Source organism: Leptodactylus fuscus, chromosome 11, assembly GCF_031893055.1.
Source record: "Leptodactylus fuscus isolate aLepFus1 chromosome 11, aLepFus1.hap2, whole genome shotgun sequence".
Taxonomy (NCBI): Eukaryota; Metazoa; Chordata; class Amphibia; order Anura; family Leptodactylidae; genus Leptodactylus; species Leptodactylus fuscus.
In genome coordinates, this window is record NC_134275.1 from 44,859,919 (window position 1) to 45,002,640 (window position 142,722).

Here is a 142,722-nt window from a genome sequence, read left to right on the forward strand (position 1 = left end):
GGACTGGAAGGTTTCTATTGGGATTATTCATCATCTTCCAGACTGACTACATAAGGATTGGATATGACCATGTAGCTGTCCCCACCCTGCGCTCTGTGTCCCTTCTACATTCTCTTCATAAATACATTGCAGTGTGCGCTGTGGCATACACCGGGGTGTGACATATAACAGTATCCACATATTTCCTGTCTGGTTTTATGTACTGACATGATAAATGTCACCCACTTGATATGCAGGCCGCCTGTATTAGAGATACGCGGATGTGCAGACTTGTGGATAACACATATGCCAACTATCCAACTCACATTTATACATGACATATGGGGGTGAATAACATAAAGGGTCCTAATATTTACTGATTTTACCCATTGATGTCTTTTTGGCAGAGAATAGAAAAGCTGCAGCACAGCCATTATATAGGCATCGATAGCTCCATGTCATTCTATAAGTCTCCTATGGCTGGACTTCAACAAAACTTAACATTGGCAAAGTTGTATTACCTGTAGATACCTTGTATGCATTGTATGGTACCTAAATGATGATGGAAAGCTCCATAAGGCCGGGGACGCACATTGCATACTCACAGAGGATAGGCTGCTGCAAAAAAAAAGAGTGTGTGTGTGTATTCCTAATGTACACTCACCGGCCACTTTATTAGGTACACCTGTCCAACTGCTCGTTAACACTTAATTTCTAATCAGCCAATCACATGGCGGCAACTCAGTGCATTTAGGCATGTAGACATGGTCAAGACAATCTCCTGCAGTTCAAACCGAGCATCAGTATGGGGAAGAAAGGTGATTTGAGTGCCTTTGAACGTGGCATGGTTGTTGGTGCCAGAAGGGCTGGTCTGAGTATTTCAGAAACTGCTGATCTACTGGGATTTTCACGCACAACCATCTCTAGGGTTTACAGAGAATGGTCCGAAAAAGAAAAAACATCCAGTGAGCGGCAGTTCTGTGGGCGGAAATGCGTTGTTGATGCCAGAGGTCAGAGGAGAATGGCCAGACTGGTTCGAGCTGATAGAAAGGCAACAGTGACTCAAATAGCCACCCGTTACAACCAAGGTAGCCAGAAGAGCATCTCTGAACGCACAGTACGTCGAACTTTGAGGCAGATGGGCTACAGCAGCAGAAGACCACACCGGGTGCCACTCCTTTCAGCTAAGAACAGGAAACTGAGGCTACAATTTGCACAAGCTCATCGAAATTGGACAATTGAAGATTGGAAAAACGTTGCCTGGTCTGATGAGTCTCGATTTCTGCTGCGACATTCGGATGGTAGGGTCAGAATTTGGCGTCAACAACATGAAAGCATGGATCCATCCTGCCTTGTATCAACGGTTCAGGCTGGTGGTGGTGGTGTCATGGTGTGGGGAATATTTTCTTGGCACTCTTTGGGCCCCTTGGTACCAATTGAGCATCGTTGCAACGCCAAAGCCCACCTGAGTATTGTTGCTGACCATGTCCATCCCTTTATGACCACAATGTACCCAACATCTGATGGCTACTTTCAGCAGGATAATGCGCCATATCATAAAGCTGGAATCATCTCAGACTGGTTTCTTGAACATGACAATGAGTTCACTGTACTCCAGTGGCCTCCACAGTCACCAGATCTCAATCCAATAGAGCATCTTTGGGATGTGGTGGAATGGGAGATTCGCATCATGGATGTGCAGCCGACAAATCTGCGGCAACTGTGTGATGCCATCATGTCAATATGGACCAAAATCTCTGAGGAATGCTTCCAGCACCTTGTTGAATCTATGCCACGAAGAATTGAGACAGTTCTGAAGGCAAAAGGGGGTCCAACCCGTTACTAGCATGGTGTACCTAATAAAGTGGCCGGTGAGTGTATATATATAATATCAGACCACATCCTCTTTGCCTCCTAGATAGAAATTACATGTAAGACATAAGGTGCTGTTTCATGGGTTTATATCTCCTGGCCCTCTCCGGTATCACCCGTCTCCATTGATGAGTAAGGGCTGTTTGAGGTCACAGTATGGTGTGCAGACAGTCCGCACCTGACAGTATACACAGCACTAGAGGGATACACCACATTCTTATCCATGTATTTCATACATGATAGTCATCAAACAATCATCATCCATGTAATACGCTCCATGCACATATCCATCACGTGCAGAATGATTTCAGTTTTAACTCTTTGTTGTCAGTTCAGGAACATCTTCTATGTAGTTAAATCTTCAATCTAACATGGGGACGTCTAACATCACATGAGATCTGTCCATCAGGGTCAGTAAATGGGCAAGGCTGATGATGATTACCAGTCCCTGATATAGCATACAGTGTGCAGGCAGCAGAGTGACATACGCCATGTATAGTTATGGTATAGTCAGTCCTCTTATCGGCTCCATTCAGCAGGGGGGTCACGAGGTCCTTTAGGTTTTCCTACACGAAAGTTAAATCCTGTAAATAGAGAAATAGCTCTTTAGTAGGCAATTGATTCCTGTATACTCCATGTCCTGTCCATCACAGCCAGCATGGACTATGGACTCACTGTGTGGTGTGATAGAACTCGTCTTGTAACACCATGTCAGGGCCCTGTATCCAGAACTTACCTATCCCTGAGGTTGTTGGACCACGTCCTTTGGAAGCATCGGTGACAATTTCATAGTCCTGAGATTTAGCTGTAAGGGTGAGATCGGATTATTACTTGGAGAGCTAGTGACATGCACATGGTACCATAGTGTGCACACGTGCTGTGAATTTACTACAAAGCAAATACATTGCAGTGCTCACATATAGGTAAATTCTCTCCAGAGTACACTTACCAGTAACAAAAATGGAGCTAAAACAAATGGAGCCATATATAGCTCTATTATACTGCCACCAATCATATACCATCAGGGCTTTTTTTTTTAATAACAGAGATGTTGGCACTGGAGGAGAACAGGGCACAGGGGATACCACATATAACATAATATACATGTAAAGCACCAGTATAGGGTCTGATTCTCCATACACTTACCTTGACTGTCTGATACCATGGTGTAAGCCTACAACAATACAGGAATATTACCACATTACAATGTCAGACAATGTTAATAATTATGTGCTTGTGAATATTGGTGAGAATGGTAACCCACACTGGATACAGACTGACTCCATTTGTTATCTATTTTCAGATGGTTATTAGATGGGACTGTGGCAGGAAGAAACCCAGAGAGAGTTATACAGCCGGAATCATCCTGTCACCCTGCCAAATTCAACCTGGTACCCGCACACCGAACAGCCGGCACATCTGTACAGCAGGGCAACTGGCCCGTCACTTATTGTTGGCAGGGCAGCCACAACAGACAAGGTACATGTACAGTCACAGGTCTATGAGAAGTGCCCATCTGGCATCCATCTGCCAGTCTTATATGATACTAGAATCAGGTAGTAAAACTGAGCCCTTACTTATATCCTCTTTCCCCAGGTAGCATACATATATCTACAGTATATCAGTATGGCACCTCACATTGGTGGTGTGATATGGCATATGCCACTATGTAACACCACATAACACAGAAAGGTATCAGGTCTTATGACTGTGACATCTCACACATCGCCTTGAGACATTGTCGCTAGAAGATCCTCCTTATATATATAGATGTGCCCACCAATCTATCACAATACAAAGTCATTTCATTATTGTGACATCCTATCAAGACCTCAACAGGTTGCGATTCACATTACTAACACTAGGTGGTGACATAGAGCATAGTTAACTCCTGACAGAGTATCACAAAATCATGTTTTTTTCAAAGCTATCTCAGGATATATCGAGCCAAGAGGACATTGCAATACATAGGCTGTTATATGGGCTTCAAGGGATCCAAGTTATTTATACACCAGGGCTACTAATCTCTCAGCCTCACGAGGAACTAGAACACTCTTGTCGTGCTGTAACTCCATACTAAGACCATGTCGAACATTACAGTTCTGCACCAGACCAGGGATCAAGATCAGCTCATTTATGTTTTAAAGTGAACCTATAAGGTAATGTATGCTGCCCTGATAGCACGATGTGATAGAGGAGAGAAGCTGAGCTCTGTGATATATAGGTTTTTTAGGATAGAGGGGTGAAGCTGAGCTCTGTGATATATAGGCTTACAGGATAGCAGGGAGAAGCTGAGCGCTGTGATATATAGATTTATACGATACAGGAGAGAAGCTGAGCTCTGTGATATATAGGCTTTTAGGATAGCAGGGAGAAGCTGAGCTCTGTTTTATATAGGCTTACAGGATAGCAGGGAGAAGCTGAGTTATGTGATATATAGATTTATACAATAAAGGAGAGAAGCTGAGCGCTGTGATATATAGATTTATACGATAAAGGAGAGAAGCTGAGAGCTGTGATATATAGATTTATACGATAAAGGAGAGAAGCTGAGCGCCGTGATATATAGATTTATACGATAAAGGAGAGAAGCTGAGTTCTGTGATATATAGAATTATACGATAAAGGAGAGAAGCTGATCTCTGTGATATATAGGCTTTTAGGATAGCAGGGAGAAGCTGAGCGCCGTGATATATAGATTTACATGATAAAGGAGAGAAGCTGAGAGCTGTGATATATAGATTTACACGAAAAAGGAGAGAAGCTGAGAGCCGTGATATATAGATTTATACGATAAAGGAGAGAAGCTGAGCGCCGTGATCTATAGATTTATATAATAGAGGGGAGAAGCTGAGCTCGGTATTCTTACATCCTAACCTATGACACAGACACATACTGAGGAAACATGGTTTTATTATTAACAAATAAATACAACAATACAGAACAGACAGACATGATACCTGCACAAAACATGTAAGACGTGACATAACACATGACATAAAGGTGCATTGTTCTGCTCAAGTGCTCTGAACACAATAACTATACATTGCATTTCTCTGTTTTCTATGGAACTTGTACTGTACACATGAGTCAGAAATATTCTGAGACCCCTGTCTTTTGAGCCCGGACACAGGTTGTGGCTAACAGGCCTGAGGGCTTGACTGACCAGATATAACATTTCTGGTATATCGCAGTACAGACTTGAGGACACCAAATGCATCAGCCACCAAAAGTCTTCCTGACCAAACCAACCCAAGCAGCGAGAACATATGAAAAGCATTCATACACTCTTTGCAATGTAAAACAGCACCCAACCTACCATACAGCACATGGGTACTAGTATGCTATGCAATGCCCAGTATACTTTGCAGCCCCCACTTAGTCAGTACCTAATAAAATGCCTATTTACCCAGAGGGCAGTGACTAGCCATTATGTAATAAGGTGCTCCTATGGCTAGTGTGCCATACAGTGCATAACAGTGGCCAGCACCTATATGTAAGTATGAACTATAGCTCTTTGGCATCGTGATGGCCATTTGATATGTATGTACAACCTGCTTATGTAGGAAATTATTCAGTTCTTCACCTTCTTCCAAACCTCAGTGCATGAGGCTATCTTGGTGGGCACTCTTGGTACCCCCTACTTATACAACTCAAGTGCACCTAATAGAGTGTCCTTAGTTTATAGCAAGCAAGTGTAGTGCTACATAAGCTGGAACCGTATTGTAGGTCAGGGCTATGTACCTGAAGAAGCCACGTAAGTGCACACTTCATGAGCCACAAGAAGCCTCCAGGTAGCCACATGTTGTCCGATTCACAAAACTTATATTATGGGAACTTCCCATTCAAAATATTGTCACATATTGTCCCATGGAGAGGTAGGTAATAATATGTTATCCAATGTGTTATTGATCACATGGGATATGGAGGGTACACGACTATTGCATCAGTTACAGCTGCCATTATTGCCCCCTCCTACAGTCAGATCTTAGGACCCATTTGTAGGATCCTAAACCTTTATAAATGTGTATATGTGCCCCTTAGTGTTACTCTAATTCCCCAGGAAGAAAGCAGCACATGGACCCAATATTTGGCAGGGGCCATAATGTTGAGAATCTGCCCGTGCGTTTACCTGTACTTGGTATGGAGACCTGACTGTACTCAACAGAAGCGACTTCAGAGGGGCTTGGGTTTCCTGCCAATGAATAGGAAGAAGAAATAGGAGGTGGGTTGGAAGGCACGGTGGACATCCTGTTGGCTTTAGGAACCACAGTCGTGTACAGCTGATCCACGGGTGTTGTAGGTGATGAGCGCGGTCTGACATTGTCGTATTGGACATGAGATGAACTTGGACTCCGTGTATTCAGCGTGTTACTTCCAGGAGAGGGCCCCTGAGCAGTGGGCTTTTTATTCACAACAGCGTATGTGTTGTTCATTTCTGACTGCGGCGGGGGCAGAGATACACTGTATGGAGAAGGAAGAACAATATGTAAGATATATATATATATATATATATATATATATATATATATATATATATCATACACAACATGGAGACAGCCAGATCCACTGGAGGGCCAGGTATAGCAACACTTTAAGAACAAAGCTGTAGTATATGGGAAACAATAAAGACAAGTGGCACATCTCGGAGAACCATGGCCCACCCAAACAGCTGATCTGGTAGAGGAAGGGGGCTGAACCCTCAATAATCTGACACTTCACCATCTCCATCAACTCCAACTCTTTGCATCCTTCACTAAATGTTGCTACAGTGATTCCAGCACAGTTAGAATATTCTATCTAATAATCGTTGCTGTTTGTTTCAGCACCCAATATTTACTGAGACTCTACTGTCAGCTGGGCGGTCCTGGAACTGGATAGACATGACCTGACATGACCTTTCTACCTGACAGCAGAAAGCCTCATTAGCATACTGGGTGCTGAAATTATCTTCACTGATTCCCCAGGAATGGTGGGGTTAGAAAAAAAATTCCAACTTCGTGTGAATCAGTGGATTGGGGCCTGTTAAAGGAGGCAAAGAGTTGGAGTTGGTGAAGGTGGGGAAAGGTTCTATTTAAAGCAAGTCTACAGAAAAGCAAACCCAATATATTGCAAAAGTAACTGCAAAAAGTGTTATCCTTAAGAGCGGCGGTGAAGATCACAAGGCTCCCTGCCCACCCTTCTCAGTTCCTCTGCACTATTATTAGGTCGCTTTCCTAAGATGGGGTTCCGGATGGTAACAGCGGTGCAGAGTTGGTACATCCATCTGAAAGTAGTTGCACAAGCAGTTTTCTCATGTTGTTACCACTTCCCTAGAAACACGTTAGGTCGAATTTTAACTATTAAGATCCTGAACGTTTATCTTGTGAAAGGCAGTACAGTATTCTTTCTCTACTAGAAAATCCTATGGTGAGTTCTGCTCATTGTCCGCACCTTGCCACCGCCAACACCTTGCACTACTAAAAGCATACTAAAACTTTTCTATTTGCAGTGAAGTTGAATGGAGTCTATTGTTCCCTGTTAGCAGCCATTTCAGGCAGGCCAGGGTCTGACTGCAGTGACTACCGTCTGATATCACTACTTTATGTCACAGATTTCCAGTGCGGAGGACCTCAAGGAACATTTACAGAATAAGTGGTATGAGCCGCTCCTCTTATAACACTGCTACACTACTCTGTCAGTTGTGACGGCCCAAAATAGGTTGTGTCCTTAAAGGGTTAAATCAGACTTAGTGCTCTCTGTGCAGTGTCCTTACCGTAAACCAAGCTCCTTCGGTCTGCTGAGGGTCTTGGTCCTGTTCGCCAGTGTCACAGCTGCGACATCATCATAGAACGGCGTCTTGTTCTGTGCAGACAGCAGGACAATCTCAGAATAGTGATATGACAGCAAGCAGATGATAGAGTGATAAATGAGGAAGTTCCCCTTCCTGTTTTCTCATATTGTATAAAATTCACATTAACTCTCTGTCTGTGGGGTTGTAGGCAGTGCTCACATGATACTCCATGGGGATTAGGGTATCATAGATTAGATATACAGTCATCATATTGTAGTAATACTTTTTATAAATTGTACTATAGAATATGATCTATTAGGACTTTTATACTATATTGTGCATTATACCAGGATATTGACACTGCGGTGTGCATTATACTGGGACAGTTACACTATAGTGTGCATTATACCAGGACATTTACACTATATTGTGCATTATACTGGGACAGTTACACTATAGTGTGCATTATACTGGGACATTTACACTAAATTGTGCATTATACCAGGATATTTACACTATATTGTGCATTATACTGGGACAGTTACACTATAGTGTGCATTATACCAGGACATTTACACTATATCGTATATTATACCAGGATATTGACACTGTAGTGTGCATTATGCCGGGACAGCTACATTATAGTGTGCATTATACCAGGACAGTTACACTATAGTGTGCATTATACCAAGATATTTACACTATAGTGTGCATTATACTGGGACAATTACACTATATTGTGCATTATACCGGGGCATTTACACTATACTACGCATTATACCAGGATATTTACACCATAGTGTGCATTATACCAGGACATATACACTACAGTGTGCATTATACTGGGACATTTACACTATATTGTGCATTATACTGGGACAGTTACACTATACTACGCATTATACTAGGATACACTATAGTGTGCATTATACCAAGATATTTACACTATAGTGTGCATTATACCGGGACATTTACACTATATTGTGCATTATACCGGGACATTTACACTATACTGTGCATTATACCGGGGCATTTACACTATAGTACGCATTATACCAGGATATTTACACTACAGTTGTGCACTATACCGGTCCATTTACATTACAGTGTGCACTATAGTGTGCTTTATACCAGGATATTTACACCATAGTGTGCTTTATACCAGGATATTTACACTATAGTGTGCATTATACCAGGACATATACACTACAGTGTGCATTATACCAGGACATTTACACTATAGTGTGCATTATACCGGGACATTTACACTATAGTGTGCATTATACCAGGACATTTACACTATAGTGTGCATTATACTGGGACATTTACACTACAGTGTGCATTATACCAGGACATTTACACTATAGTGTGCATTTACACTATACTACGCATTATACCAGGATATTTACACTACAGTTGTGCACTATACCGGCCTTTTACACTAAAGTGTGCACTATAGTGTGCTTTACACCAGGATATTTACACTATGGTCTTAATTATATCAGGATATTTACACTACAGTTGTGCACTATACCGGGCCATTTACAATACAGTGTGCTTTATACCAGGATATTTACACTGTGGTCTGCATTATATCAGGATATTTACACTATAGTGTGCATTATACCAAAATATTTAGACAATACATGTGTTTTACTGCTCACTATAGTATCTTTACTACTAGTGCTCTCCATTTTTGGAGATTTAATATCCAGAACGGTGGTGACCAAGTTCAGACTTCCAGATATGGTCTACAGTCTCTGGTCCTCTACTCCCGGCTGCTGACCCCCAATTTCCCTGCTCCATAGTTCTCTGGACACTTCATTCTGCTGGACTGTCCAGGGTGAAGATAGGGAGAGACAGCCAGAGAGAGCTATGGGTACAGAGAACTTTGGACCACCAAGAGACTGAGGGGAGTGGAGGGAAGCAATGGGGAAGGAGACAGACTGGAGCGGGAGCTGATAGAAAGACGGCACATCCAGACTATGGGTACTCATATAGACAGATACTAGTGTAGCACTGATTCTGGGCATTAGTACAGAGCGCCCCCCGCAGTGCTCTCCCTTGTGGCTTTACTATTTTATGCCTTTTGGGACACATAGTCAAACAAGGTATCCAAGCTTTTCCCTCTCACATAACCTCTACACCTACCAGGTAAATAACTGCTGTAACCCAGGACACAGGATTTTTCGGCCCTATCTTTTCTAGCATTTTGCTATACTCTGCTGACATTTTTGATCTTGGACTTCGCTCCTCACCTCTTTCAGGTTCTCATAGTTGTGGTTTTCTTTCAGCTGCTTCTCAAACATTTCAGTAATGGCGTGGTAGAGGAAGTCATACTGCTCCTATGGAGAGAGAGAGGGGGTCATGTAACACCTATGTACTAACCATAGAAATAAGCACCGGGTGGATCTGATGGTGGATCTGTAGGATTCAGTATTTGTATCATTTAGAACATATGCTCCTCATACCATGGCCGTACTCCTAATGTGCATAGCTTCCTATACATCATGCCTATGTGGCTGCTATATGGTCACAATCCTGTTATAGTCTATGCACATCACTGTTTCTCAAGAGACCTACTAAAACAACCAAACATTGGGGGAATTTATCAATCCTTCTACGTCAAACATGTCGAGCCACACTTGCCACATTGTGCTGAAGCCATATAACTAACTCTGTTTTCTGGATTGAGCTATAATGGACATGGAGATAGATCTCCATTCAGATGCATGGGTTTGGGTCTTCAAAAATTAGTTGCACCCTGCGCCAGTTGGGGCCTTTATTAAGACTGGCGTACGAAATGCCACACTTACTAAATCCGTCCCATTGTACTAAGTCTGTAGTATTTTGTCCTGTCAGTTCTGCTACAGTGACTAATGGGGCTATATTAGGACTATAAGGGTAGGTGCTCGCCCCATTTTGGTAAAAAATTATTATTATTATTATTATTATTATTATTATTATTGTTTATTTATATAGCACCATTAATTCTATGGTGCTTCACATTCGGGGGTTACATACAATACACAAAATCATCACCAATCCAAAGAATATCTGCCTTTGTATCAGTTTTTACCTTGGATATCCACTCTCTTCATTGAACAGGGTGCAATCCACCCTATCATCCAAATCTGGATGAGATTTATTAAAATTGACTGTATTGATGTGTGGACTACTCATCCACTCACATACCCTGGTCTGCACCGCAGACGGTCTCTGACGTCTCATCTCCATGACCACTTCAAAGATACTGAAGTCACTTGGAACTTTCTAAAATAGAAGAGAATAGAAAAGGTAACACACGGACATAAGACAGATGTTATCCTGCTAGGTATGAGACAGATGTAACTCAGTAGGTATGAGACAGATGTATCCCGCTAGGTATGAGACAGATGTGTCCCGCTAGGTATGAGACAGATGTAACTCAGTAGGTATAAGACAGATGTATCCCGCTAGGTATGAGACAGATGTATCCCGCTAGGTATGAGACAGATGTAACTCAGTAGGTATGAGACAGATGTAACTCAGTAGGTATGAGACAGATGTAACTCAGTAAGTATGAGACAGATTATCCTGCTAGGTATGAGACAGATGTATCCCGCTAGGTATGAGACAGATGTATCCCGCTAGGTATGAGACAGATGTATTTCGCTAGGTATGAGACAGATGTATCCCACTAGGCATGAGACAGATGTATCCCGCTAGGTATAACAAAAAGATGTATCCCGCTAGGCATGAGACAGATGTAACTCAGTAGGTATGAGACAGATGTAACTCAGTAAGTATGAGACAGATTATCCTGCTAGGTATGAGACAGATGTATCCCGCTAGGTATGAGACAGATGTATTCCGCTAGGTATGAGACAGATGTATCCCACTAGGCATGAGACAGATGTATCCCACTAGGCATGAGACAGATGTATCCCGCTAGGTATAACAAAAAGATGTATCCCGCTAGGCATGAGACAGATGTATCCCGCTAGGTATGAGACAGATGTATTCCGCTAGGTATGAGACAGATGTATCCCACTAGGCATGAGACAGATGTATCCCGCTAGGTATAACAAAAAGATGTATCCCGCTAGGCATGAGACAGATGTAACTCAGTAGGTATGAGACAGATGTATCCCGCTAGGTATGAGACAGATGTATCCCGCTAGGCATGAGACAGATGTATCCCGCTAGGTATGAGACAGATGTATCCCGCTAGGCATGAGACAGATGTATCCCGCTAGGTATGAGACAGATGTATCCTGCTAGGCATGAGACAGATGTATCCCGCTAGGTATGAGACAGATGTATCCTGCTAGGTATGAGAAAGATGTATCCCACTAGGCATAAGACAGATGTAACTCAGTAGGTATGAGACACATGTATCCTTCTAGGTATGAGACAGATGTATCCCTCTAGGTATGAGACAGATGTATCCCTCTAGGTATGAGACAGATGTATCCCTCTAGGTATGAGATAGATGTATCCCTCTAGGTATGAGAAAGATGTATTCCACTAGACATGAGACAGATGTAACCCACTAAGTATGAGACAGATGTATCCTGCTAGCCATGAGACATGTATCCCGCTAGGTATGAGACAAAAGTATTCCGCTAGACATGAGACAGATGTATCCCGCTAGGTATCAGACAGATGAATCCCGCTATGTATTGTCTAGATTGGACCCTATTGTCTCCAGTTGTCCGCTGAGAGCAGAACTAGCGGTGTATACGGTGACTGCCGCTGAGTCCTCTTAGTCACTGACAGAATACCTACAGTATCTGGACAAAACAATAGAAAGTATCTACAGTATCTGGACATTGGTAAAGAACAGAAACATAAGGAACTGGCTTCACTTACATAAAACAAAGGTCATGTTTCTATTGTCCGGATTTTCACTTCTAAAGGTAATTCTTATTGTATTTCTGTATGAATCCCTTTTAGTTAGAGGCTTGCACATGAAAAAACAGCGATAATATTAAAGGGGCTCTATCAGCAAAATCATGCTGCTAGAGCCCCACATATGCGTGCATAGCCTTTAAAAAGGCTATTCAGGCACCGTAAATGTTATATTACACTAACCCCTACCCCCCCCCCCCCCCCCCCCGTTTTAAAATAATAACCTAAAAAAGAATGTGCTCTACTTACCGAACGTGCACGCTGGGCGGGCATTCTGGGTGTGTCTTCATCTTCATCCCCGCCTCTTCTTCCTCCGATGTCCTCCGGTCCCGTCTTCCTCCAGCGCTCGCGAACGGCCAGTGATAGCCGGGGCGCATGCGCAGTAACCGTAGTAGAAGCCGCATGCTACTGCGCATGCGCCCAGGCCGTTTTTTCATATCAGTGTCCGCGAGCGAGCGCTGGAAGAAGACGGGACCGGAGGACATCGGAGGAAGAAGAGGCGGGGATGAAGATGAAGACACACCCAGAATGCCCGCCCAGCGTGCACGATCCGTAAGTAGAGCACATTCTTTTTTAGGTTATTTTTTTAAAACGGGGGGGTAGTTTAATATAACATTACCGATGCCTGAATAGCCTTTTTAAAGGCTATGCACGCATATGTGGGGCTCTATCAGCATGATTTTGCTGATAGAGCCCCTTTAAGGCCAAGTTCACATCTGCATAGTAGACTCCACCGCAGAATCCACCAAAAATTGTCTTTTCTATCTGCCAGTTTCAGTATAAAAACAGTGGAAACCCAACAGACACATATTTAGTCTATGGCAGGGGTAGGGAACCTTCGGCTCTCCAGCTGCTGTGAAACTACAACTCCCATCATGCTCCATTCACTTCCATGGGAGTTCCAGGAACAGCAGAGCAAGTATGCATGCTGGGAGTTGTAGTTTTGCAACAGCTGGAGAGCCGTACGTTCCCTACCCCTGGTCTATGGGATCCACAGGTAACCGCTGTATAAGCAGACGGCGTCTCCCAGCAGAGCAGAAAAACAGAGAACTTAGCACAAGTGTGAACCTAGCCTAAGAAATAAGCTGCTGCCCACTTAGCATCCTGATAATGATGGACTGATGGCTGTATTCAGAGGTGAGAGCCACCAGATATAATGATGGAGTTTATTAAGACTGGTATTTCCACCGCCAGTCTTCATTCACCCCCTCCCCCTATGCCTGAATTATTAGAAGGCTCCAACCTCTTAACAGTTCTGGGGCATCTTACAAGGTCCATGTGTCAAAATCTGCCCCATTTCAGTATCACTCACACCTGTTTTTTGGCATGAGTTATAGTAAATGTGTTGGGTTTAGGAATGACCACCCAGCCAACGCATGGCGAGTTTATTTTAATAAATACCCCCCAGTATATCAGCTGTCAGTTCTGTGATAATAAGTGCTATAATCCTTTATAGAGATAAGCAAGCCAGTGCTGCCCTCTGGTGGTCATGTTTCTATACCTCACCTGCTTGTGTAGCAGACACTGGATGTATTCCACTGTACAGATAACCCCAGTCCGACCACAACCTGCACTGCACAAGACATACGACATGGATTATTGAATAACATAGGATGCTATTATCAATGTACAACAATTATATTCACCATAGTGGCTGGCACCCAGCTTTCCCAGGCTCCAGAAGCAGTGTAAAATGTCCTACCCTACATGTTCCTCTCTAGTTGCTCTCACCTGCAGTGGACACACATCGGAGCCTTGTGTTCTCCTTGGTGCTGACGGACTAGCTGGATCATCTCAAGGAAGCAGGCGTAAGAGTCCGGTATCCCCCGGTCAGGCCAGGCGATGTACTGGAAGTGGCCCAGCTCTCGCACCTCCTGCAGGGAGTATATAGAGGATAACTGTATAAGACGAGGACAGAGGACTTATCCTGACAGAGTAGACAAGTCTTATACACCTGATCACTGTGGCTGACCCTGGGTGATAAATCGGGTATACACCAGGTATAAGTTGGCTTCCTGACAGACATATTGTCACATCGTAAACTCTGCTTTGTCAGACAAGGCTGGGAAAGTATGTAAGCAGGTAGTAAATGTGCACAGCCTGGAGGTCATGTACAGCGCTAAATAAAGCAGAATTCTGGCACATTGTGACTAGTCCATCTGTTCCAATATAATATAGAGGAGCACTTCATTCTATGGGAAGACACATGATACTCTTGTAAGACTCCTCTAGTCTTAGAAGTCAGAGGACACATGTAATGGCCATCAGAAAATCAGTTCTGGCTAGCAGGTTTTGTTTCCTGACACCCGTCTCTCCCTGCAGAAAAAGAGAAAAAGAAAAAATACGGCACCGAGCCGACCCTAGTGTAGTAAATTCAGCACAAGTATGAGTAAAGGTAAGCAAATGGAAAGCCGCTCACCTTAGGGGGTTGTGTAGGGCACAACAACCCCAACAGTTCAAAAGATGTTCGAAACCAAGAGGGAAGCAGCTGGAAGAAACGTCACTGGGACGTAGAGGCATCAACAGACTGGGACCAAAATCTTCAGAAGGATTGGCAAGGAGAAGCGCTCACCCAATTGGATAACGATATGTTTATTAAGGCACGACGCGTTTCAGGCACTTAGGCCCTTTATCAAGTGCAATAACTAGTCACAGACTACTCCTGCTGGACCTATAAACTAGTCACAGACTACTCCTACTGGACCTATAAACTAGTAATAGACTACTCCTGCTGGACCTATAGACTAGTCACAGACTACTCCTGCTGGACCTATAGACTAGTCACAGACTACTCCTGCTGGACCTATAGACTAGTAATAGACTACTCCTGCTGGACCTATAGACTAGTCACAGACTACTACTGCTGGACCTATAGACTAGTAATAGACTACTCCTGCTGGACCTATAAACTAGTTGCAGACTACTCCTGCTGGACCTATAGACTAGTAATAGACTACTCCTGCTGTACCTATAGACTAGTCACAGACTACTACTGCTGGACCTATAGACTAGTAATAGACTACTCCTGCTGGACCTATAGACTAGTAATAGACTACTCCTGCTGGACCTATAGACTAGTCACAGACTACTCCTGCTGGACCTATAGACTAGTAATAGACTACTCCTGCTGGACCTATAGACTAGTCACAGACTACTACTGCTGGACCTATAGACTAGTAATAGACTACTCCAGCTGGACCTATAAACTAGTCACAGACTACTCCTGCTGGACCTATAGACTAGTCACAGACTACTCCTGCTGGACCTATAGACTAGTCACAGACTACTCCTGCTGGACCTATAGACTAGTAATAGACTACTCCTGCTGGACCTATAGACTAGTCGCAGACTACTCCTGCTGGACCTATAAACTAGTCACAGACTACTCCTACTGGACCTATAAACTAGTCACAGACTACTCCTGCTAGACCTATAGACTAGTCACAGACTACTACTGCTGGACCTACAGACTAGTCACAGACTACTACTGCTGGACCTATAGACTAGTCACAGACTACTCCTGCTGGACCTATAGACTAGTCACAGACTACTCCTGCTGGACCTATAGGCTAGTCACAGACTACTCCTGCTGGACCTATAGACTAGTCACAGACTACTCCTGCCGGACCTATAAACTAGTCACAGACTACTCCTACTGGACCTATAAACTAGTAATAGACTACTCCTGCTGGACCTATAGACTAGTCACAGACTACTCCTGCTGGACCTATAGACTAGTCACAGACTACTACTGCTGGACCTATAGACTAGTCGCAGACTACTCCTGCTGGACCTATAAACTAGTCGCAGACTACTCCTACTGGACCTATAAACTAGTCACAGACTACTCCTGCTGGACCTATAGACTAGTCACAGACTACTCCTGCTGGACCTATAGACTAGTCACAGACTACTCCTGCTGGACCTATAGACTAGTAATAGACTACTCCTGCCGGACCTATAAACTAGTCACAGACTACTCCTGCTGGACCTATAGACTAGTCACAGACTACTCCTGCCGGACCTATAAACTAGTCGCAGACTACTCCTGCTGGACCTATAGACTAGTCACAGACTACTACTGCTGGACCTATAGACTAGTAATAGACTACTCCAGCTGGACCTATAAACTAGTCACAGACTACTCCTGCTGGACCTATAGACTAGTCACAGACTACTCCTGCTGGACCTATAGACTAGTCACAGACTACTCCTGCTGGACCTATAGACTAGTAATAGACTACTCCTGCTGGACCTATAGACTAGTCACAGACTACTACTGCTGGACCTATAGACTAGTAATAGACTACTCCTGCTGGACCTATAGACTAGTAATAGACTACTCCTGCTGGACCTATAGACTAGTCACAGACTACTCCTGCTGGACCTATAGACTAGTCACAGACTACTCCTACTGGACCTATAAACTAGTAATAGACTACTCCTGCTGGACCTATAGACTAGTCACAGACTACTACTGCTGGACCTATAAACTAGTCACAGACTACTACTGCTGGACCTATAGACTAGTCGCAGACTACTCCTGCTGGACCTATAGACTAGTCACAGACTACTCCGGCTGGACCTATAGACTAGTCACAGACTACTCCTGCTGGACCTATAGACTAGTCACAGACTACTCCTGCTGGACCTATAGACTAGTCACAGACTACTCCGGCTGGACCTATAGACTAGTCACAGACTACTCCTGCTGGACCTATAGACTAGTCACAGACTACTCCTGCTGGACCTATAGACTAGTCACAGACTACTCCGGCTGGACCTATAGACTAGTCACAGACTACTCCTGCTGGACCTATAGACTAGTCAAAGACTACTCCTGCTGGACCTATAGACTAGTCACAGACTACTCCGGCTGGACCTATAGACTAGTCACAGACTACTACTGCTGGACCTATAGACTAGTCACAGACTACTCCTGCTGGACCTATACAGCACACAGCACATATCGCATAATGACACTGTCTTCTACTGCCACTGTCTAGAATATGTCTCATGTCTTGTACTGCTGGCTGTAGACTGGGCTGTTATTTGTCTAGGTCTGATGTAAGTGTGACAATAGCTGGATATACAGTATATGTGTACAGTGCACTCACCTCCAGAAACATCACCCTGAGGTTACGAAATACGACCTCTGCATTCACTATGAACTTCGACACCTGAAAATAGAACAATGGATCAAACTGCGAAGAGGAGTTAACACTGGATTCCTGTACCCTAAAGATGAGGGGGACATACTGACCGTACTGACTGTGAAGGCTCCATACTGCACCGTGTCTTGGTCCAGTGGCCAGTATCGCTCACATTTTTTCTACAAGAGATATAGTTATTTATAATCATAGCCAAGAACAGAAGCCATTATAGTATACGTTTATATGTGTAGTGGTTATAGATATGTATGGTAATAAGGTATATAGTTATAAGGCATATGGTTGTAGGTTAAATGGTTATAGGGCATATGTTTATAAGGCATATGGTTATAGGATATATGGTTATAGGGCACATGGTTATAAGTAGAGATGAGCGAAGGCCGTTCGATCGAATTGGTATTCGATCGAATATCAGGCTGTTCGAGGTATTCGATTCCAATCGAATACCACGCGGCAAACGCAGTAAAAATTGGTATCCCCTCCCACCTTCCGTGGCGCATTTTTTGCACCAATAAGTGTGCAGGGGAGGTGGGACAGGAACTACGACAACGTGGGCATTGAAAAATAAACATGAGCATTTATAAGAATAGTGGCCACCATCTTCGTTTCATTTTGCTCATAGATTGTAAGCTCTTGCGAGCAGGGCCCTCAGTCCCATTGTGTGAAATGACTTTCTTTGTAATGTATCTTTCTGTCTGAATTTGAACCCTACAAATTGTACAGCGCTGCGGAATATGTTGGTGCTATATAAATAAAATTTATTATTATTTATTATTATATTTTGCGGCTTTGAGACATAGGGGCAGTCGTGCTGCTGAGGGCTAGATAGGGATTAGCTTCAGCTAGGCAGGGAAAACTGAAGAACAACAACAGCTTTTTTCAGAGCTATATACTGCAGGGAAAGGAGTCGATGTATGCTCAATCTAGCTTTGCATGGTGTGTCCCCCCAAACGCCGAAGTGGGATACAGAGCAAGTCAGTCAGGCTACATACACTCAATCCAGTTTTTAATGCTGTACCCCCAAAACCTAAGTGGGATACACAGCAAGACAGTCAGTCCATACAAGCTCACTGAGGCCGAGAAACGCCGGTTGCAGGTCCACAACCACAAAATTGGTAGGAAATGGCGGATGCTCCAGTATTTGGGCATCAGGACACACAAAGTCGTCTGGTAGCTCCTGCGATTTGGGAAGTGGTTCAGCAGAGGGAGAGACAGTAAAAGGACCCGAAAATAGATCCTAGGAGGGGGCAAGGGTGGGATGACTCTGTTGGGAAGATTAGGTATGTTGGGAGGAAGGAGGGGCAGACTCTTGGGTATGAACACGACTGGAGGTAGTGGCTGACTGGCTGGTGGAAAAGCAGCTGGAAGCATTATCCGCTAGCCATTGTAACACTTGTTCCTGGTGCTCGGGCCTGGTCTGCGTTGTACCCTGCACCCTTCTTAACGCAGCTGTCATATCAGGAATTGTGATGAGCGCATGCTAATGTTTCTTTTGGTTTAAAGTTATGTTTCTGTCCATATTAATGTAGAGGAAAGAAGTTTTCAAATTATTTATCCACTTTCATAGAGGTTCTAATGAGTTTGTAAAGTGTCCAGTGGAAAGGATGGGATAGGATTTCACATAAGTCTGCCACCCATGGGCACTCATGGTGCAGAAACTGAGGGAGCTGACTTTGATGAACCTTTGGGTTTTGGAGATGGAACTCCATCAAAGGTCTCTGCTGCTCACACACCCTGCTCAACGTATGGTATCTAGGGTTTCAGCATGTGGTGACCTCGCACAACAGCCAGTGCTTCAGGCAGATGTAGGCGTTGCTGGAGTGTATTGAGGCTAGCAGCAGCTACTGTAGACTTGCCAAAGTGGGCACACAAGCACCGCACTTTAACCAGTAGCTTTTGTAAATTGGGGTACGTTTTTAAAAACCATTGCACCAATAAGTTGATAACGTGGGCCAGGCATGGACCGTGTTGGAGGCTGGCAAGCTCCAGAGCCGCTACCAGGTTCCGGCCATTATCACACACAACAAAAATGCCTGGGCCCAGGTGCAGCAGCGAAAACCACATTGCCATATTAACCAGGATGGCATCCCTCACCTCGGAGGCAGTGTGCTGTCTGTCCCCCAAGCTGATGAGCTTCAGCACGGCCTGCTGACATCTCCCCACGCCAGTGTTGCAGCGTTTCCGGCTCGTAGCTGGGGTCAATTTAACGGAGGAGGAGGAGGGTGGTGTTTCAGCACTTCTGCCAGGAATATTGGGCGGGGAGACAAGGCAGGCCGCCACAGTTTGCGACCCAGTCCCAGCCTCAACTACATTCAGCCAGTGTGCCGTGATTGAGATGTAGCATCCCTGGCCGCATGCACTTGCCCACGCATCGGTGGTCAAGTGGAACTTTGTGCAAAGCGCAGAAATTAGGGGCCGCCTGATGTTACAGAACACATGCTGGTGCAAGGCTCATCTCAACCTAAGGGCCAAAAACACTGCTGGTGAATTTTGTTCAGTTCCAAACGACTCTGTGTTTAGATTTGGCTCAGTCACAGCTCCAGAACATGCCTTGGAAGGCAAGGTTTCCTTTAGTGGCTCCATCTCAGCAGGATGAAGATGATGATGATGATGATGATGATGATGAAGCTTGGTTAAATCTGGTGTCGGAAGGGAAAGTGGTTTCTGATCTACATCTAAAGTACTGGAACATGTTGTTTGGACTATTAACACCTGATCAGAACCCTGTAGAGGTAATGTAGAGTCTGGTATTAGAGGACCATTATCGGTAGCAGTGGTTTCAGCCAATTCTCCACCTTTGCGGTCCTCTAACTAAAAATTACCCCCAGGACTTGATGCCAAAATGTTATCAATTTCCCAATCACAATCAAGGTCAATGTCTGGGTCCTCAGTCCAATCCACTGCATCAATCCCACACAATAAGAGTGATGGTTCTGGAACCACCGTTTTAGGGGCTAACAATTTTAAAGGCGCTAGCACTCTGCTGGTGCAAGGCTCAACTCACCCAAAGGGCCTAAAACTCTGCTGGTGCAAGGCTGAAGTCACCTGAAGGGCCTCAATCTCTGCTGGTAGCTCAGCTTAAGGACCTGTAACTTAATTTGGAAGGGCTCACGTTAAGGGCCAGAAAAGTGAATTTTGGAAGGTCTTACCACATCACACACACACATCCACGATGACAGTTAAGGGCTAGAGATGAGCGAACACTAAAATGTTCGAGGTTCGAAATTCGATTCGAACAGCCGCTCAATGTTCGTGTGTTCGAATGGGTTTCGAACCCCATTATAGTCTATGGGGAACAGATACTCGTTAAGGGGGAAACCCAAATCCGTGTCTGGAGGGTCACCAAGTCCACTATGACACCCCAGGAAATAATGCCAACACCTCTGGAATGACACTGGGACAGCAGGGGAAGCATGTCTGGGGGCATCTAACACACCAAAGACCCTCTATTACCCCAACATCACTGCCTAACAACTACACACTTTCCACATTCAAAAAAACCTCTATCAAAGTGGGAAAATACCTGGAAACCTTCTTTACTCCCCAAATGGATGGACACAAACCCCAATTTAAGCTCAACAAACAGTAACAACCACCCCTTTAAATCACGTTCCCCATGACAACCACAAATGGAATAGGCAATGGGAATTCCAAAAGCCCTCACCCTTAACTGTCATTTTGAGTGTGTGTGTGTGTGTGTGTGTGTGTGTGTGTGTGTGTGTGTGTGTGTGTGATGTGGTAAGACCTTCCAAAATTCACTTTTCTAGCCCTTAACATGAGCCCTTCCAAACAAAGTTACAGGACCTTAAGCTGAGCTACCAGCAGAGATTGAGGCCCTTGGCATGAGTAGAGCCTTGCACCAGCAGTGTTTTTGGCACTTAGGGTGAGTTGAGCCTTGTACCAGCGTGTGTCCCTTAACATCAGGCGGGCCCTAAGTTCTGCGCTTTGCACAAAAGTTCCACATTAACTAGGCTGAATGGTACAAAGATTAGTAGGCCCGAGAACCAGGAACAGGTCTTGCAATGGCTGTCGGATAACGCTTAAAGCACATTGTCCACCAGCCAGGCAGCCTCTACCTCCTCTTACCCAACAGTCTTGTCCTCCTTCCACCCAAAATTCCCAATCTTCCCAGAACAATAACCCCAACTGTCCCTGCTCCCCAGAGCTGTTCTCCCTTCCTTTGACTGTACCGCAACCTGCCCCTCCATTTCGCGATTCCACGGACCTAACAGACGAGTATCTGTGTCCAGATGCTCAAACACTAGAGTCTCCTCCATTCCATCTCCGGTCGATTTGGTGGCGGATGACCAGCAACCCACCCTCATCGACGACGATGAGACGCAGTTGCTGTCAGGGCAGCCAGTTGACATGCGCATTGTGCAGGAGGAGGAGGCGAGACAGGAGTTGGAAGAGGAGGTGGTGGACGACGAGGACACCGACCCCACCTGGACAAGGCAGATGTCAAGCTGGGAAAGTAGTGTGGATATTGAGGCAGGTGCAGCACCAAAAAGGGTAGCTAGAGGCAGAGACATGTCCAGAGGCAGAGGTCAGCTGCTTTGCCGAAGCCAGGCCAGACCCGGAATGTCCGAAGATGTTCCCTTTTGTACCCAGCCCAGAAAAACTCCCCCATCGAGGGCACGTTTCTTGAAGGTGTAGAGTTTTTTCAAGGAATGCGCCGAGGACAGATATAGTGTCGTCTACACAATTTGCCTCTCGAAATCGAGTAGGGGCCCTGAGAAGAGCAACCTGTCCACCACTTCAATGCACCGTCATTTGGAATCCAAGCAATGGAATCAGTGGCAGGCAGCAACGGCAGGACAAACGTCGCCCGCCGTTCATGCCACTGCCTCTGCTCACAGTGCTGGCGATGCACTCCAGAGGACGAGCCAGGACATCACTTCATCTGCCTCCGCCACTTTGTTGACTTCTCCCTCATCCTCCCCTGTTTCTGTCTTATCTCCTTCTCCTGCACCATCAAAGGCACCATCAGGCACTTCTTTACAACAACCCACCATCTCTCAGACATTGGAGCGCCGGCAGAAATACACCGCTAACCACCCACCCACGCAAGCCTAGAACGCCAACATCGCTAAACTGCTGGCCCAGGAGAGGTTGGCGTTCCGGCTTGTTGAAACTCCCGCCTTCCCGGACCTGATGGCAACTGTGGCACCTCACTATGCCGTCCCTAGCCGTCTCAACTTCTCCCGGTGTGGCGTCCCCGCCTTGCACCAGCACGTGTCACTCAACATCAGGTGGGCCCTTAGTTCCGCGCTTTGCTGCAAGGTCCACTTGACTACCGACACTTGGACAAGCGCCTGTGGTCAGGGATGCTGCAGTGCTTATCTTTAATGACAGGCAGGGTGAATGTGGTGGAGTCTGTTCCCCGGGTGCAAACTGGGGTGGCCTATCTCCTCTCCCAGGCCAAAATTCATGGCAGGAGTAGACTGAAACCCTACGACGCTGCAACCTCCACCACAGCTACTAGCGGCAAACGCTAAAACACTGGTGTGGGGAGACGTCAGCAGGCGGTGCTGAAGCTCATCAGCTTGGGGGACAGACAGCACAGTGCCTCCGAGGTCAGGGATGCCATCCTGGCTGAGATGGCATTTTTTTTTCGCTGCTACACCTGGGGCCTGGCATTTTTACGCCTGTGATAATGGCTGGAACCTGGTAGCGGCTCTGGAGCTTGCCAGCCTCCAACACGTTCCATGTTTGGCCCACGTCTAACCTAGTGGTGCAAAGTTTTTTAAAAACATACCCAAATGTACCGAAGCTACTGTTGAAAATGCGGCGCTTGTGCGCCCACTTTTGCAAGTGCACAGGAGTCGCTGCTAGCCTAAAAACACTCTAGCAAGGCCTACATCTGTCCAAACACAGGCTGTTGTCCGTCATTCACACACGCTGAAACCCTACAATACCATATCTTGAGCAGGGTGTGTGAGCTGCACAGACCTTTGATGGAGTTCCATCTACAAAACCCAAGGGTTCCTCAAAGTCAGCAACCAAAGTTTCTGCACCATGAGTTTCCAGGGGTGGCAGAGTTATGGCTAGGGGAAGAGGCATGGATAGGGATGATGTCTAGGGGCAAAAGCAGTGTGGATGTGGAGGCAAGCTAAGCAGGAAAAACTGGGGGTACAAGCTAAGGCATGGACTGGGGTGATGTCTAGGGGCAAAAGCAGTGTGGATGTGGAGGCAAGCTAAGCAGGAAAAACTGGGGGTACAAGCTAAGGCATGGACTGGGGTGATGTCTAGGGGCAAAAGCAGTGTGGATGTGGAGGCAAGCTAAGCAGGAAAAACGGGGGGTACAAGCTAAGGCATGGACTGGGGTGATGTCTAGGGGCAAAAGCAGTGTGGATGTGGAGGCAAGCAAAGCAGGGAAAATGGTGGCTAGAGGCAAAGGGATGTCCATAGGCAGCAAGGGCAAAGATGCAAAACTCTCCCGTTTCAAGAATTTTCCTGACTTGTTTCCCCACAAAACATTCCTGGGAGGAGGGCTGAAACACCACCCTCCTCCTCCTCCGCTGTTAGATTGACCCCAGCTACGAGCTGAAAACGCTGCAACACTGGTGTGGGGAGACGTCAGCAGGCTGGGCTGAAGCTCATCAGCTTGGGAGACGGACAGCACACTGCCTCTGAGGTCAGGGATGCCATCCTGGATGAGATGGCAATTTGTTTATCCCCGCTGCCCCTGGGGCCAGGTTTTTTAGCTTGTTGGAGGGCTCTGGAGCTTGCCAGCCTCCAACACGTTCCATGCCTGGCCCACATGTTCAATGTAGTGGTGCAATGATTTTTAAAAACATACCCCAAATTAGCTGAGCTAAGGGTGAAAGTGCGGCACTTGGACACCCACTTTCCCAAGTCTACAGTACCTGGAGCTAGCCGCAATACACTCCAGCAAGGCCTACATCTGCCTGAAGCACCTACTGTTGTGCGAGGTCACCACACGCTCTAACCCTAGATACCGTATGTTCAGCAGGGTGTGTGAGCAGCAGAGACCTTTGATGGAGTACCAGCTACAAAACCCAAGGGTTCCTCAGAGTCAGCTCCCTCACTTTCTGCACCATGAGTTTCCATGGGTGGCAGACTTATGGCTAGAGGCACAGGCATGGATAGGGGTGATGTGTAGGGGCAAAAGCAGTGTGGATGTGGAGGCAAGCTAAGCAGCAAAAACTGGGGGTACAAGCAGCCGGTGACATCATCACTGACAAGCACAGCTGTCTGTCAGCTGACAGGCTGACTTTCACCAAAATGAACAGACAATGGATAGACTCATCATATACATGTCAGTTACATGACAAATTTAGTGCAATTTGCAAGTCCAAGATGGTTTGGAGATCTGCGGAGAGGAATCTCACCACCTCTTGCGGGTGCCATCATTTGGAAGGCAAGCCCTGGGCTCAGTGGGTGAGAGCAAGCGCAGGATAATCGTCGTTTGGCCTGGCGGCCACTGCCTCTTCCACTGTTGACAGGGCTGGCGCTGCAGTCCAGACCAGGAGCCAGGACACCTCCACATCTGCCTCTGACACTTTGGGGAGTTCACCCTTATCCTCACCTTTTCCTGCCATTTCTCCTTTTGCCCGCGCCATCATGCGCCTCTTCCCAGCAACTCCCCATCTCCCAAGCCTTTCATTTCATGCTAAAGTACAGCGCAACCCACCCACATGCCCAAGGCTTCAACGGCCTCATCTCAAGAAATCTGGCCCAGGAGATGTTGGAATCCCGGCTGGGGGACACTCTGCCCTTTTTGGGCAGAGTGTCTACTGCGCCACCGCACTGTGCCGTCCACACCAGCACTTTCCCCCAAACATGAAGCGGTCCCTAAATTCAGCGCTTAGCCCTAAAGTTCCATGTGACCAGTTACGAATGGACAAGTGCATGCGGACAGGGACACTACCTTTCAATTTGGGCACAGTGGTTGAATGTAGTTGAGGCGTGGACCGGGTCGCAAAATGTGGTGGCCTGACTTGTCTCCCCACACAACATTCCTGGGAGGAGGGCTGAAACACCACTCTCCTCCGCTGTTAAATTGACCCCAGCTACGAGCTGGAAACGCTGCAACACTGGTGTGGGGAGACGTCAGCGGGCCGTGCTGAAGCTCATCAGCTTGGGGGCCAGACAGCACACTGCCTACAAAGTGAGTCATGCCATCCTCGATGAGACGGCAATGTGGTTTTTGCCACTGCACCTGGGCCCAGGCATGTTGTCATGCGTGATAATGGCCGTAACCTGGGATTGGCTCTGTAGCTTGGCAGCCTGCAACATATTCCATGCCTGGGCCACGTTTTTAACTCATTGCTGCTAATCATTTTAAAAAGGTACCCCAATGTTCCTGAGCTACTGGTGAAAGTGTGGCGCTTGTGCGGATAGTTTTTAAAGTGTATAGTTGCCGCTGCTAGCCTCTATGCACTCCTACAACGCCTGTACCTGCTGGAACAACGGCTGTTGTGCGACGTCTCCACACTGCTGGCACTAAACATATCATGTGTTGAGCAGAGTGTGTGAGCAGCACAGACCTTTGATGTAGTTCCAACTCCAAAACCCTCGGGTTCGTCAAAGTCAACTCCCTCAGTTGCTCAACCATGAGTGGCCATGGGTGGCAGACTTATGTGAAATCCCATCCCATCCATTGCACTGGACACGAAACATTAGCATGCGCTCAGCACAACTTCGGATATGGCAGATGCGTTAAGCAGGGTGCAGGGTACAACACAGACCAGGCCCGAGCACCAGGAACAGGTGTTAGAAATACTGCAGCATCTGCCATTTCCTTCCAATTTTGGGGTTTTGGACCCGCCACCGACTTGTCTGGACCTAAGTGGGGATCATGAGACACAGTTGCCATCAAGGCAAGCTGTGGTCATGTGCGGTTTGCAGTAAGGGGGCAGTGCGCAATTGGAAGAGGAGTTGGTGGATGACGATGCCACCGACCCCACATGGACAGGGGTGATGTCTAGGGGCTAAAGCAGTGTAGATGTAGAGGGAAGCTAAATCAACAAAAAACCTGGGTAGAAGCAAAGGCATAAACTGGGGTGATGTTTAGGGGTGAAAGCAGAGTAGATGTGGAGGGAAGCTAAGCAGCAAAAACAGTGGGTAGAAGCAAAGGCATGCAAAACTCTACCCTGTTGGAAGACTTATTCCTAGGTCTGGAACACGTTAATGGCCCCCCTGGACAAATTACTGCCACTCAGGGGCCTAGTGTCACCAGGAGGGACAAGTATAGGCGCATGTTGTGGGAATACCTGGCCGACACCAGCTCTGTCCTCTCCGATCCCTCTGTGCTCTACAGCCTAAACTTATTTTCTCATCTTTTTTTCTGAACTGCACATCTCTTGCCTGCTTCCTTTGGGATCTTAGAAATGGTGGTCCACTTCCACAGATGGTAACTTCAATAGACAGTGTAACGGGAGTAGCTGAGGGATCGCTGTCTTAACCACTTTTTGGCACAAAATTAACTTCCAAAGCCAAATATGGTGCAAGTATATGATGCAAGGACACCTACACACCTATCTCTGACACATTGGGGAGTTCACCCTCATGCACCCTTTTGGCCTGCACCATCATGCGCCTCTTCCCAGCCACTCCACATTTCCCAAGCTTTTCATTGCAGGCAGAAGTACAATACAACCCACCCCCATGCCCAAGCCTGTAACAGCCTCATCGATAAACTGCTGGCCCTGGAGATGTTGGTGTTTGTTTATGCTTCTGGAGACCCAGGCCTTCCGTCAGCAGATGGCAGCTGGGGCACCTCCCTATGCTGGGCCTAGCCGTTACTACTTCTCTTGGTGTGCTGTCTCTGCCTTGCGCCTGCATGTGTCCCATAACATCAGTCGGGCCCAGAGCTCTGCGCTTTGCTGCAAGGTCCACTTGACCACCGACACATGGACAAGCGCCTGTGGTCAGGGATGCTGCAGTGCTTATCTTTAATGACAGGCAGGGTGAATGTGGTGGAGTCTGTTCCCCGGGTGCAAACTGGGGTGGCCTATCTCCTCTCCCAGGCCAAAATTCATGGCAGGAGTAGACTGAAACCCTACGAAGCTGCAACCTCCACCCCAGCTACTAGCGGAAAACACTGTAACACTGGCATGGGGAGATGTCAGCAGGCCGTGCTGAAACTGATCAGCTTGGGGGACAGACAGCACAGTGCCTCCGAGGTCAGGGATGCCATCCTGGCTGAGATGGCATTTTTTTTTCCCTGCTACACCTGGGGCCTGGCATTTTTGCGCCTGTGATAATGGCTGGAACCTGGTAGCAGATCTGGAGCTTGCCAGACTCAAACACGGTCCACGCATGGCCCACGTTTTCCAACTTGTTGGTGCCATGTTTCTTTGAAACCTACACCATTGTGCCTGATATACAGGTCAAAGTGGGGCCATTTTCGTAAGTGAGAACTAGCCTCTGCTAGGCAGAAAACATTCAGAGCACACTCCTCTCATCTTCGCACCGTTGGATGGCGGAGGAAGACGAGGGGGTTGGAGTGGCATCTGATGTCCCACACGAGGCTAGAGGGTGCACTTCAGTGCATCCCATTGCTTCACCACAAATGGTGTGAAGGGGAGTGGAAAATGGAGGAAATGGAGAGTGACCCTTACAGTTGGGGCCAGCAAAGGCATGCCAAGTAACACACTGGCACACATGGCTGACTTCATCTTGGGTTGCTTTTCAACACATATTTCACATCATGAAGAACAAATAATACTGGATTTTTTCAAGCCTCGAACCCCGGTCTAGGTCTAATGTCTGTTCCTTTCTTATATTAGGGGAGAGGGAAAAAAAATTACTTCAGTGATACGTTTAGCGTACATAGACTGACTATTAATGTGTATCCCACTTAGTGTTGTTAGGGTTACACACCGTCACAACCTGGCTAAAGCTTCTATAGCTGTTAATAAAGTCAACATAACTTTACGGTATCCAAAAAGACAGCTGGTACCGACAGAGAGCAAGACAAATGTCACCCAAAGCTGTGAGCTCTGAACACCCACAGTGACTTTGGCGTCATCATCATTATAAGGGAGCGGGTGGTAATAAATAACTTGGCAGTGCCTAAAACCCAAAAAGCTTATACAACTATATTTACATTAAGATACACAAATGAAACTTTTCAGTAGCATGTCATGAGACAAGCTGATAAGCTCTTCCTTTGTGCAGTGCTATTTGAAAGTTAAACGCTGCCTTTATTTTAATTCTGGAGAAGGTGCAGACATTAGATTTAGAACATGTTGTCTTCATTGTCCAAATCCTCTATATAGGTAACGTGTTTTTCGGGACGAGCTGTCTGGGAACGAGCTGGTGCAGCACTGACAACCTGGGTGAATATGGCAAGAGCCTGAGATGTAGGGTGAATGAATCCCCAAATTATTTGTGGAATTCCCAGTGAGACAATGGCACTGTATACCAGTATTAAAAATTGTGGGTGCACATAACCCCCATATATTCTTTGAATTCCCAGTCAGACAATGGCACTGTATACCAGTATTAAAAATTGTGGGTGCACATAACCCCCATATATTCTTTGAATTCCCAGTGAGACAATAGAACTGTATAGCAGTAGCAAAAATTGTGGGTGCACGTAACCCCCATATATTCTTTGAATTCCCAGTCAGACAATGGCACTGTATACCAGTAGTAAAAATTGTGGGTGCACATAACCTCAATATATTCTTTGAATTCCCAGTCAGACAATGACACTGTATACCAGTATTAAAAATTGTGGGTGCACATAACCCCCATATATTCTTTGAATTCCCAGTCAGACAATGGCACTATATACCAGTAGTAAAAATTGTGGGTGCACATAACCCCCATATATTCTTTGAATTCCCAGTCAGACAATGGCACTGTATACCAGTATTAAAAATTGTGGGTGCACATAACCCCCATATATTCTTTGAATTCCCAGTGAGACAATGGAACTGTATAGCAGTAGCAAAAATTGTGGGTGCACGTAACCCCCATATATTCTTTGAATTCCCAGTCAGACAATGGCACTGTATACCAGTAGTAAAAATTGTGGGTGCACATAACCCCAATATATTCTTTGAATTCCCAGTCAGACAATGGCACTGTATACCAGTATTAAAAATTGTGGGTGCACATAACCCCCATATATTCTTTGAATTCCCAGTCAGACAATGGCACTATATACCAGTAGTAAAAATTGTGGGTGCACATAACCCCCATATATTCTTTGAATTCCCAGTCAGACAATGGCACTGTATACCAGTATTAAAAATTGTGGGTGCACATAACCCCCATATATTCTTTGAATTCCCAGTGAGACAATGGAACTGTATAGCAGTAGCAAAAATTGTGGGTGCACGTAACCCCCATATATTCTTTGAATTCCCAGTCAGACAATGGCACTGTATACCAGTAGTAAAAATTGTGGGTGCACATAACCCCAATATATTCTTTGAATTCCCAGTCAGACAATGGCACTGTATACCAGTATTAAAAATTGTGGGTGCACATAACCCCCATATATTCTTTGAATTCCCAGTCAGACAATGGCACTGTATACCAGTAGTAAAAATTGTGGGTGCACATAACCCCAATATATTCTTTGAATTCCCAGTCAGACAATGGCACTGTATACCAGTATTAAAAATTGTGGGTGCACATAACCCCCATATATTCTTTGAATTCCCAGTCAGACAATGGCACTATATACCAGTAGTAAAAATTGTGGGTGCACATAACCCCCATATATTCTTTGAATTCCCAGTGAGACAATGGAACTGTATAGCAGTAGCAAAAATTGTGGGTGCACGTAACCCCCATATATTCTTTGAATTCCCAGTCAGACAATGGCACTGTATACCAGTAGTAAAAATTGTGGGTGCACATAACCCCAATATATTCTTTGAATTCCCAGTCAGACAATGGCACTGTATACCAGTATTAAAAATTGTGGGTGCACATAACCCCCATATATTCTTTGAATTCTCAGTCAGACAATGGCACTGTATACCAGTAGTAAAAATTGTGGGTGCACATAACCCCAATATATTCTTTGAATTCCCAGTCAGACAATGGCACTGTATACCAGTATTAAAAATTGTGGGTGCACATAACCCCCATATATTCTTTGAATTCTCAGTCAGACAATGGCACTGTATACCAGTAGTAAAAATTGTGGGTGCACATAACCCCAATATATTCTTTGAATTCCCAGTGAGACAATGGCACTGTATACCAGTATTAAAAATTGTGGGTGCACATAACCCCCATATATTCTTTGAATTCCCAGTCAGACAATGGCACTATATACCAGTAGTAAAAATTGTGGGTGCACATAACCCCAATATATTCTTTGAATTCCCAGTCAGACAATGGCACTGTATACCAGTATTAAAAATTGTGGGTGCACATAACCCCCATATATTCTTTGAATTCCCAGTCAGACAATGGCACTGTATACCAGTATTAAAAATTGTGGGTGCACGTAACCCCCATATATTCTTTGAATTCCCAGTGAGACAATGGAACTGTATAGCAGTAGCAAAAATTGTGGGTGCACGTAACCCCCATATATTCTTTGAATTCCCAGTCAGACAATGGCACTGTATACCAGTAGTAAAAATTGTGGGTGCACATAACCCCAATATATTCTTTGAATTCCCAGTGAGACAATGGCACTGTATAGCAGTAGCAAAAATTGTGGGTGCACGTAACCCCCATATATTCTTTGAATTCCCAGTCAGACAATGGCACTATATACCAGTAGTAAAAATTGTGGGTGCACATAACCCCAATATATTCTTTGAATTCCCAGTGAGACAATGGCACTATATACCAGTAGTAAAAATTGTGGGTGTATATAGCCCCAATTCTATTGCTAGGGGACTTGCAGGGTATTTCTGAGGTGAAGGTGGGGGGGCACACCGTTGGAACGGGGATTTGGGGTGTATATATGGGGTATACGGGAATACACTGTCAGTGTGTTCCATTCAGGATCCTGGGAAAGCTGGGTTGCGGCGATTGAGCCCGTCAGTGCCACGTTACACTGACAAGCTTCTCCCTGGAATTGAAGTTATATGTAAGCCCAATATATTCTTTGAATTCCCAGTGAGACAATGGCACTATATGGCAGTAGCAAAAATAGTGGGTGTATATAGCCCCAATCCTATTGCTAGGGGACTTGCAGGGTATTTCTGGGGTGAAGGTGGGGGGGCACACCGTTGGAACGGGTATCGGGGGTATATATCGGGTATACGGGAATACACTGACAGTGTATTCCATTCAGGATCCTGGGAAAGCTGGGTTGCGGCGATTGAGCCCGTTAGTGCCACGTTACACTGACAAGCTTCTCCCTGGAATTTAGCTCTTATAAGAGCTGTTGGTTGTCTTCTCCTCCCTATCCTAGCCTGTCCCTGCCTACCCAGAATCTAACCCCTAGCTAACTGGACGGAAACCTCCGTCCCCGGTGAATTGCAAGCTCAGAATGACGCGAAGCTGGGCGTCGCTGTTCTTTTAAATTAGAGGTCACATGTTTTCGGCAGCCAATGGGTTTTGCCTACTTTTTTCAACGTCACCGGTGTCGTAGTTCCTGTCCCACCTACCCTGCGCTGTTATTGGAGCAAAAAAGGCGCCAGGGAAGGTGGGAGGGGAATCGAGTAATGGCGCACTTTACCACGCGGTGTTCGATTCGATTCGAACATGCCGAACAGCCTAATATCCGATCGAACATGAGTTCGATAGAACACTGTTCGCTCATCTCTATTAAGGGCGGGTACTGTTGGATTTCCCATTGCCTGTTCCATCTGTGGTTGTCATGGGCAACGTGATTTAAAGGGGTGCTTGTTAAGGTTTCATTAGAGTAAAATTTGGGTTTCTGTCCATCCAATTGGGGAGGAAAGAAGGTTTCCAGGTATTTTTCCACTTTCAGTGTTTTGGTTTTTTTTGAGTGTGGAAAGTGTGTAGTTGATAGGCAGTAATGTTGGGGTAAAACTGTGACTTGGGCTTGTTATATGCCCCCAGGCATGCTTCCCCTGCTGTCCCAGTTGTATTCCAGGGTGCTGGCATAATTTCCTGAGGTGTCATAGTGGACTTGGTGACCCTCCTGAGTCGAATTGTGGGTTCCCCTGAAACGAACGGTTTTTCCCCATAGACTATAATGGGGGTTTGATATTCGTTCGAATAGTCGAATATTGAGGGACTATTCGAAACGAGTATCGAATATTTCACTGTTCGCTCATCTCTAGTTATAAGGTATATGGTTATAGGATATATGGTTATAGGGCATATGGTTATAGGGCATATGGTTATAGGGCATATGATTATAGGATATATGGTTATAAGGCATATGGTTATACAGTATCTACACTACTGTTGTTGATATACATGAGGTCCTATATGGCAGCGGCCATGTGTGCCCTGTAGCTTTTTATGAAGTCTGATATAGATTTACTACATCTCTATTTCTGATCATTTGGCCACATCATAACAATATGCTCTTCTGGTAATAGGAAGAGGAAGAGGAGAATGAAGATTTCAGTGAGAACTTCCCTTTTATGACTTCTGTTCTGACAGTAATTTACAGCTAGTTCAACAAACGTCACAATATAGCTTCTATATATCTGTCTCATATCTATCTATCTATCTATCTATCTATCTATCTATCTATCTATCTATCTATCCATCCATCTGTCTCATATCTATCTATCTATCTATCTATCTATCTATCTATCTATCTATCTATCTGTCTGCTGCACTTTACCCGGGGCTGTTTTTCTATACATCCAGGGCACTGTTCACACCTGCTTAATTCTGTCAGATGTGATGGGAGTTACAGAGCTGCAGACTTATACAATGGCCCCAGTTATAAGTAAGTGGGCTGTATTGGGCACCATTAATATCTATCACACCGCACATACAGCAATGACGTAACCATGCACAGAGCCTTAGGCTTTGGGTAAGGAGGATTAAGATGTGGCAAGAATATTCTCATATTCCTGTTATTTTCTTCCTTTAGACTTGGGAAGTCTTTAGCTCTGGCGTCCCTGCTTTTATATGGGTTTATGTCTAGATTTGTGACTTACCTTTCCTTGTTCCACATCTCGGCAGGCCATAACAATCACCTGTAAGAGATGTGACCATAAGCATGAATTGGTCAATGGTGGAATGGAAAGCAGCAGTCTGTGATCCCTGACCACTAGATCTTCATTCACACAGACTGCTTTTTATATGGTTTGGTGGTGCTGATAATCTACCACAGCAGTTACTGGTAGCATATAGTGAGTGAGATTGTATAGACAGATAACACGTCATGGAAAACTTCCCTACTTTGGATTCTATAACAAGGTGCAGAATCTCATCTGCATGTTACATAAGGTTTGGGGAAATTTTCTGTCCTCACTTACCTAACATGATAATAACATATGGAGTTAAGGTGTGTCCAGTCAGGTCAGCTACACCTCCGGAGGCCTGGGTGACATGCCAGCCCTGAGCCATGCCATGATGTCATAATACAATACACACTGAGTTTACAGGATTGTGGGAAAGTTAATAGTGATGCACAGTGTGAACAGTGCACTAGTACCTCTATTGCATGCATAGATTTCTTAAAAGGGCTCTAACATTGTGAAAAGTCATTTTTAACAAAGTACATACTTGCATAGCCTTTAGAAAGGCTATTCCACACATATTTTTTATATGTAAATTGCCTCAGTGCTTTTTGAATGAGCCCATTTTTATTCATATGCTAATTACCCTCCAGCGAGCACCAGAAGTCTCAGTGAGCACATCTCATCAGCCTCCCTGCTCTCACACATAGCAGATAGTGCTCGCTGAGACTTCTGGTGCTCGCTGGAGACTAATTGGCATGTGAATAAAAATGGGCTCATTCAAAAACTACTGAGGTGATTTACATACAAAAGGTATGTGTGGAATAGCCTTTCTAAAGGCTATGCAAGTATATACTTAGTTAAAAGTGACTTTTCCCAATGACAGAGCCCCTATAAAGGGTTTGTGTTTTACACCGCAAAAAGTGTGAGAAAGCAAAGTTGCAGTGTAAAGTATGGAGAAGAGGAAATAAGTCATTTGAGCCCCAGCTGAGAGAGGGCTTGCTTACCTTAACATTGTATTGCCATATCATCCTCCAGAAGTCCATCACTGTGTGGCTCAGGGGCCCCTGAGTGGCAATGTAGCGGGGATGTTTATCTACACCCTGTGGAATGAAATGATTTTATTTACTACAGTGCTTCATCTCAGACATGGATGCTATCATATATGTAGTCATCTATATGATATGGGATTTATAGATAACGTGTGGAAAAGTATAGGTTATATATGGTACTGTGTGGTACTATGAGATGTGTAAGGGATGGGATGGGATGGTATCATTGCATACGGTATATATTGGGCATTGCAGTATGAATTCATATCTGTTATATTGAACATTTGTGTACTGTGTATATAATATGGAATTGAGTATGGACTGACCCCTACACTCCATACATCAGATACACTTCATATAATGACCCCTACATTCCATACATCAAATACACTTCATATACTGACGCCTACACTCCATACATCAGATACACTTCATATACTAACCACTATACTCCATGCATCAGATACACTTCATATACAGACTCTTACACCCCATATCTGATACACTTCATATACTGACTCTTACACTCCATACATCAAATACACTTCATATACTGACGCCAACACTCCATGTATCAGATACACATCATGTACAGACCCCTACAGTCCATGCATCAGATACACGTCATATACTAACCCCTACACTCCATACATCAAATACTCTTCATATACTATATGTATATGCCCAGATACCAGCTTTGTGTCACCCCTCTTTCCGCTTAGTCTTGTGGGGACGCTCGCTCCTATTGTAAGACTTGTTTAGCTTGTTCTGTGATGATCAATACTTGTTCTTACATAAGCCATATGAATAGTACAACACAATGGAATATGTGGGCGCTATACAAATAATAGTTAATAGTGATATTATTTGTATATGTTTTAACACCAGGTTACTCTTTAGCCGTCTATTAGATTATTATATATCACATACAAATAATTTTACTTTCATTTCTATTCAGATTTTTATCAGGTTTGGCATTTAAGAAATAGAGAACTGGTTGCCTGATAAGGATCCGCTCTGCCTGTTACTTCTGAGCACCACATAGTCATCTTAGGCTAAGTTCACATCTGCGCTGCAGAAACCGCCAGGGCGACTTCTCTCCGCTGCGTTTAGTATAAAAATGGCAGACACCTGACAGACCCCATTATAGTCTATAGGGAAAGTGGATGTCCATGATTAACCACTGTTTTAGCAGTCTGGCTATCTGTCATTCAGGTCCCCCAGCAGACCCAAAACACGGAGACCTGTGCATAGATCTGAACTTAGAGTAACAAGAGTGATACAGAGTGAAATACAAACCTGCCATTCAGGAGTCTAAGAAAGCTGAATTATGGCTGTCACAACACTTTCCCAGAAGGAGATATGACTGAAAGGGCCGCTTGTCCGATGTTCTTTGGCTGCGGTGTTTCTCCATTGAAGGATTTGTCCCTCACCAGTAGTTTACCTCCTATGCACAGGATAAGTTGCAGATTGGTGGGGGTGTGACTGCTGACACCCCCACAATCATGAGAACAGGGGCGATTTGCTCCCCAAACAGAATGGTGTTTGTAAAAGCGCGGCCCTGCTTCATTGATTTTTTTGGACCACCAGAGGTAGTCGAGCCCTTTACTATCTCCGTGAACGAAAGAAGCAGGGCAGCTACCCTGGACTGTGAGTAAAACATCCTAGTTCTGGTGATCGGTGGTGGTACCACTTGTTAGACCCCCACCAATCTGTAACTTCTCCCCTATCTATCACCTCCCATAGCGATGAATGGGAGCTACAGAACCAGTGTAGAGCAAAGGTCTCTGTGAGTTGTGCCCTGGTCAACATTTCCTAAAACTATTTCTGTAAGAAAAATCACATCATCCCCTTAAAAGTGTTATAGAGCTTGTATCATGAAGACAACCCTCTTGTACATCTGCTCAGCATAAAGGGAGGTGTCCCATGCAAGACTCCCCTCCATGAGTCAAATCAGTTATAGAGAGTATCTATCGCTCCAGTGCGCCTGCTCAGTCCATGTATTAGATCAGGGGTAGGGAACCTTCGGCTCTCCAGCTGCTGTGAAACTACAACTCCCATCATGCTCTATTCACTTCCATGGGAGTTCCAAGAACAGCAGAGCAAGGGTGCATGCTGGGAGTTGCAGTTTTGCAACAGCTGGAAAGCCGTACGTTCCCGCCGTGAAGTGATACTAAATGCCTTGAGTTGTTTCCAGCTTTCAGGTGAGCGCTGCGGTCTCTTTCCTGAATACCAAGCATAGCGCTGTACATTGATTGTATAGTGGCTGTGCTTGGTATTACAACTCAGCTCCATTTACTTGAATGAGACTGAGCTTAAAACAAGTCACGTGACTGATAAACTTGACATCACTGGCCCTTACAACAAAACATCAATCACCTGAGCACCACCGTCTCTTTGAAAAAGCCAGTCTGCTGGGGTCCTAGGTAATGGACCACCACGATCAGATATTGATGAGCTACCCTAAAGATATTTAACTCTTAGAAACCCCTTTAATAAAGACACAGCCCGTTCCCCACTAGGCACCAACAGACAGTCAAAGTCCAAAAATCTTCATCTAGTCATCTCTGTACCTGTATGAAGCTGGCGTTAATATAGTCGGATCCAGCTTCTTCTGCAAGCAGCGTGACTGGGACACGTGTCTGATCATCTGAAACAATACACATATGACATATAGGAAGAAATCTCTCAACCAGTGGTCTGGATCTAGCTGTTGTCATTTATGGGGTATGCTGGGAGTTGTAGTCTGACAACATAGGCTGGACAGCGGAGTACTAGAGCCTCAGGCTCGGCCTCTATGATCTCTATTATTTATGGTTTTGCATAACCGTATCAATAGGCAAATCGACTCTGAAGCCATCTTTTGTTTCTAGTTAACCCTCTAGACGCCGCTTCCTGCTATGTTTCTATTGAAGAGACGGATAGTAATGTTTTTTGAGACTATAGACCCCTGTAGTGGGTCAGGAGTCGGGTACTCACATGGCAGGATGTCCTTGTACCTGTTCTTTTTCAGGTTTTCCGGTCTTGCTCCCACTTCTGTGGAACAATTGCCATCCTGCCGAAAGGCTGCAGCGCGGCTCTTAATTTCCTACAGAAAAACCAAAACCAGGAAGATGATGAAATATTTATATTATTTTATTATTATAACATTTGCATGCAATGATTTAGTGAGCTAGCAACGTGATAACTTCTGGACCCGGTAATGGGGTGTTTTACCGATACAACCGGCCCGTAGAGGATTCTGCTGCTGACCTCATAGTGACCTACACCAGTGCTCGATGGCCCCGCACCACCGAGGCTCACCTGCTTGGTCTATAGACTGTAATGCTGGCCACTATAGACAAAAATATACCACCTAAAAAGATAAGGAATTGACAATATCTGTGTCAGAAAGAAAGCAGAAACAGAGCCTGCTATAGGTTACACCGATTCCATACATAAGACTTCCCTAAAGCTCAAAATATATCTTAAATGTAGTAAAAAAAATAAAAAAAGAAGAAGAAAAAAATACAAAAATAGTTAATGTCCCAAATAGTGAAAAAGCTGCTAAAGTCTGAGCTGTCATGGACATCGACCCTATAGTAAACTATATAAGATCCAACATGCTATACAATTTCACACAATTTCTGTGTGTGTCCCAACATCAGGGTTCATTGACACGGTCACATTTTATGGACGTGTGATGTCCTATTAAACCACAAACGGCATGCGCCCATTGATTTTAAGAACAGAGACACCCTGTATTTTGGGCCATTTTGCAGACCCCAAAGCTCTATTATAGTCTTTGTATGTGTCCATGTGCCATCTGTGCTGATATTGTAAAGTATAGGAAAAAAATATATGGATCCATATTTCACCACAGACAGCAAAGAATCCAAAAATAAAGGTGGATTGTGAGCTGTCCGTTATAGCCTGACATCACACAACATGCAGATTTATGAATAAGGCTGGGTTCACATCTGTGCTGGAGTCTTCAATGGGAACCGGCCAAAAGCCAGCAGAGACAATAGTCCTGTATGGACAGACACCCAGCAGACCCCATTATAGTCATTGGGGTCTGCCAGTGTCCATGGGTAACCATTGTTTTTGCAGTCCAGCTCTCTGTTGTTTGGGTCCCCTTACGGACCCGGACGACAGAAAACGCAACACTAATGGGAGCATAAGTCTTTAGAATATATTGACACCAAATGGATCAGGAACATCAGTTAACTGAATGGGGATCTGTTGGTGGCAACATAGATTTCTGCAAGCCCACTCAGATACATGGGGCCCTGGCAGAAATTTCTGCATCAGATCTGTGATGTATGATGTCAGCTGTTTACATTCCATATAGTACCGGGGACATATAAGAAGATCAGTCCTTATGGAAGTTTCCAGACACTACAGAGGATTAATCCGCAGAATATTTTATGATCCATCCATAAGTCTATATATAAAGGTGAGTGACTGTGTAAAGTGATTATAAATAGGAAAAATCTAAAAATTCCCAGCCTACAATTCACTAACCTACAGCTCCCGGATTGTATAACATATGTGTGTGTAATAAATGGATTATTACATTGATGCACGTAACAATTTCCGCTTATTCCCCATTTTTATCCATGATATTGAAGGTTGGCTTTGTACAGATTATACAGTGTTTTAAGACGTCTTATAGAGATTGTCGCTTCTATCTGTGTGATATAGATTTTATTACATGTGGTACAGAGCGGTGCATTGTGGGAATCACAAGACACGTGCTGCGGCTGCTCCCAATATGGAGGGAACCTCTCTGCAGTTACCCAACCTCTAATGTGAAAATAAGCTGTGAAATGTTGTAAAAGTGAAACCAGACCACAAAGAAGAAGAATATGCTGGTGTGAAAGCTCCCTTAGACAGGTTGCCGCTTATATCCCCTACAAGTAAGGCATTGTTCACACATCTGCATGCGAGGTCTACGCCGCTCATCTGCGGGTGCTGCGCTGTCCGTGGTGGATCTGCTTTCTACATCTATGAAAAGCAGATCAACTTTTTTTTCTTTCATTTTCTATACTTTGTATGTGTCCAAGGTCGGTGAAAAATGGATGAAACGCGGACCCATAGAGTTCCATTGGTGTTATCGATCAATGAAGAGGAAGTGCTGACGTCTGAATAAACACATAGCCCTGGATGTATACGTCAGGTGTATGTGATATGCAGATGTGTGAATACTGCCTTAGTGATACAATAAGGAAGGATTTATATAAATTCTGTATAGGGTCCCTATATGAGGCGCTAGGAGTCCCTGTATGAGGAGTCTCCGGCCTTGTAATAATTCAGACACAATCCCGTGTGCCAGCATGGAAATCTGTGCCAGGCAGGATCTAGCGTAGCATGGCGACATTCTTCTGTATCACAAAGGATAGTTGTGACGGATTTGTTGTAGCAGGAATATGTGTTAAGATAACACGACCTGGTTGACGCCATTATAAAAGTATGTGAGAGCAGTGGCCGCAATAGTATAGGACTATGCTGGTGAGGTAAATTGAGCGGCCATGACACTACAGAACATAACTAATATTGTGCAGGTCCTCTCTGACTGCATGGACAGTGCCATGGTCTACTCAGGTATACGGTGATATAGGACACCAAGACTTTAGTAACAAGATCCTGTCAGTCCTGAAATCGTCTCCTTCATTAATCGGACTTGTTCCTCCAGCATATCCCACAGATGATCCATCCATTAGATTATGATCTGGGGAATTTGGAGCTGAATCATCACCTTCATCTCATGGTTATGTTCCTCATTCCTGAACATGATCCTGCTGAAAGAAGCCACTGCCAATAGGGGGCACCACTGCTGCTGCCATGAAGGGGGTATTGGGTCTGTACAATGTTTAGGTAACTGGTACATGTCACAGTAACATCCACATGATGCCAGGGCACAAGGAACCTTGGCCAGACCATCACACTACCCCCACCAATGCCTTCTTACTATAGCGCCTCCTGGTGCCATGTCTTCCCCAGGTAAGTTACTCACACACATCCCACCATCCACACAATGTAACACGTGATCCATCAGACCAGGAGCTTTCTTCCATTTCTCCATGGTTCGGTTCTGATGCTTTCAGTGATGGACAGGGGTCACCATAGGCTTTCTGCGGTCCCATGCACAGCAGCTGCGATGCCCTGTGTGTACTGACACCTTTCTACTATAAACAGCAGGAACTGTTTCAGAGATTTGTGCTCCAGTAACCAATTTGACAAGTTTCTGCTCCCCAATAGTGCATCAGTGAGTCCCTTGTGCCCATGACCTGTTGTGTATTCACCGGTTGTCCATGTTGGAGCACTGCTGGTGCATACGCAGTCACTGTCACTCAAATCCTTAAGATTGCCCATTTTTCTTGCTTTCAACAGATCCACATCAAGAACTGACTGTTCTGCTGTTCCCTAATATGTCCCACCCCTTGACCATCGATGTCACTCCCTTCACCACTCCATATGTGCACGACAGAAGTGCGCTGGGAAATTTGGCACAGGTTCAGGGGTCATAAACGATGCAATAGCCGGGGTTGGAGAGAACTGTAATCCTGCCCAATTAACCCCTTAGATGCTGTGAAAACCATCTGTTAAAGGCCCCAGGCCTGCCATCTTAGAAATCATCGACCACAATAGGTACATAGAATAACTATTATACATATATCACACTGGCAGTGACTTGATGGTGTACGAGAGCTCAAGATAACCTGATGTGGCGGTGAAATGGAATAAATGGCCTTATCCAATCGGTTTTATTGTTCTATGTGACCTAGAATAGCAGAGTGTTACTATCCAGTCCAATGTGGTGTTATATAGGATCTCACACCGCAGTTTCAGTATACAGTATACAGTTGTAGTGTTGTGTATTAGCTGGAATAGCAGAGTTGTATTCACCATTCAGTTATCATACAGGACAAGGTATGAGGTCTAATGTATAGCAGTAATAATAGCTACGGTATGGCTGCTCCTCACCTGAAACTCCTTGCCCAGGGCGTCCTCTCCTGTTTTGTACTTAGCAGAATCCACTCTTGCCAGGAAGCCCCTCAGGTTTTGCGCCACCTGATCCATGTTGTTCCCCCGTCCACTGAACACAGCCAACCTGTGTCCCAGAGTCAGGGGAAAAGTAGTAGCAGAATGAGGAAGTGTCCAGAGCACACAGGCAGCCACTCCTACCTGTCAGTCCTGCACAACCGGCAGAGCACCTAGGCTGGAGCTGCCAGAACTGCAGTCACACTGTAAGCAGAGAGAGGGAGACAGTCAGCGAGCAGGAACACTGACACAGGCATGTACAGTACTTTTCACTAGGGCGTGCACCTTGGAAATAGAATTATTTGTATGTGTTTTACTGTAGGTAAGGCACGCCTAAGAGGCACAGCTTGTTCCTGATCTAAATTTGGGAATGAACTGTCGTTTTGACACATGACGCTCCCTAAGCACTACGAATACAGATGGGGCTGCTGATGGCAAGGCCCCAGGCAGTAAGTGGTGTAAGTTCTTCAGTATCCACTATAGTCACAGTTCACCTGACTAGGATGACACATTGTATTCCAGCCACATTTACCCAATACCTTTGTTTTTTCTCTTTGCAGGTCCTGCACCTAATCTTTGAGACTGCTTCATGTGGCTGAGGGGCCCCAACCATGGGCCCTTAGATACAGTGCAAGAGCCAGAAGCATCAGCCCGTACACCCAAGGTGAAGACATCTCTTATCTCCCATATCTCCTGGTCCATTAGCTCTAGGTCCAATGATAAAATGGAGCAAATAGAAAATAACAAACCGATATCACAGTGGACCAGCCCTGTTGTTCAGTCCTTTTACATGACTGCTCTCAAAATATAGACAAGGTGCCCACTGCGTCATATAAGTCCCCACATACTCCTGGAGTCACCCCGCAGCACTATACAGAGGCATGGTATACAGTATATAATGCACAGGGATGTTATAGATACATGGATGGACACTGAGACTATATAAAGGTACAGATGCTACAACAATGTCTATATACATGGGCAAGGAGGTGATACAGCTACATATAGTGTATGTACAGCAACATACCCGTCTTATAGCATTCAAAGGGACATGAGAATGTATATAAGACTCTTATGGCTTCTAAGACTTACCTGTAAGGGCAGACAGCCTCCAAAGGACAGCCCAAGTAAATGTTACCATAATATTGTATCAGCGTATGAGAGTTAGCGGTGGCTCCTGAACACCCCGACTATATATAGAGAGTATAGTCTTGGTTTATATTCTATAGACTTTCACGCCACCAGTATATCTCAATGTCCACACAAGCCTCAGATTGCTACACAGGATGTAAGGCCATTGTAATACGGGGAGGAGTTATCAGCAAAGTGACAACTTCTGAGCAAAATTCACACTGCAAATAACCACAGCACTAGAATAAATCAATGATATATTATATACCCGATTACAGTACAGTAAGGAATATCATCCACTTACCTGGGTCCTTTCTATTATGATATATACCCAATGGAGTGTGAAAGATGTGTAAGGCTGGGGCTGCACAGTGACCCCGGGGGTTGCACCCATTGCCCATCACAGTACCGTATTATACTTCACTGCAAGTAATACAAGTGAATGTAGCCAAGTTGAGTCACAAGTGGCGGCGACATCAGTACAACAATTACCAGAAAGCCATCAAGTTACATTCACTTTTATTACTCTTATTTCAGTACAATACAATACTGCAACACATGCACCATGTAGCCTCACTGTAGGGTTACTAAATTATGTTACGTAGCTCAAGTTACCCTTTTTAGAATAGGTCATAAATTGAAAATGGGCAGGAGTCCCTGGTGTCGGATAAAGTGAACACTGAAGCCTCTTCACTACATCCCAAGCGCCGTACACCATATAGTGGATGTGCTTGGTATTGCAGTTCAGTCCATTCACAGGGTTGTCCAAGAACTGAAGATAAGCATACCTTCCAACTGTCCCGGATTCATCAGGACAGTCCCGGATTCTGGGTTGTGTGTTCTGTGGTCCCGGTCAGTGGGAAGAATGTCCCAGATTCAACTCATCTGCGTCCGGAGAGGATGCAGATGAGTTGAATACAGTGGTGAAGCAGGAGCGGACAGCCCCTGCCTAACCACTGTGTCCCCTGTGTGCTCCGGCTTTAGGAGCTGTAGGCGCAATGTTATGACATCACTCAAATCACGCCTGTAGCTCCTGGGGCAAGAGACTGCAGACTGTGCAGCAGGGGAGCCAGGAGAGGTGAGTATCAGGGTTGTTTATGTTAATATTTTGCAGGTCAAGACCTGCATTAAACTGTTGGGGCAGATGGAGGGGGGACAATATACTGGGAGGCATATGAGGGAGAACATTAAACTGGGGGGGCATATGAAGAGGGACATTAAACTGGTTGGGGCATATGAGGGGGACATTAAACTTTGGGGACAATTAGAGGAGCATTAAACTGTGGAGGTGGATGAAGAAGGACATTAAACTGGTGGAAGACGGAGGGGGCATTAAACTGGGGGCAACTAAAGGGGGACATTAACGGTTTAATGACCCCCTCCAGTTGCTCCAGTTTAATGTTCATTCCAGCTGCTCCAGTTTAATGTCCCCCTCTAGTTGCCCCCTATTTAATGTCCCCTTCTAGTTGCCCACAGTTTAAATTGGAGCAGCCGGAGGGGGAATTTAAACTGGGTCAGCTGGAGGGGGACATTTAAGTGGTGCAGCTGGAGGGAAACACTAAACTGTGGGTGCACCAAGAGAGAGATTTTATACTGTGGAGTCAATTTGAAGAGAACATTATAATTTAGGGGTATATAATATTATGGTGATTGTAGGAGCCTTATACTATGTGGGGGGCACAAAGTCAAATGAACGGGAATGGGTGGAGTCAATTTAGAAGTCGGTGGGGCTAAATTTGTTGTATCCTGCTACACGCGCTACACATTTTGTCCCTCTTTCTGTCCTTTGAAAGTCTGGAGGGATGGATAAGTGATACTGATGGCATATGTACAAGATAGATCACCAGTGTCAGATCGGTCAGGGTCCAAGTAAATAGGAGTGGGACTGGAGTTCCAAGCTCTACAGTGTACGGAGCTCTGCACGCTGTACTAGTTTTGTCAGGAACTGCAGCCCTATGCCCAGAATATCCCTTTAGGCTAAAGCTCCACATACAGTCCTATGAAAAAGTTTGGGCACCCCTATTAATCTTAATCATTTTTTGTTCTAAATATTTTGGTGTTTGCAACAGCCATTTCAGTTTGATATATCTAATAACTGATGGACACAGTAATATTTCAGGATTGAAATGAGGTTTATTGTACTAACAGAAAATGTGCAATATGCATTAAACCAAAATTTGACCGGTGCAAAAGTATGGGCACCCTTATCATTTTATTGATTTGAATTCCCCTAACTACTTTTTACTGACTTACTGAAGCACAAAATTGGTTTTGTAACCTCAGTGAGCTTTGAACTTCATAGCCAGATGTATCCAATCATAAGAAAAGGTATTTAAGGTGGCCAATTGCAAGTTGTTCTACTATTTGAATCTCCTCTGAAGAGTGGCATCATGGGCTACTCAAAACAACTCTCAAATGATCTGAAAACAAAGATTGTTCAACATAGTTGTTCAGGGGAAGGATACAAAAAGTTGTCTCAGAGATTTAACCTGTCAGTTTCCACTGTGAGGAACATAGTAAGGAAATGGAAGACCACAGGGACAGTTCTTGTTAAGCCCAGAAGTGGCAGGCCAAGAAAAATATCAGAAAGACAGAGAAGAAGAATGGTGAGAACAGTCAAGGACAATCCACAGACCACCTCCAAAGAGCTGCAGCATCATCTTGCTGCAGATGGTGTCACTGTGCATCGGTCAACTATACAGCGCACTTTGCACAAATAGAAGCTGTATGGGAGAGTGATGAGAAAGAAGCCGTTTCTGCACGTACGCCACAAATAGAGTTGCCTGAGGTATGAAAAAGCACATTTGGACAAGGCAGCTTCATTTTGGAAACAAAAATTGAGTTGTTTGGTTATAAAAAAAGGCGTTATGCATGGCGTCCAAAAAGAAACAGCATTCCAAGAAAAACACATGCTACCCACTGTAAAATTTGGTGGAGGTTCCATCATGCTTTGGGGCTGTGTGGCCAATGCCGGCATCGGGAATCTTGTTAAAGTTGAGAGTCGCATGGATTCCACTCAGTATCAGCAGATTCTTGAGAATAATGTTCAAGAATCAGTGACGAAGTTGAAGTTACGCCGGGGATGGAGATTTCAGCAAGACAATGATCCAAAACACCGCTCCAAATCCTCAGGCATTCATGCAGAGGAACAATTACAATGTTCTGGAATGGCCATCCCAGTCCCCAGACCTGAATATCATTGAACATCTGTGGGATGATTTGAAGCGGGCTGTCCATGCTCGGCGACCATCTAACTTAACTGAACTTGAATTGTTTGTCCAAAATACCTTTATCCAGGATCCAGGAACTGATTAAAAGCTACAGGAAGCGACTAGAGGCTGTTATCTTTGCAAAAGGAGGATCTACTAAATATTAATGTCACTTTTCTGTTGAGGTGCCCATACTTTTGCACCGGTCAAATTTTGGTTTAATGCATAGTGCACATTTTCTGTTAGTACAATAAACCTCATTTCAATCCTGAAATATTACTGTGTCCATCAGTTATTAGATGTATCAAACTGAAATGGCTGTTGCAAACACCAAAATATTTAGAACTAAAAATGATTAAGATTAATAGGGGTGCCCAAACTTTTTCATAGGACTGTATACAACCCACATGACATCAAAGGAAGATCAAAAGTACCAGAACATACCATATTCCTTCTGTATGGGTCACTTCATGAATAATGTATTCCTATAGCCAAAATGAACTGGACAAAACTGAAAAATGGTGAGGAATACGCAGTATAAAGACATAAATTTTATTAGAAATTATTGGGAAGGATAATTACCAACAGACAAGAATGGAGTCTGCGCCTACACAGGCATAAAGGGAATGCAAAGGTAGCACAATGTTCATAAACGTACAGAATTAGTATAAATATATAGATATATCGATCTAGCTGCACCTCTGCCTATAGTTAGTGAGTACAACATATACCAAGAGCTACTCAGTATGAATCAACATAAAAGTCACAAGTGTAACTAGCTCAGGTAAAAAATATGGTGATAGCAAATAATAGCAGAGATACATAAATATACTAAGATCTATACATTAATTGACTAGTACAGTATATAACCAGAGCTGCTCAATTAATAAACATAAGGATGACAGGTAGAAGTAACTCAAAATAATTGCTAGCAGTATGAAGTAATATCAAGTACAAATCCATAAGATCAAATAAATGCTAACAGTATAAATAGACATCATATACAAATCCATAAAATCTGAGTGTATAGTAAATGGATACAGTATCAGAGCAGACACGGAAACAGAAAGTCTCAGAGGTGTTCAGTAAGAGAGTGAAATAGACTGTATAATGAATAATCAAAGACATAAGAGTGAACACATACCCATAGTGGAATTGTAGTAATAGGCCTGGAGGGAGCAGATACCCAGAACCCCAACGCACGTTTCGGCGCTGCCTTCGAGCGGCCACAGTATAAAACCAGGAAAAGCAGCAGCAGAAACGCGTAGTGTTTTTTTCCACAGTTTTCCTCTGCGGACATTCTGCTTCCATTATACCTATAGGGAAACCGCCAGCATTTCAGTAGGTATAATTGACATGCTGTGATTTCCAAAACTGCGGCGGTTTTGGAAATCGCAGCGTTTCCACTGAGGGTAATTTTCTGCAATATGTGGATGGGATTTACTAGAATCCCATACACTTTTCATTGACTGTAAAACTCCACAGTTTTTGCCATGGCCAAACTTCAGCATTTATGCCACGTGGAGCCCTGGCCTTAGGCTAAGGCCCCACGTAGTGTGCTGCAGCAAAAAGAAATGCTGCAACTATGGAAAAAAACAGCCATATGTATCCCCCTACAGGGGAAATGTATTATTACATGGTGACCATGGCCTGACTGGGTCTGCTACTGAATGGTAGTGCCTTGACTCGAGAAGCGACTTGTCTAAATCTCCACATTTGCTTTATTACTATTTATGCTTAATATCAGCGTGTGCGCTCCAGAGCTCATTGACTCCACAGCAAGAGAGATGTCCGTGTGTCAGGCACTGATACATTGTAACAGAATCATAAGAGGTTAGTGCTGCTATTGTAGTAAGTGCACAGTGGACTGTCTAAAATGGATGTAATTGTAACAAACCCCCAGATAAGTGAGAAGAATGGTATGTACCCCAAATGTTAGGGCTTTTTCATTCTCTTCAGCCCTCCCTGCTTAATATCTGGATTTCTTTTCCACTATATAAGTATTGCATAAACCTGATACCATTCAGTGACAGTAGCACCTTGTGTCTTCTGACTCCTCTACTCCCACGCATTTAGATCACGTGATATTGCAGAAATAGATATCCCAAAACATAGAGGGCAAGCTAGACAAACAAAGCTTATAAGCCTGTGGTGAGCAGGGCCGGTGTTATATATTAGCCAGGACTTGTAGATTCAGGAAGCCCCAAGAGTGTCAGCTAGAGTCCTCCGGCCCGAGTATATTACATACATCCAGAGGTAACTGGGAAGACCTCACATAATGGAGCAATTCATTAACAATGGTGTATTGTATGCCATCATAAACCTTTATCCGGGTAGTCCTGCCCTCCACAACATGGCTGACCAGCTCTATTACTTAACTATCTATAAACCTCCTGTTTTGTAGTCGGATTTGCTCATCTACCCCCAGGTGTCTGTGATGGGAGGCAGAATTATATATATTTTTATTATTTGAAATACCAATAAAACTTATTTAAACACAAAAGAAAAAAATGACAAAAAATATAAGTCAAGGGAAAGACAAAGAGGCTTCCAAGGGGAGATTCTGGGCCTATGAGTGGGTGAAGCCTGCCCCTTTATAAACTGCCTTGTATTCTATTAGTCTTAGTGAGCCCTGACCCGTATAGAGAAAGGGCTCTGGATTTACTGGCGGGGGTTTTGAAGTTGTTTGTAAATATTTTGGCTAAGGTGACGAATGAATGGAAGGTAGAGGAGGAGTTGTTTTTGGGGTCTATTTAAGAAAGGGGCACGTTGGTGGGTGCTAACCTTCTGCTCAGCCAAGGCTAGTGAGAGGAACACCCTCCCATCCTACCCTTCTGGGTTTTTTTTTCTTTGACCCGTTTGTTTTCTTGGTGTTTTTCTTTTATAGGATTTCGTTGTCACAGCATGGTGGGTTACTGTGCCCAGGAGGTTTACAGAAAATCCTAAATGCCTGCTTGTAAAGCGGGGCGTCCAGGTTAAAGGTGATTCGGAAGTTAAATTTGGGAATGGTTTCTGTCTGTTTTACAGTCTTGCAATGTTTACGAAATAAATAAAGCCACGAATATACCACGGATTTGACGATGTAAAGTGTGTTTCTTTAATGGAAAGTGATATTCTAGTCACCTATTTCTATTAGGTGTATATAATTATATATATATATATGTATATATATATATATATATATGTCCAGCAAGTCCTTGTGTTTACGTTGGCTTTAACAGGTTGTAGAGAAATGTCTATGGCCCTCCAGAAACAGCATCACTCTTGTCCATAGGTTGTGTGTGGGATTGCAAATGATCCTGTTCACTTCAGTGGAGCTGTGGTGCAAAACCTGGCATATGCCTCTGCGTAAGGGAGCCTGCACACAGAGTAAACGCGCGTGTATTTTTGCAAAATACACATGTAAAAATATACATGTAAAAATAAGACTCCCATTGACGTCAATGACATTTTACAGGCGTATTTTTGCATGTGTAAAAAATATAAATGAAGTCAATGGGAGTCTTATTTTTACAGGTGTATTTTGCAAAAATACACGTGCATTTACTCCGTGTGAAGGCTCCTTATTATGTACCACATGAGCACAACTCTGCTACATGCACCACATAAGCACAACACACACTCAGCTCTATTACATGCACAACACAATACACACACACCAAGCTCTGCTACATGCACACCACATATACAGCACTATTACACGCACACCACGTACACAGCTCTGCGTATCTAATTACATACACCCTGTTGAACATTGTACATACACACGCTTAGCTCTGCTGCAGTAACGTTAGCTCTCATTCACACACTGCGCATTTGATTATTATTTGGGCGCCCCGTGTACAGGTGCTGCCCAGAGCCCGGCTCCTCCCATCCATATGACTGGTCACATGGTGGTGACGTCATCGCAGGTCCTGTAGTCGTCCTAGGATCTGGCATCTACCCTGCGCTGATCGGCTGAGCCCGGGCGCGGAGCCCCGATGTCCGGTATATAGGGGAGGGGGCAGTATGGGGGAGCTGAGGGGCTTCGTATAGCGGCGCTGTGTGTGTGCAGGGGAGGGGCTTGTTGTATAACTGCCGGCTACGTGATACACAGGGTTAATGGGGCTCCGGACTTGTGTAACTGCAGGGGCCACTCAGTAACTGGCTTATACCTGCTCACTGCGCGGTCCTGCTACAGTGTGTCAGTGCAGGGACATGGATCAAACACTCAGCGGTGAACAGGCGTGGTCTGACTGTAAACTAGGCGCCATTCACTGACTGCAAACAGATCGGAATCCAGAGTCTACTAGACTGGAGTATGTGATTGTTCTCTGTTATCAGCCACTACACGGCAGGGTAATGACATGTACACCTATATAGTGACTGGTGCAGGATGTGATTGCTCTCTGTTATCAGCCACATGTACACATATATAGTGACTGGAGTATGCAATTGCTCTCTGTTATCAGCCACATGTACACATATGTAGTGACTGCTGGATTATGGCTGTACAGGTCAAGGGGCTTATTCACATAGACAGGTCAGGCGATGGCCTCATCTGTGCCAGACTGGCTCCTTTGCCTGGCGATGTCCGTGACCCCTTGTACCCCTCAGTTATCAGCCCTTCTGGTGCTGTGACGGACTACAATACTGGATAGAACGCCGCGGGTGTGACCGTAGAGTTCAATTCACACCTGCAAAAAAAAACCCAGCCATGTTTGTACAACAGGAGTGTGTTGTGCCCATTTGATATCTATCTCTTTATGTCACTTGTTTTTCTTGTTCCGCACGTCCTGGTCTCGCTTTCCTACCAGTGTCACAGATCTGAGCGCCTTCTCTTTATGATTATCACTCCCATAAACCAAGATACAGCGAGATTCTCAGATCTGGCACATAAAATGGAAGTGTGAATAGTTACATTGACTTGTGTGAGTACAAGCCAGAGCGGGCACTCAGGGGAGGGGATGCCACATCTATGAGTAACAGGTACAGATAGTCCCCCGGGACATCCTAAATAACTGGGGAACATTATCCCTCAGGATTCCAAACCTCTGACTCCTATAAATCAATATGTACCAATCTCTACATCTAATTATACAATATTAATAATTCTATCATTTCATTCAAATTAGTTTACCATTCTATTTTGAAGGCAGATTCCGACCCCCAACTCTAATCAAAATGGGTCCCGACACAGACTCCAACTCCATAGCCGTGTTGGAAAGCTGGGTGGCATCTAACATGGCCTCCATTATAATTGTCATTCACTTGCTGTGATGTATACTCTGCCCTGGTAAAGATGGTGACCGCCACTCTGTGCACCACCACATATATTGTCAGCCAGCTGTGACGTTTTGTTGCCCCCTGATGTTTGTACCCAGGACTGGCAGGGGGAAGTTGCCGGTTCCTGAGTGGGTGCCGCCTCTTCTATGTCCGCAGATAACATTTGCAGCCTGTATTGTGTATGGTGGATTTGCTGGGTGTTTATCCTGTTAACATGGGACTGTGCCTGGGCTGCTGATATGATTATTATCCACCATGAGTCAGGAGCTCGTACAATCCGGGGATTAACAAGAGATTTCTGAAATGCCCACTGGTACCTCACACGGTTAGGCGGGGTCGGATTTTGCGCCTCGGAGCAAGTACCAGGGTTCATGTGATCCTCATGTGCTGCACTCATAAATGAGCCCTGCATGCTATCATGTGTCCTGTGTTACCCATACCCAGGACAGAGCACTTAGTAATGGGCATATAATGGGTGCTCTGTCTGACATGTGGGCTCCATCACATCTACTAAATGGAGCTACAAACTGTATGAAATATTTGGGATTGGCCTTTTTGGCTGTTTCCTGTATATTTGTATTATGGGAGATGTTTAATTTCAGTAGCTGAACTTCCTGAATCCCTGCAGCAATCGGTTTGCAAACTGGTCTCAGTTTACAGCAGTATGTAGGGGCTGCCAGAAAGTGCAATCTGAGTTCCTGCAGTTGCAGTGAGTGCAGGTACGACTAGACCCTAAGGACACTCAAACCCCCAACCCACGGACCCCGTACCTATACCCCTCCACCACCCCCAACCCCCTTCTTTGCTTTGGCAATACCAAATGTCTTATTCTTTGGTAATGCTAATAAAGCTCATTTGTATCTTGGTAAAGTAATCTAGACATTAGCACCCCCGCCCCAGTAGAGACTGGACCCCTTCCCCCCCCACCCCTCTGCCCCATTAACAACTGGACCCCTTCCCCCCACCCCTCTGCCCCATTGCAGACTGGACCCCTTCCCCCCACCCCTCTGCCCCATTAACAACTGGACCCCTTCCCCCCACCCCTCTGCTCCATTACAGACTGGACCCCTTCAACTACAGAGGGATCTGCGTCAGAAGCACGCTGTGAAAACTGTTCAATGGCATCATCAATAACGGAATCCTCACACAACACGGGGTCCTCAGCAAGAGCCAAGCAGGGTTCATGCCAAACCACCGCACCACGGACCAAATCTACACCCTGCACAGCCTCATCAAGACCCACGTCCACAACTCCAGAAGAGGCAAAATATTCGCCTCCTTCGTAGACTTTAAGAAGGCCTTTGGCTCAGTATGGCACCCGGGTCTGCTCCTGAAACTTCTAGAGAGTGGAATAGGAGGAGAACATATGACGTCATCAAGAGCTCCTACACTGGAAACCAATGTAGTGTAAAGGTGAATGGGAAAAGGACAGCATATTTCCAGCAGACCCGAGGGGTCAGACAGGGCTGTAGCCTAAGCCCAACGCTCTTCAACATCTACGTCAATGAACTGGCTACAGCCCTAGAGGCCTCACCCTGAACGACCTAAAAGTGAAGTTCCTGCTGTACGCCGACGACCTCCTACTCCTGTCCCCCACCGAGAAAGACCTCCAAGAAAGCCTGTCAGTGCTGGAAAAATTCAGCACCACATGGGCTCTACCCATCAACCACAAGAAGACCAAAGTCATGGTATTTCAGAAGAAGGGCCACAACAAAGCCCCCCACCCCACAATTCACACTGAACGGCTCCACACTGGAGAAAACCAACAGCTATACCTACCTGGGGCTGGAGCTCAGCCAATAAGGAAGCTTCAAAGCAGCAATAGAAACCCTGAAAGGAAAAGCCTGCAGAACCTTCCATGCCATCAGAAGACAACTGTACCACCTCAAACCACCGGTGAGGGTCTGGCTGAAGATATTTGACGCAGTCATCGCTCCAATCCTTCTCTATGGCAGTGAGGTTTGGGGCCCAGCCACCTACCCAGACCAGTCAAAGTGGGATTCCAGCCCAACAGAGACCTTCCACCTGGAGTTCTGCAAATACCTGCTCCATGTCCATCGCAACACCACCAACATGGGATGCCGGGCAGAGCTAGGCAGACTCCCCCTATGGCTCACCATGCAGAAGAGGGCGCTATCATTCTGGACACACATACAGGGCAGCAGCCCTGACTCTTACCACCACCAAGCCTGGCTGAGCCACAGAGCCCCGAGAAAAACTGACACCCCCCAACCAAGCATCAGCCATCTGCCAAGCCAAAACCCCCAACATGCCCTGAATAAGGCTCAAATAAAAGGAGCCACTGAGAGAGACAAAGAGCGGTACATCGAGGAATGGAGAAGCGCAACAAATAACTGCAAGAAACTCATCATCCGGGGCCACATGGTGGCTCAGTGGTTAGCACTGCAGCCTTGCAGCACTGGAGTCCTGGTGTTCAAATCCCGCCATGGGCAAAAAACCATCTGCAAGGAGTTTGTATGTTCTACCCGTGTTTGCATGGATTTCCATCCCAAATTCCCAAAAAAGACATACTGATAGGGAAAAATGTACATTGTGAGCTCTATGTGGGGCTCACAATCTACATAAAAAAAAAAAAAAGAAACTCATCATGTACCAGTTATTGCAAAAGGGCTACACCGTGGCTACCTACCTGGAGAGAATGCCCCACCCCAAACAGACAGACCCTGAGCCGGTACAGACTGAGCGCCCACAGCCTGGAGATGGAAACGGGGCGACACAGGCAGATGTATAAGCCACGGGATAACAGAATGTGCCAGCACTGTGACCGGGGGCCCTAGAAGACGAGGCCCACTTCCTGCTACACTGCACCAAATACTCAGCTGTGAGGGCTGTCAAAGACTCTCTGCCCACATCCCAGAATTCACATCTGCAGATGAGAAGAGGAAACTCTACTCTATCTTACTGCCCAATACATGTCCAGCTGTCACCAACTAAGAGGAAGATGAGACCCCACAGACTGTTATACCCCAAATCACCCACCCCAACCTCCCATACCCACTACTCCCCCCCCCCCCCCCCCCGTACTAGCTTTGGCAATGCCAAATACCCAATTGCCAATTGACCCCTTCCCCCTGCCCCATTACAATCTGCACTCCCTTCCCCCTGCCCCATTACAAACTGGACTCCCTCCCCCCTGCCCCATTACAAACTGGACCCCCTCCCCCGCCATAAGCTGATATTTGGAGTAACTTGGTGTTGTGGACTTTGCAGCAGCTTTCCAGCCTGTATATAGGGGTAGGGGTTTGTGATCAGCAGCCCCCCTATTGGCTGCATATAGAGGGGTGTTTCCAGAGAGGACAGAAACCAGCAGATTTGCCTACGGTGTATATATAGAGCGCACATTTCCAGTATGCAAATAGGAACTGCCGGCTGTTTGTACCAGAAACAATGTGGTTTTACCTTGAAAAAGCAAACTGTGAAAATTCCCAGGTGAACAATAGGTTGTGTAAGGGGAGAGGTCTGCCATGTGATAGTGACTGAGCTCATATCTCTACTGTGTCTCTACTGTAAGGTGCCAGCAGAGATGTGGGGATGATGGCCGAAGAATCACAACCACCTAATCTTCTACCAGGAGGAGAAGGGGAGCCTCGGCCTGGTGAGTAGTGGGAGAATGCCAGTATTGGGCCGTGGGGTGGAGGGGACTTCCTGTAAAAGGTTCCATGCCCATAGCACATAAAAGCTTGTAGTCTGGGCCTAGTACTCCACATCCCGCCATAATACTACCCAGCAAGTCTACAAGCAGGTACATGAGAGCTCGCCAGGTGTGAAGCTCACTAGGGGGCATTTCATCCCATACATTTATGGTATATCTGCAGGATTGCCATAAATGTCTGATAGGTGGAAGTCTCAGGGATGGGAACCGCAACTATTTCCAGAATGGGGGTCCCTCAACCCCTAAGAGGTTCCAGTGATTGGAGAAAGCCGCACGTACACCACCACCTCTCCAGTAACTGCAGCGTCAGTCAGAACAGATCGGGGACCGCCTGTTGAAGATGTGGGATTAGAGGTCTACTTGGGGAGGAAGGACTCTTAAGGAGTCTGCTTTTGACACCTGCAGCAGATCAGAAGTCCAGAAGATCTTGTTATGGTGTCCGTACACATTAAGGGGCTGTCAGATGTGTGTGTCCTTTCCTTCCTGATACCAGATAGATTATTGTTCTGTAAGTCCAGTACACATTCAGCTATAAGGGGAAAGGGGGTGACCGTGTGCCAATAGGGTGCTTGGCTGACCATTATCTAATGTATAGGGCCAGCATTCCAGTCATTATAGTGCATCATGCCCAGAGGGAAGAGCTCACCCCCAGCAAGTAATGGAGAGTGGAAGTCCACAGCCCCCACTAGATGTCCTGGACATGCTCCTTCTCTGTGTACGGGCACCATACAGTGTATATTAGACTGTTCAGCTCCTGTGTCTAGCTCTGGAGAAGATGGTGTTACGACAGTGTTTGGCCAAATTTCTCTTAACTGCTGTGAAAGGACTTCTCTAAAACTCCATATTTCTCAATATTTCCTCAATATCAAGAAGCCAAAAGTCATCACACCTTCCCACATAAGGCTTTTATTTCTGTCCTTGGGTTTAGACATGCGTGCTGACCAATTTAGGAACTAGAAATGCCATAGTTTACTAATATACTGTATTGTCATATCTGCATTGTGGCAGATCTGTCATGTAATAGACACTGGTGGTGCCCGGCAAACCCATTGATCTAAAGCAGGGACCATTGATACATGTACAACACTACAGGACACTTTTATGGGATGTCTTGTCCCTTGTAGATACTTGCATCCTCAGATCTGCATCGAGGAGCCGCCTTTAACTATTTCATATCTTTGATCTCGTGTGATAGTAAGTAATCTAGGATAACTTTTCTTGATGTGTAAGGTTTTTTTTTTCCTCCAACAGATCACCAGGAACAAATAGAAAATGGGCCAAATGGCGACTGTCAGCCTTTACTGCCATCAGAAATTCAGCCTCAGGATAACGGGTCGGAGGTTTTAGACGAGGCACGTCATGATGCCATACGTGATGTCAGACGCGATTCCCACCAGTGTGTGATAAAGGAGGGCTCTGATGACACCAATGCACAATGCAATAGCTCAGATACTTCTGTGGAAGACAAGACCGGTGAAACGGGTGATGAGACAGAACAGGTGGAGAGTGGAGGGTTAATGGAAGTACCAGAAACCTCAGCTATGGCTTTAAGTATGAACCACAATATGGCTACTGTAGATGATGCGGGGACACTAGATGGAAGTGAATGTTTACAACAAGACTGTACAGTAGATCCAGTTGGAGAGACTGATGGCCTATTGTATGATGGCAGCCAGCAACCACAGTCTGTGCAAATTACTGGTGAGGAGCCATTGTGCAACGTGTCAGCAGAAGGTAGTGACACTGAGCACAGCAATATGGAGGCCTCTGCTTGTGAAGCCAAACTAAATGATCTTGTGAACGACGACCCCAAGGAACTAACAGATTCTGCATCAGAAAATACACTAGAGGACTCCGGTGATTTCCCCGGTATCTCCCCGGGGGTGGGAGGAGTGACATCTGAGGCTTCTCCACCCTCTACCCCTGTTCCGCGAGAGGAGGATGTCACCGCAGAGAGCTGGCGCACAAAGCGGAAACACGTGTTTGTCTTGAGTGAGGCAGGAAAGCCTATCTACTCCCGCTATGGTAATGAAGAGGCCCTGTCTTCCACCATGGGTGTCATGATGGCGCTGGTCAGTTTTGTCCAGAGTGGAAATAACTCCATCCGCTCCATCCATTCTGGTAAGTGACACTAGTAACTCCTCAATATATTACAGGGGAAGTCTTGTTAACATTGGATTGTATTCTTATATCATGGAAAGATCTGCAACGTTCTGATCGCCTGTTCTCTTGATCAGTGACGGTCCCAGCAGTCAGACCCCCACCAATCAGCAAGTTTCCCCCTATTCTTTGGATCGTGGTCACTTATGGCTCTGTCAGTGTTATACAATGTGGGGTATCTGCAGGTGGAAGGTGTATTTTGTGAGACTCATCGTTGTTCTTTTCTCTCCCACAGACATGCAGAAAGTCGTCTTCCTGCAGCAGGGCCCCTTGGTATTGGTGTCTGTATCCCGGGCCCCTCAGTCAGAGGAGCAGCTGAGGAAGGAGCTGCAGTACGTTTACTACCAGATTATCAGTATGCTCACCCAGGCCAGTGTTGCGCGGATATTTGAGCGCAAGAAGAATTATGACCTGCGGCGTCTACTTGCAGGCTCTGAAAAGATCTTGGACAGCCTGTTGGACTTGCTAGATACTGACCCCGGCTTCCTTCTTGGGGCTGTTCGGTGTGTGGCTTTGCCCAGCCCATTGCGGGACTCCTTGAGCTCCATTCTTACCAAGGCCATCACTCCCAATTTAGTGTTCTCCATCTTAGTAGCAGAACAGCAGCTTGTGACTGTGGTGCAGGAGAGAGCAGTCATTGAGGATTGTCGCCTGGACCCTGCTGATCTCCACCTGCTGCTGAACCTCATCGGGGCCTCCTCTGCCTTTCAGGCAGGTGAGATCTGGACTCCTATCTGCCTGCCGCGGTTTAACCCAGATGGCTACTTTTATGCTTACATCTCATACTTGGACCCCGAATGCACTGTGTGTTTGGTGCTGCTATCCACAGATAAAGAGTCTTTCTATGCTGTGTCTGGCTGTAAGAGAAAGATCCAGGAGGCCATGGAAGCACAGAACTCTCTCCAGGCTCTGGCTGGGGCCCTCCGCTGCTGCTCATATAGTGTCTCACTTGTAGGGATCCCTGAACTCTTGCATTTTGTGTACAAGCCCATGGACATCCCAGAAACCTACCGACAGCTTCCACAATTCACCAGGTACTTCATTGTGTCTAGAAATAGAACATGTAATAAATCTATGCAGGCCGGAGCTGTACAATGACACAAGCTTCATGTTAGCGGCCCTAGGGTTGTGTCACACAACTGGAAATAGACGCCTTGCTACACGGGCCCTCGTGACTACCTGGAGATTGACCTGCAACCATTATTATCTGAATATGACTGTGACACATCAAGATTTACAAACTATACTAAACTGCAACTTTGCCACAATTGGAAATGGTTGCTTGACAGTCAATTTAATAGAAATCCAGTCATGGCTATTAAGTTACAACAGAATGTCACATGAAATAGATCAGTTGCATGGCTCCTCTGTGGCAGGGATCATATGGCACCCCCACCGACCAGCTGATATCTGCACAGTGACTACAGATTGAAGCAGACTGCCGTACACTGTGTAGTGGTCACACTGTGCTATTGCAGCTCAGCTCCCATCTTCTTGAATGGCTACTACACATTGTACAAAGTTGCCTGCTCTGAGCACTGTGCAGATATCAGCATGATCAGCAGATATCAGTTGAGGTGCTGAGGGTTGAACCCATACTGATCAAATATCAATGACCTATTCTAAAGATAGGACATTATTATCTGGTCTTGGACAACCAATTTAGACTGAGGCCAAATAGCTGCCTTTTTTTTGGAGCCAAAGCCAGGGGTGGATATAACAGAAGGGAGAAGCAGAGACGTATAAGAAGCTTTCTCTATATTCCTTTTGTAACCACTCTTGTCTTTGGCTCAAAAAGGCTGCAACAACAAAAAAAAACACCACTTATCTGCAGTGTGTGACTGGAGTCATTGTCATGGCTTCTGGGTGTTATGCAAGTTACTCCCTGACAATAACAGCTTTCCATTGTTCCCTGCAGTCCTGAAGCAGATGGTCCGTACTCCAGTGAGGAGGAGAGACAGAGACTCTTTGATCTGTACCGCTACCTGCACTGCCGCATTCACAACTCAGCAAGACCCCTGCGGCTCATCTACCATGTGGCTGAGAAGGAGACGCTGCTAGCCTGGGTGAGCTATCATTCTGTATTTGGGATGGAGTTGGGCAATGTCATTTAGGCTAGTACATAAGGTCATTGACAGACTGTAAACTGTAATCCTGCCAGTCACAGAGATCAATGAACTTCTCTCCTAGGTTCACGTAGCGGACATTCAGGTCAATGGTGCAGCCCTAGTTTGACAGACTAAGATTCAGGCAGCTAAACCTCACTACAAGAGATGGAGGCCATGCAGTTTGTTCATGTGGACCCGGGCCCTTGTAAATAAACACTTAGCATGGTCTATTCTGGTCAGTGTGTCCTTGGCTGGAATAGCTCATGTCAACCCGCAGTCCAAGGTTTCCACAGACTGCCCCTGACAACATACTGAGCTGCACTTGCTGGTTGGTGAAGGCACAACAGAAAGGACCATGTGTGTAAGGTCTGAGCGAGTAAAAATAGGGACAGCAGTCCAGAGTGCCATCTCCCCCAATTTGTTATGTCATTATCATTTAATTCTTATCTAATTAGAACAATTGCCTAATATATGATAAAAAAAACAACACGTATGGGAGAACTGAATGACCATCTAACATGTGGTGTACAGACTCTTCCCGGAAACAGATGACAGGGGAAAGAGGAGTCAGACATGTATCATGTCAACGTGCCATCCTTTTATTCTCATGGATATAAAACACTGTCTGAGGTGTCTGGAAGCATCTTGCTTCTCTCTACCTTTTGAGAACACTTGTACTAACTGAGCATGCATGTGTCTGGGAAGTCGAGAGGAATAGCTGTCATTCTGAAGCACTTGGCCACCTTAAAAGACAAATCCGTCCATACATATTCAATAATCTGACGCCTAGACTTCAGTCTGTGGCCTTCAGTGAATAATTTCTAGGACCATGTGTGTCAGTGCTTTTACCATACCATATGATACCTGTGTGCGCACCAGCTGTAATGTGAACTATGTGATTTATTGTGTTTTCCCCCCGCAGGTAACCAGTAAGTTTGAGCTATACACGGCATTCAGCTCCCTAGTAACAAAGGTGGGTGCAATAAATGTCATAACCAAGCTGCTCCGCTGGATCAAGAGGGAGGAAGATCGTCTATTCATACGTTACCCTCCAAAATATTCCACAACCCCTGTCCCTGGGAAAGGAGTTAAATCCAGCCGGACAGATAGGACTGACCCTTCTCAGAACGGCTTCTTCACTGGACTCTAGTGGCGGTGAGTCTCCATGTGACACTCTGGACCTGCCCATACCATACTGTCTAACCACTGCACTCAGAAGACCTCCCCTCCGCTATGGACTATAGATTCTAACAAAGCACAGTAAGCGGTAAGGAGTAAGATGGACGATCCCCATGACCTTTCTCTACCACATCCTGTTATTTTTCTCATCAGTGTGGTCCTCAATAAAGCTGCTCCACTAATACACATGACTTCTTTTATTATAATCTAGGGCAATTCATAGCAATGCAGCCAAGTCTTCCCGCTGCTCTATCAGTAGGTCAAAGAGTCGTCCCACGGTGGCTTCACTCACCTTCACCTGCATGAGAAAGCGTAGAATTACACAGGCAGAGCTTCTGTACTGCTCCCATATCTCTGGTTCCCCAGCTGTATGCTAAACTGCAACTACCAACATCATGATAGGAGTTGTAGTATTACAACAGCTGCAGCCACAGGTTGAGAAACACTAATGTATAAGATAAGACTGTATAAGAATTCTTTCTTCATTGCATGTAATCCAGAATCGGCCGAGTGTGCATGTGTAATGGGGACCAGGAGAGATGGGAGTCGGACAAGCAATATATGTAGATCATGTGCTTTTTCTCACTGTCATTGCTTTACCCTCTGTAATGTGAAGAGGAATGTGACACTCTACCTGCCAGGTCTTCAGGACGTTGTCAGCTGGCACCCCTCCTTGTTGTTGCCATAGGTCAATGAAATCACGCGAGATGGCCAGTTGTGCTGCTAGCCATTTCCAGTCATATCCTTCAGTAGAAACATATCATTACTACATCATAACCATTGTTCTAGCCTAGAGGCAGATTGATGGTGGGGCAACAAATGGAGTTCTGTCCTTAGTTCAGTCAGCCCAATGGAAAAGGGATCTCTATACTGCCCCTTTGTGATGCTAAGAAAAACATGCTGTGTGGGTGCTAGGATCTGGTCTTACCGTTGGGATGGGACAGGCTGAGCTTCACTGTAAGTGGCGTCCACAAGGATGGAACAATGTCTTTTATAAGATGCTCTTCTGACAACATGGGACCTGCAGACTGACAGTGAATGAGCTATACACTGGTGGGGACACACAGACTAAGTCTATTCAGGGGTCAAGGAAGCTGAGGTATGAGTAGCTGTTTGCAGTATCTTCACTTCACTTGATGCCACAAGGACAACTAAAGCAGCTGAAGGTGACCGTAGCCAAATCTACTGCAAAATCTGTCTTACATAAGGATCTTGATGCAGATTTGGATAGAGACTCGCCTTGGAATTGCTTTAGACTTCACCCTCTGCAACAAGTAAAATCCTCAGCAGCTCTGCCACAAATCGGACAAGCAAATTTAGATTTTTTTTTATCCTATTAATATATATGTGAATCCACCTTTTCAATGTGAGAGCCGTGCAAACAGCTCTTCATATCTCAGCTTTACGGACCCATGTAGGTATGACATAGAAGAGGGATATGGATACATTGTCCAGGACCTAGCAAAGCTGACTACATTGTATGGGCAGGAAGCTGTGTATGGCGCTCTGTACAGTGTCACATTGGTGCTGGGAACTGCATCTCTACCCCCATCCATATGAATAGGAGCAGAGCTGGTTTCAGCTGTATACCTAGTATAGGCTTCCAGAGGCCAAGACAGCTGATCGGCACAGGGTCCAGGTATCTGACCCCGAGTAATCTGATACTGAATTACTGATCCATATTTGCTAGATCCTGGACAACCCATGTTTTTATAGAAATAGCTGCAATACTGTTCTATTCCACTAGATGTCATATTGACGCGTAGTAGAGAGAATTGCAGGATGTCTGCTGCAGATCTCACCCAGCCAGCGCAGAAGGCGTCTTTCCCTGTGCATGGCACGGACTATATCTTCTCTTCCCAGAGACTTCAGCTGTTCTGCCAGCTTCCGTAGCATGTTGTAATTATCTGTATGACTCTGGAAGGTCACTAAGAAATCCTTAACACTTTTGGGCTGGCTGGTCTGTGGACAGATGTGAAATGTTCAGATGCCTAATACTTACCATATACACATACAAATATATATATCCAGTAGGATTCCCTTTAAGAGTCTTCTACTCATGAAATGCGTGTGCGCAGAGCCTGTATGTCAGCAACTGGAGTTCTGTATTATACTAGGCCTACTGTATGGTGCCACTATGCAGCAGCAATTTTTCCCTCCCTATTTGCCGCCATAGTCAGATGTGACTCCTTATTGTATTTTGTATGACATTTTCTGAACATTTTAACCCTGCCTCAGTATGTTCTTCAAGTGCTGAGGCAAAGTCATGGACGCACAGGCGATATGGACAATATGCTGATGTTCACTTGCTCAGGCTTGGACACAGGACACCAATGCTTACCACTGATCCACCAGTAGCGAATCTAATGCAAGTGACACTGAGAATGCCAATGATAAATGAGACTAGTACTTGGCAACCCAAAAAGTTGCAGGTTACAACAGTTTAATAGTCATAAGGTACATGGATATGATCCAGATTTGTGCATATTTTATTGCAATACAGAAAATCCTCACCATAATCCTTTAGCACTAAAGTTAATAAGAAATTCAATTTCTCAGGCACCTTTTTTCCATGCAGAAATAGACCAACAGTAGCGTAAATTTTTTTGAGTGTAAATAAAAAAATTTAAAAAGCAACACGCAAACCGAAATCAACAAAGGAGCCAATTCCAGTGTGGATTTTCTGTATGTAAATCCTGATCGTGTGCATGTACCTAAAGACTACTCCAGTGCCATCTGTTGTTCAGAAGTGGAAGTGTCGCGTGCCAGGTATCAGCTATGTGTCATCCCATAACATGGCACAGGAGGCACTGTGCTAATGCTGGCCATACACATGTGACATTTATCTGCAGATTTTGGGCAGATCCAGCTCCGTGTAATAGTGTCTGCTGTATATATTATGTATGACAACACAAACATCAGATTCTCAGCAGATTTTACCAAATTTAACTGATCTTATGAAAAATCTTATGTGTATGGCCAGCTTAATGTGCGCTGTGCCAAATCTGCCAAGGAATGTGGATATAGAGAACCACTTACCAAGGGTAAGCCAAGGAAAGAGTTAAGAGTCGTAACATCTTCTGAGTTCAATGGAGGAAGGTTGTCAAAGGCAGAAAGAACAGCCGGAGACCAACAAAAGTCTGAAGGGAAAATACAGAACATAGATGTAAGGTGGCAAACAAGTCAGAGGGCTGGGAGAGGGTCACGGTGTGCCAAGTGTCAGGCCACAAGAGGTTTACATAATGTATGTCCTGACAGATCCTCTTTAGGGTAAGTCTAGACTCTATGGACTATCACACAAGACCCGCTGGCAGTAAATCTACAGCATATTACACTACAAGGAAAGTGGATGAGATTTAACAAAGGGAGATACAATTTATATTTACTGCCCCTTTAATAACCATTATCCCTCACCCAATTTTATTTTACAGTGGTGCTTGTAAGTTTGTGAATCCTACCAACAAAGATCACGCCAAAAGCAAGGCATCTAATAGTCCGTGAGCTCACAAAGGAGCCCACAGTAAACACTAAACATGTAAAGGCCATTCTCACATTAGCTAATGTTCATGAATCCACCATCAGGAGGACACTGAACCAAAATGGTGTGCATGGCAGGATAGCAAGACGAAAGCCATAGCCCTCCAAAAACAACATTGCTGCCCATCTGTAGTTTGCTGAAGATCACCTGGACAAGCCAGAACGCTATGGGAACAATGTCTGTGGATGGTCAAGATCAAAACAACTTTTTGGTTTAAATGAAAAAGCATTCATTTTGGAGATAGGAAAACAAAATGGCATAAAAACCTCATACCATGTGAAAACCGGCAGACGAGGACAGCTCATCATCATTGATGGAACCATTAATTCATACAAGACAACAATCCTAAGTGTACAAGTCGCTGTACCAAAGAATAGTTAAAGAAGAAGAACGTTAATGTTTTGGAATGAAGTCAACGTTCTGACCTTAAACCAATAGTAATGTTGTGGAAGGACCTGAAGAGAGCAGTGCATCAGAGGGACTTCCAACATAACAGAGTTATAGTGAGACGTTCAGGGGAGGAAACCGCCAGCCTAAGGGTATGTTCACACAGCGGAAACCAAATTCTAGCTAGCCGCAACGGGATGCCAATGCAGTGCACCGAATGAAGGGGCCTAATCAGGAGGGAGTCTCGTGCCACAGAAGCCACGGCTGTCTCAGCCATGGAATCCACGGGAAAAAGGGGAATCTCGCTTCTTTTTCCGTCTAGCGGTAAAAAAACACTAGCTGGAAAGAAAAGTGAGCAGCTCCCATTCAAATGAATGGGAGCCTTTCTTGCAGGCGGATTTCATGGCAGATTCCGCGTCAAAATCCACCTGCAAAAAAACTCTGTGTGAACTAACCCTAACAGAGCTGTAGTGTGCAGTTCACAGAGGAAATTATTAACTTAACAGTTGAAGCTTTTTGCTATGGAAAAATGGGCCAAGCCAATGTGTAAAGAGTAACAAACAGTTACGCTAGGTTCACACTAGCTTTCTCCTGTCCGTTCTGAGCTTTCCGTCTTCTGCATGCCAGAAGTCGGAAAGCTCAGACCGGGTCCGGCCGTGAGCGTCGGTGAGTGTTTTAGGCTCTCCGCCGCGAAACCGGATTTTTTTATCCGGACACAGAGTACTGCATGTCCGACTCTGTGTCCGGATTATAAAACCCGGTTTCGCGGCGGAGAGCCTAAAACGCTCACCGCCGCTCACGGCCGGACATCTCTCTCACCCATTCAAATGAATGGGTGAGAGAGACTCCTGCAGGTTTCCGTCTCCTGCCTCTGTTTTAGGCAGAAAACGGAAACCTGAACTACGGAGACCCGAACGCTGATGTGAACGAGCCCTTACCAGAAACCCAATGGGGTCACGCCAGATACTGAAGGAAAAGGTTCACATACTTTTACCACTCACAGATATGTATATTGATTCATTTTCTTCTATATATAAATTATCAGGTCTAATATTTTGGCCTATTTGTTTGATTTAGTTTATTTATTTATTATGCTTTCCTACATAGCGCCATCATATTCCACAGCGCGTTACAGACATTGACAGTCACTGTCCCATATAGGGCTCACACTCTACATTCCTTATCAGTAAGTCTTGGAGTGTGGGAGGAAACTGGAAGATACCCAAGCATATTGTCTTTATCTAGTTTTAGGAATTGTGTGAAAATGCTGAAGGGTTCACAAACTTTTAAGCACCACTGTATATATCAATGTGAGTAAACAGAGAGTATTATCCCTTTAATTGATGCCTTTTCTACCACAATTTGTCTTACCGGTGGCTGATAAAGAAATTTGCAGATCTGGATAAGTACAGGTGGTCTGCTCTGTGGGGTTGTGATGTTCCTCAACATCCGGAGGCCAACGAAAATCTAAAGAGAAAATGCTGAATATAGCTGTAAGGTGCCAAACAAGCCAGAGGGCCTGGAATGGGGCGGCTAGTGTCAGGCCAGCAGACGTTTACCTACTCTGTGTCCTGACAGATCCTCTTTAGGGTATGTCTGGACAGTACAGGTACACTGGGGATTTTCCAACTAGATTTGCAGGCGTACAAGTATAAAGTCTCACCCATTGACTAACGAGCAGATGTTAAAACCTTAACATGGCTTTTTTTTTTTGCTGTGGACTTTTAAATCCACAAAACACATAATTCCCACAGATGACATCAAATTCTGCAGCGGAGCACATCTGTAAGACAGCGCCCTCACATAGTGCAGCCATACCCTATATCAGCCACGCCCTAGAGCTCTCAGAACTAGAAAAATGAAAAATATGGCATTCATGGGGACAGAAATTTTTTAAAACATTCAATTTACGTTTACTCCTCCCCTCACCAAATTCATGGTGAATACCAGAAAAGACCGTCCCTTTAAATGACCCTTTTTGTCCATTTTATCTCTTACTGGCATCTGTGGGAGGGAAAGAAGAAAACATTTCAGACCTGTCATAAATGCAGGATCTTGAGAACGCAATGGAGCAATAGAGGAGATCCAGTCTGTGGAGTCATCATGTTCCTCGGCTACATTCCTGGTCGCTCTATGACCTTCCAGCTCATCGTCCTCCACCGGGCCCCATCTCTCTGTAAGAGGAAGGATCTATTACAGACATTATTGTAATCCACAGTTTAGGCCCTGTTCACATCACATTTCACCATACTATCCATCGTATGTATTATAAGGCATGTTCTAAACATATATGACACGTGTTATTTAGGGCATACTTATTGTGGGCATGTGTAACCCACCATCATAACACCCATCCACTATAACATGTACACTTTGTACTTTTCATGGGGTGGGCTTTACCGCTCTCAGTATATTTCTGATGCATTCCTATTGGCTACTTCATTATAAATGTCACAGACTGACACCCAGTCACACCTAGATTTGCCCTTGCCATTGGCCGGAGACTACAGTACAGATGTGAACATAGCCTTACTTTTTCTCAACTGTGACTCCACCCAAAACTGGCCCTGACTCAGACTCCACAGCCCTCCTATATACAGCACTGAGCAGGGTTCTCCTATGCCTAGTGGCCAGAGACCCCATCGCGGCTAGGCGCCATCACCATCCACTCGCTGACTTACCTTGTTCCCAGTGATCCATGTCTCTCAGGGCCATAGACAAGGCAGCTCAGGATTCTTCTTTATGGGCACAAAAGTGAAACCAACTTTGCAGCAAAATTGAAAGAAAATGTTTCTAGCGTGTTCTTTGTACAGGAATTGATGGTATGTGGGTGTGAGTTCTACAAACTCTGTTACCTCATCCTTCAGCTCGACCTTGTTGTGAGTATAAAGGGAACTAGTCCCAGCCCCGCCCCATATATATTATAACGTAGACTTCTATTTTATCATTGTTCTCTTATTATTGGACTAGTGGGCTCAATCCTGTCCTTTATGTAGTGCTTGTATAATGACAGTCTAGGCTGGGGAGGAATGTCCCACATATGCCCCCTTCCTCTTTTTGGAATAGGGCACATGACACCTTTCCTGTAGCCCTAGTGACTAAGCAGATCTCACTTCCACATCCATTGCAATTGTATCTACTCGATCCCTTTGATAGAACATCATGAAGAGTGACAAATAATCTGATTAACTCCTGCAGTCCTTCTCTGCTGTCAGCTTCAGATATAATGGGGCTCAGCCAGAAGTCTAATGTCAAAAGACCCGGACCCAGCCATGGTACAAAACATTCCTGCTGACATCAGCCGTTCTCCAGGATATTCACTATGTGAGCAGTTATAACAGCAGGAAATGGTTTTGATTGAGGAAACTTTATTCAAACAATATTTTAGGCAGTCTACAGAAAATGAAGACGTGAAACAGAAATAACCAGAACAAGAAGATTAAGCCTCATGAACTACTGAACATCTATTTAAACTTTGGGACCAGAATATTTGGGAAGAGGATACTGCTGGGCATGGAGGCTACCCTGCTGGTCTCTGCTTGAGGTTCTTCTGAAGCAGCTTGTGACACCTTAGACAGATTCCTTTCCGCCTCCTCCAGCTGTGATTTTAGCCTGTCATCCACAACACACACAGTAAATGCAAACTTATTTTTTTCATTATTTATAACTGAATATATCACAGACAGTAAAATGTATAATCCAATGATTCTGAGCTACTTCCAATTAATTGAGACTGCAGCTCTGGATGTAACTGGAGCATAAGACAATGTACATAAAGATTAGTAGTGTGATGTATTGGGAATGATATATTCTGCTTTAAGAGACTAGCATCATAGTTGCCTCTTCCCAGTGCCGAAGAGGTATAAACCATCAGTCATGTTACAGCAGCAGCTCCGTCTCATTCAAGGAAATAGGGCTGAGCTGGAATACTAAGGACAGTCCTATGAGATGTACAGTGGTGTGCTTGTTATTCTGTAAAGAGATCTCAGTGCTCGCCTGAACGCTGCGGCCTCTTCAACCAGCTGATCTGTGAGGGTACTCTATGTGAGACCCCCTTCCAATCGCATATTGATGACTTACCCTAAGGATAGGCCATCAATATAAAAGTCCAAGAAAACCCTTTCACTTACACCTTGATGGTAAACTGGAGAGTTATATGTGAAAATGAATTGTAAAAACTTCCCCATGTTTTATTAAATCCGTCCAACAGGTCAGAAGAAACAAGACTGCTATAAAAAGGATTTATTTTTGTACCTTTCTTCTTTTCCCTATGGGGTTGGGTTACTTCCTGTGAGTCTCTCTACCTACCTGTTATATTTCTCTAGCACTTCTCTGTGCCGCACTCTTGCCTTTTCCAGCATGTCCTTGGCACGGGTGTTTTCGTCCTCGAATAGTTTTCTGTAAAATCACAATGTATAACATAAAGTACATGAGAAGACAGAGCTGTGTGCAGGATGGTTGTACATAGGATATACCGTGCAACATCTTTCAGTAAACCAACCAGACCACTTTTTCTGTGATGGATTTTCAGTTTCCACATTAGCCATATTCCTTGAGAAGACCACTCATCTCAAAGAGGTTTCACTGTACATATTTACAAATCCCATATGTCAATTTGTGCCAGATATATTTAAGTGTCTGTGGCACAACACATGTGGACATACCCTTTGTGTTGCTATTTTTGGGGCCCCAAGTGTGCTAGGGACCAAAAATGTGTAACTTATGTGACCCATATACCATTGCAGGTACTTCTCTGGATGAGGAGCTTCTTGATGAACTTGTGGAGTCACAGCTTAGAGTCTCCTCACCAGCTAATAACAAAATGATACAATTATATATCATACATCAAACCTATCTAACCCCACTTCATCTCCATAGAATGGGCCGCACACATAACACAGCGTGCCCTATATGTCACACCTTGGAGGCTGATTTCTGGCAAGTGTCCTGGACTAGTCCCCCCATAAACCAGTTCTGAGCAAAGGTCAGGGAGTTCCTCCCCAAACTCATCTCCATTATAGCGCCCAAGGACTTAAACATGCTTTCTTGGACTTTGGAAGATTCCTGGCCCTTTCATATAAAAAAATTTCTGCAGGAAACTTTATTGTGCACATGTAAATGTTATATTGCTACCCCTAGATGTATAGTCCTGTCACCCCCACTCTGAGCATAGGAAATTCCAGATTAACCAGATTATTTCTTTTGAAGATTTGCTGTATAACCATAAGGGCTGTCCTGCTAAAACTGCCCAACTATGGGTACTGTGATGAAACTTACCACCTACTATTTATTCTCCGCTACAGTTCTGAACCTCATTGGTAACCAACTTCACAACCCAACAAGACCTGTGGCAACTGTATGTATTATATAACTGTATGCAGAGACCGCACACTGTTATATGTATCCGCAATGCTCTGGAAAAATATATTCTGGCAATGTTACTGCTGTGTCTTATGTAACAACTGTACATCTCAGTTGACATTACAATTGTATGTTCGGGCTTCTGTTTTTTTTGGGTTTTTTTTTACTTTTCAACAAAAGTTTAAAGGGAGTCTGTCAGCAAGAAATAGCAAGGTAACGTACACACAGTAACTTGCTGGGCTTAGCTGAGTGGACCTACATGGCCTCTATATGTGCTTTTTGGGGTGTGTAATAAACACATCACCGAAGCTCAAAGCAAAGATTACTCTCTCCTAAAGCTCATTTCAGCTAATTTGCATATTTTCAGTAACAGAGCCACAGACAGACAGTAGAAGCACATCTTGGGAAAGTGCATGCAAAGCCCATCATGGTACTGTGTTGTAGGCTAACATGCTATTTCTTGCTGAAAGCCTCCCTTTAAGAAAAAACAAAAAAATGTGTAATTTAAGTGCAACATCTTCCACTGAGTTAATACTGCTCTGGCCCTTTTCCACACTGGGATGTATACAGTAAGTGCATGACTGACTAGTTCCTTATAAAACACTTGTAAGACCTCCAGATTTTGAGACCTCTGAGCATTCAGCTGTTTATGTCTGATGTATAATACACAGCTACACACCATCAAAGGGTCAACATTAAAATGGCATGAGGTTGCTCTTCATATCTTACAATGTACGTGTTGCCTCCTCACTGCGCAGAAAAAGATTTTCTGACGTCAGAACCCCTTCTTTTCTCAGTCTGACTTCAGTTTCTTCAAGTTCTTGCAGCTTGGCCAATTTCTCCTTCTCTGCAATAACAAAGGATAGCAGATACACCCAAGATTATATAACTGAGACCTGAGAAGATAGGAAACCAGATCAAAGGGAGTGTGCCACCAGTTCCCAGTATATCAACTGAGCCCTGCAGATAGATAGGTTACGGTCACCTGAACCAAGTGTATCACTCCAGCCCTGCAGATAGATAGCTTGGAATGAATGAAAGTTTTAATGGATTACTGATGGTTCAGCTAGTGTCCGTTGCTAAAATCTTGTAACGGACTATAGCTACAGACACTGCTGACAGTCACCAATGGTAGTGTGAACGCCCCCTTAGTGTCACCAGAGCCAAGCATATCAACCAAGCCCTGCAGATAGATAGGTTAGGATTAGGTTATTCCCTTTGTGCCTGCGTTGCTGAAAAATATTGTTGTTGTCAGTATGAAAATGATCCCTTTAGAGCAATGAGGATGTTACTGTACTATCCATGATAACACACTGAATTTTCCCATGGTGGGACTATTAAAGGATTATCTTATCTTATCTTGTGTGGCCCTTGGCCCAAAGAAATAAGCGGCCACACCCTCATTGCTCCAAAGAGCAATTTTGCATATTGACAAGACCAGCGATATCTTGGCAACAGAGGCAGAGATTCAGAAGGGGAAAACATTGATACAGGTGTCACTAACCTATCTGCAGGGTTCGTTTGATATGCTGGTTCTGGTGACCCTAACCCATCTATCTGCAGGGTGAGTTGATATGTTGATTCTGGTGACACACTCCCTTTAAGTCACTGGCCACTTACCTTCTTGTAGTAGCTCCATTTTCCGCTCTTTCATTTGTTCAATCTCTACTCCAATTCTCTTTGCATCCTGTAACCAACACATATGAATGGTCAGGATGTAGCTAAGTGTTTTATACCTGTGGGTATCTGTAGATGCAGGCGTTGCATTTGTAGCCAGGACCCTGTAATATGAAGCTCTAGAACTTGCAGTACTATATGCTGGCAGTATAAAGACACAATGACTTGTCATGGTACGGCACAATGTCATCATATGATATGGAGATGAGCTACCTCACTATACACATTAATATACATAATTGTAGAATCTGATTTATCCACGTAATTTCTAATTGTCTCCTTACATAAAATTCTCCCAGAGCCTTGTGCTTTTTCATTAGATCTTCCATCTGTTCCTGAAATTCCATTCTATAGCAATATAGAAAAACCATTGAGTAAAAGTGATTAATTATAATATAAATAGTGCAAATCCATATATATGGCTACTATGGTGGAGAACAGCAGCACTCTGCAGAATCGGGCGCCGTACTCTCTTACCTTTGTTGTCTCTGCATCAACTTCTCTTCCTTAATTTTATTGGTCAGATCTTCAATCCTAATCTTGGCCTCCTCAATTTGCTCCTGCTGCCTGCACCAAAACCATGCAATGAGATTAAAGGGACATCAAACGTTCACAGGCTCCTATTATCTTCTGGTAAAGAGTAGGTGTATGGCTTCATAGAAAATAACTGAATTAGTAATTCCTTCCTTATGTCCTCTAAAACTGGTTATACCTATAAGATAAATCCTGAGTGAACCAGTTGGCCCCATCGATTATGTATGGTAGCCCCTGACTACCCTGAATGGCAGGAGAGAGAAGAATTGGGCTGTTGGATATCGACAGAGGAGACAAGCTGTGACCAGAGCTGTCTGACAGCAGCTTACTACACATTCAGCCATGCATGTTTATGGAATGGGGAAGGAAGGGGGGGGTAGATGTTGGGTGAATGTTTGGCTGACAGCTATCTAATGTGTATGGTGAGTCTAGGGATGCAAGTTTTGGAGGGAACCTTTTAGGGTAAAGTTCACACTGAGTTTTTTGGTCAGGATTTTGAGGCTGTATCCGCCTCAAAACCCTGACCAAAAAGCCGCTCAGGTCTTTTTTCCAGGAGCCGTTTCTTCTGGCTCCCAGAAAAGAGAAGCGAGGTGTTCATTCATCAGGCCGAGTCGTCTTGCGATTCAACCTGAAGACACACCCTCCTCCAGACTAGGCCCATTCATTGGGCCTAATCCGGAGCAGAGCATGCGGCTGGATGCCGGTGCAGTGCACCGGCTTTCAGTCACAGCTACCCAGTTTTTGGATCCAAACCTGAGGCGGCCTCTGCCTCAGGTTCCGATCCAAAAAACCCTGTGTGAACTTACCCTTAGACTATAGGGTACCATGTATGTATTCAGTTTTTATCCAAAGATGCACTGACCCCTTAGTATTATAATCATACAGTATATGGTCTTCTCTCTGCATGCTGAAGGCAGTTACAGTTATCATCAGTACTGGCCCTGCAAGTTACACTAAACCTCCCAAAGGAAATAAACATGGACCTGTAAAATTGTGTAATACATTTTTTTGCCCTGTAGATCTAAGAGCCTGTTCATACTTAGGAAAATGAAGAGGAATTCCTCTTCATTTCCCTCCTCCCTGTGGCAGAATACTGAAGCATAGCATTAGCATTCCACTGCGGATTTCCACTTCTGATTGGGCCCAGATAAATAGGCCTCTGCGGCTCAATCGGTCACGGGATCCATGGCGTAATTGAACATGGTGCTTATTTTTTCAGCATACTGCTCCAATCTCTGCCTCCCATTGAATACAAAGTGAATAGAATATGGGCAAAATCTACCTCAAAATCATCATCAGATTCTACTATGTGAACAGTCTCTTAGAATATAGAACGTTAGTATGTCCTCCATAAAATACATACACAGCCTCTACTTACTTCTTTTCCTTCTTTAACTGGTTTTCACGTCGTAGCTTTAGAATCTCGATGGTTTCTGAAAATACAAGCAGTCTGGTTCATTCTATTACATTGTGTTAAATTATATATATCAAGTAGGCCGAGGCTGAGTAATATCCTGGATAAAACACTGTGAGAGCATGCTTTATCACTATACAGTACCCAAGTAATACTTCCATACAGTGACAAAATAATATTCACCTACCTGTATGCTACACTCAGTGATCTCAATGATAAAACCAGACATTATTCAAACGTTATCACTGTATGTTGGCAGCATAATATGGCCAGATAGTGCAGCCTTCAATAAACTGCCCGTAGCTTTTCCTTACAGTACTTTTGCATTACAGGTGATCTAACATGCAGCCAGTATGTAAAGTCCCCAGAATCTAGGGTGACCACTTCCTCACCTTGCTTTTTCATGAGTATTTCTTTCTTTGATCTCTTTTCTGCATTCACTGAAATACAAATCCAAGAGTGTAACACACAGTACCCTATACATCAAATGCATAGAATCAGTGTTATGGACAGATCTGGTTTATATTGCTTGCTCACATTTGTGTAGTTCGCTCTGTGCTGCTTTTATCTCCTTCTCTAGTTCCTGCTGCTCAATCTCGATTTGTTCTTTATCTGCGTATGTACATAGCCACACGAGGAGAGAACCAGAGGAAAATATTAGACATTTATGAAAATCACAATCAAGAATATTGCATGAATGTGGAGATACCTACTGCCTGGTGGGTGTACACATCACAGTGTATAAGGCATGTGCTGCTGTCAGTCTACTTACATTACAGCACTTCATGACCATGCTCAGTGGATCCCCCAGATCTTAAGGATCTGCCACAGATCCACCAATGGACAAAGGCAACGGACATCCATGGAATAAAAATTACACAATATAATGGAAATTGATCAAATAATAATTATATACTATATCTTGCAAACTAAAAACACTACATTTATTAGAATGGATGTCATGTAATATTACAGTTTCACTTCAGGGACCACAACATCTTCTGTTGTCTGAATTACCTTTCTGGGCTGTGGAGATCTTCTTTATAACGTCTTCCATCTTTGGGTCCATATTTCCAGCTGTATGTGATAAGAATATGATGAGTATATTCTCTAAGCACCGCTCTGTAGGTCTTCAATGTGTCTTAAAGAGAGTGTGTCAGCAGAATCCAGCATCTGAACTCGGCCCAGCAGATAGATAGGTTGGGGTCACCTGAACCAAACAATGTATTTGGAACAACAAGAACATCTCCTTTGCTCCAAAAAGGTAAGTGACAACACTCTCATTGCTCTAATGAGTTCATTTGCATATTAACAAAAAAGGCAATATCTCGGCAACATATATTAGGACTATAAACCCAAGGGACCATAAACTTTCTGTCTGCAGGGCTGGGGTGACATGCTGGTTCTGGTGACACATTCCCTTTAAGAATGTTTGCACGTCACCAATTGAGAAAGTAGAGAACCCTGGTAATCCAAAAAGTACCGTGTCCCCTCCATACAGTCTGGGGAATTATGTGTGATACTGTGCTGTGTATCTAATCCTATTATGTGTAATAGTGTCTTCTAAACTGTTATACCTAATCCTATCCTACGTGATACTGTCTGCTGACCTGGTGTATCTGAGCGTACGATGTGTGATGCTATCTCCTGAGCTGTGTATCTAAGCACATCTAGCATAATAATGTCTTCAGAGCTGTGTATCTAATCCTATCCTTATATGTGATACTTAGAGATGAACAAACACCGTTCGATCGAATACATATTCGATCGAATATCAGGCCGTTCGAGGTATTCGATCGAATACCACGAGGCAAACGCAGTAAAAATTCGTATCCCCTCCCACTTTCCCTGGCGCATTTTTTGCACCAATAACTGCGCAGGGGAAGTGGGACAGGAACTACGACAACGGAGGCATCGAAAAAAAAAATTGGAAAAAGGAATTGGCGGCAGAAATCAGGTGACCTCCACTTTAGACGAATGGTAAATTTAACATTCGAATAATTTGAGACTGTGAACTATGTGACTGTGAGACAAGGACAGATATACAGGCAGGGTTAGCTAGCGATTACCTTTATTTAGGTGAGAATGTTACTCACCCAGCTCTTTGGAGCTCTATCTGGTCGGTATGCCTGTCAGCTTGCGATATGTGCGAGCAGACTTTTTCCCATAGGAATGCATTGACCAGCATTGATTTGCCAGTGTACAGCATTCAGCCAATCATCGCTGGTTCTGCTGGAGAAGGCAGAGTCTAAGATTCGTCCACAGCAGTTTCCATTGTGCTCCGATCCAGATGTAGCAGTGCTGACACACCATTGCTACACGGAAAAGCGGCAGACCTCAGCACACACAGAAATGCAGCAGAGCTGAGTGTGCAGCATGGTTCAACGCACACTCAGCACTGCGGAGATGTAGTAGTGCTGGCCGTGCGCTCAACTCGTCTGCATCTTCGGAGTAGCTGAGCGCTTGCGGCCAGCACTGCTTCATCTCTGATGTAGCATCTTCGGAGTAGTCGAGCTGAGCGGGTGGCCATCTCTGCTACATCTCTGCGTGTGCTGAGCATCTAACGCTTCTCCGTGTAGCAGTGCTGTGTCAACACTGCTACATCTGAGATCGGACCACAATGGAAACTGCTGTGGACGGATCTTAGACTCCGCCTCCTCCGGCAGAACCAGCATAGATTGGCCGAATGCTGTAAACTGGCCAATCAACGCTGGTCAATGCATTCATATGCCGAGATGTAGCAGAGCTGGCCGCACGCTCAGCTCGACTACTCCAAAGATGCTACATCGGAGATGAAGCAGTGCTGGCCGTAAGCGCTCAGCTACTCCGAAGATGCAGACAAGCTGAGCGCATGGCCAGCACTACTACATCTCCACAGTGTGTTGAACCATGCTGCACACTCAGCTGTGCTGTATCTGATGTAGCAGTGCTGAGTGTGCGTTGAACCATGCTGCACACTCAGCTCTGCTGCATCTGTGTGTGTGCTGAGCTCTGCTGCTTCTCCGTGTAGCAGTGCTGTGTCAGCACTGCTACATCTGAGATCGGACCATAATGGAAACTGCTGTGGACAGATCTTAGATTCCGCCTCCTCTGGCAGAACCATCGTTGATAGGCCGAATGCTGTACACTGGCCAATCAATGCTGGTCAATGCATTCCTATGGAAAAAAGCCAGCTTGTGCATATCGCAAGCTGACAGGGATCCCAACGTAATCCAGGGGCTTGGGCATGTTAGATGTCCCCAGACATGCTTCCCCTGCTGTCCCAGTTGCATTCCAGGGTGTTGGCATCATTTACTAAGGTGTCATAGTGGACTTGGTGACTCTCCTGAGTTGAATGGTGGGATCCCCTGAAACAAAGCATTTTCCCCCATAGACTATAATGGGGTTCAATATTCGTTCGAATAGTCGAATATTGAGCGGCTATTCGAAACGAATATCGAATATTTTACTGTTCGCTCATCTGTAGTGATACTGCCTGTGTATATAACCCTATCGTGTGTAATACCCTACATGTGTAAAATTCAGTTGTGTGTCTAAGCTAGGTTCACATCTGTGTTGGAGTGTCAATGCCGAAAATCAATGGAGAGAAAAGTCCTAGTTGTAGGACGTGCGCTCCCATTGAAGTGAATGGGATGTGTTTTGAAGCGCTTGTGTATACGTATCTGAATGAGCGGAGCGTAACCTCCGTCTGAAGGGGCTCTAAGGCTGCGTTCACACGGTCAGTGTTTGGTAAGTGATTTTCATCAGTGATTGTGAACCAAAACTAGGAGCAGATTAAGACCACAGCACAGGTAGAAATCTTTCTATTATACTTGATCTCTGTGTGGTCTCCACTCCTAATTTTGGCTCATAGTCACTGACCAAATACTGCCGTGTGAAAGCAGCCTAAGCCTATGACATAGCAGCACACTGGCTGACTGTGACATACAGCACGTGAGGGATACCGTGTAATGTCCGCCTGGTAGTGACCACACCGTACAGAGGGAATCTTCTGCACACCACACCAACCAATCAGCACCCAGGGAGAAAGTGAAAGCAGGCCTATGATTGGTTGTCATGGATTTACCTCAGAGAACACCATGCAGTAATTACCCCCCACGAGGTCACAGAGCCCACATACTACCCCCACTTACTGTACCCCCTCCCCAGGTAATATCAGCTGCTTCCCCCTGAGAGCACAGACCAGAGCAGCTAACAGCCGACTACACTGAACTGTACATAGACCAAAGCACAAAGGCAGCCAATCACAGCACAGCTTACATTTTTCCACAGCACTATATGAAGTGAAAGCTGCCCTGTGATTGGTTACACAGGTTTTCTTCTAGACATCTCCTAAATCTCCCCCTTGTATAAGGCTCAGTGCACACAGGAAGATGGCAGCCAGTCATGGCTTAGTAATGGACAGAAGCCATGACACTAGTCACTCAGCATACCAATAGTAATTACTGAAACTCGTGGAAAAGGGTTTTGTTTTTTTGTCATTTTGATACATGGCGGTTAATAGGTGAAAGGAGTGCTCCCATCTTGTAAAGGGGTGGTGTGTCACTGTAGGATTGGTTGGGGGATCCCCACTGATACAGAGAATAAAGGGGGACGCAGTGAAATAATGGCAACCATGAGCAGGGGCCAGGATCGGTAGGTAAATAGGGCCCGTTACCAGCTGAAGTTACCTCCAACAGGTAACAGACTTTAAAAATAAAAAATCTGTAGCGGTAGCGGCTGCCGCCAGGCCTCCTACTATCCGAGGGCCGTGTGGCAGACGCTACCACTGCTAGTTACGCCTCTGAGTGTACCCCAAAGGCATCAGGTTGTTGCCCATAGCAAAACGCAGATTTCATTTTTAAATAGAAGAACACTCAGTGAAAGCTGTGCTCTGATTGGTTGTTATAGGCAACATATAGTTTCACTTTCAGTATAGTAAATCTAACAAGTAGTTCGGCCCGACACCAATCAGTGTCATCGCTGGCCAACACATGTATATACAGTGTACACCCCAAGCCAACAACACGCAGACGAAGTCACAGGCAGAGACACACACAAACGACATACAAAATACACGAGCGCAAAACTGGGCAATTCTTAAAAGGACACTACACAAACAAAAAATGAAATATACCCGTGCCAAGCCGGGTACTCCTCCTAGTTCTATATAAGGGGGAACTATTATATAAAGTTGACTGTTATAAGGGGATTATTATGTATAAGGGAGGAAACTTAGATATAAGGATACCACTATAAAAGGAAATTATTTTATATATATATATATATATATATATATATATATATATATATATCTGTATATGTATGTGTGTATATATATATATATATATATATATATATATATATTAGCTTTTACCCGCGACTTCGTCTGCGGTGATTTGAGAATTGGGCGGACACAGACGTGTGAAACTGTGAAAGTGCTTTAAAAAGTTTGGTGGGCTAGCAAATGTGATGTGATGTGTTATATTGTGTATGTGGTGATACAGACAATGTGATGTGTTATATTGTGTATGTGGTGATACAGACAATGCATACCTCCCAACCGTCCCGATTTCCGCGGGACAGTTCCGATTTGGGTGACATGTCCCGCGGTCCCGGTTGGAGGGAGGTATGTCCCGATTTCAACTCAGATCTGCGTCGAACACATATGCGGCTGAAGGAAGGAGCTGACACAGGTCAGCTCCTCGCTTCGCCGCTGCCCGCCTCTCTCCCTGACACATGCGGCTGAAGCTGCTCGCTTCGCCGCTGCGTCTCTCTCTCGCTGACACATGCGGCTGAAGCGAGGAGCTGACCTGTGTCAGCTCCTCGCTTCACTGCTGCCGCCGGCTCCTGGACTTGTAGACGCGATGTACAAGCCAGGAGCCGGCGGCAGCAGCGAAGCGAGGAGCTGACACAGGTCAGCTCCTCGCTTCAGCCGCATGTGTCAGCGAGAGAGAGACGCAGCGGCGAAGCGAGCACGCGAGCAGCTTCAGCCGCATGTGTCAGGGAGAGAGGCGGGCAGCGGCGAAGCGAGGAGCTGACCTGTGTCAGCTCCTTCCTTCAGCCGCATCTGTCAGTGAGAGAGGCGGGCAGAGAGTGGCGAGGGAGCGGAGGAGAAGGTAAGTTTAATGTGGAGGTGGAACGTGAATCTGGGGGCAGATGAAGGAGAGGACGGCATGACACTGGGGGCAGAGATGGAGAGGACGGCATGACACTGGGGGCAGAGATGGAGAGGACATGATTCTGGGGGCAGAGATGGGGGACATGAATCTGGGGGCAGAGATGGAGGGACATGAATCTGGGGGCAGAGATGGAGTGGACATGAAACTGGGGGCAGAGATGTGGGGACATGAATCTGGGGGCAGAGATGGAGGGACATGAATCTGGGGGCAGAGATGTGGGGACATGAATCTGGGGGCAGAGATGGAGGGACATGAATCTGGGGGCAGAGATGGAGGGACATGAATCTGGGGGCAGAGATGGAGGGACATGAATCTGGGGGCAGAGATGGAGGAACATGAATCTGGGGGCAGAGATGGAGGGACATGAATCTGGGGGCAGAGATGGAGGGACATGAATCTGGGGGCAGAGATGGAGGGACATGAATCTGGGGGCAGAGATGGAGGGACAGGAATCTGGGGGCAGAGATGGAGGGACATGAATCTGGGGGCAGAGATGGAGGGACATGAATCTGGGGGCAGAGATTGGGGGACATGAATCTGGGGGCAGAGATGGAGTGGACATGAAACTGGGGGCAGAGATGGAGGGACATGAATCTGGGGGCAGAGATGGAGGGACATGAATCTGGGGGCAGAGATTGGGGGACATGAATCTGGGGGCAGAGATGGAGGGACAGGAATCTGGGGGCAGAGATTGGGGGACATGAAACTGGGGGCAGAGATGGAGGGACATGAATCTGGGGGCAGAGATTGGGGGACATGAATCTGGGGGCAGAGATTGGGGGACATGAATCTGGGGGCAGAGATGGAGTGGACATGAAACTGGGGGCAGAGATGGAGGGACATGAATCTGGGGGCAGAGATGTGGGGACATGAATCTGGGGGCAGATATGGAGATTACATGAATCTGGGGGCAGAGGTGGGGGACATGAATCTGGGGGCAGAGATGGAGGGACATGAATCTGGGGGCAGAGATGGAGTGGACATGAAACTGGGGGCAGAGATGGAGGGACATGAATCTGGGGGCAGAGATGGAGTGGACATGAAACTGGGGGCAGAGATGGAGGGACATGAATCTGGGGGCAGAGATTGGGGGACATGAATCTGGGGGCAGAGATTGGGGGACATGAATCTGGGGGCAGAGATTGGGGGACATGAATCTGGGGGCAGAGATGGAGTGGACATGAAACTGGGGGCAGAGATGGAGGGACATGAATCTGGGGGCAGAGATGTGGGGACATGAATCTGGGGGCAGATATGGAGATTACATGAATCTGGGGGCAGAGGTGGGGGACATGAATCTGGGGGCAGAGATGGAGGGACATGAATCTGGGGGCAGAGATGGAGTGGACATGAAACTGGGGGCAGAGATGGAGGGACATGAATCTGGGGGCAGAGATGGAGTGGACATGAAACTGGGGGCAGAGATGGAGGGACATGAATATGGGGGCAGAGATGGGGGACATGAATCTGGGGACAGAGATGTGGGGACATGAATCTGGGGGCAGAGATGGAGAGGACATGAATCTGAGGGCAGAGATGGGGGACATGAATCTGGGGGCAGAGATGGAGAGGACATGAATCTGGGGGCAGAGATGGAGAGGACATGAAACTGGGGGCAGATGAAGGGTGTATATGAAACTGGGGGAGAGATAGAGGGGGGGACATATAATTTACGGGTGACTGTAGGAGGATTATACTGTGTGCGGGCACATGAAAAATTAACGAGTGGGTGGAGTCAACACAAAAGCGGGCGGGGCTAAATTTGCCACGGCGCGCGTAGCGCGCCGCACATTTTGTCCCTCTTTCAGTTCTTCAAAAGTTGGGAGGTATGGACAATGTGATGTGTTGTATTGTGTATGTCGTGATACAGACAATGTGATGTGTTGTATTGTGTATGTCGTGATACAGACAATGTGATGTGTTGTATTGTGTCAGACAATGTGATGTGTTGTATTGTGTCAGACAATGTGATGTGTTGTATTGTGTATGTCGTGATACAGACAATGTGATGTGTTGTATTGTGTCAGACAATGTGATGTGTTGTATTGTGTATGTCGTGATACAGACTATGTGATGTGTTATGTGAGTGAGTAGAGTGAGGGCTACTCCTGAGGTGACAGTAAGGAGTGTGCAGGCAGGTTGAGGCAGGAAATGCCAGGCAGTGTGTGTGAGTCTATAGCTGGGGCTAGGAGTCCTGCTTTTGTGAGTCTCCTGCTAGGAAGCCATGTTGTTTAGTGGCACCAAAAGTAGCCTGTGACTCAATCCTAAGGGAAAACTATGTTTGTGGAAAATTGCACGCAAATCCGTCCAGGCGTTTTAGCGTGATTGAGGAACAAACATCCAAACTCACAAACATCCAAACACACAAACTTTCACACTTATAATATTAGTAGGATGAGGCCATTATGAGGGGGGAAACAAGGCAGGCTATTATTTATAAGGGAATATATATATATATATATATATATATATATATATATATATATATGGCTATTATAATGTAGTCTCTTATTTATAAGGAGGGTATTGTTAAAGAGGCTATTATTTATAGGATGGCTTATTTATAAGGTGAACTATTATTTATGAGAGGACTATAATTAAAAAGGGGGACTATTTATATTGGAGCAGGATTATTTATGAGGGGGGCTATTACTGCTATCGGCACTGTTTATAAGGGACTATTATTTATAAGAAGGTGCTATAATAACTAGAGATGAGCAAATACTATTTGAAACTCTAGCTTTGAATACCTTGCTCCCATAGGAATGAATGGGAGCGGGCGAACTGCAATGGGTTAAGCGCCGGCCGCTCCCATTCATTCCTTTGGAACAAGGTATTCGAAACTGCAGTTTCAAATACTATTCGCTCATCTGTAATAATAATTGATGAGGGAGCACAAAAATCTATTAGGTATAAGGGGGGTGGTTGTTACTGTTTTGGGGGCAAAAAGGGGGTGTTATTAGAGGTACTGCCCTGTAAATATGATGGCGTTGTTGGTATATTAGCATTTGGGGCCTTGCTTTTGATTTTGCCCAGGGCCACAGTTTGTCTAAAACAGTCTCTCCCCACAATGTAGGTCCTAGGACTAGTCTTAGAGCGCAGTAAACATCACTCAGCATGGCATTGATTGTACCGAAGGATCCAAGGGGGAGTGGCAAGATATGTTTAAGCCCGCAGTCCGGCAGGGCAACTCACCGCTGAGAGTTAGAGCGGCGGTCCTGCCCGTGGTCAGCCCACCTACCTCTAAAAGAAAATAGCAGTTATTACTGCTTCTGCAGGTTGAGAATTTTCATGTTAGACCCCTGATGAGTAGGCTAAACGAAATGCGTAGGGTCTGTAATTAGTAAGTAACGGCGCTGTCTGTCCACCCATTAGATAAGTCTGAGCAGAGACCTAGCCATTGGCCCCTTCACCTCTCGGCTGGTTTGGCGGTAGGCCAGTGACCTCTGATTGGTGCGGGATTAGCGAATGAGCACTACACAATAAGGTCCTGCTGCAGGCTTCTATGGGGAGTGAAGACCGCCTTCTGATTAGGGAGTGAGTGTTTAGTGGTAACGATACAAGTATTCAGCAACCCCCCTATTGTATTCTCACCTTAGGAGAACATTCTTGGTGAAACCTGATTTTAATTACTTTTTTCAGGGTTTTAAAGGCTAATAATAAAAGTTATGTTTTATATTCCTATAGGTGGTTGGGTCAATCCCCCTTCAGTGAATCATATGTTATAGGAATAGCCAACTTTGTTAAAAAAAAACTACAGTGAATTTGTCCACTATACAGGTCCCAGAACTCGTCATGGCTGCTTTTATATAATTGCCTTACTATGTGCTGCCCACCAGATAGTTGTATAACATATAAGAAAACAGCACAACATACTGCACCACAATGTGTAATAAAAAAAACAGAAAACAAAACCTCAACATCATTGGATTAGAAAACTAAAGTTTATTAAAAACAAAAAAACAATAAGTCTTCAAAGGATGAAAAATAGATTCAGATTTGACAGAACACCCTGAATTGCAAGTCAGTATCCTGGAGCAAGTGCCGCCATGTTTTCTGAGGAGGCAGGGGTCGTATCCTCAGAGTAGTATTGGTCGTCTACCACAATCATTGAGGCCCTATTGGGTAACATTTAAAAGTAACTGGAGTCCAGTATTGCTCTATAATAGATAGAAGAGAATCAAGTGACATTTTGTACATTAAATTGCCTAAACACCACACACCTGTACTGGCGCCATCACCTGGAATAGATGAGACCTGTACAGCTGTAACGCACCTTGGTATGGAGTCTCTGGTCCTTGCCATGTTTTATCAGTAATGGAGCATTATCAGAAAACTTTGGTAGGTGCTACTACATGTATATGTATTCTATACTGCACACCTTACCGACCCTCCCCATGCTCACCTAGGGTACTGTACTGTATAGTACTCAGCTATACCCTGCTGCCATGGCACTGTTCTGTGAGCACTTTAGAGTGGATATAGTTCTGCCCTGTTAAACGTTATCATCTGTCACTATACATAAGTCAGGACATATATATATGTGTGAAGGTCACTTCCCACAACAGTACCTGATGGTACTCTGGCATGTAGTAGACCTCACTATAGGGTACATGTGACTGCACACTACAGTAGCACCATCCTTTCTGTGTTTTAAAGTGACAATAGAGCACAAGGAAATCATAGCAATATGAAGGGGACATCAACTACAGATTCCTTCACACCCCCTCCCTCTCTTAATCTGGCCCTTTAAATCCTATACTCCAGTTAATTCTGACAACTGAATCAGAATGTCCATTTGGTAATAACTGGATCCCAGTAAGAAAATATGGGACCCCGCGTATGATCAGATATAGATATCAGAACCTCCTGGTCCTAGGAGCTTCATCTATTGAAGGTCCTTGATATGGTGTCAGTTAAAGCAGCTACACACGGTGTGTTGTCTGTAACTGTGATCTGCGGATTACTGGAACATTCTCAGACACGTCACACCCTGGCTGCTGAGCAGATGACTAGGAGTTTCCAGTACAGCATGAGGCCACAGGTGAGGAGTTTTCTGTATGTGACTATTGTGCAGAGATATCAGCCAATCACAGCTCTGATATAAGCAGCAGCGTCACAGCAAATAATGGCAGCAGCAAAAGTGCTCTGAAAGGGGTTTCCAGGCTAAAAACATTGATGACCTATCCTCGGGATCACTTATCAATATCTGATTAATGGATGCCTGACATCCAGCACCGCTACAGACCACCTGTTCTCAGCAGCTGATACAGAGAATGGAGCAAGAAGCAGACAGCGCTGTTCTCTGTATAATGGTCAGACCAGGTACTGCAGATCAGCACTTATTCACATGAATAGGACCTAACCAGTAATAACTAGTTTAGTCACTAAAGACAAGAGCACTGTCCGATTCCTGCGCCATATTCAGCTGCTGACAACAGATGATCAATGAGGGCCCTGAGTGTCAGACTCCCACTGATCTGATACTGATGACCCCATCACTATGGTATTTTTAGTCTGGAAAATCCCTTTATTAATTCTTAGATATAAAGTTTTCTTGTAACAAAATTTACTGTCGGGAGGTAGAGAGCAGCCTGGGGCCCATAGTCCAAATGCCCCAATAAAGAGCCCTCAGCTTCATAGAGGGCGCAGTCCAGGAGCCCGATAAAGAGCCCTCAGCTTCATAGGAGCCCATAGTCCAGATGGCAAGATAAAGAGCCCTCGGCTTCACTGGCGCCACAGTCCACATCCCAAACTAACAGGGACCCATGGTGTAGAGTCTTCAGCTTCACAGAGGCCATAGTAACCAAGCTCCAGACAGGAGGCCACCCTCCAGGAGTCACAATTGAGCCCTTAAATTCACTGGGGCCACAGTCCTGAGCCCCATCCATAGTTCAGGCATCTTCACAGTGGGCCCTATTGCACAAGGGCCCCAGACACAATATTACACAGGCAGGGCTTTGGAGACTCCTTTCTTCATCAGGCTCCCGCACAGGCCACTAATATAGCGCCTCCCTGCGGCTCCCCCCGGTAACAGCCCCATCAGGAGAGCGGCGCCGGTGATGATCTGAGCTACTGCCCCCAGCAGGGTGAGCGGGGTGCTCCGGAAGCCCAGCGCTGCGTACAGAGTGCCCCCGAGGGCGGCCAGGTAGAAGAAGGCCCAGGGGTCCGGTTCACGGAGCAGGCGGCTGGGGCCCCGCAGGAGGGCGGCGGTACACAGGCCCAAGACCGAGCCCATAGACCACAACATGGCGAACTTCCGAGCCCGGAGTATCAACAGCGGTACATAGAGCCCGGCCAGCCCGAAACACAGAGCTGCCATGGCCGCACACACTCCAGCAGCCATCAGTCTTTGAGATCCGGACATTCCCGGCAGGAAAGGGTCTGGATCCATGGGACTCCATGACCACGATAGGCCGCCGCTGGGAGGGGAAAGCCAGGCACGCCATCCCGGCTCAGAGCCCTGGCGGTCCGCGGAGGAGGAAGCCGCAGAACTGCCCCCATTCCCGGCCTTATTCTGCGCCACGTACTCCTGGAGCTGCCGACCTAAGTCCGCCATGTCAACAAACCTTTCCACTCTTGTCAGTATAAATAAAGCTAGATGATAATCTCCATGACAATGACACTTCCGCCTCCGCCAGCTTCACATAAGATGGAATGTTGATAGTAACAATTCTGCCTTGGTGGGAGGTTCTTTCCTTGTCAGTTTCGATAAAGTTTTGAATTAAACTATCGCCTGCCTCAGTATAAATAAAGCTTGGTTAAAAAAAATAAATAGAAATCAAGAAGCCTCTAGCTAACAAAAACTAGAGTGTTACTAAGATAGTGGGATGGCGGCCATTTTGTTGTAGACAAGTCGCTGCAGTGCTGTAAACTCATAAGCTCCGCCCACTGACTTCCCATTTCACAGAGAGGCACTGGAAGAGGTGAGTGTGTGCTCCACAGCGCTGGCTTAACTTCACTCACATATAATCTACTAGCTGCTATTATCGGCATAAGATGTTTTTAAGCATTGCTTGGGTTGGTTCATTGAAACAGCAGCTGTGAGCAGGACTAGGTCAGGATAGATCCTCTGGACAGTGGCACAACTGAGGTCTAGTGGACATTTGCAAACTTTTCTCCGAGGCCCCCTACCCCTTCCCCGAGAGGATTCTTGATAGTGACAGTAATGGGTGCTGCAGCAATATCTCAGATACTTGAAAGGGATACAGCTGTAGTGTCCACAGCAGCAGTTATCAAGTATACAGTGAGTGAGCACACTGTACTGGGACAGTATTGTATGCTCTGCCGTGGCCCCCACACAGTATTGTATGCTGCACAGTAGCCCCCACACAGCGTTGTCTGCTGCTCCTTGGCCCCCCGCATAGCATTATATGCTGCGCCATGGCCCCAAAGTATAATAAGTAGAGGCCCAAGGGAGGTGATTAAAAATAACTAACACATACTCACCTCTCCAGGGCGTCTTTGGTCCATCCGGCTGTCTTTCCCATCCTCCTTGGTTCTCTTCTCTCTGGCAACTGAGGTTATTATTGTTTATTTATGTAGCACCAGTAATTCCATGGTGCTCTACATTATTATATTAATTCCATGGTGCTCTACATTATTATATTAATTCCATGGTGCTCTACATTATTATATTAATTCCATGGTGATTTACATTATTATATTAATTCCATGGTGCTTTACATTATTATATTAATTCCATGGTGCTCTACATTATTATATTAATTCCATGGTGATTTACATTATTATATTAATTCCATGGTGCTCTACATTATTATATTAATTCCATGGTGCTTTACATTATTATATTAATTCCATGGTGCTTTACATTTGAGGATTTACATACAGTACACAAAATATACAAAAGAAATATAAAACTAACAGTGACTGATTGGCACAGTGGGTTAGAGGGCCCTGTCCACAAGGCTTACAATCTATGAGGGAAGAAGGATAGAGACAGAACATGAGGGGAGAGACTGTACAGATGGCGGTGTGGTGACAGTAGTGTTATTGGAGGTTGTAGGCCTTCCTGAATAGGTGAGTCTTCAGGACCTTCTTGAAGCCTGTGATTGTGGGGGTCAGTCTTATGTATCTTGGTAGGGAGTTCCAGAGTATGGGGGACGCACAGGAGATGAGAGAAGAGCGGAGTAGGAGGTCATTGGAGGATCTGAGGTTACATGAGGGCAGGTAGCGGGAGATTAGGTCAGAGATATATGGAGGGGACAGGTTGTGGATGGCTTTGTATGTCAGCGTTAGTATTTTGAACCCTATTCGCTGGGCAACAGGTAGCTGCGCCCCAGACGTCTTTGCTGGGGTCTGTGAGTGGACCTCAGTGGTCATGTGTGGCATGATTACGTCATTATGCTGGCATACCGTATGTGACCGCTGGGGCCCAATAACAGGCTCCAGCAGTGAGGCCTGGGAAGAGCACCGGAGAGGATGCTGAGCCCAGCACAGGTGAGTTTTGTTTTTTTTGTTTTTTTTTACATTTTGTGCCACCTTCCCTGGATTGGCATGTATTAGACAGGGGTCCGGTCGGGCCTCTTTGCACTAACAATAGGTATAGTGGTCGGGGAACCAGGCTTTCCCCGACCGCTATCATGATGGTCAGACCCTGGCCAGTTCATTAGGTCACCGCCTCTGGATATAAACAAGAAAGTGTCCATTCACTGTCAGCAGGTAGAGGTCTGGATAAAATACCCCACCCCCCAGCTAGAAATGTGGGATTGCTGTAACTCCTGCAGTTCTCTCTGACAGATATGTAAATGATTATATATGTGGGCTGATTAGATACTCAACCTTGCCACAAGAGAGTGTAAAACTGCATCCTCTACTCTTAGCGGCTACTTTTGGGTAGTGTATTTTTTGATGAGACATCAGTAACTGTCAGACATGTCTCTATGACACACTCAAAGACATTTCACCCTGCTGACAGACTTTGAGAGAGCATATCATTGAAATAAGAGAAGCAGGGTGGTCGTCTTAATGAACTGCCCCTATCCTGGCCATTTTGACCTCCCTGTTAGGAGATTTTGGGAGCAGTAATGTAAGGTTACAGAGACATGAAAAATAGGCCCCGGGTGGCCCAGACAGACAAACCACCAGAAGAAAAGGGATATGAGATAAGCATCTGATCCAGTGACTTGTATTATTTGCCCCCTATAGAAGCGTCATCATGGGCCGCTCCTCAAAGGACAAGAGGGACATTTATTACCGACTGGCCAAAGAAGAAGGCTGGAGGGCGCGCAGTGCCTTCAAGCTGCTGCAGCTGGATGAGGAGTATCAGCTTTTCCAAGGTATTTGGGTGATCTCTCTTCTCCTTCATCACACTTCTATCTGTTTCTGTAATGCTGGATCTCACTCAGCTCCTCCAGATTCTTGAATGGCAAATCTGCCTGCCTATGCCAATGGAAGATGATAACGTCCTGATGTGTTTGCCTTTAGGAGTCCAGAGAGCAGTGGACCTGTGTGCGGCCCCTGGGAGCTGGAGCCAGGTTCTCAGCAGGAAACTCAGGTGATTGGGTTTTTTTTATACTAATTCTACAGCTGCCCAAGCACATTTGATAAGTGATCCCTCCTGACCACCCTTCATACACATGCATGCTTGGTTTAGCTATGTGTGTATGTTTTCTGAATGGAACAAGGGGAGTAAATCCCTGCCAAAAATAAAGGATTGAGCATCTTAAAAGCCCACTACCCAACCCTTCTCTACTGTGACATCTTCTGTGCCTTGGTACATATTAGATGGTATGCCGTCCTGTAATCTAATCTGTATAGCCAGCGTCACTCACAGAGCATGTAGGGTCTATATAAAGTACTCAATTAATCTACCCTTCTGATCTCCCAGGTCCAGCAATGAAACTTCAGAGGTGAAGATTGTCGCAGTGGATCTTCAAGCCATGGCTCCTTTGCCTGGAGTAATCCAGATTCAAGGAGATATTACTAAGGTGATTTTTGCTTGGAATTCTTAAAGGGGTATTCTGGAAAGAAGAAGTTACTCCCTGTCTGAAGGAAAGGAGGTAATTTGCAGATCAGTGGGCATCTGACCACTGGAATCCTCACCGATGATGAGAAGTGGGGTGTTTTGGACCCCAGTGTGAATGGAGCAGCAGAATGGAAATCTGTGCAGCCACTCCATTCATGTCAGTGGGATCCTGCGGGGATAGCTGAGTGCGGTAGTTCAGCTGGATATGGTGCTTCCCACTGAAATGAATGGAATGGCAGCATGAATTTCTGACTTATCGCTACATTCAGAACACCCCAATTCTCATGATCGATGGGGGTGCCCAGTGGCTGGCCCTTTGGATAGAGGGTAATTTTCTGTTACCAGGATACCCCTTTCAAGGAAAGTTTTCACCAAGACAATCCTCAAGCCCAGATGTAAATTATACGCTGTCTTGTTTTATGGCTCTCAGGTTTCTACCGCTCATGAGATCATCCGCCATTTTGAGGGGCAGCCAGCAGACCTTGTGGTGTGTGACGGGGCACCAGATGGTAATGAGGATTTCTCCCCATCTCAGTATTGTGCCGTCTTCCTGTTCTTTTGCTGTTTTGTTCCCTGGTTTTGTTAGGATGTCATCATATTTAGTAATGCCATTCTGTTATTTCTATTGGCTTGTAGTTACTGGACTGCATGATATTGATGAATATATTCAGGCACAGCTTCTACTGGCGGTGAGTATCCTATCCAAAGAGCTTACCCTATACATCGTGTGTAGAGAGATACGGCTGCGGAGAGACAGACCACTAAAATAGCAGTTACCCACAGACCCCATAGACTATAATGGTGTCTTCCGTTTCTATACTGAAAGTCCTCCATACAGGAATTTTCTCTCCACCTATGAGCACAGATGTGAACTTAGCCAGTAGGGTAACCATTACATCTCCCAAATTTTCTAGTTTTCTGAATGTGAATCTTTCTTACCATAGTTCTGCTGTATTATGAGTGAGTTGTGATTTCTGTTCATGGGGCAGAACTGTCCAGCTAACAATGCCATGTCTGATATCTTCACAGGCTTTAAACATTACTACACATGTGCTGAGAGCAGGGGGCACGTTTGTGGCCAAGGTGTGTATCCCATTGACTGTCATCTCTCATCCTTTCCTGGCTAAGTGTCCTGAAGCCAAGTAGACTTATATAAAATACTGTTTTTAGATTTTTCGTGGGAAGGACGTCACACTCCTGTATTCCCAGCTGAAGATCTTTTTCCGCGAAGTCACATGTGCGAAGCCCCGGAGCAGTCGGAATTCCAGCATAGGTAAAATTACATTTGTACTGAGCAAGTACAGGATCATCTGAGATTACCACTAGAGATGAGCGAGTACTGTTCGGATCAGCCGATCCGAACAGCACGCTCGCATAGAAATGAATGGACATAGCCGGCACGCGGGGGATTAAGTGGCCGGACGACGTCAAAGCGGAATTACCAGGTGCATCCATTCATTTCTATGGAACGTGCTGTTCGGATCGGCTGATCCGAACAGTACTCGCTCATCTCTAATTACCACCCGATGTACCACACTCTGTCCACCATACTGTATCTGTATGGGGGAGCTCGGAGCTGATAAATTATATATTATATAATATAATAATTACATAAAAATCCTCAATTCTATCTGGTACTGCACAGATCGCAGTGCTGAAATCAGAAGTGATTCTGTTCTGCTTAATAGCAGATGTTCTGAAGCCAGATCCTCCCACTATAAATCCATGCACCCAAATAGACATATGGAAAGAGGTGGCCATTAAGAAATATAGACTTTGTTATTCGCTGTTCCTCTGTGTGACTGATTTACTTTTCTCCTGTACAGAGGCATTTGTGGTATGTCAGGGATACAGCCCCCCGGAGGGATACATACCCAACATGTCAAATCCCCTGCTGGACCATTGTTATGGTGAGTGCAAGATACACAAGTGTCATATATAGAGCTGGTCTGAGAAACATGAGCTTCCTATAGCTGGAAGCTTGTGACATATAGGTTTATGCTATATAAGATTAGGATGAAACTTAATGAGCTATAGAATTACATGGTGGTGTGTCTGGGTGGAAAACTTAGGGTATTATGGATGGGCATTGCAAGGGATTCATGATGATTGCCTGTCCTTACTTGATAGATTCTTTCCAAAGTTAAAGGGATATTCCCGTTAGAATATTCACAGGATAGGGAATGTCTTTAGGTAATTATTTGGCTTCTTTAATTAGATGTGGACTTCAATCAGCTGGAGGGTCCGAACCGTGTCATTGTCCCATTCCTGGCCTGTGGAGACCTGAGTGCGTACGACTCAGACAAGACCTATCCACTACAGGTAAGAAATCCTACCCTCATGAAGTGTCTCTCTACATGAAGACATCAGGTGGTTCCTTAATTCTCTCCCTTTCCTTGTAGTTGGAAACTGGAAAAGAATACAGCTATGTGCCCCCAAACCAGCCCCCTATCCACCCGCCCTACCAGGAGGCCTGCTTCTTAAAGAAGAACAATCTCCTCGCCAAAGAAAGGCCGCCATCACCCGTGAACTCGCCAGCGACCACAACATCCATTGAGGAGGAGGCCTCTAGTGTTTGTGAGGCGACCGCCATCCAGAACCTGTCCATTTCCTCCTGATGGACTTCTTAGTAGGGTTAAACATTTTAGGATTTTTTTTTTTTTAATGAAAATTTTTTATTTATTACAATTTTTATTGCAAACATTCAAACAAAGTTTTACCCATCTGTATGACGACTGGAGTGTAATCTGTATAGCAGCCAGATGGAATCTGGGGAATATCCCCCAAAAATCAGACGCATTGGAGTTGTCCTTTACTGGTAAACTGTTCCTCTGTTCTGCTGATACTTAGCATTCTGTCATTTGGAGACAGATGAGTGACCGCTAATACGATTGCCAGTATAGCTCCCACACAGGTAGTCATCCAGCTCTGCCAGACTCCTGAAAGGCAAGTCTGCAGAAGGGGTGGGCATTGGCATATTTAAGCAGATTTGACATTCAGGTGCCTGAGAAAGTTGCTAGTGTTTGAGCCTAACAACCAGGACAGCCAGGAGATCTCCAGTGTGTAGGTGGCCAGGAAACTGCAGTATCTGTGCCATCTTGCACACATGGTAAGACTGTGGCACACCAGAAGAAATATTATTAGGTAGGAATATAAAGGGAGTCTTAGCATTGCCAGTGTAGCCCTCAGTCCAGCGGGATCAGCCTTCAGACTACTGTTGCATCGTTGATGCCAATATAATTTATCTGTGCTTGTACTTGTAGTCCACTTTTGGCTGATGCTGGTGGTTTTTCTACTTCATAGGCATCAGTAGGGGTCAAGTTCATGTTTCCCATTTCTATACCTATGCCCCGTGCCTGCGGTTTGGCCGTGCTTTGTCTGGGGATTGGGACGCTTGTCTCATGCAGGAAATCGTACTTGTCAAGCGGTGCATGCTCAATGTGGCAGAGAGTCTCCTCTCCCTCACTCATGTAGCCAGCGTTGATGCCCACCCCGTCCTCCTCAGAGAGGCTGCACATGTCCGGTAGGGTCGTCTGAGAGGACTTGTTTTGCACCTCCTCACGGGTCATAGAGTCATTTTCTGCACATGGCTCTACCCTCCGGAAACAATACCTGGCGAACAAACTGATGAAAAACATCTCCAAGGTGATGGAATAATTGTAGATGGCTGTGGAGATAGAAAGCATTTAGTACCTGTGATATCCTATTAGTTTTCTACAGATGGCATTTAAAGGGATGGTCCACTTTCAGATAACTTTGTGTACCCACCCCCTCTACCTAACCAGTGCTCCCCACCTTTATATTCCTAATGTATTATATCTAGGTAACCGTTAACTAGGTTTGACAAATTGTGAAAATGGATTGCACTTTTAAGTGTTAAAGGAGTAATCCAGCCAGCGACATCTATCATCTAACCACTAAGTAGGCGATAAATAATACAATTACGGGCGGTCGAAAACAGACCCCCATGATCACCAGAACAGGTCAGCGTTCTGCAACAACAAACAAGCTTGGCAGGTGGCGTACTAGACTGCTACTTCACTCAGACTCCGCATAGCGACAGTTTATGGCTGGGGCGGGGGGACTGGGGTCTCAGTGGTTGCAGTGGTTAGCATATAGATATTTTACAAACGGATATATCCTTTGGTTAAAAGCTTTAAGACTCCAACATTATATCCCGTTTATTATAATTGGGTAACATGTACCCAAAGCAACAATGTCAACTTATATCCACACCACACGTGTGGACCTCGCCTACGTCCTATGCTAAAATCTATAATAAAATATAATAAATCAGCAGAGGTTACAGCACTTACTCTGAGAGCGCGTCTCCACCGTGAAGGGGGGTACGCAAGGAATGGCTCCCAGGGCGGCCATGGTCTCCAGGATCCCGTTCTGTAGCCCACACAGAACCAGCACCAAGGTGATGCAGAGGAATTTAGATCTTGGACTGTAACCTTCCAGGGATTTCTTTGTGGCTTTGTAGAAGAGCAGGTAGCCGTAGAAAGAGAGGAACGTGGACAGGCTGATGATGATATTGATGTAGGAGTTGGGGTTGGTGTAGTCCACCTGGAAGTCAAGAAACTGGTCTAGTGGACATCTAGATTTGTCGCCGTCCCCTACAGGCCTTGTTGGCCATTATTATGGATTGGACTCACAAGTATAAAAAAAGGATTTTGTTCTAAATTTTACAATAAAAGTAGAAGCCCCTTTTTTCGGATGTACAGGGGTAGCCATGTGTATCATTTACCTAGTGTACAGTGTTATGCCTGGGGATGACAAATGGGTCCTCTTAATTGTGTTCTGATACACAGGCCCTGTACAATTGTGAAAATGGAGTCAATGCCCAGCATGTATTTATACTCACATCCCCATAGTCATACTTCTCATCAGTCCATAGAATGAGGCCCATGAAAAACAGAAGGGTCCGCACCACTGACAGCTGGTATACGGCAATATTCATCCACCGCAGATTACTCCTGAGAGAGAAAGTTATACCCCAGATGTTAAGTACATGTATCATGGATGACGTGTTTACATCGTGGTCAGGGAAAGGATTAATGATGCCATTCCTGCCATGATAGAGAAAATTCCTCCATTTTCTCACCTGATACCTACACCATGAGGAGGGCATCCATCTATACCCACCTGTTCACAACAATATTGGGGAAGCAGCAGCAACAGCAACACGGTGGGGGGTTGGGGCGGACAGTCTGACCGCCCAGTTCTTCTAACATTCTTCCTTTTCCACCAAAGAAATCCGTTATCAGGTCCAAGAATTTCCAAAGTGTTACGGAGTGATATCTAAAAGCAAACATGAGCATGACCACCAAATGTCAACCAAAAAACACACCGCTAGGGGGCGCTGGTGTGCAATGGGTATCTAGACCTGACAATGGAAGATTATATAGATAATCTGTTTTCCCTTAGCCCAAACAGCAGCACAAGATGGGGTATTCCTGCCCCTGTGTACTGTTAGGACAGGTGGAACTTTTAATAAACTAACAAGTTCCCTCCCATAAAAGGCCTAGGAGACCTCCCCCTCCCTGTGTTAGTCTCCAAGTACCATATAGCATAAGACCACATATAATTTTAACAAGTCAAGGGAGGGAGCTTTGTGCTGCTGTTTGGGCTAAGGGAAAACAGATTATCTATATAATCTTCCATTCCCCCTACGCCCAAACAGCAGCACAAGATGGGGACTTAACAAGTAATACCCCTTCTAGGGAGGGCGATCCTGACAGGCCGAGGTCAGGATTGAGTAACCAAAGGACTTCGCCTTGGAGGTATGCCAGTCCAATCTATAGTGCCTGGCGAAAGTTAAGTGGGAAGACCAAGATGCAGCCGCACAGATCTGGTCTACTGAGAGGGACTGCCTCTCTGCCCAAGACGCCCCTACCGCCCTGGTAGCATGGGCTCGCAAAAATTCTGGGACCGGCAGCCCCTGTGTCTGAAGGGCCACTGAGATGGCTTCTCTGATCCACCTTGACAGAGTAGTTTTGGACGCCTTATTACCCCTGTTGTGACCAAAAAAATTGACAAGTAGGTTTTCTGACCTGCGGAATGGGCCTGTCCGGTCCAGGTATATCCGCAGAGTTCGCACCAAATCCAAACTATGCATTTTCTCTTCCCACTCCGAGGAAGGAGAGGGGAAGAAGGTAGGTAAGGTTATAACCTGGTTTATGTTTTCCACTGAGGGAACTTTAGGCAGAAAACCTTGAATAAACCTAAGCTGGACTCGGTCCGGAAAAAAGGTCGTGTATGGCTCTGATGCCGCCAAAGCCTGGAGCTCTCCTACTCGCTTGGCAGATGTGATTGCCAGAAGAAAGGTTACTTTCCATGAGAGGTATTTGAGCTCCCCCTCTGTCAAGGGTTCAAATGGAGGGCCGCATAGCCCTTGTAGGACCGCAGCTAGGTCCCATTGGGGGGCCGGGGGCCGTACCGGGGGTCGGAGCCTAGAGGCCCCTTTCTGGAATTGCCTTATGAGAGGATTCTGAGACAATCTAGTCCCCAATAGAGCGGATAGCGCCGAGACATGCACTCTCAAGGTGGCCGGGGACAATCCCTTGTCCAACCCTTCTTGTAAGAACTCCAGGACTGACTCAATGGATGATGTATCACACTGTCTCCTGGCCCCCCAGTCCTTAAATACTCGAGCGATCCTCTGGTAACTGCGATTGGTTGAGTCCGCTCTAGAGTGGGCCAATGTTCTTAAGACGGCCTGGGACAATCCTCTGTCTCCACGTACGGTGCGGTCAACCTCCAGGCAGTGAGGTTGAACCTGTCCAGATTCTGGCAGAGCTGACTGTTTAGAGTTACCAGGTTTTGGACACACGGAAGCCTCCAGTAGGTCCCTCGACTCATTACCATGAGGTGGGTAAACCATGCCCTTTTCGGCCAGAACGGCATGATGACAATGGCCGAAGTCTGGTCCTGCCTGAGTTTCGCCAACACCCTGGGAATCATTGGAATCGGAGGGAAAACATATGCTAGTTTGAAGCTCCAGGGTATTGACAGGGCATCGATCGCCAAGGGATTGCCGTCCCGATACAGGGAGCAGAATTGTCCCACCTTGGCGTTGTTTTGGGTGGCCATCAGATCCACCTCGGGGAGACCCCACATCCTGGTGAGTTGTTGGAAAACTTCCGGGGACAGAGACCATTCGGCTGTTGTTATTAGTCCCCTGCTTAACTGGTCTGCCAGGACGTTGAGGTGGCCTTTAATGTGCACCGCTGACAGCCGGGACAAGTTCTTCTCCGCCCAGGAGAATATCAGGTTGGTCACCCTCATCAGGGAGGGAGACCTGGTGCCTCCCTGTTTGTTGATATATTGGACGGCCGTTGAATTGTCTGTCCTTATTCTGACAGCCTTCCCCTGAAGGTGGGGAGCCAGAGTCCGAAGTGCCAGATAAATTGCCGTAAGCTCTCGCCAATTGGAGGAGCGAGTTTTCTCTTGTTGATTCCAGGTTCCTCGTATTAGGGTCTCCCCCAGATGCGCTCCCCAGCCTGTAAGGGAGGCATCTGTGGTCAACAGGGTCCAGGAAGTCTGGACCGTGGACCTCCCGTCCTTGAGTTGAGACCACCATTCCAGTGATCGACGGGTACTGATGGAAAGCTGGATAGGCTTCTGAAGTCCCGAAGGACTGTGGTTCCATACTCTCAGGATCTCGAGTTGTAAGGGGCGCATATGCCATAGTGCCCAAGGAACTGCCTCGATGGTTGCGGACATGAGACCTAGGACTTTCATCGCTGTCCTGATTGTAACCTTCCTGGTTCGGGATAGGTAGTGAACCGCTCGACCAATCTTCTCCTTCCGAGGAGAGGGCAGGGAGATCATCATACTGAGAGAATCCAAGTTGAACCCCAGGAACTGAATCCGGGTTGATGGAACCACTACCGACTTTTGCCAGTTTACCAGCCAGCCCAGCTCGCTCACAAAGGCCACTGTGATACCCAACTGTGTGGCCAAAACCTCCCTTGACTGAGCTTTTATCAGCCAGTCGTCTAAATAAGGGACAATAAATATCCCCTGGAGGCGCAGGGCGGCTATGACCGGGGCCACTACCTTTGTGAAGGTGTGGGGGGCCGAGGATATACCGAACGGGAGAGCTGTAAACTGGAAGTGATGTAATCTTCCGTTTAAATACGTGGCAATCCTTAAGTATTTCCTGTGTGGAGGATAAATGGGGATATGGAGGTATGCGTCCCTCAGATCCAAGGTGACGAATAGTTCTCCTGGCTGCAGAAAGGGGAGAACCGATCTTATGGTCTCCATACGGAACCGGACCTTGCGGATGAATTGATTTACATACCTCAGGTCGATAATCATGCGCCACCCTCCGGTGGACTTTGGTACTAGAAACATGGGTGAATAAACGCCTTGACCCTGTTCGTCTAGAGGGACGGGTTCCAACGCAGCCTTGTCCACATACTCCTGCACGGATCTTTGAAGATGAAGCTGTTTGGTGCGCTGAAGAGGGCGGGTCCTCCTGTATCTGTCTGGAGGGGGGGATAGGAAGCTTATTTTGTAGCCTTCCCGTAAAAGCTGGAGAACCCATGGATCCTGGATATGATGGTGCCAGGCGGCTAGATGTAAGGAAAGCCGACCCCCCACCTTGGCCCTGCAGGCGAGGGAATCGTGATAGTCAGAAGGTGGATCTTTTCCCACCACCACGGGAGGAACCTCGACCGCCTCTTGGGCCAGAGGGGCGCCCTCGAAACTGGCCTCTTGACATGCCTCTCGCGGGGGCGTAGCCACGAAAGGATCGTTGCCTGGATCCTGTTGACTGAGGCAGGTTCTTACCTTTTGAATCGGCCAACCCCTCCATTATCCGGTCAAGTTCACTCCCGAATAGCCTGCCTGGCTCAAAGGGCAGGGCGCATAAATTGAACTTTGAGGCGTTATCTGCCTTCCAGGGCTTGAGCCAGAGGGGGCGCCTCGCAGCGGTAGACAATGCCATGGTTCTCGCTGCCAGCTTGGTCTGATAGAAAGCGGTCTCAGAGAGGTAGTCGGACATGAGGCTAATGGTTGTCATAGCCTTCAACAGATCGTCCCGATGGACACCGGAGTCGATGTCCCTCTCCAGATTTGAGACCTCCGATCGCAGTTTAGCGACTACCTCACTAGCCGCGATGCCCACCGAAGCTTGAGCTGAGGAAGAGGCGTAAATACGCCTCAGGGACCCCTCCGCCCTGCGGTCCATCACATCCTGGAGGTTAGAGCCGTCCTCCGCTGGCACTACCGTGCGTTTAGATAGTTTGGAGACCGCTATGTCAACCTTGGGCGGGGGGCCCCAGGAGCTGGACTGGGCTTCGGCCAAGGGAAAGAGCGCCCTAAAGCGCCTAGAAGCATTGAATGGACGCTCTGGGAATCTCCATTCAGCTTCAAACCTCTTGCCCATATCAGGGTTGGCCCTAAAGGTTTTGAGGGAGGTAGACGGAGCCTCCTCCGTAGCCTCCTCTACCTCCTTAGCCCGTAAGACCCTAAGCAACTTAGGCATCCTATCCACCGGGAAGACCGGCTTAGTTGGGTCCAGGTTGTCCTCTTCTGAGGAAACCTCATCCAAAATTTGCAGCGCCTCCATTGGTGGAAGCGAAGGGGGTGACGACTCCATACGCGGTCTCTTAGACAGCTGAGAGATTGAGACTTTCATCTCTCTCATTGACTCCTCAAAGAATTCTCTCACCCAACCAACCACGTCACGGACAGAAGTGTCTTCTGAAGGGGGACCTCGGCACCCGCGACAACACTGGTAGGCATAGCCATCCGGTAAAGGCACCTCACACTTAACACAAGCAAGGTGACGACGTTTGCTAGAAGCTTTCCTCCTAGGATTCTCCGCAACAGAGGAGGAAGATGACATCTAAAGAGAAATATATTGCTCATTATTCCTCTTACCTTAAAGCTTCTGCCCTCAGGCCCCACCAGGGGGCATACATCACCTCGGTTATGGTTCAGAAATCTCCAACGTAGGGAAATTCAGCCTTCTGGTTCTGGTTGCCCAGGAACAGTAGGAACCTGCAAGCTAGAGCTGACAGGCAACCTACACTGGGCAAACCAGAGCTAAATAAGGGAAAGAGGGGGGAAGGGGGGGGGGCGGAGTTATGTTAGCTCCGCCCTCTACACCTTTCTAGCCCCCTACAATGGCTGGGGATTACAAAACCTTCCCCCAGCCTAACCTAATTACAGACTGAGGCAGGGGGGGGGGAACCTGTCCCCCTGAAACAGCCTTCTAAGAAGGTACTGAGCGCAGAAACGAAGCGCCCTGGACTGCGCATGCGCGAGCCGGCAAAGCCGCGCATGCACGAAGCAAATTCCCCCGCGCATGCGCGGAGAACAGCGGAAGTCCGCGGGGCACCAGATAGTGCCCACGGCAGAACTATAGAGCGCCGCAAGGTTCCTCTTCCCCCGGCCGCCAGCGCCACTGCACATCCAGTCGGCGGGGGAAGCGCGGCGGAACGGGGACCGCAGAACATAGTCCGGAACATTGAGAATGTGCCGCAAGCCTCACTCCCCCCCCCGGCCGCCGGAGCATCATTACCCAGGCGGCGGAGGAGTAGAAAGCGAGCGGAGCAGCAAGGGATCCCCCTACCCCAGGTAAGACCCAGAGGGGGAGGGGGAAACCTAAAATCCAAAAAGAAAGGAAATCTTTTTAAAATTGTGGGAGAGGAAAGGAGACCTCTCCCTCCACCTGTCCTGGTAACAGGACAGAAAAAAACACAGGGAGGGGGAGGTCTCCTAGGCCTTTTATGGGAGGGAACTTGTTAGTTTATTAAAAGTTCCACCTGTCCTAACAGTACACAGGGGCAGGAATACCCCATCTTGTGCTGCTGTTTGGGCGTAGGGGGAATGTGATTTTCTTCATCCTATCATCAAACATCTGTTATCTGTTTACTCACAGATAATAACATACCCCCATCCCCTCTGAAGCAGACTTACATGGAAGCAACAAAGTTGCAGATGGCGGAGGAGCGGGGGATGTACATTCCTATGATGGAGGAGATACAGAATACCTGACCAAGGGAAAAAAAGGAAGTGTTAGTTAACCCATAAACAACCAAATCAGAATCACAACCCACATAAAGCATCATTGTCTCCTATCAGCTTTGTAAGTCAAATGTCCTCTGAATCATTTAAAGGGGAACTCCATCTGACATTCTCTTATTTATCATGAAGATGCAGGTAACCCCCCCTCTCAGAGCATACTGGAATAAGGCATATTTAACTCTTTCTGTGCTGTAGCTCTACATAGTGCACTTCTAGATTCTCACCGGATATACTCCCAGAATCCACAGGTACAGGCAGGTTCTTCGTGTGCTCCGGATATTCCGAAGGAAAAATCCCATCTCCTCCAGGAATAAAGCCAGCTGAACACACCCGGCCAGTACGGGAATGAGGAATATCCACAGGTCCTTCTTTATCACTAATAACATATACAAAGGCACATGGGTAATGTAGGCAAACGGGGGGCACTCTCCTGAAAGGGTGGCATCTCCAATATCTCACGTGAAAGACAAATATAGACATTAGAGGAAAGTACACTAGCGGTCAACACCCAGGAAAATCAAACCAACTTGTCACCCATTGAAGATGGCACCCGACACAGGCCATTCACCCCTCTTGTTCATTACAGTATCGTATATATATATATATATATATATATATATATATATATATATACAGTATATATATATACAGTATATATATATACAGTATATATATATATATATACAGTATATATATATATATATATATATATATATATATATACACAGTATATATATATAGCATGATTCGAGCAGACTAAACCAGACAATGCTCAGTCCAGTGTTTGGACCTACCCAGGACAGGAGATCTAAGGCGCTTGGTTTCTGATCACCCTTATTACTCTACAGGCCTCTACACTTATAAGCTTCTGTATAAAATCCATACTACCTTGGAAAAACTCAGAGGACAGAGGGAAACTCCCCCCATCCAAGGAGCAGTTGGACCCCTTCATTATTGCGCGCTCCCGTCTTCCCTCTTATTCTTCTCGGCCATCCATGTTTTCTGGGCGGCCTCTCCCCACTTCCTGAGACATCCTCCTCATTCTTGGATCCTGAGGATGCTCCCAACCTCCACATTAATCATTAATAGAGGCCGGGCGGCTGTCCAGGTAACTGACTGAAGTCCACAGGTGACATCTACCTGGAGAAGGTAAGGGTCACACCCACTTTTCCATTGATCACCATATCTCCGCCTCAGCAGATTGGAGTCAAAGTTTATGGTCATGTTCCCCGACATCTGGTTATCTTAGACTCACAAAATCCATTTACTATGATTCTGACAGATCCTAAGACAGCTACAATGGGCCATCCACCAAAACTAGAAGTGTTATCGTGGAATAAAAAATAAAGTTTATTGAAGTCAGCAAATTAAGCGTTGTCACAGCCCCGCCCCTGGTACAGAAACCCTTAAAACAAAAAGGTGCTCAGTCCTCTTAGGACTAGTTCACACGAGGGAAGTTGGCAGCGCATTTAGAGGCGGAATCTGCCTCAAAATCTGCTGCGAAAAATGGCTACCCTTGACTTCAATGGGAGCTGCTCGCTTCTTTTTTCCGCTAGCTAGTAGCGGATAAAAGAAGTGAGCTGCCCTTCCTTGTCGCGGATTACGCAGGTGAATCAGCCCCGGCGTCCGTGGCGCGAGACTCCGACCCATTCATTTGGGCCTAATCCATCGTGGAATGTCGTGACGGGATGCCAGTACACGAATGTGTACACGAGGAGTTTGTTTAACTCCGTGTGAACTAGCCCTTAGAGTCCAGCACAGCATCACTTTTGTATTAGAATTTCTGGACTATTGAATATAACATACTACAGTACTGATGTATACGACTCAGTAAGGTCAATAACTAACCCTATAACACCTGTAACATGTATGTTGATATTACCCGCTCTGGGATGGCCTGACTGTAGTGTGACCCAGTTTACTACAACCATATTGCTCTTGCTTTATGGCTGTGGTGTTATTGCTGCAGAGTATATCAAGGTGTGTTTTATGATTATGACTGTCTGTGGATATAACCAGCTCATGGCAAGGAAATCTGTAAAGCTTGTATTCATACCAAGATGGCCACTGTGTCACCTGTAGTCTACATGTGTGGTGTCCAGAGTCATGTCCACCAGTGGAGAGGGCTCAATGAGACAGCAGGGAGCAGAAGGGCACAGCAGCCTGCAGATGTGTGGTAGGTCTCATACACATATGTAACTTACTTCTTTGTCTGGGCTTCTCTGGCCCCCTGCCAACACTTCCTGTTCGTTGTTATTACATGAGGAATTTGAGGCTCCTTTGGACATTTTTGTCTATCTTTATGCTTTTCTTACTTTTATGACACAATTTTGGCTCAATGTGGCTCAGTTTAAGCCTTGCCTTAAAAAGTGTCTAATATAGGTAATAAATCCATGGTTCCCAACTGGTCCCTAGTTGTCAGAGACAGTCCTGGCAAATATCCCAGTGACTTGTAAGCCACTTCTACTTCATGTCAGGTGGAAGGAGCGAGGAGCAGAGCTGTGAGTAGTGAATGAAAGCTCACTAGGTGATACCAGGAGTATGGGGGCACTGAGTGGGTACTGTCCTGTATGGGGGTAGTGAGGGGGCATTATACTGTGTGGGGCATTATAGTATGTGGGAGACATTATACGGTGTTGGGCACTGAGGGGAGCTTTATATTTTTCCTGAATGAGAGGAACTGAGGGGGTATTTTCCTGTATGGGGACACTGAAGGGGGGCATTATAGCATGTGGGATACTGAGGAGGCTTTATACTATGAGTGGAGCATTATAGTATGTGGGGGCACTATATTGTTTGTGGGACTTTATGGGAGTATTATACTGTGTGGAGCAGTCCTGTCTAGAATTTGGAGAGGTGAAAGTAGGGGAGCCATGCTGCAGTATTTTGCCCACAAATTGTCATCTGTGGGCGTGCCAATTTTATAATTTGTGAAACCCTACCCACTATAAGGCACTCCACTTAAGAACTACGCCCACCCAGGGGCGTAACTACCGCAGAGGCAGTTGCCACAGGGCCCAGGACATTAGGGGGCCCGGTGACAGCCGCTACTGCTGCGGTTTTTTTTGTTGTTTTTTTTTTTTTTTTAATAGGCCGTTACAGGCCCAATTTACTTGCCGATCCTGGCTGGACCGGGATCAGTAAGTGACACTGCGGGCCCCACAAAGACTGGAGGCCCAGGAGAGGTAAGGGAACATAACAAACACTGTTACTTACCTCTCCACAATCCGTGCAGGCCTCAGACCTACGGTAGTTGTCTGACGTCACATGATCCCGGCCTGAGTCCCGGGTCATGTGACATCAGATGTCATTAAAGAAGGACGAGAGCAGCGGTCGACAGCATAGGAGCCGGGGACAGGTAAGCAACAGTGTTTTTTTTTTATGTTTTTATTCCCCCGGGTTTCCAATTATTATACTCTGGGGTCTGTAAAGACCCCAGAATATAATAATTGTTTATGGGTGTCCATAGTGGGACATAATACTGTGTGCAGGAGCCATTAAGGGACATAATAGAGTGTGCAGTGTGCAGCCGAGCGCTCAGCTTGGCTATATCTCCGGAGTAGTCGAGCTGAGCGCACGGCCAGCACTGCTACATCTCGGCATAGGAATGCATTGACCAGCGTTGATTGGCCAAATGCCATACAGAGTACAACATTCGGCCAATCAACGCTGGTTCTGCCGGAGGAGGTGGAGTCTAAGATAGGTCCACAGCAGTCTCCATTCTGGTCCGATCTTAGACTCCGCCTCCTCACTGACGTGCCTCCGGCAGAACCATCGTTGATTGGCCGAATGCTGTAGTCTGTATGGCATTCGGCCAATCAACGCTGGTCAATGCATTCCTATGGGAAAAAGTCAACTCACGCATATCGCAAGCTGACAGGGATCCCGACCAGATAGAGCCCCAAAGAGCTTTGTGAGTAACATTCCCACCTAAATAAAGGTAATCCCTAGCTAACCCTGCCTGTACATCTGTCCCTGTCTCACATTCATATAGTTCACAGTCTCATATGAACCAGATATTAAATCCACTGTTCATATAAATTGGAGGTCACCTGAATTAGCCGCCAATGACTTTTTCCGATTTTTTTTCAATGCCTCCGTTGTTGTAGTTCCTGTCCCACCTCCCCTGCACAGTTATTGGTGCAAAAAAAGCGCCAGGGAAGGTGGGAGGGGAATAGAATTTTTAATGAGTTTGCCACCTGGTGTTCGACTCGAATCGAACATCTCAAACAGCCTGATATCCGATCGAACATGTACTCGATCAAACGCTGTTCGCTCATCTCTATTTAGCTTAGATTCTGCTCTGTCATAACACAGAAGCATCAAAGCACAGAGCAAAAGGAGGCAGGAGCAGCTGTGCTGCCCCCTACTGGACTGTAACTACCAACACTAATAGTCATGTTGATGAGGGGATCTGGTGTGGGGGAGGGTAAATCTTTCTGACTATGGATGTCTTAAGGAGGACCAGTTAGCTCATCTGACTAGATCATCTTCTCTATGATCTCTGTTCTGTTCCTCTGTTATTCCTCTTAGAAATTTTTGGTTACATTGACATCTGGATGTTAATATAATAAAGATCATTTCTAATAACTAACATTTATTATAGAAACCATCCCTAGCAGTGTTGACAAACTCTATCCAGCCATCCAGAGGTTAATAGCGGGACTAGCGTGAGTGGCTGGTTAGGGGACGGGTCCTCTCTGTGCCTGGGTCAGCACATCTCTCCCTGAATATGCAGAATCTCTGCCCAGTTCTGGAATCTGCCCCTTCTCTCGGGCACTATGGGGGCATTCAGGGAATAAATGTGGGTGGTGCCAGGACGTGTGAGCTCAGTGCCCCGAGACCCTCACACTCAGTCGTACAAACCCAGCCACTGGGGCAAGATGCCAGAGGGAAAAGGTAAGTGTGCGGAGCCACTGCAACCCTCACAGCTGGTACTTAGTACAGACATATCTGCTAAGGCTACGTTCACACCTGCAGTCCTCCAGGGGATACTCAGTGGACCCCATTCTAGTCGATTAGAGAGATCCGTCTTTATTGGTTAATTTGTGTTCTTACAACATACCAGAAAAAAGGATTAAATAATGCAGATGTGAGCGCGTCCTAAACAGAATGCTAAATCCAAAATGTCAGATCTGAGGGACCCTTTACAGGCAGCTGCATAAACCGTGTAAAAGTTGGGGGACTCCTACAGTAACATTGTGATAAAGTCCAAAAGATCATATGGGGACACCTTTTAACTGCCAGTGAAAATTTAGGGCTACATTAAAATAGGGTACAGTTCACAAAGTGCGGTATCAAAATTGGGAAACTACATCACTAACAAAAAAGCTACATAGACAGCTACATTACAGTTGGGGGAACTATCACTGAACCCCCTCTTATAGTCATCCCATTCTGCCATCTTCTATGACTCTCACAAGGGATGTCACCCAGCTTTTCTAGAGTCTTTGACTGAATTTGTACCATGTGTGTGGGAAGAACAGAGTTATGGGAATAATGGGTAGTATGGCAATGGAATCAGGCAGGTTTTATGTATCCTAGGGCAGCTTAGTGACAACCCCTAGATCGGTAATGGCAGCCATATTGGTTGTGACTCACCTTTCCTAGAAGCAGATTTGTAACTTGACAGACAAGGACAACTCAGTTTACTCAATGGGGATTCCAGGGGTATGTGGATATTTTGGTGACAGATATATTCAGAAATGTTCCTGATATTTGGTTTAATTGGTTTTATTTTCGCCCACAGGCGACAAGTCTGATAGAACTCTGTACAAGGTAAGAGACAGACACCGTCTAAGGGAAAGGGCTTTTTGTCCACAGCAACCAATCACAGCACAGCTTTCATTTGTACTAGGCCTCCTGAAGAATGAAAGCTGTGCTGTGATTGGTTGCTATAGGCAACAAAGATAAATTTATAAACCTGCCCCACGTCTGCTGTGCCGCCGCCATTGCTGCGACATAAAGATATTTTGTTTTTCATGATATTTCCCTGGTGACCACTTTGAGGGAAAATTATTACAAGTTGGAAAAAAAAAGAAAAATTGTGTAAAAATTCTTAAAAGTGGTACACTTGGAAAGAAGAGAAAAAAAAAGGGAGGACTTGGGGGTCCTTCCATTTTGTCATCTGGTTATGGGACCCCCGACCTCCTCTCGTGACCCTCTCTACCTTCTCTCCTCAGAACATCCCAGAACACAGGCACCGGGTGCAAGAGAAAAAAACACATGTTAAGAAGCAAAGAGGTAACAAAGTAAAAGCATTCAGCCAATAAAACGGAAATGATCAATATACGGGAGGGGGAGGGGATTGTGGGAGGAGCTATGGTTAATCCGTAAAATGTTTGACTCCAGTCCTGGGCTATATATATTTTTTACACTGCTATACATATGGTTACTGTTTTCTCTTCTTATGTACCAAATCCACAATGATGCTGTTCATGTGCTGAAGTTTAGTGGCTGTCCAAATATCGGGGCCCCCACCGCAGCTTTCAGATTCTCTTCACTATTTACTAAGCACAGTGCTATACATCGTATAGTGGCTGTGCTTGATATTGCTACTCAGTACATTCACTTGAATGGGACTGAGCTGCTATCAGGTGACCAATGAATGCGAGTTCACATGACTTGTAAAGCGGAAGCGACACTCAGGGAGCAGTACTGCACTTAAAAAGCTGAGCCATGGGGTTCCCGGGTTTTGGACCGCCCACTAAATTTCTATTCCCAAGGAGTGAAATTCCTTTAGAGGAGAACCCCTTTAATTACCCCTCCAGGATTCTCTGTCCTGCAGCGATGATGGGCCGTACATACATATAACCGCATGAACCAGTCATTTTGCTCAGCAGTCTTGCGCCGTATATGATGTCATCACCTCTGAGACCAGTGATTTGCTACAGCAGTCACATGTATGTACGGTACATCATCACTGCTAGAAACCACGGACAGGGAGGGAACTGAACGTGTGCTCTGGACAACCCCTTTAAATAGCCTTTCATTAATTTCTTTCGCCTGTCACCCTTAAAGACTGGAATGTATAAGAACAGAAAACTGATATTATGCCCCCCCCCCCCTTTTCTTTTGTGAGCTGCCCCTTCCTCTCCATTACCCTATCCATGATATCATCTCAGTGTGTCCATACACGTGCATAACATGTTATATCTGAGATATTTCCCCTCTCCTCCCCTCCAGGACAGCCGCCGAGAGCGAAGCAGTAACTTCCAGGCCTTTGTGCGAATGGCACTGGAGACGCTGCTGGGCTCGTGTCGTAGGAAACGTGACACCCGCCACACGTCCGCAGAACACGTGCAGCCCAGCAAAACCTTAATGTCCTGGCACCGGCACAGTCTTCCAGTCAGACCCTTTCTATTGGTCCGAGCCAACCGCGGGGTCCGAGTGTGACAATGACAAACGCGTGCACGTGACTTCCACCCTGCCTGACCTAGTGTGTGAATGAGTACCTGGCAGCGAGCTATGAGTCGTGAGCTTATGGCCCCTAGACTATGGATACTTAGTGGGGGCCACATACTTGTAATAGGGTTTTCCTGTCGTTTTATGATGTTGCGTGGCTTCTGGAATAAAGAACTTGCTGGAATATTGCCCGTGTCACTAAACTATATGCGTCATACACATGAAAACACAATCTTTATAAAACAACTTTATTAGTAGTTTTGGGGCAGAGAGAGGTCATGACCTTTTGTTCCAGACTTTTAGCACAGGAGGCGTTAGCCCGTATCACCAGAGGATATATATGATAATGTGGCGTTAGACGTCTGCTATTCATATCAATGTCCTCCAACAGGGGGCATCTCTTCATTTATTGTCTAGCTGCAGAAACGACGATGCCCATATACACCCTCAGTCCTGTATATACCAGTCATAAACGCTCCAGCCCTCTCATCTGCTCAGAAACACTGAATGGCAGAATTTGGTCACACCGCGATAGGTGGAGACAGATGGCACAAAGTGAGTCCTGAAGATGCCGTCCTCTCAGCCAATCAGGCGATAGAACACCCAGCAGCCAAATGTGAGCCAATGGCCGGCCCAACTGAGCTCGGACCACTTGTTTATGGTGTGCGACATCCCATAGCCCTGAATAACGACAATACAAGACGTCAACCAATCACATTAAGCAGTGGCCACCCAGCTTTCCCAGAACAGCTATAACAAAAAAGATAACTGTGTGCAAAATGTATAAGGAAGTGTGACCCCTAGTGGACAACTTATTAGGAACATATATTCTTATAAGGTTTATTAATACACAACTTTACCTCTTCATCGGTGGCATCTTCTGAATCTGTATCAAATAAAGACCCCAGGTAGGTCAGCTGGAAGAGAGCCATGACCAGGAACAGAATATTCAGCAGGTACACAAATACGCCCTGTTAAGAGAGGGAAAAAAAAATTTCCCGGGTTACATAAAAAGCTGAGTATTTTGATTAGAAACTCAATATATTATGATGGGAACTTCAGAGCACTAAAAAAAAAAAAAAAAAAAAAATTTAGTCTTACCTTTTTGTTGCGATGGGCACAGGTTGGAGGACATTTTTTGGACAGTATGCAGGCACTGAAGATTTCAGCGAGTCTCTTCCGGAGCACTGATATAGAAGAGAGGGGTACAGGCAAGTTAGGGGTTATATAGCAGCACCAGTGAGGCAGACATGGGGGAACTGCACACTAAGTAACTGTTATGCAGATACCAGTGGGACAGAGACTGCCGCAGCTTCTGAGCTGACACATAGTTAAGATATTTGAGTATAACTAGGTGAACCCATACAAGACTGGATCCATGGTTATTCAATGTGTTAGCCCAGGGTGACCAAGCAGCACCTCCTGGAAAACCAGAAGAGGTGACCACACGAAGACACTCCTGGACCTCAAGGAGACGAAAGACTTACCATGCTCCACATAAGTGATGAAACCCAGAGATAAAAGCACGGCTGCTAGGTGGAAGCTGAGACCCTGAGAGAACACACAAGACGACATGTATTTAACCCCATAAACCCATCATATAAATAGGATTATCACACAACTAGGGCACTCACATGGAGTAAAGCACTGGCAGCATACGTTACGATGATGGCGTGAAATGTGCCGAGCTTCAGGGCGTTCTTGAATACATCTGGTGAGAATATGTAGGAAGGTTAGTGAAGGCTGAGAGGATTTTAAAAAGTCACAACCAGGGACGCTCAGTGGGTTTTTCAGAACTATCACATAGACTTCAGTCTATGGCCCTGTACACATGTCCGTGTATTACCACAGCTCCATGTAGTGGGCCGTGAGCCCAGACAAGTCCTATTCCCGTCAGTGTTGGAGCCTGAGCTCACAGCAGGAAGCAAATGGGTTCATTTCAATGCAGAATACAAGATACTTATTTCCACCATAACAGCAATGAAAATGCAAGCAGAAAATTTCTGATGTGTGAACAGGGTTGTGGCATCTATTGACATGAAACACAGACTGAGGCACAGAATTTGCTCTGAAATATGTGTGAAAAAAACACCATGTGAACATACAGGCTGTGCTCCACATAAGGATAGGACCAGCAGGTCTCGTACAAGCCTCCTCCTCCCAGTACACAGCTTTGCATGTTAAGAGTGTCTCAGGACAGGGATGTCCTCCCTACACGCACATCCTTACATGTATGTAGCCAGCGGGACATGGGCAGGTTCCAACTTGTCACCACATCCACCATTGAGCGAGGAATTTCCACATTCAGTGGGTGAGAGACGGAGAGATCCCTGAGGAAAAAGAAGGAGCAGTTCACATGGCAGCCATACAGCAGTATCCTGGATGACAGATCATATGGTAGACAGAAAGGAGTGAGAAGAAGCCGGGCACATACTCACCAGCGAACATGGTCTTTCTCCTCTGTGAACCCTGCACCAGAGAGGACGGCGGTCACCTCAGACAAGAACCCCACAAAGTAGTTACTGAAATGGAATGACGACGTGTTCTCGTAGGCCCGCAACCACCTGCAAGGAGACCGCAAAATATCAGCACAAAAAAGAAGACGATTTGGACTTATCATATAGAAATGTGGTAAAAGGAAAACTCCAGCCAAGAATGAGTCTGAAATCCCTTGGTATATGCTGTGTACAACGTAGAAACCATACTGTAACTACATCATCACCCTCCATAGGTGTCAGCTGTGAACTGTCATGTGATAACAATTGGCCAATCATAACTAAGATTTATTAACTATATGTAGATGAAAAAAAAAAAAAAAAAAGTCACCACTTACCGAACAACTAGACCCCTGCCATAGGGAGAAGCAGAAATCAAGATTATTGAGAATTACAATAGATGACAGCAAGATGGCAGATGGTTAGGGACAGGTGGTCAGGGGTAGGGGGTGTAAGTTATAAGGGCAAAATAAGAACAGACGGGATATGTAAGATATGTCGATATGGTGTGACATCTATAATGACGTCATTATCTGTGACTGTACATGGAGGAAAAGCACAAAAACAAAACCAATACAAAGCGGCGGCTGCTCCAAATCTTCCCCTTACAACACCTTCAGTGTTATACTCTGCACCATTACTAAGGACCTCTGCCTTCTTTCTAGCGGCTGAAAACCCATCCTAATAGAGTCCAGCCAACATGGGTGCAGGACTCGTTACAGTGTGTCAGTGTTCTATTTGTAACAAACCTGGTGCCAGTGCCAACCAGACACAGTCATGAGATCGAGCTCCCCTTTATATGGACTGAAACGTAAGAAGCTCAGGAAGGCTTTGATTCTTCTACCGTATACACCAGTGATAATGCAGGTGCACGATTGTACTGGTTTTGTGTCAGCGTCACAAGACATATCACAACTAGTGCAGGTGGATAAATGTGATGTATGGAGAACGAATGGATCCCGGAAGATGAAGACAGTGGAATACCTGGCTTTACGCTTCTTACTAGAGGATCCATGAAAGCATAAAGGAAAAGAAAGAATTAAGAAAAGTGCTAAGTGATGTATTGTAAAGACTAGCATATAGTATATAGTGGGAAGAGTGAGGGCAGCCGGGCAGGTCAGGGGTTGTAATATCAGTGCAACACCCGGACCCTCCCCTGATCGCTCCTGCAATGCCTTTAGATCGGTAAGAAACTATCAAGATCCATGTTCAGTTCTGTTTGCAACAATAACATGCTGTACACCCATGTGACCTCCGCAGCCAATCACAAGCCTCAGCAGACCCTTCATGCACATGCGGCACAAGATCACAGAGACCAGTGATTAGCTGCAGCGGACAAGTGTATGTAGGGTGGCAGTATAGTAGTAGAGCGGTGGATAAGTTAACTTTTAGGTTATTTTTTGTTCTAAAATATCTTCTGGGTTTTTGTTTTGTTTTACATTTTCAGTAATCCCCATCCGTGGTATTCACTCACTTTCTCAGCAGTCGGTCTCCATAGATGGGGATGAAGTAAGGGAAGAGATACGGTGAAATGCAGGTGGACACCAGGAGACAGAAGATGCAGAGGACCAGACTGCGGCACACGCGCCAGAACCAGCTGAAAGTCTATGGAAAAAGAAAGAAAAAAAAAATAATAATAATCAGTCTGCGCCAAAAACAACAGAACAGCGAGAGAGGTGAGAGACCGACATATAGATCAGCCCACCAAAAATATCCGTGGGAATCCTAAAGACCAGGCACACCAAAATCTGGTGTGGTTTTACCTTGTGTTGCTGCACTACAACAGGTCCAGCAGCTTATGGCCCCATACACACCAGGCAATCCAGTTCATATATTGACTGAACTAAACCTAGTCAGGAGCAGGGACTTGTTGCCGCATAGTGATCTACAGTGTTAGTCCTCTGCATAGAAGTACTGCCATAAATATATATATATATATATATATATATATATATATATATATACACACATATATACATATATATTATTGTATTAGACAGTGAAGCCCCAGGCAGGGACTCCCAGCACACCAGACACTCTAGTCTGGACAGCACAGTGTAAATGGGGCCTAATGGGACATTCTAAAGAGGGCCAGTTAAAGTAGACAACCCTGCTAGGCTCAGACACGGAGCACAAGACAACCACACAGGAGATGGAGGCATCAGCACAAATATTCCTTCATGGGGCTCTTGTACAATCCACATTACATTTAGTATTTGCAAACTAATCCTTTAAGACAAGCCCAGCAGAGAATCGACCTCGGAGCCTCCCTTTATAGCACATTCTTACTATATTCCCATAGTCCGCGCCTCCCATCACCAAACCCTGCTTCCTGCCGCCATCCTCACCAGTTTCCGTCCATTGACTGCTTCCAGGTAACTGGTAAAACTAATCCAAGGGCCGAAGATGACGGTGCCCACAAAGTAGACATATCCCATGAATTCCACAGGCGACGGAATGGAGCGCACGATGCCGCGGTCTACATCGAAGCCCAAAGACACAGCCTTCATGGCCACGATCATCTGTGCACCTACACAGATATGGCGAGAATGAAGAAGGATCAGTGGTGGCGATGGGCATCACACAGGAACAGAAGGTCTGCAGAAGATGCCAACCTCTCATCTTGTGCCAGCTGACCGTGTCCACCATGTGCATCTCCCTAGAGACAAGAGAGTCACAGAGTCAAAATGATGCGGTAGGTGTGCAATGTGGAGCATTATGGGCATATAATGGCAGCTCACCCCATCAGGAGATATATGAGGATAGTGATGGACAGCAGGACCCCCCGATGATGGGAATGTCGGCACAAGAAGAGCACCAGGTAGCAGAGCAGGCTCAGGAGGACCACCCAGATCATCTGCAGCTGGAAGAAGTGGTAGAGGCAGAAGAAGCCACCAGCGATGGTGAAGAGATGCTTCATGTGGGATGGGAGGCCTAGAGACACCAGTGGGGGAAAAAAACAATATGTAACTCTGTATGCAGTAGCGCCCCCTATATCACAAACATACTAGTCAATGGTGTACAACCTCTGTCGCTCCAGCTGCTGGAATACTACAACTCCCAGCTTGACCTGACAACCATATTGAACATCAGAGTACACACCAAAGTCCCCTGACCCGCCCCAACACACGTTTCGGATAAGTACCTTCTTCCAGGGCACTTATCCGAAACGCACGTTGGGGTGGGCCAGGGGACTTTGGTGTGGACTCTGATGCCCAATATGGGTAGGTCATTTCATTTTGAATATTACTATTACGCTTATGGTGCTTAGTTCAGGACCACAGGACCTTTTTAGACACAATTGGCTATTACTATTTATTACAAGGTTGGGTATTGTATTCACTTGGATCCTTTCCCATGTGAGATAGGCTCTATTGGGTATATATACAGCTCATGTTTGATAGTCTCTTGCAATACAATTGTGCTATTTAATATTGGCTTGGATAAATAAGTCTTTTTTGGACTCTCTTTTATATGTATATACCATGTCTGAGGGTGCACACACTGCGTGTTTCTGCACTTTATTATTACACATTTTTTCATCTGTAAACTAGCCTAATTTTGATTATTTACACTGTGTGCTTGTATCTATGTTCACCTTATATGCAATAATTCTGTGTATGTATCATTCATCTTGTCCATGCCATTGTCTTCGACCAATTTTTCTGTCTACTTGTATTTGTTCTCTTTGCGTTATGACATTAATAAATTTTGTAATTTTAGAAGCATTTTTGTCTATGGCGAGTACTTCCTGTTCTCTTTTTTGTGGTTTATTTATGGTTTGAATTTTGGGGTACGAACTACAATGGAGCCTATTATTTTGGGTGGACACTTGTCTGTATAGGACGTGATTTCTACATCACCCATTTGTACTACGTTGTTGTAGGAGGATTAGAGCATATTCATATTGTGCAATGAAAACTCCCTTCATGAAAATCGCACTGTGTGAAATTGCCCTTGTCAAGCCAAGCACAACAGAACAAATCTCTCTCCTGTGCTGTATATGTGCTGCAGTGTATCAGCCTAGATATAACATCTGCCCTTATGCCAGGACATGACACATATGACGGCACTATATACGTTTCCTCTGCTCACGGTTACAGGTTATGTCGTGTTCAGGCTATGTATGATGTATATGTCACCCACCGGCCTGATCTGTACATTTTGTGAGATGATCTTACCGAACCTCCATAGCAGCCGGCAGCCCAGACACATGAGGAGCAGCACCCAGATCTGCTCCAGCCCCTGCAGAGCTGTGGGGAGGACGCAGCCATGGAGAAGTTGTTCATAAAATTCTCTGCGACTGAAGGCGGCCATTTTTGGTCCTGGGAATCTGGGGGTTCAATGGTCCCAACCTCTAGATACAAGAAAGACGTATACAAGTACATGACATGAGTGTAAGGAGGGCACCTCATCATCATCACCTGCCGTCTCCTCTCCAGCTATAGACATATATACAGGTACATGACATGGGTGTAAGGAGGGCACCTCATCATCATCATCACCTGCCGTATCCTCACCATCTATAGACACATATACAGTATATACAGGTACATGACATGAGTGTAAGGAGGGCGCCTCATCATCACCTGCCGTATCCTCACCATCTATAGACACATATACAGTATATACAGGTACATGACATGAGTGTAAGGAGGGCACCTCATCATCATCACCTGCCGTCTCCTCTCCAGCTATAGACATATATACAGGTACATGACATGGGTGTAAGGAGGGCACCTCATCATCCGCCTCCTCACCATGTATAGACACATATACAGTATATACAGGTACATGACATGGGTGTAAGGAGGACACCTCATCATCTTCATCATCCGCCTCCTCACCATGTATAGACACATATACAGTATATACAGGTACATGACATGGTGGAATGAGGCGTCATTCTCTTCCTCCTCACCTTCCTCCTCCTCTGCTCCTCTACACCATCCCTGCTGCCTCCATTCTCTCCTTAGAGGGGATGCTCTTATCAATACTACTCAACAAGAACAAATCAGAGGCGAATACAGGGAAAACCAGCCAATCCCAGCTCAGGACTGCAGCCTATAGCCCAATTAGCGAACAAAGAATAGCAACCAATGAGATAACAGGATATGGGGAAATCGACCAATCACATAGAGAGAACCCGATCACTTTACTAGTTACAGACCAATCACAGAACAGTGTCCTGAGCTGGCCCAATCGGATAGCAGCAAGTCAAGGAACGTTCCAAGTGTCCAATCTGTGTACGATCTGACGTGAATGACATTTATATTGACCAATGAATGTGATGGAGGGGCGGGGCAAGTAGCGGGACGGACGTGGAATTCCCAAAAAATGACATTCTATAATAAGAGATTGTAGAAAGTGCAAGTACAGAGCGACCGGGCTCTGCTCATTTGTGCATTACTGACGCCTAGTGTCAAAAATAAATGATTACATATTCTCCTCAGACCTTTACTGCCACCTAGCGTTAGAAGTGAATAATACAAGGTGCTCTCTACTACCATCTAGTGGCAGAACAGGATTACTACATATACTGCAGACTTTCTTATTGTAAGGGGGCGTTCACACTACCGTCGGTGTCCGACATGTAGTGTCCGCTCAAAATCTGTCACGGACACTAGGAGCGGACACTAGATGTGTCCGTGACACCTGTCATTCAAATGAATGGGCATCGGGTGTGTTCTTTTGCACTCCGTGCCCGTCCTTCCCTGTCCGCAAGAGAAGATGTCCGACTTCTCAAGGAGACAGAAAAGCCCTGCATGCAGGGTTCCTCTGTCCGCTTGAGAAGTCGGACATCTTCTCTTGCGGACAGGGAAGGACGGGCACGGAGTGCAAAAGAACGCACCCGATGCCCATTCATTTGAATGACAGGTGTCACGGACACATCTAGTGTCCGCTCCTAGTGTCCGTGACAGATTTTGAGCGGACACTAGGAGCGGACACTACATGTCGGACACTGACGGTAGTGTGAACGCTCCCTAATAACTGAGTTTTAGCACGTCTTCATTATATGTACTGATTTAATTCTGCCACTAGGTGTCAGTGGAAAAGTTTTTGTTTTGCTGCATGTGTGTAATCATTTACTTATGGCGCTAGGTGGCAGTAGATGTTCCTGCTGTAGCTCAAACATAGGCAGTCATTTAATGTTGACACCATTATTATTTATTTATTTATTTATTCATATAGCACCATTAATTCCATGGCGCTTTACATTTGAGGGTTTACATACAGTACACAAACTATACAGGTAGATATAATACTAACAATGACCGACTAGCACAGTAGGGTAGAGGACCCTGCCCGCAAGGGTATGAGTCTATGAGGGCAGTAATTTAGACTGTGTTGTATTATAGATGTAAGTAGTAATTTACTTCTAACACTAGGTGGCAGTAAAGTACATAGATAAAATAGATATAGGTTGTAGTGCAAATGCATGCAGTAACTTAGTTTTAACACTAGGTGGGATAACATTACTTCCACATGAAGTAGAGACTTTTTATTGCCACCTAGTGGTATAACTAAATAAGCACATGCGGCTGTACCCATAGATAAATATACACTGCCACCTAGTGGCAATAGGTAGTAAAAGTATCCAGACACCTGGCTGAAAATGACAAGTTCGTGGCGCCCTCCATCGATAATCCTGGAAATCAATATGGTGTTGGTCCACCCTTAGCCTTGTTGACAGCTTCCACTCTCGCAGGAATACGTTCAATCAGGTGCTGGCAGGTTTATTGGGGAATAGCCGCCCATTCTTCACGGAGTGCTGCACTCAGGAGAGGTATCGATGTAGGTCGGTGAGGCCTCGCACGAAGGCGGCGTTCCAAAACATCCCAAAGGTGTTCTATAGGATTCAAGTCAGGACTCTGTGCAGGCCAGTCCATTACAGAGATGTTATTGTCGTGTAACCACTCCCAGGGCCGCACATCTAATGAGGCGATGTGAAGCGCCCGCTTCGGGCGGAGGTCCCGAGGGGGCGGCAGCCCAGACGTTTTTTTTTTCCCCCCCTCACAACCTGTTTCAGACATCTACGTATCAGCGTAGAAGGCGTCATCACGCCACCTACGCTGATACACAGACGTCCTGTGATAGAAGAGGATGTGGGAGCAGCAGCGAGCGGTCGGTCGGTAAGTATAATAACTCTTTTTTTGGTTTATAATAGGCCGCTGCCTGCTGGAGTATCTACCAGCAGGCAGCGGCCTATATACCAATCCTGACCTTTTCCCTGCCGCCCCCGCTTACCCTAGTACTTTAGGCCGCGCCGGGCGGTAGTGAATAGGCCCGGGCCAGGCCGCGATCCCACTGCCACTATTATTATATTCGGGGTCTTTTCAGACCCCTGAGTATAATAATCGGAGCCCCAGGGGAGGTGAGAGAACATAATAAACACTGATACTCACCTCTCCGGGATCCGGTGTTAATCCTAGCAGGCTTCGGGGCTATATGGTAATGTGTCAGACATCACGTGGTCTGGGATACTACCATATAGGCCCGAAGCCTGTGCTAGTAGTAATAGCCTGTTACTGCTAGCACAGGCTTTGGGCCTGTATGGTAACAGGCTGTTACTGCTAGCACAGGCTTTGGGCCTATATGGTAATATCCCAGACCACGTGACGTCTCAAACATTACCATATAGGCCCGAAGCCTGCTAGGAGTAACATCAGATCCCGGAGAGGTGAGTAACAGTGTTTATTATGTTCCCTCACCTCCCCTGGGGCTCCGATTATTATACTCAGGGTCTGAAAAGACCCCTGAGTATAATAATAGTTCATGGGTGTGCAACTGTGGGGCATAATAGAGCTTGAAGGGTCCACTGTGGCCCCTGTAACCTCTATTATGCCCCACAGCGGCCCCCTGCAACCTCTATTAAGCCCCACAGTCTATTGTGCCACTGTGGGGCATAATATAGGCTGCAGGGGCTGCTGTGAGATATATATATATATATATATATATATATATATACTGTGTATATATATATATATATATATATATATATATATATATATATACACACATATATCTATAGGGGTTGGATGTGTGGAGAAGTGAGAAGTCAAAGATGTCTGTGTTTCAAACTTTACAGAGTGAAGTCACAGCTGGAAGAAGTGGTCATGGCGGTCCAAAGGGAAGAGACGGGAAATGTGGGAAGACGTCTCCTGTGAGCAGGGCCGCCGATAGGCCAGTACTACTGGTACTGGCGTCAGGGGCCCGGCCAAATTGAAAAATGGGGGGGCCCGGTTTTGGCCCGCCACCGTGTGCCGGCCCCCTGGCGCCCGTAGCAGTCATTGTGTATGTCCTATTTCAACTCAGATCTGCATCCAGAGGACGCAGATCTGAGTTGAAGACATACGCGGCTGAAGCAAGGAGCTGACACAGGTCAGCTTCTCGCTTCGCCGCTGCGCGCCTCTCTCCCTGACACATATGCAGCTGAAGCGAGGAGCTGACCTGTGTCAGCTCCTCGCTTCGCCGCCGCCGCTGCTACTGGCTTGTAGACGCGATGTGATCACTCGCTTCAGCCATCGCGTCTAAAAGCCAGTAGCCGGCGGCGAAGCGAGGAGCTGACACAGGTCAGCTCCTTGCTTCGCCGCTGCGCGCCTCTCTCGCTGTCACATATGCGGCTGAAGCGAGGAGCTGACCTGTGTCAGCTCCTCGCTTCGCCGCCTCCGCTACTGGCTTGTAGACGCGATGTGATGACGTCACATCGCGTCTATAACTGTGCGCCAGTGAGAGAGGCGCGCAGAGAGCTGCGAGGGAACGAAGGAGAAGGTAAGTCAGTCAGTGTAATGTGGAATGTGAAACTGGGGGCAGAGAGAGGATGGCATGATACTGGGGGCAGAGATGGAGGGGACATGAATATGGGGGCAGAGATGGAGAGGACGACATGACAATGGGGGCAGAGATGGAGGGACATGAATATGGGGCAGAGATGGAGGGGTACATGAATATGGGGGCAGAGATGGAGAGGATGGCATGACAATGGGGGCAGGGATGGAGGGACATGAATATGGGGGCAGAGATGGAGGGGACATGAATATGGGGGCAGAGATGGAGGGGACGTGAATATGGGGGCAGAGATGGAGAGGACGGCATGACAATGGGGGCAGAGATGGAGGGGACATGAATATGGGGGCAGAGATGGAGAGGACGACATGACAATGGGGGCAGAGATGGAGGGACATGAATATGGGGCAGAGATGGAGGGGTACATGAATATGGGGGCAGAGATGGAGAGGATGGCATGACAATGGGGGCAGGGATGGAGGGACATGAATATGGGGGCAGAGATGGAGGGGACATGAATATGGGGGCAGAGATGGAGGGGACATGAATATGGGGGCAGAGATGGAGGGGACATGAATATGGGGGAAGAGATGGAGAGGACGGCATGACAATGGGGGCAGAGATGGAGGGACATGAATATGGGGGCAGAGATGGAGGGGACATGAATATGGGGGCAGAGATGGAGGGGACATGAATATGGGGGCAGAGATGGAGGGGACATGAATATGGGGGCAGAGATGGAGGGGACATGAATATGGGGGCAGAGATGGAGGGGACATGAATATGGGGGCAGAGATGGAGGGGACATGAATATGGGGGTAGAGATGGAGGGCATGAATCTGGGGGTAGAGATGGAGGGGACATGAAACTGGGGGCAGAGATGGAGGGGGGAACATGAAACTGGGGGCAGAAATGGATGGGCGGACATGAATCTGGGGGCAGAGATTGGGTGGGAGACATGAAACTGGGTGCAGATGAAGGGTGTATATGAAGCTGGGGGAGAGATAGAGGGAGGACATATAATGTACGGGTGACTGTAGGAGGATTATACTGTGAGAATGGGTGGAGTCAACATAACGGTGGGTGGGGCTAAATTTGCCGCGGCGCGCACATTTTGTCCCTCTTTTGGTTCTTCAAAAGTTGGGAGGTATGGGTACAGGGGGCAGTGGAAAGATGTTAGAAGGTGGACGGGGGGGGAAGGGGGATTGTTGGGGCATCGGGTGTGCGGCACTGCAGAGAGGGAACTGGGGCAATAATATATAATATATAAGTTTTTAGCTGGAGAACTACAACGCACACAAGACCTCCAAAGGGATGTGTGCTTTGTATTAATAATGATGTAGGCTATGCTACTAGCATAGCAGCCTGTTTGGGGTATTAAAGGAGTATTCACATTGCGTTTTTGGCCTCCCTTGCTGGGATACATTGGTAACCAGTCACAATCAGCTCCCCACTTATCCCTGCATGGAGAACTGCAGGCCCCCCTTTTTTTTTAATGGCCAGTTCTTCGTGCAGGGATAAGTTGACAGCTGATTCTGACTGGTTACCAACGTATCCCGGCAAGGGAGGCCAAAAACGCAATGTGAATAAGCCCTGAGGATTTATTAGGAGGGCTCTTATAAATGGTGTTGGCTCTCTATAGGGGCTGTCACACGTAGCAGATTTTACCTGCAAATAGAATCTGATTAAGCCTTGTAAAGCTGCTAAATAAAGGGAAATGTAATACAGAATTGGTATGTCGCAAAATAAAGTAGTTTTAAAATGGCGGGAGGGGGGGGGGCAGACACTTAGGCACCAGGCATTCGCCATACCCTGCCATCGGATCGCCACATTATGTACCATGATTCGTCACTCCACACAACGTTTTTCCACTGTTCAATCGTCCAATGTTTACGCTCCTTACACCAAGCGAGGCGTCGTTCGGCATTAACCTGCGTGATGTGTGGCACCCAATCACCTGACCACATTCGAAGTCCGTGAGTTCCGCGGAGCGCCCCATTCTGCTCTCTCACGATGTCTAATGTCTACTGCGGTCGCTGATATGGAGTACCTGGCAGTAGGTGGCAGCACAATGCACCTAATATGAAAAACGTATATTTTTGGGGGTGTCCGGATACTTTTGATCATACAGTGTACACTGATATGTCTATATACTGCCCCCTAGTGTAATTTCTTTGTTACCCCCATTAAGGCATCGTCTAGACTAGAGTCTGTATGTTCTACATTGAGGATATCATTGAGGCTTTAGTTCTCTGTTCATTATCATGACAGCACATGGCTAGATTTTCTTTCACACAGTGCTGCCCTCTACTGACCAGTGTATTACAACTATTACTGTAGCAACATGTAGAGGAGGAGCGGACACTGTGCTGGACGTGTCTCGGACCAATCATATGCAGGGGGCGGTCCCTATATTCCGGTTTTAGCCAATAAGCTGCCATAGAACGAGGGTCTGGCGAGGTCCATAGACCACTCAGGCTCCGCCCCGCCTCTTTTTGTCCAATCACTGCGCGCTTTTTCCAGTAAGTAGGCGGGGAATACTACGGGTGAATGAGCCGACAACTTGACATCTTCGTGCGAGGGCGGAGTCACACTGATGTACTGTTACACTGGTGAGAGGTGTGTGAGAGATCTGCACAGACTGTAGGTGAGAGCAGGTGTGTCAGCCTGGGGAGAACTACAAGGCCCAGCACTGACAGGGAGGTGAGAGCAGGGGAGTCTGCCTGTGGAGAACTACAAGGCCCAGCACTGACAGGGAGGTGAGAGCAGGGGAGTCTGCCTGTGGAGAACTACAAGGCCCAGCACTGACAGGGAGGTGAGAGCAGGGGAGTCTGCCTGTGGAGAACTACAAGGCCCAGCACTGACAGGGAGGTGAGAACAGGGGTGTCTGCCTGGGGAGAACTACAAGGCCCAGCACAGACTGTAGGTGAGAGCAGGTGTGTCAGCCTGGGGAGAACTACAAGGCCCAGCACTGACAGGGAGGTGAGAACAGGGGAGTCTGCCTGGGGAGAACTACAAGGCCCAGCACTGACAGGGAAGTGAGAGCAGGGGAGTCTGCCTGGGGAGAACTACAAGGCCCAGCACTGACAGGGAGTAGGGGAGTCAGCCTGGGGAGAACTACAAGTCCCAGCACTGACAGGGAAGTGAGAGCAGGGGAGTCAGCCTGGGGAGAACTACAAGGCCCAGCACTGACAGGGAGGTGAGAGCAGGGGAGTCTGCCTGGGGAGAACTACAAGGCCCAGCACTGACAGAGAGGTGAGAGCAGGGGAGTCTGCCTGGGGAGAACTACAAGGCCCAGCACTGACAGGGAGGTGAGAGCAGGGGAGTCAGCCTGGGGAGAACTACAAGGCCCAGCACTGACAGGGAGGTGAGAACAGGGGAGTCTGCCTGGGGAGAACTACAAGTCCCAGCACTGACAGAGAGGTGAGAGCAGGGGAGTCTGCCTGGGGAGAACTACAAGGCCCAGCACTGACAGGGAAGTGAGAACAGGGGAGTCTGCCTGGGGAGAACTACAAGGCCCAGCACTGACAGGGAGGTGAGAACAGGGGAGTCTGCCTGGGGAGAACTACAAGTCCCAGCACTGACAGAGAGGTGAGAGCAGGGGAGTCTGCCTGGGGAGAACTACAAGGCCCAGCACTGACAGGGAAGTGAGAGCAGGGGAGTCTGCCTGGGGAGAACTACAAGGCCCAGCACTGACAGGGAGGTGGGAGTAGGGGAGTCAGCCTGGGGAGAACTACAAGTCCCAGCACTGACAGGGAGGTGAGAGCAGGGGAGTCTGCCTGGGGAGAACTACAAGGCCCAGCACTGACAGGGAGGTGAGAACAGGGGAGTCTGCCTGGGGAGAACTACAAGTCCCAGCACTGACAGAGAGGTGAGAGCAGGGGAGTCTGCCTGGGGAGAACTACAAGGCCCAGCACTGACAGGACATGCTGGGAGTTGTAGTTGTGTTTGGTTCAGATACCTGCAGTTCTTGTCCCGTCTTTGCAGTCCTGTCGTCCAGACCAATAATCTCGTCTTCTTCTTCAACTCACAACAGGTAGGACACAATATGGCTCCAGAGAGCGGATCCCCCATCCCTCATCCGTACTGGCCCCGGGATCTCCAGATCGATGGCTACCGTCCTAATGACCGCCCTATGTCAGAGATCTTGACCTTCTTGTTCTCGGTATCCGGGGTTCTTCTGGCCGGGACATGGTTCCTCACCGGTCGGGTGTCTGGCATGAGCACTCCTCGCCGCCTGGCTCTCTGCTGGTTTATGGTCTGTACTTTCATCCATGGCGTCATTGAAGGCTGGTTCTCCTTCTACTACCCGGTGATCCCCAAGGACCAGGCGTTCCTGTCACAGCTGTGTAAGGAGGAGATCGTGGTGGTGGGGGGGGGGAGGTCATGGGTCGGGGTACTGAGAAGTCTCAGGATGGAGCAACAGGACAGGTCACGACCAAAGATCCTTGTGTTCCCTGTAACTCCTTCCCCAGTGTACGTAAATGATGTCTCGTTGTGACCCCAAATGTGCCTGTGACTCCACTCATGTCCATTGGTGAAGTTGCCCAGCGACGTGGCGATCTTTGGTCACATGACAGGAGTCACAGCCATAGTCACTGCGTAGTCCTAACCTAAATCTTCAATGGTAAGAAAAAGGTTTTTCAGAACTTTCTTAGTGTATCTGTTTCTGGGAAAGCTGAGTGACCGCCAGGAGGGTCTCTATTACAGCTTCCAAGTGGTGCTCACCCAGCTCTGCTAGAATCCTGAATGACAGGTCTACCTATATTACAGTATTGTGTCCCCTGCTGCTTTGTCAGATCTGCCTATCAGGAGTTTTGAGAAGCTGAGTGACAACTCCTATGTGATCTACTATCTTGTCCATATTAGTTGAAACTCAGCTTTCCCAGGAGCTGATACAACCAAGAAACAGCAAATAGATCTTGACAGCAGCAGATGACTGAGGTGGGGGGTCCTTGGATGTTATTTAGAGGGGATCCTGTTAAGAGCGAGCGGCTTCGGGCCGGGTCACAGTGTTGTGTCTCTGACAATCCTGTTTCCATTTTCCATCTCTCCAGGGAAAGAATATGGGAAGGGAGACAGCCGCTACATGATGTGAGTATCTGCCCGACCACAAGAGCAATGTGGCATACGTGTGACCTGCTGTGGGGGGACAAGGTGGATTGATCCCCTGGAAATAAGCAGTGGCAGAGGTGCCTGGCAGCCGCTTATCCACTTGATATAAGACCAGCATATGGGAAAGCTTTAGCGCTGATATCCTTTAAAACACTTTTCGGCAATGTGTGGCCTCGGCCTGTGTGGATTAGGTCCTAGAGGTAACCGAGTGTTCTTCCAGTATTGTAGATCGATGGGCAGTGGCATGGTGCACACATAGGCATCGGCCCGCGTCACTTCTCTAGATACTTTCTCCTTACCTTCTGGTCACCTCCATATACACAAAGTAACAGCTAAAACCGTTCTTATCACAACATCAATTTCCTTCCTTTATTTTATATCCTTAACCCTTTGTGATCCTGCAAATCTCAATAACTATTAATCACCAGATATGGGTTATTAGTCCCCTCACCCCAGACTCTATTGTCAGGGACCCTCAATGTCTCTGTATCTTCTATTCAGTGGTCGGTGATCCTGTGTATGATTTTCCATTCTCCAGACTTTCCCCCTGGTTTGCACCATCTGATCGCAGTTATTACCGGATCAGTGGGAGGATTGTGAATGATCGGCGATCAGACGATGCCAACCAATATTTACAGCTATCTAGGGAGACCAGAGAATGGAAGATCCCATCATGTATGGTAATGTATGTAGTAATACACAGGATGGGCGATACGTATCTAATGACCCACAAGTCCTATCTGTGAATGGGGTGAAGCTCCTGTAGGATTGATGGCGTACTATACTGAGCTATCTCTGTCAGTCCCATAGAAGACAATGACATGGTCACACGTTCAGGGTATTATGGAAATGGAGTCTTTGAGAAGAAGTTTACTTGATAATGGTTCTGGTGTGTTTATATGATATTATTAGACATGTAGGACTAATAACCAATATGTAAGACTCTCTGCCATGTTTTCTTTCCAGAGCCGATAACTTCACAGTCTGCATGGAGACCATCACGGCGGTGGCCTGGGGACCTTTGAGCCTCTGGACGGTGATCTCCTTCCTGCAGAATAAGCCCTATCGCTTTGTGCTCCAGCTGATCGTGTCGCTGGGTAAGAAACAATATAATACCTCAAACTGGCAGAAAAGTTGCCCTGTGATTTGTTGTTCTAGACATTCTCATAAATTTACCCCATAGATTTTTTTTTATTTTTTTTTGGGGGGGGGGTTGGTTTCATGGCATTCACTGTGAAGTAAAAACGACATGTTACCTTCATGCATTAGCGCAGTACAGTTATGGCCATACCAACTTTCTTTAGTTTTTGTTACATTTTACTAGTTTTGAAAAATATAACTTTCTCACTTATTTCACTGGGGGACAGAGCACCATGGGATATAGACCCGCAGTGCTGCGTCCCCCAGTGAATACAACCAGAAAAGGATTTTACGGTGAGTACAAAAAATTCATTTTCTCGCGTATTTCACTGGGGGACGCAGTACCACTTGTCTATATCCCATAGTGCTGTGTCCCCCAGTGAATAAAACGAGAAAAGGATTTTACGGTGAGTACAAAAATCCCATTTTTACAACTTTTTTTTTTTTTTAATAACTTGGTTTGTGTCATCATATTCTGAGACCTACAACTTTTTTCATTTTTCACGGACAGCGGTTTTGTTTTTGTAGCATTTGGGTACCATGCAACTTTTTATTCCATTTTTCTGGACAATCCAGGCATTTATTTATTAGTAATATATAACATATTTCATGTTATGCAATGTTCACATCTCTGCTGTATTTCTGTTGTTCTGATCCGCTGATGGACACACAGAACTCTAAAATAATGACTATAATAGAATCCGTCGTGTGTCCGTTCTTTTAAACTGAAACCGCCGCTTGCGGACTTGCATTGCTTTTTCATCTGGCGACTTTTCAGAAGACACTGCTATGGAGACTCCAACATAGGAGTGAACACGGCCTTAGTAAAGGGTTTTTGGATCTCAAATATAGAATAAATCCAGCCACCAATAGAATGGTCAATGCAGGGCTAGACACATAGAACAGAGCGGCAGCGAGGTCAGGAGCGCACAGCAAAGTGCACTAGTGTGCAAACAAGATGAACAGGCCCAGAATAAAGCCACGAACAGAGGCAGCTTGAATACATGTCCCTTATAAACCAGGTTCATCCAGTTTGTCTGTAACATTATGAAGTTCTTATCTAATAATAATCCATTTTATTTATATAGCGCCAACATATTCCGCAGCACTGTACAATTTGATTTTACTTATTTATTTTAGCCCCTCTAGGGGATTTGACCATATTTCCCATCACACCCTCTAATATGGGTACTACACGGCAGTTGTGGGGGTCTTGAATCAACTCCAGCTGCGTTGACAGCCCCTCAACATATTGCAATTGCATTGAGTTAGGGGGTTAATTGGGAACAGAGAGCATGCTTCATCTTTTTTAACTGTTCAGATGCTACGGTCACTATTAATGTGAAGGTTAAACAGCCTAGAGTGGAAACTCCTTGGTTTTTCAGGATTTATATACTCATGACCTATCATTAGGGTCAGTCATCAGTATGTGATCTGTGGGGTCTGATTCTGAAGAAGCTGCGGTGCTCACAAGGAGGTGCCAGCCTGGCATTGCAGTGACATGGCCAAGGTGCTCTCTCTGAACATTATGATGGTGCCTTCCATATGTCGTAGAGCTGACTCTTGTTTCTGTTTCCACAGGGCAGCTGTATGGTGATGTCCTATACTTCTACACGGAGTACCGGGATGGCTTCAGTCACAGTGAGATGTGGCACCCCATATACTTCTGGTTCTACTTTGTCTTCATGAACGCGCTGTGGATCGTCATTCCGTCCGCTCTCATCATAGATGCTTGGATCAACCTGAGCAAATCACAATCTACAGCTGATAGGACCCGACCTGCAAGCAAAGCAAAAAGGAACTAAATGTGGCAGTGTAATGACCCATTACTGTGGAAAAGAGCAGGGGGCGATAGTCTCAGACCTGCCGAACATCTGTCTGTACAGTAGCAGAAAAGAGGGTGAAAAGTAAAATTAATGGTGATACCCAGAAAACCATGGGCCACAACATGTAGTACACCATATATATGGAACCTTGTGTAATATACAGTGTTCAGAATTTGTACTCACTTTTATATTCTTTCATCATTCAACTGTATATTAATGTATGTACAGACCTGAAATATCTATGTGCAGATTGTTATTTCTGTTTTATTTTATTTTTTGACAAAGCTTTATGTCTACATCAGAACATCATTTTACATAAAACAATGAAACTACCTGAAGAGTCTTATTACTTATCCTTTATACATTACATTACGTATCCTGTACTGATCCTGAGTTATAGCCTACCGTATATTATACTCCAGAGCTGCACTCACTATTCTGCTGGTACAGTCACTGTGTACATACATTACATTACTTATACTGTACTGATCCTGAGTTACAGCCTGTATTATACTCCAGAGCTGCACTCACTATTCTGCTGGTACAGTCACTGTGTACATACATTACATTACTTATACTGTACTGATCCTGAGTTACAGCCTGTATTATACTCCGGAGCTGCACTCACTATTCTGCTGGTACAGTCACTGTGTACATACATTACATTACTTATCCTGTACTGATCCTGAGTTACATCCTGTATTATACTCCAGAGCTGCACTCACTATTCTGCTGGTGCAGTCACTATGTACATACATTACATTACTTCTGTACTGATGCTGAGTTATATCCTGTATTATACTCTAGAGCTGCACTCACTATTCTGCTGGTGCAGTCACTGTGTACATACATTACATTACTTATCCTGTACTGATCCTGAGTTACATCCTGTATTATACTCCAGAGCTGCGCTCACTATTCTGCTGGTACAGTCACTGTCTACATACATTACATTACTTCTGTACTGATGCTGAGTTATATCCTGTATTATACTCTAGAGCTGCACTCACTATTCTGCTGGTGCAGTCACTGTGTACATACATTACATTACTTATCTTGTACTGATCCTGAGTTACATCCTGTATTATATTCCAGAGCTGCGCTCACTATTCTACTGGTGCAGTCACTGTGTACATACATTACATTACTTCTGTACTGATCCTGAGTTACATCCTGTATTATACTCCAGAGCTGCGCTCACTATTCTGCTGGTGCAGTCACTGTGTACATACATTACATTGCTTATCCTGTACTGATCCTGAGTTACATCCTGTATTATACTCCAGAGCTGCGCTCACTATTCTGCTGGTGCAGTCACTGTGTACATACATTACATTACTTATCCTGTACTGATCCTGAGTTACATCCTGTATTATACTCCAGAGCTGCGCTCACTATTCTGCTGGTGCAGTCACTGTGTACATACATTACGCTTCCTGTACTGATCCTGAATTACATCCTGTATTAGGGCTCGTTCACATGGGGAAAGAGGGGGCGGATTTTGACGCTGAATCCACCTCAGAATCCGCCTCCTCTCAATAGAGGTCTATGTAGACCACTTGCTTACTTTTTTCCGTGAGCGGTATGTTCCCGCTCATGGAAAAAAGAAGCGAGCTGGCCTTTCTTCAGGCGGATTCCACAGCTGATTCAGCCCCGGCATCCGCCTCGCGACAGCACCCTCCGGACTAGGTCCATTCATTTGGGCCTACTCCGGTGCAGGAAGCCGCGACTGTCGGAAGCCACAACTGTTGCGGCAGGCGCATTTTGGTCCTATTCTGACCAAATTACGCAGTCCCTAGCACGTGAGAATGGGGCCTTATACTCCAGAGCTGCACTCACTATCACTTATCCTGTACTGTTCCTATACATTACTTATCCTGTACTGTTACTTATCCTGTACTGTTCCTATATTATTCTCCATTCCACTATATACAAGTCATGATTCATCGAATATTTCAGTTTCTGTGCTATATTAAAACATATTGGGGTACAGAAGTTGTGCTCAGGTCACCAGTAATAGGTGCTATATCCAGTCATGTTCATTAACTGATCAATAACAAACATGGCATCTAAGGAGTTTGGGGGGAAGGGGTCCTTGTATCAGCCCCTCAGCACCACTAAGCAAGGCTACACACTGACAATGGCTTTCCATGGTAATAGGTGACATCTGCCTGTTAGGCTTCTATGTCTGGTGTCCACGCGTACAGCCTGATTATTGGCATGGTCGTTGGATCTTTTGCTTTGTCCTGTCTATTTGTGGAATCCATCTTTGCCATTTGCTTTTTGCTATCACTCTTTCTGCCTGGTCGACTGATGACCCCCTTATCTGCTCCATGGAGTGATACCTTGACCTTTGTCTTGCAGTGATTTCTCAAGGTCTTGCCCCTTGTCCCTTTTATCTTTGTTTACAAAGTTATCTTGGTTGAGACTCCAGCAGATACTGGATTTCTAAAGGCACATGGCAGGGCTTTCATTAACACCATATGTGCCAACTTAATTGGGGTAGCAACATGGTACAATATGGCGATATGTCGTGTGACAAAAAGTTGTAACTAAAACAGCTGTGTGACTTGCAGGCGACCAGCATAGAGCTGTGATCTGGCAGTAAAATCACGTAAGTCAAGTATCATATGGCCAAAACACCAAAAAATCCAACATGTTTGGATTTTCTGCAACAGTGTCATGTGATTATAGGAATACTTTGAATTTTTTTTTGCATGCTTTTAAAGCAAGTCTTTTGGTGAAGACTGTGAGCCATCTACCATCAGTATAGGGCAGTTTTGTGGACTTCCCTGTAGTCAGGGTGTTGTGACTGCTATGTCAGTCAAACCAATCATTTTGTAGCTGTCCATTGTATGTGGGCCTCCCAACTCCCCTCCAAAGTTAGACATATTGGATTCCACTCTAAGGATGGGTTCACATAGAGGCAGGGGCATAGCTAGGAGTGCAGATGTAGCAATCGCTACCAGGCCCAGGAGCCTCAGGGGGCCCAGAGACCTCTCTGTAAGGAGACGCCAGTTCTTTTAGATAACACATGATAAGTGGGGGCCCCGTTACATATTTTGCATTGGGGCCTACATGCTCTCTTCCACCTTAGATTCTGCTGCTAATTCCGTATCTGTGAAACTCATATGTGTGAAATTTGGAACTGATTTTAAAGTGGAATCCACCTAAAAATCTGCTTCACATTCCTCTTTGTGTGAACGGCCCCTTACACACTCTGCTTATAGAAGACACATGCACACTCAGCTGAGGAATCCACATGTAAGGCTAGATTCACATCTGTGTCAGAGTTTCCGCTGCAGGATGGGGTTCGCTTGTGTCCACGGGTAACCACTGTTTTGGCGGTCCGGTAGCCCAGCCCAGGTGTGAACTAATTTGTGTGGCTATTGAACTAATTTGGACTAACATATAATGAATGATTCTGAGCAACATGGCGTCTTTGGTCATGTGACATGAAGACATGTAATGAATGTTCACACCACATAAAACAACTGATGCGACAGGCACCAATAATTAAAACATGAGGGATTTTTGGAGGTAGGTCACTTGCAGCTTTGCCTCTATACACTTGAGTGTGAATAGTGAGATACTTGTGACAATTGTTTTGTTTTTTACTATGAGAACCTTTATTTTTAAGTCTTACATGGAGCCTGTACTATACATCAGATACTGGGGAGAATGATAGGCTTCAAAACCATGAGTAAGTGCAGTCTATAGGGTGGGGAGAACGCACAGTGTGAAGGGACTTCACTTGTGTCTACAGTATAGTAGCCATTTTGTCGTAGTCTACAGAGCCACTTGTGATATTTCATCTACACAAACATGGCGAGCGTCGGGTAGCCACGTGACAGGTGAAGGCGCGCGCTCTAGTGACGGAGGTCTGCAGTTAGAGGGGCGGTATGTGACCAGCTCACCGGGCTCACGGTACAGATGACGTCATTCCCGGATGTTCTCCAGATTGAGGAGAAACAACGGCGGAGGGAGCCCCGGGACATGGAGGAGGAGGAGGAACGGGAGGTGGTGCGAGTGCGGGTCCGGGTGAGTCTGGGGGCCCGGAGTCCTATCTGTGTCTGATATGTGTAGCATCCCTTGTGCCTGTGACGTGATGTGGCGGTGTTTACAGTGTACTGAGCACATAGAGCCCGACCCCGACAACCATTGTCACACAGTGCACATATAGTGGGGTCTCCTACACCAGAGACCTGCACCCCCTAACCAGTGTGTGGTACCTCATAACCTGCACCCCACAGCCAGTATATGGTACCCCATAACCAGAGCAATGCACCCTATAACCAGAGTGTGGTACCCCATCACCAGAGAACTGCATCTCATAACCAGTGTATGGTACCCCATAACCAGAGCACTGCACCCTATAACCAGTGTGTGGTACCTCATAACCATAGCACTGCACCCTATAACCAATGTGTGGTACCCCATAACCTGCACCCCATAACCAGTGTATGGTACCCCATAACCAGAAAACTTCACCTCATAACCAGTGTATGGTACCCCATAACCAGAGAACTGCACCTCATAACCAGTGTATGGTACCCCATACCCAGAGCAATGCACCCTATAACCAGTGTATGGTACCCATAACCAGAGCAATGCACCCTGTAACTAGTGTATGTTACCTCATAACCAGAGCACTGCACCCTATAACCTGTGTATGGTACCCCATAACCAGAGCACTGCACCCTATAACCAGTGTATGGTACCTCATAACCAGAGCACTGCGCCTCATAACCAGTGTATGGTACCTCATAACAAGATCACTGCACCTCATAACCAGTGTGTGGTACCTCATACCCAGAGCAATGCACCCTATAACCAGTGTATGGTACCCATAACCAGAGCAATGCACCCTGTAACTAGTGTATGTTACCTCATAACCAGAGCACTGCACCCTATAACCTGTGTATGGTACCCCATAACCAGAGCACTGCACCCTATAACCAGTGTATGGTACCTCATAACCAGAGCACTGCGCCTCATAACCAGTGTATGGTACCTCATAACCAGAGCACTGCACCCTATAACCAGTGTATGGTACCCCATAACCAGAGCACTGCACCCTATAACCAGTGTATGGTACCCCATAACCAGAGCACTGCACCCTATAACCAGTGTATGGTACCTCATAACCAGAGCACTGCACCCTATAACCAGTGTATGGTACAAAATAACCAAGGAATTGAACCCCAAAACCAGTGTGTGGTACCCCATAACCAGAGTACTGCACCTCATAACCAGTGTATGGTACCCCATAACCAGAGCAATGCACCCTATAACCAGTGTATGGTACCCCATAACTAGATAACTGAACCCCATAACCAGTGTATGGTACCCCATAACCAGAGCACTGCACCCTATAACCAGTGTATGGTACCCCATAACCAGAGCAATGTACCCTATAACCAGTGTATGGTACCCCATAACTAAAGAATTAAACCCCAAAACCAGTGTATGGTACCCCATAACCAGAGTACTGCACTCTATAACCAGTGTATGGTACCCCATAACCAGAGCAATGCACCCTATAACCAGTGTATGGTACCCCATAACCAGAGTATGGTACCCTATAACCAGTGTACTGCACTCTATAACCAATGTATGGTACCCTATGACCAGAGTACTGCACTCTATAACCAGTGTATGGTACCCCATAACCAGAGTACTGCACCCTATAACCAGTGTATGGTACCCCATAACCAGTGTACTGCACTCTATAACCAATGTATGGTACCCTATAACCAGTGTACTTCACTCTATAACCAATGTATGGTACCCTATGACCAGAGTACTGCACTCTATAACCAGTGTATGGTACCCCATAACCAGAGTACTGCACCCTATAACCAGTGTATGGTACCCCATAACCAGTGTACTGCACTCTATAACCAATGTATGGTACCCTATGACCAGAGTACTGCACTCTATAACCAGTGTATGGTACCCCATAACCAGAGCAATGCACCCTATAACCAGTGTATGGTACAAAATAACCAGATAATTGAACCCCATAACCAGTGTATGGTACCCCATAAACTATAGAACTAAACCGCATAACCAGAGTACTGCACCCCATAACCATTGTACCTCACAACACAGAGTACTGCACCCCACGACCAGACATACCGCAACCTGCAACCAGATAATTGCACCCCATAACCAATGTATGGTACCCCATAAGTGGTAGTCAGAGTAATGCATCGTCATAATCTGTGTATCACAGTCTGTGGTCAGGATACTGCACCCCCATGACCACTAGTGCTATTTCCTACCCCAATGTACTGATACCCCATAATGAGTACCACACCCTGTGCACTCTACTCTACTGCACCCTGTAGACCCTGAATCCTGTACCCACCTCAGCATCCTGCTGTTATGTACCCCGTACACACTGTACTGAGTGCACCATGTTACACCTACGGTACCCTCTAGAATCTGCTGCACCCCATGTGCCCCCTCCCCCACTGTCTGTACAGCTCTCCCCACTTTTGCCCTGTACCCACCGTGACTCCACATCATATTTAGCTATCTCTTCCAACCCTGGATGACTTCAGACTCCATTTATGTTTGTGCTCTATAGCGCCCCCGTCCCCTTTACTGTATGACCTAGCAGTTGTTTATGCCACATGTTTTCAGTGGAGAGATGGGAATAAGCTGATTCCTGGCAGTAACTTACCATGGATCTGAAGATGTCAAATCTACCCTGCCCTATTCTTCTATCCCCCCGATGTATGCTTTTGGGGGAAGGGTGGGTAGTTGTAGTACCCCATACGCTGACCTACATCATTGTGTATCAGCGCCACCTGTCCTGACATATAAATCCTTGTATTCCCCACCATATAACTTTGGAGTATCTTCTCTTCCAGCTCTGCATTGTGTTGTTCCTCTGTTATTCTTCCTGGGTGTTATCAGCTGGGGGTGTGTCCTTATACTATCCAATCAGAGATGACTATATCAGACTGTATAGGGAATAGTAAAACCCACTTTTGAGTATTTTCATAAATTTCCAGGAAGAATAAAAGAGGGGATAGCTCATATTAGAGTTCTAAAAAAAAAAAGTTGAGAGTTAAAGGTGTCCTCCTACTAATGTGTTCTTTTATATGACCAGGGTAGGTCCTCAATAGAAGGTAAGTGATGTCCTGGTGATCAGGAGCCTGTATCTGTTTATATCACATGGGTTGTAGTGGCCATCTGATGTAATTACAGCCTCGTCCTGTAGAAGTGAATAGAAGGAGGCTGTAGATCTATGGAATAAACAGCGTGCAATGTGAACAGGGTCATATCGCTCACTCAAGCACTGCAGCCTCTGCAAACTGCTCATCAGCAGGGGGTCCTAGGTGTCAGACCACCACTGATCATTGAGGTGAACATCCCCTTTAAGCAGTGGTCACACGCCTCATAGTTAAGGTCTTGGGAAGTATTGACACAAGCTTCTTTGCAGCCCCCAGTGCACCCTCAAGGGGTGCTGTAGTTTAGTGTTTCTGTCTCTCCGTGAACTATATACCTGTATACACCTTTAGCATTTGCTCTCCCTTATTTTTGCTTGTTAGAAGTGTGAGGGTGTCTTGCAGCCCGAATCTCGCTCCTTTGCCGTGGACCCCCAGATCACCTCATTGGACGTCCTTCAACATATCCTGATCCGGGCCTTTGATCTGAATGGGTGAGCTGCTGTGTAGTGTCCTGGCTGGTGCCTGTCGTTCGTATCACTTCATATATGATTGGTGTGTGCATGTTACATGTCTATATTATCGCTTTTCACATATAAAAGGAAGAACTTTGGAATCAGCTACCTGGGCCGTGACAAGCAAGGACACGAGATCTACCTATCCCTGATGTCGGACTGGGACTTGGGAACCGCCTTCGCCAGCGCATCCAAGCCGTACCTGCAGCTGAAGCTAGATATTAAGCCATCCGAAGACAGTAAGTGACCCGATATTTGTCAGTATGTTGCATAAACCAGCCATAGCAGGTTGTAACCACATGATAAGCAGTGCCCAATGGGGATTCCCGCTTCTCTCCCACCACTCACATTTACCGCCCTGTGTTATGCACTCCCTAGGTCCCCTGCTGGAAGACTGGGATATAATCAGCCCTAAGGATGTCATTGGCACAGACTTGTTTTTTGTGGATAAGCGGACGTTCAGCGCGGCGCTGCCTTTCACTCAGTCCATCCTGTCCCAGGTAAAACATATAAGTGATCCTTCTTTCGGCCGTTTCCAGGATAACAAGATCTCACAGTGTGATCTTCTTACATTCTGTCCTTGTATTTGCCATGATGCAGGTAGGTCGTACAATCTCCAGGATGCAGCAAGCCCTGAGCTGGACTTATGGCGAAGATGTAAAGCCTTTCAAGCCACCGCTGAGCGATGGGGAGTTTCACACCTACCTGAACCATGAGGGACAGCTAACTCGCCCCGAGGAGCTTCGTCTGCGCATATACCATGGAGGTGTTGAGCCTTCACTGAGAAAGGTGAGACCACCCTAAATTATTCAATAGCTGCTAGTTATTGAGGACAGGAGCCACAAATAATCTAGTGGCCTAGATTGTGATATTGGGGTTCCCCTTAGATAAGCTGGGGCTGAGCACACCCCTACTGCTATGTTCAAAGTTTTTGGTACTGACAGAATTAAGCTTAGCAGTAAGTGCAGAACAGAATTCCAGAGCTTTCATAGAAGTCGATGCAGAGCCATGCACGTCTGTAACCACCTCTCCCACATCTATCATATGTCTATGACCGATCCTGAGACTGTCAAAAATGGAATATCTCTTTAACCCCTTCCCGACATCCGCCATACTAGTATGGCGAACGCCTTGTGTTTAGCTATGGCGGCTGCCCGGGAGCTGGACGGCCGCCATAGCCGCTGGGTGTCTACTGTTTTATACAGTAGACACCCAGAGCTAATGCCCTCGGTTGGTGTTGGCATTGATCATGGGCATTAACCCCTCTGGCGCCTCGGTCAAAGCTGACCGATGCGCCATTTTCCAGGTGGTGCATGGGTGCTGCCATTTTGCCGTTGATCGCCGGCACTTGGAGCAAGCTCCAGGGCCGACGTCACGTTGGCATGACAGCCGGGAGCCTTGTAAAGGCTCCTCGGCCTGTGTGCAGTGATTTTTCTTTTGCACGCTGCTCTATGCAGCCTACAAAAGAAATGACGATATTTTGCAATGTATTAGCATTGTAATGCATTGCATTAGTGATCGGGTCCCCTGGGGTTGAAGACCTCTAGGGGGTTTAATAAATGCATAAAAAAATTTTTTCAAAAAATAAAAATTCAAATCACCCACTTTCCCTAGAACACATATAAAAGTAGTTAAATACTGTGAAACACATACATGTGTCCGAAAACGCCCGCTCTACAAATCTATAAAAATATTTTTTCCTGTACGGTAAACGCCGTAGCGGGAATAAAAACATCAAAAGTGCCAAACCGCTGTTTTTTCACTGTTTTGCCTCTGATAAAAATTTGATTAAAAAATTAACAAAGCCATAACAATTCCCCAAAATATACTAAAAAGTACAACCTGCCCCGCAAAAGAAAGACGCCCTATGCATCCCCGTACACGGAAGTATAAAAAAAAGGCTACGGCTGTCAGAAGATGGCGACTTTTAGAAAAAAAAATTTTGGCACAGTTTTGGATTTTTATTAAGGGGTTAAAATGTAAATAAAACCATATAAATGTGGTATCCCCAGAATCGTATCTAAACATAGAATACAGGGGACATGTCATTTTGGCTGCACAAGTGAACGCGTGAAAACAAAGCCCATAAGAAAGTCGTACAAATGCACTCTTTCTTCAAATCCACCCCATTCTGAATTTTTTCCCAGCTTCCCAGTACATTGTACAGAATAATTAATGGTGGCATCATGAAGAAAAATTTGTCCTGCAAACATTAAGACCTCACATAGCTATGAGAGTGGAAAAATCTAAAAGTTATGGGGTTTGGAAGAAGGGGGGTCAAAAACGAAAATCAAAAAATGCTGTCGGCAGGAAGGGGTTAAGCTACAGTAAATAAAGCACTGCCCTCATTGTTCTGGTAAATATTGAGCATCTGTCAGCAGCGGCTTTACACGAGTCCAGTATGGCCTGTTATACTCGCTATAGCCAAATAAAACTGGAGGGACAATAGATCTGCTACAAAACACAAAAATTCACTTTCTCTGCCCAATCTTCCCACCCCATAGATGTCCTAAATCTTTGTCCCATTAGCTGTAGGATACTTCCTACCCTACAATCATACGTTGTCCTACTAATGTCCTATGTCTGGTTTGTCACCAGATTGCTGTACACTAACCAGCACGTATGTATTGACACTGGATCGTCTGGCAGCGGTGTATCTCTCTTTAAAACAAAAGCACTGGCATTTGAGACCCTTTTTCCCTGATATTTGGGATAGGGGAGTAGTGAAAACCTCCCATAGACATGAGATGATCAGCAGGGTCGGCCACCATTAATATATTTTGTATGGCCACTGTAAGTCTAGGGCTTTGTCATATTCATTAATTGCATTTTCCCCGTAGATGATTGGTCTTTGTTCATGTGTGTGTGTACATTGGTTATGTATAGAGTAGCCATGCTGTATATGGACACTTGAGTCCATATTAATGCAAGTATTAATGTCTCCCCCTCATGTGATTTCCCTGCCCTCCATTAGCTTTGATATCCCCAATCCCTGTTGTTCCTGGACTCTCCTCTGTTCTCTTTGCACAGGTCGTCTGGCGATATCTCTTGAACGTGTACCCGGATGGTCTGACAGGCCAGGAGCGTATGGATTACATGAAAGCTAAAACCCGAGAGTATTACCAGCTGAAGAGTGAGTGGAGAGAACGCTGCAGCCAGGAGGACTTAGAGTTTATCCAGGGCAATGTCATGAAGGATGTCCTGCGCACAGACCGTACCCATCCCTATTATTCAGGTTCAGAAGACAACCCTCACCTGCAGGCCTTGCACGACTTGCTAACCACATACGCGGTTACCCACCCACAGGTGTCTTACTGCCAGGGCATGAGTGACATCGCCTCACCCATCTTAGCTGTGATGGACAATGAGGCCCATGCTTTTATCTGCTTTTGTGGCATTATGAAGAGGTTAGAAGGGAACTTTCGCATGGATGGCGAATGCATGTCTGTAAAATTCGCACATCTCAAGCTGCTGCTGCGGTACTCTGACCCCGAGTTTAATTCTTACCTGATGTCTCGGGGTGCAGACGACCTCTTCTTCTGCTACCGCTGGCTGCTTCTGGAGCTCAAGAGGGAATTTGCTTTTGAGGATGCTCTGAGGATGCTGGAGGTGATGTGGAGCTCATTGCCTCCTGATCCTCCAGAGAAAGAGGTGGAGTTGATAGGGCCACCATGTGCACCGGGAGAATGTCCAAAGAACACCCGGAGGAGGCACATGATGCGTCCAGACCGTGGACTGAGCCCTGAAGGTGAGGAGGAAGTATCAACGGCCCATGTAGAGACTGAGAAAGAGGAACCAGAGACTATGATGGAAAAAACAGAACCTGATGGAGAGCAAGAGCCATCACCTGTCAGGAGTCCAATGCTGAAACAGGCCAGTTTTGGAGAGTTTAAGTGTTATGGTACTAGTGATGGTGGGTCAAGCTTTGAAGCAGAGGATCTCCCCCTGACCCCTATCCTCCACATCCGGCAATCCACTGAGGACGAAGACGACGAAGAACGATTTTGGGAACAAGAGCCTCTCATTAAACCTCCTGACTCCTTGGGGGTCTCTAAATCTTTGTCTGCTCCTTCACTGACCTCTTGCACCCCAACATCTCAAAGCCCTACATCTCTAACCACAACAGACCCCAGTGAGCCAACCTCTGCTGCTAAAGATGATGGAGAGGCTCAACTAGAAGCCGAACAGACTACGGCCAGTTCCCCGGCTCCGATCAGCCTCCCCCCACCCCAGGAGTTTGGACGTGGAAATCCCTTCATGCTCTTTTTATGTCTTTCTATCTTGTTGGAGCACCGCGAGCAAATAATGAAACAAAACATGGGCTACGATGAGCTGGCGATGCACTTTAACCGCCTGGTCCGAAGGCACAACCTGAACCGTGTTCTTCACCGCGCCAAAGCTCTTTTTGCTGACTACCTACAGTCTAAAGTGTGGGATTCGGAGGAAGGAGATGAGGCTGCTGCAGAGTCTCCTTCCACCTCCTGACCCTTTGTTCAGTCTTCTCCACGCAATTCAGCAGCCGATTAAGAGCTGAGAATATCGCCAGGCGAGACATTTTGTGCTGCTGCGGTGAAGCAGTCCAAGGCCTGCCGGGAAGATCAAAACTATTAAAATTATAAAGTCTAAATAGAACAAACTTTACGGGTCTGCCAGTTTTATAGCACTCTGTGATGCAAAAGGCTTTTGGCCTTCAGTTGAGCCGCTGTTCAATGCGGCCTCTGAGACCAGTTCCCATAAGACATCAGATTTCTGTACATCGGTGGGTGATTTGTATCCTGCCCGATGACCGGATACGTCCTGTACATTTACCAGTATGCAGAAAGTAGTGTCAGAAATATTATAAAGTCTAGATTATTATATCAAGTGAGGGATCAAGAGCCGAGACTGCGTCCTCATGTAATACGTGGTGTACGCTCTTCCTGTTAATATCCATACATTTTATGTAACATTAGTATCATGGGGAGATGTGCGACTTAGTTTTAAGCCTATATGGACTTCCATTTCAGTTCCAGTCAGGTAAGACATAAATTGATGTGAATAGACCTCGGTCCTCGTGTGTAGGTGGTTGGCCGTGACTTATCTCAGACAGGTTGGCGCCAGCTTGTGGTTGCCTACGCTATGTACATTGGTTACTATTAGGGCTTTGACTGCAAAATATTGGAGCATATTCTTCGGCCTCTGGTCCAGTGTTAAGACTTGGTGATGTGATGTCATGTGACCGCGTTATACAATGGCTTCTGCGCGAGGTCATTGTGCCCTATTGTCAAAGGACGGATGCGATCATATGACATTCAGACATCGTTGATGAATTGGGTTGTGGTCTTGTTATAACGCTGGATGAGTAGAATATGGATGAGGAGTATAGAAAGATGTCTGTTCAGGTTTTGTTTTTTTTTACTTGAAATCCTTGTGTTAAGCCTAGTAGTATAGGCCTCCTGGTTCCTAAAGGGGCCTGTACGTGTCTTCTCTTTCAGTTTACAGTTTGCCTTGTAAGGTGTAGGCTACATACACCTAGCATTACCTATAGCATGTATGCCAGGGTGGCTCCCGATGTCATATAGTTACCCAGAGCCATGTCCTGCCTGCTGCGTATAAGATGGATACTTAGTGATGGGGCCTCAAATGCTCAGCACACAGCAAGCCAATGTCAAAGTTCACCGTATACTATATACTAGTATTATATCATTTCTATATAATGTGGCCTTATGAGAAGGGTAAAGAATTCAGTGCTAGGGACCAGGATCCAGTTTCTTGACATTGTCTGCCATATTGATCTAGATCTCATGCTTAGTCTTAGTCCTGGGCTCTGCCACAATAGAGTATCCTGCTTTTATTGCGGTGTCTGATCCCGGGATATGTCCGGCAGCTGCAGATTGGACACGGCAGTGCTACTACTGCGCTTGTGCTGTCTATTGGAGGTGTTTCGTCAGGTAGCAGACCCCAGTCTTACCAGGATATATATTACAGGACTATACATTTAAGACTAGAGCAGAGCAAGGATCAGCGACTTTCAGTAATCCAAGTATTGTGAAACCACAACTCCCAGCATGCACATTTGCTTAGCTGTACACAGAGCTTCCACAGAAGACAATGGAGCAGGCTGGGAGTTGTAGGGTCTTATACGAGTGATTATGTAAAGTGTACATCGGGGGGCGCCAGAGGACAGGCTTTGAATTTGGTAGATATTGTATACTTCATTTTCTAACCCCTTTGATATACCTTTTAGCCTGCTTAGCTCATTTTTGGATATAACAGGTGCTAAAGAGACAGATTTTGCAATGATTAAGACACAGTGCCACCAAAACAATAAGGAATATTCCCGTATGGAAGGTTTTTCTGTTGGTTGTGGCAGCGCTAATACAAATGCTGAATCTACAGAATATATTCATATAGTATATGATTGGTCTATGTACTGTATTGTATGTTACGTTATCCATTAGATCAGAATATTGTTGGATTAGAAAGAGCGGCTATATCTCTTACTGCCGGACAGGGGTAGGTGTAATTGCCTCCTTGCCCACTAGGTGGCAGTAAAGTTATCTAACTAGGTATGGGGCTGATATAATTAGCATGTATAGTAAGTAATAGGGCTGCAGTCTCCAGGATGGGGTTCCCTTTTGGATTGGGATATGTATACAACTACCTATTATAGTGCAATGTTACAGATGGGGGTAGTTGTACCAATACGTTTAATGCTTTTAACACTATAGGCCTATTCCTAAAATAGATTAGATGGGTTCTTGCTTGTGGCCAATGCACCTCTTTTTAGGTGTGGAGGATGGGGATGTAGTCCTTTTGCATTGTAATGGTGGACACATAGTTTTCCACTAGTGACTGAAGTAGAGTAGGTCAGAGCAGAATTAGGATTTTATAGACTGTGTGATATTATCAAACCTATACATAATCTATAGGCACCGTAATCTGCCAATATACTGACTGAGTCTAGCAAGTACAGCTAGTCTGTAAGGCCTCCTGGGACTGGGCCTAGTATCTGCTACTGACTGTATTTGCCATTACTGGGAATTTCCATAGAGAACAAATAGTGTTTTATCTAGATACCAGTCTCTGTATCCTGTACTGTACACCACGGGATGATATACTGTTTTATAGTCCGGATTATCCAGGAGTACTGTAAAGGTGTATATATCCTAATATAACAATATGGATCCATAAATCATACACTACATGATATTCATTTTTTTTAAAATGTAGATTGTGAGCCGCACATAGAACTCACAATGTACATTTTTCCCTATCAGTATGTCTTTTTGGAATATGGGATGGAAATCCATGCAAACACGAGGAGAACATACAAACTCCTTGCAGATGTTTTTTTTTACCCTTGGTGGGATTTGAACCCCAGGACCCCAGCGCTGCAAGGCTGCAGTGCTAACCACTGAGCCACCGTGTGGCCCCTACACTACATGATATTCAGAGGGTCCTATGCATTCACATGAGATACCAGATCCCTTATGGTAACCAAACGCTGCTTTATACTATGGGCTCCCTGGGAGCAGGGGTATATAATACTTACCCCCCTCACACTCCGGTCAATGTTCATTTCATTCCTGCCTTTCATTTGCACATGGGCCTTGTGC

General features: G+C 45.9%; 10 protein-coding genes across 16 annotated transcripts; 4 read left to right on the forward strand and 6 right to left on the reverse strand.

Annotated features, from left to right (window-relative positions):
• Positions 1-2,101: 2,101 nt before the first annotated feature.
• On the reverse strand, positions 2,102-41,981 carry PTPN18 (protein tyrosine phosphatase non-receptor type 18). 2 transcript variants are annotated; one of them, XM_075259149.1, is made up of 17 exons: positions 41,774-41,981; positions 37,784-37,892; positions 37,378-37,454; positions 34,760-34,855; positions 33,729-33,767; positions 17,781-17,849; positions 17,635-17,697; positions 14,249-14,391; positions 14,024-14,090; positions 10,820-10,897; positions 9,883-9,969; positions 7,607-7,695; positions 5,984-6,315; positions 3,116-3,171; positions 2,998-3,025; positions 2,588-2,656; positions 2,102-2,435 (listed from the first exon to the last, which is right to left on the reverse strand). In XM_075259149.1, exons 1-17 carry the CDS (start codon positions 41,867-41,869, stop codon positions 2,371-2,373), a joined length of 1,563 nt encoding a protein of 520 aa, XP_075115250.1. In that variant the 5' UTR covers positions 41,870-41,981; the 3' UTR covers positions 2,102-2,370. The 2 variants fall into 2 exon arrangements, with proteins under 2 accessions (XP_075115250.1, XP_075115251.1); XM_075259150.1 differs by lacking the exons at positions 2,998-3,025; positions 3,116-3,171.
• Positions 41,982-50,046: 8,065 nt separating this feature from the next.
• Positions 50,047-60,737, forward strand: LOC142185249 (vacuolar fusion protein MON1 homolog B-like). Its single transcript, XM_075260548.1, has 6 exons — positions 50,047-50,157; positions 54,968-55,051; positions 56,360-57,229; positions 57,504-58,302; positions 59,187-59,334; positions 60,299-60,737. The coding sequence occupies exons 1-6, from the start codon at positions 50,151-50,153 to the stop codon at positions 60,524-60,526; spliced, it is 2,136 nt and encodes a 711-aa protein (XP_075116649.1). The 5' UTR covers positions 50,047-50,150; the 3' UTR covers positions 60,527-60,737.
• A 28-nt stretch (positions 60,738-60,765) lies between these two features.
• Positions 60,766-67,371, reverse strand: LOC142184521 (uncharacterized). 2 transcript variants are annotated; one of them, XM_075259417.1, is made up of 8 exons: positions 67,162-67,371; positions 66,517-66,654; positions 65,852-65,947; positions 63,595-63,695; positions 62,358-62,517; positions 61,484-61,576; positions 61,190-61,299; positions 60,766-60,853 (listed from the first exon to the last, which is right to left on the reverse strand). In XM_075259417.1, the coding sequence occupies exons 1-8, from the start codon at positions 67,193-67,195 to the stop codon at positions 60,773-60,775; spliced, it is 813 nt and encodes a 270-aa protein (XP_075115518.1). In that variant the 5' UTR covers positions 67,196-67,371; the 3' UTR covers positions 60,766-60,772. The 2 variants fall into 2 exon arrangements, with proteins under 2 accessions (XP_075115518.1, XP_075115519.1); XM_075259418.1 differs by lacking the exon at positions 65,852-65,947.
• A 475-nt stretch (positions 67,372-67,846) lies between these two features.
• Positions 67,847-74,639, reverse strand: LOC142185452 (uncharacterized). The gene is made up of 11 exons (XM_075260882.1): positions 74,585-74,639; positions 74,484-74,543; positions 74,004-74,078; positions 73,859-73,906; positions 73,431-73,485; positions 71,996-72,085; positions 71,803-71,866; positions 71,462-71,528; positions 70,571-70,688; positions 68,789-68,878; positions 67,847-68,092 (listed from the first exon to the last, which is right to left on the reverse strand). The coding sequence occupies exons 1-11, from the start codon at positions 74,637-74,639 to the stop codon at positions 67,945-67,947; spliced, it is 870 nt and encodes a 289-aa protein (XP_075116983.1). The 3' UTR covers positions 67,847-67,944.
• An 8,974-nt stretch (positions 74,640-83,613) lies between these two features.
• Positions 83,614-86,315, reverse strand: SFT2D3 (SFT2 domain containing 3). The gene has a single exon (XM_075259213.1). The coding sequence runs from the start codon at positions 86,184-86,186 to the stop codon at positions 85,572-85,574; it is 615 nt and encodes a 204-aa protein (XP_075115314.1). The 5' UTR covers positions 86,187-86,315; the 3' UTR covers positions 83,614-85,571.
• Positions 86,316-86,481: 166 nt separating this feature from the next.
• FTSJ1 (FtsJ RNA 2'-O-methyltransferase 1) lies at positions 86,482-92,344 on the forward strand. Its single transcript, XM_075258976.1, has 11 exons — positions 86,482-86,553; positions 88,796-88,926; positions 89,075-89,144; positions 89,478-89,577; positions 90,046-90,124; positions 90,252-90,304; positions 90,645-90,698; positions 90,786-90,888; positions 91,442-91,525; positions 91,834-91,937; positions 92,018-92,344. The coding sequence occupies exons 2-11, from the start codon at positions 88,806-88,808 to the stop codon at positions 92,231-92,233; spliced, it is 984 nt and encodes a 327-aa protein (XP_075115077.1). The 5' UTR covers positions 86,482-86,553; positions 88,796-88,805; the 3' UTR covers positions 92,234-92,344.
• Positions 92,345-101,638, reverse strand: LOC142184217 (organic solute transporter subunit alpha-like). The gene is made up of 7 exons (XM_075258975.1): positions 101,550-101,638; positions 100,886-101,037; positions 100,554-100,627; positions 94,764-94,919; positions 94,483-94,594; positions 93,932-94,184; positions 92,345-93,282 (listed from the first exon to the last, which is right to left on the reverse strand). The coding sequence occupies exons 1-7, from the start codon at positions 101,611-101,613 to the stop codon at positions 92,822-92,824; spliced, it is 1,272 nt and encodes a 423-aa protein (XP_075115076.1). The 5' UTR covers positions 101,614-101,638; the 3' UTR covers positions 92,345-92,821.
• Positions 101,639-108,297: 6,659 nt separating this feature from the next.
• PORCN (porcupine O-acyltransferase) lies at positions 108,298-115,582 on the reverse strand. Of its 2 annotated transcripts, XM_075260352.1 has the most exons (15): positions 115,482-115,582; positions 114,742-114,917; positions 113,302-113,494; positions 113,176-113,219; positions 112,909-113,090; positions 112,035-112,165; positions 111,545-111,562; positions 110,899-110,913; positions 110,504-110,629; positions 110,295-110,395; positions 109,700-109,776; positions 109,553-109,616; positions 109,167-109,252; positions 108,926-109,036; positions 108,298-108,746 (listed from the first exon to the last, which is right to left on the reverse strand). In XM_075260352.1, the coding sequence occupies exons 2-15, from the start codon at positions 114,875-114,877 to the stop codon at positions 108,645-108,647; spliced, it is 1,386 nt and encodes a 461-aa protein (XP_075116453.1). In that variant the 5' UTR covers positions 114,878-114,917; positions 115,482-115,582; the 3' UTR covers positions 108,298-108,644. The 2 variants fall into 2 exon arrangements, with proteins under 2 accessions (XP_075116453.1, XP_075116454.1); XM_075260353.1 differs by lacking the exons at positions 110,899-110,913; positions 111,545-111,562.
• A 6,305-nt stretch (positions 115,583-121,887) lies between these two features.
• Positions 121,888-127,671, forward strand: EBP (EBP cholestenol delta-isomerase). Of its 4 annotated transcripts, none has more exons than XM_075260771.1 (5): positions 121,888-121,966; positions 123,384-123,696; positions 124,405-124,441; positions 125,429-125,559; positions 127,184-127,671. In XM_075260771.1, the coding sequence occupies exons 2-5, from the start codon at positions 123,396-123,398 to the stop codon at positions 127,405-127,407; spliced, it is 693 nt and encodes a 230-aa protein (XP_075116872.1). In that variant the 5' UTR covers positions 121,888-121,966; positions 123,384-123,395; the 3' UTR covers positions 127,408-127,671. The 4 variants fall into 4 exon arrangements, with proteins under 4 accessions (XP_075116872.1, XP_075116875.1, XP_075116873.1 ...); XM_075260774.1 differs by having other exon boundaries at positions 121,904-121,959; XM_075260772.1 differs by having other exon boundaries at positions 121,939-121,994.
• Positions 127,672-131,327: 3,656 nt separating this feature from the next.
• On the forward strand, positions 131,328-140,498 carry TBC1D25 (TBC1 domain family member 25). The gene is made up of 6 exons (XM_075259146.1): positions 131,328-131,469; positions 134,994-135,103; positions 135,212-135,363; positions 135,503-135,624; positions 135,725-135,913; positions 138,155-140,498. Exons 1-6 carry the CDS (start codon positions 131,362-131,364, stop codon positions 139,607-139,609), a joined length of 2,136 nt encoding a protein of 711 aa, XP_075115247.1. The 5' UTR covers positions 131,328-131,361; the 3' UTR covers positions 139,610-140,498.
• Positions 140,499-142,722: the final 2,224 nt, after the last annotated feature.

Coding starts and splice junctions, on each gene's coding strand:
- PTPN18 (XM_075259149.1), bottom strand. CDS start 41,869: ATGGATCAGGTGGCGCAAAACCTGAGGGGCTTCCTGGCAAGAGTGGAT. Junction 37,893..41,773: donor CCCTGGGCAAGGAGTTTCAG/GTGAGGAGCAGC, acceptor GTTTTTCTGTAG/GAAATTAAGAGCCGCGCTGC. Junction 17,698..17,780: donor GAGCCTTCACAGTCAGTACG/GTCAGTATGTCC, acceptor TTCTATTTTCAG/GTGTCGAAGTTCATAGTGAA.
- LOC142185249 (XM_075260548.1), top strand. Junction 57,230..57,503: donor CATCCGCTCCATCCATTCTG/GTAAGTGACACT, acceptor TCTCTCCCACAG/ACATGCAGAAAGTCGTCTTC. Junction 59,335..60,298: donor AGGAGACGCTGCTAGCCTGG/GTGAGCTATCAT, acceptor TTCCCCCCGCAG/GTAACCAGTAAGTTTGAGCT.
- LOC142184521 (XM_075259417.1), bottom strand. CDS start 67,195: ATGGCCCTGAGAGACATGGATCACTGGGAACAAG. Junction 65,948..66,516: donor AGATCCTGCATTTATGACAG/GTCTGAAATGTT, acceptor TTTTCTCTTTAG/ATTTTCGTTGGCCTCCGGAT. Junction 61,300..61,483: donor CAGCCTGTCCCATCCCAACG/GTAAGACCAGAT, acceptor TTTCTACTGAAG/GATATGACTGGAAATGGCTA.
- LOC142185452 (XM_075260882.1), bottom strand. CDS start 74,639: ATGCTGGATTCTGCTGACACACTCTCTTTAAGACACATTGAAGACCTA. Junction 71,867..71,995: donor TTGATGCAGAGACAACAAAG/GTAAGAGAGTAC, acceptor ATATTGCTATAG/AATGGAATTTCAGGAACAGA. Junction 71,529..71,802: donor AGGCTCTGGGAGAATTTTAT/GTAAGGAGACAA, acceptor TGTTGGTTACAG/GATGCAAAGAGAATTGGAGT.
- SFT2D3 (XM_075259213.1), bottom strand. CDS start 86,186: ATGGCGGACTTAGGTCGGCAGCTCCAGGAGTACGTGGCGCAGAATAAG.
- FTSJ1 (XM_075258976.1), top strand. CDS start 88,806: ATGGGCCGCTCCTCAAAGGACAAGAGGGACATTTATTACCGACTGGCC. Junction 90,699..90,785: donor GGGGCACGTTTGTGGCCAAG/GTGTGTATCCCA, acceptor TACTGTTTTTAG/ATTTTTCGTGGGAAGGACGT. Junction 91,526..91,833: donor CCTGCTGGACCATTGTTATG/GTGAGTGCAAGA, acceptor TTCTTTAATTAG/ATGTGGACTTCAATCAGCTG.
- LOC142184217 (XM_075258975.1), bottom strand. CDS start 101,613: ATGAAGGGGTCCAACTGCTCCTTGGATGGGGGGAGTTTCCCTCTGTCC. Junction 101,038..101,549: donor GTCCTCTGAGTTTTTCCAAG/GTAGTATGGATT, acceptor ATATGTTATTAG/TGATAAAGAAGGACCTGTGG. Junction 93,283..93,931: donor GGTGGAGACGCGCTCTCAGA/GTAAGTGCTGTA, acceptor CTATCTCCACAG/CCATCTACAATTATTCCATC.
- PORCN (XM_075260352.1), bottom strand. CDS start 114,877: ATGGCCGCCTTCAGTCGCAGAGAATTTTATGAACAACTTCTCCATGGC. Junction 113,495..114,741: donor CCGGCTGCTATGGAGGTTCG/GTAAGATCATCT, acceptor TGGTGTCTCTAG/GCCTCCCATCCCACATGAAG. Junction 113,091..113,175: donor CAGCTGGCACAAGATGAGAG/GTTGGCATCTTC, acceptor ATATCTGTGTAG/GTGCACAGATGATCGTGGCC.
- EBP (XM_075260771.1), top strand. CDS start 123,396: ATGGCTCCAGAGAGCGGATCCCCCATCCCTCATCCGTACTGGCCCCGG. Junction 123,697..124,404: donor GGCGTTCCTGTCACAGCTGT/GTAAGGAGGAGA, acceptor CCATCTCTCCAG/GGAAAGAATATGGGAAGGGA. Junction 124,442..125,428: donor GGAGACAGCCGCTACATGAT/GTGAGTATCTGC, acceptor TTTTCTTTCCAG/AGCCGATAACTTCACAGTCT.
- TBC1D25 (XM_075259146.1), top strand. CDS start 131,362: ATGACGTCATTCCCGGATGTTCTCCAGATTGAGGAGAAACAACGGCGG. Junction 135,625..135,724: donor CTCAGTCCATCCTGTCCCAG/GTAAAACATATA, acceptor GCCATGATGCAG/GTAGGTCGTACAATCTCCAG. Junction 135,914..138,154: donor TTGAGCCTTCACTGAGAAAG/GTGAGACCACCC, acceptor CTCTTTGCACAG/GTCGTCTGGCGATATCTCTT.